Source organism: Caretta caretta, chromosome 18 (genome assembly GCF_965140235.1).
Source record: "Caretta caretta isolate rCarCar2 chromosome 18, rCarCar1.hap1, whole genome shotgun sequence".
In the NCBI taxonomy this organism is placed as follows: domain Eukaryota; kingdom Metazoa; phylum Chordata; order Testudines; family Cheloniidae; genus Caretta; species Caretta caretta.
Window position 1 is genome coordinate 6,830,412 of NC_134223.1, and position 107,217 is coordinate 6,937,628.

A 107,217-nucleotide genomic window follows, 5' to 3' on the forward strand; every position below is an offset into this window, starting at 1 on the left:
CATTGTATGTGAAGTTTTGAAATTTGGCTCTGTGTGTGTTACTGAAACATGTTGTGAGATTGAAAACAGGCACAAGCAGCCTTTCAGGTGCAACAGTAAAAAGGCCAAACAATGTGAATGGTTTATTCAGGAAATGCACACAAGCACAGGGATTACCCCAGGAACTGTGTACAATAGAAACTTCTCAGAGATAGCACTGCACAATGGGAACTGTTTGACCCGGGTCATAGCAAAAGAGCTTTCCAGCAAGTGGGTAGAAAATATAAAAGGGGAAAAATGACATCATGGGCGGTCCTCACTCTCCCTACAACAACACACCTGGAAACATCTGAGGAATAAAGACTGAACGGGGGTGAAGTGATGATCCCAGGCTAAGGGATTGCTAACCCATGTATGAAAACCTGGGAAACCCAAGCTGCAAAGCCAAGACAGCCTGTGCCTTAAGAATCTGCCAGCCTGTTTATCACTCCGGGTGGGAATTTGCTAATTCATATCCTATCTAGTATGTTAAACTCAGTTTGCAGTTTTGTTTATTTACTAGGTAATCTGCTTTGAGCTGTTTGTTATCACTTATAATCACTTAAAATCTATCTTTTTGTAGTTAATAAACTTATTTTATCTTTTAATCCACACCAGTGTGCATTTGACTAACGTGTCTGGGGAAAAACTCAGCTTGGTTACCACAAGTGTGCATGGTCCTCGTCACATTGAGGGAGAGGCGGTCCGGGTATTAAACTCATATACTGGCCAGATTTGACTAGGGCAGGATGGTACTGCTCTGGGGTCCTAGGCTGGTGGTTAGAGAGCCTGCATGTGACTGCAGCTGGGTGTGACCCTACCTGTGTGAATGCTGGTGGAAGTGCAAGCTTGGAGGGCTTTGCAACTTGTCACAGCAGCACAGTGTGAGAGGGAGCCCAGGCTGGTGGGTCAGAGGGCTCAGTGATACCCCAGTTCCAGATGGCACCCTGGGGGGAACCCATCACAGCAAGATCTATGGAATAATCTCCCAAGGAAAATTATGGAAACCACGTCTCATGGGATTTAAACGTAGACTCGACAAAAATACTACCAAACATAATGCTGAAAACAATACTACAGTAGCAGGGGAATACACTAAATGGATGATCTATTAGGCTTTTCTAACTCTAATTTCTATGAATTCATGGAACAAAAGGTGTGAGACTCAAGAGCTTTTGGGCTGATGTCCAGTCCAAGTCTGGCAGCTTGATAGCCTTATACATGGACAAGACATTCCTCTTAATCGAGGGGTCACTTCACATGGGTTGAACTCTGATTCCAGAGAGTAAACAAAGCTTGTCTTCCATATCTACTTGAAATGCAGGAATGTCCTGTTTGTTTGGATGATGGAAGCAATCCCTAAATTGTCCACTTACACATAAAGCCATAGAATTTAAGTCCAGAAAGGACCATCAGATCATCTACTCACCTCCTGTAGATCACAGGCCACCAACACCCCGCAGCATCCACACACTGAACCCAACAATCAAAATCAGACCAAAGTATCACAGCCCACAGGAGACTAAACTATTATGTGCCACAGACAAGGGGGACCGAGGTGGCCTTGAGGGAGGTGGTTCCATAGAGGAAAGCTTATAAACAAAATTTTGCTTTTGAACAAAACCAGACCATATTCTCCTCTGCTGTGATTCCAATGACTTCCGTGAATAAGTTTGGCCACTGATGCTTAATGTTCAGCAGCAGATTTGAGACTTTCAAACCCAGTAAAACAATGTCTTGGATTACATGGAACAAGAAAGGGAAAAAATTAGACTTTTGAAATAAATGGTGATTGGTTAACTGCTGTGCAGGGACATCTTATAGCCTAAATTGGAAACAGTTCAGCTCATTTGCCCTACACATCCTTCATAGCATAAGAATACTGCTGAATGCCAGAAGCAACTATGTTTTCAGCGGATTAGTGTGTTCCCTGGCAGTTTAAAGTTTAAAAAAAAAGTTACATTCCATTGCCAGATTATAAAAGAATTTACGTTCCTTTCATCCTTTAATTACTCTTCCCTTTACACCTTGCTTTCCAAATTTCCAGAAGTGATGATTAGTGTGGTGTATTGTGGACTGTGTTGGAATTGCAAGGTATCACTTTAAGAGTGGAGGGAGGGGTTCCTGGTCCTCCTTGCTAGGGCGTTTTGTAGGGAAGTATGTGAGCTGGGTCTAGCAGCAGACATTCTGCAGCTAGCCAGCCTCCAGTAAGGTGGGATGAGTTGTGTCTCACTGCCGTAGGCAGCAGCCTGCTTTGTCTTTCTCTGTTTTTTGCATTCTTGTGTGTTATCATGCTGAATTCTCAGAAGTAAAGTCGTGTTACATTGCAACCTCGCAGCAAAAGCATTTTATGTTTTTATCTCACTTCTCTGTTTGTGTGCTGTGAAATATACCTGGTAGATCAGCACTCACACCTTTTGGTAGCTGAAATCTTGGTTTCTGCCTCTAATGAAGAGACTACACCTTGAACTATGCAGTGCAGAGAACTAGTGCAGCCAGGATGTGCGTATTTAAAGACAAGACCAAGAGATTTCCACACTTTTTCCATTTAATTATCATGATTACAAATTATTGCCATCAGAACTCAGCAGAAGATGGCTTTTGCTACCATAGTTTCTATCAATCTTTTTTTGGTAGAATGCCCCTGATCAGTTCAACCTCCAGCTGCCATAATCTCCAAGGGCTTGAAAAAACCCAGAATGGAATGGGCTGGGACCTGCAGCATGCAAACCAGAATGGCGTGTGGCTGGAGGACCTTCCCATCTAATGGGTGAAACACACAGAGGCGCCAAAGCACAGCACAGAGACTCCATACCAAAGTTCTAGCGATTAACTCGACCAAGCTCAAGCAACCAACCAACCAACCAACAAAAAAAGTAGTGCCCACGTGAGCTTCGACTGCAGGAATCTCCACCTGCTCGGCAGCTAGGGAATCACATGCCACCACTTGAAGGAGAAGGGCTTGCGATGGACATTGGTACCGCAGTGGACCTCTCCCAGCATCTTATGGTAGGAGGAAATGTCATCGATGAAGCTGCACATCAGCCCGAGTGGCTCCAGCAGAGAGCGGACATGTGCTTCCAAGCAGCAATCTCCCTCGATGATTGGCCCGAATGGCTTTGGGATTCCCAGGTCTTGAGATAGGACAATCATGTTCACCTGTGTAATAAGGGAGGAGATCAAGGGTTGCATTTCAGGGGAGCCAATGCCAAGGCATGTATGGGGTTTTGAATATGTTTTGATTGAAATGTCAGCTTAACATATAGAATAAAAAAGGCTAGTAACCAAGGAAGGAAGCAAAGGTAAAACTGACGTCTTGCTGTCCCTCCATGACTTCCCTGAGGAACTTACAGGTCAAAACAAACATCCATGGAGCACAGTGCTCATGTGCTTTGGAGACTGCATTGCTTTCCATTGGCCTCTGGGTGCAATGCAAGGTGCTGATGATAGATGGGTGGGAAACGGTTTTCCTGTCCTGCGAAAATTTTTATGATTTAAATTTTTTTCCTGTTCAGGGTCAGGATGAAACTGTGACTTTTTGAAGTGGTTTGCAAAAAAACAGAAGAGACCAGAATAGCCTGGTGGCTACAGCACTCACCTGGATGTGGGAAAAGTTCCTGTTCTAACCAGTTGGTAATTCGGCTGTCTCTCTGGTTTTGACCAGAAATTCCATTCTGGACATGAGAAACATTTCCCAATGAAAGTTGAGTAGAAACTGTTACATTCCTACAAACAGTTTCGGTTTCAACAAATTGATGGACCATTTTTTAATTCTGATTTTAAAAAAATTCCATCGGAAAATTCCCAACCAGCCGCAGTATTGATCTAGCACTATAAATCTAGCACTTTATGGTTCAGGTCATAGATATGGTATCTTTTGCTCTGTCCCTTCCTTTGCGCTTTACCCTGACAGTGGATCAGCTGGGCTACTCAAGTTGGGTTTGAACATCTGAGAGTTCAAGGCTAAAGTGTTCTGAACAGGGGGCTCTTAACTATGAGATTTGCTTCCCTTTCCTTGGTCTGCAAGACCCTATGTTTGCTGAGCTTGTGGGCAAGGGGCCAGGTCAGTCTATTTATTTAAGCCTAAATTAAAAAAAAGAAAAATCACTAAATGATGGGTGCCCAACAGGAGACACCTCGGGGCCCCATTTTCAGAACGGCTGAGCACCGGTGACGTCTAATGAAGTCAATGGGAGCTACAGGTACTTAGCAGCTCTGAAAATCAGACCCACAGAGTCCCAAATTGGCCCCCCAGAAACCAGGGAGTCTCTTAGGAAACGTTGGCCCTAGGCTTTGTTCTCAGGAGAAGGGTCATTTGGGCTTGGTAGTTCATTTCAGCGTCGGCTGTGGACACTTGGCACATATCGTGGAATTTATATTGCCTGTGTACCTGCAGCGATCATGACAGGCACCCTATTGAAACACTGAAACAGAATAGATGGGGCCCTGAGCCAACCGGTCCCAGGGGAGGGGGCCTCTCTCACCATGTTGGGGAAGTATGCCATGGCTTTGCCCATCTTGTCTATCTTGAAGAGCGCCGGGAGGTCTATGATGTCTTTTTCAGTCAGCCCAAGCTCTTTCTTGAGGATGTCTCTGTTCCAATCGATGCAGCGCTGGGGGTGGGTGGGGGGTGAAGAGAAGGAGGATAATCAGAGGGTTAATATGGGCAAGCACAAGTTGGTCCAACAAGTGGAACAGCAGTATGGGATGGTCTAGGTGTTCTTGGTCCTGCCTCAGTGCGGAGGGATGGACTAGATGTCCTCTTGAGGTCCCTGCCAGCTCTACAATTTTATGATTATCTGATGACAGGGTAATCTCAGCTCCCACTGAAATTGGCTTGGTTCTCTAGCATGATTAAGGTGCAGTTGCATTAGCAGTGCAAGATCCCCACAGGAAATTCAAGGAATGAGGCTAACGTGAAAACTTCCAGGCAGCTGGCACACAGGATCACCACATTTATCTTCATCCTCGACTCTCGAAGCAGGTCAGGAGACCCCAAAAGAGCCTGGAGATTTATTGCCCAGGTCCCTCTTAGAGACCTGAAGATTTGCTTATTTCACTCCCTTGTCCCAGTGTTGATTCATGGCGTTGAAGGCCAGAAGGAATCAATACATCAGAGAAGACCCATGAGAATGCTTAAAGGATTAGAAAACATGTCTTACAATGATAGACTAAAGGAACTCAATTAATTTAGCTTATCAAAGAGAAGGTTAAGGGGTGACTTGACCTGCCAAGGTACTTAAATGGGGAACAAATATTTAATAACGGGCTCTTCAATCTAGTAGAAAAAGATATAACCTGATCGAATGGCTGGAAGTTGAAGCTAGACAAATTCAGACTGGAAATAAGGTGTACATTTTTAATGGTGTGAGTAATTAACCATTAGAACAAGTTTTCAAGAGTCATGGTGGATCCTCCATCACTTGCAATTATAAAATCAGGATTGAATGTTCTTCTAAAAGATCTGCTCTAGGAATTATGTTGGGGCAGTTCTCTGGCCTGTGTTATACACAGGTCAAACTAGATGATCATAATGGACCCTTCCAGCTTTAGAATCTATGAGTCAACAGTGTGCCCTTGTTGCCAAGAAGGCTAATGGCATATTGGGCTGCATTAGTAGGAGCATTGCCAGCAGATCGAGGGAAGTGATTATTCCCCTCTGTTCGGGACTGGTAAGGCCACATCTGGAGTATTGCATCCAGTTTTGGCCCCCCATTACAGAAAGGATGTGGACAAATTGGAGAGAGTCCAGCGGAGGGCAATGAAAATGATTAGGGGGTTGGGGCACATGACTTATGAGGAGAGGCTGAGGGAACTGGGCTTATTTAGTCTGCAGAAGAGACGAGTGAGGGGGGATTTGATAGCAGTCTTCAACTATCTGAAGGGGGGTTCTAAAGAGGATGGATCTAGGCTGTTCTCAGTGGTGGCAGATGACAGAACAAGGAGCAATGGTCTCAAGCTGCAGTGAGGGAGGTGTAGGTTGAATATTAGGAAAAACTATTTCACTAGGAGGGTGGTGAAGCACGGGAATGGGTTCCCTAGGGAGGTGGTAGAATCTCCATCCTTAAAAACCTCTAACAAAGGTTCGACAAAGCCCTGGCTAGGATGATTTAGTTGGGGTTGGTCCTGCTTTGAGCAGGGGGTTGGACTAGATGACCTCCTGAGGTCTCTTCCAACCCTAATGTATGATTCTATGAATCATCCATTCTGATCTCCTGTCTTTTGCAGGACATTCAGTTTCACCCCGTTGCAGTGACTGCCCGCCAGCCACGAGAGTAGGAAGGTTTCCTTTCATCAGTCCTCCCACTAGGGAATGAAAATGCTGCCTTTGCAAACTCTTAGCTCCTGCAATGACACCCCCGTGCTTCCAGTAGCTTAACCTTGCCAGCTATGTTTCTTGTGCCACATATTTACTCAATGGGACAATACCATCTTCCTTTTTCCCCCTTGCCCTCCCCAGCAGCAGCGAAGCACCTTTTGGGATGTCCTCCGCATGCCACAGCCCCACAGTCAGCCCTCGGTAGCTATTTACCTGTACGTATTGGTTCTCCTGCACCATGACCTCATTGGACAGGACCTTGTTAATGGTGACCCGTTTTGTGTCTGCCCCAGAATAACCTATACAGAGAAAACAAAATCAGCCATCTGATTAATGAAATGACAACCAAAGCAAGCACCCTATACTAGAACATTCCAGTTCATGCTGGAGTTTCAGGGGCCTTGATCAAGGTACTTAAAATTATGAATAAAGTCGAGTCAAACCAACGCCCTGGATCAGAACACCCTGAACTTTGAATTTACATCAGGTCCATCAATAATTATAAAGGACACAGGGCCTGATCTTGAAGTCAACAGAACAACTCCCCCCTTCCCAACTTCTGTGGGTTTGGAGCAGGTCCATAGTGACGCGTGAGCCAGACCTTCTGTTTTACAATAGTTGATATAAGCAGAGGTTTCTGGAATCTGGATGGAAAGTCCCGTGGTCTAGGCACTGCACAGCAGCTCAGGAGATTGGGAGTCAGTTCGAGCTTTCAGAATAGCAGCCGTGTTAGTCTGTATTCTCAAAAAGAACAGGAGGACTTGTAGCACTTTAAAGACTAACCAATTTATTTGAGCATAAGCTTAAGTGAGCTACAGCTCACTTCATCGGATGCATGCAGTGGAAAATACAGTGGGGAGATTTATATACACAGAGAACATGAAACAACGGGTGTTACCATACACACTGTAACGAGAGTTCTAGCTTTGTCACTGTCGCACTATGTTACGTTGGGCAAGTCATCAAGGGCTTGTCTACACAGGGAAGTTAGTGTGGAGTCAGATAGGGTGTGACTTTAAAGTGCATTAACTACTCTAAATTAACTCCCTGTGTGGACACTCTTGCTCCGCACTAAGAGTGTCTTTGTGCACTTTAACTTAATATACTTCCAAAGTGTTCACGTGGGAGTTAGCACATGCCAGCGGCTCTGGGCTTTCCCCCGCATGTAGATAACCAACTAGGACAAAGTTCCCAACCACGGCCAGTGATTTTGGGTGCCTGACTGGAGATGCTCATTTGCAGGGGTGCTGAGCACCCAGGGTTCTTGCGGACTTCATCTGGGGCTGTAGGGGCTCAACGATTGTGGAAAATCAGGCGAGCAGGGTCTAAAGCTGTGTCCTCAAAACCAGAGGCACCTATAAGCTGTGCTCATCCTGAGAATGTTGCCCTTAATTCCTCTGGGCCTCACATGGCTAATGATACTTCTCTACCTTGTATGGGGGTTGTGAGGACGAAGCTCTCAGTAACTCTGGTGATGAGAGCTGTGTCAGTACCTAGGCCTGCACCAGAGATGGGCTGAAGAGTTTAAGTGGTGCACTTGTCCCTGGCACTAGGGGGAATTTCATTCTAAGGGAAGAACTCATAATTAGAAGGTGTCCAAGCCAACTGCTCAGTCCAAAGAATCTGAAATGTCAGTGCTGCTTTGTGTGCTATGAGCCATCTAACGCCTTTACTGCTCATGAACGCTATTCAACAGCTGCACTATCTCGGTAATCTTCCTCTTTCTAAATGAGAGATTAAGTCCCTGGCAGAGCCGGCACAAAATAAATCATGGCACGTCAGGCCCTATATGGGAGAAAAGCTGCTGGAAAAAAAAAATCTGCAGTTTGCAAACTATGGACCAAGTTTCAAGAGCTGTCAGCAGAAGCATTAAAATATCTACTGTTGGTGGGTCCATATATCATTGTCTCACGGCCTCCATGTTACACAGTAATCCAGAGATTTAATGGCATTTCACCCCGGGGAAAATTCACCCCTATGCAGAGGGCCAACTCAAACCATATGCATCGCTGAAGTCCCACGCAACTTCTCAAAATAGAGCTTGAGTGGGACATTTATGAATTGCACCCTCAGCAGGTGGTTATCTTGTGGGATTGGCTGCTGCAGGGGTTAGAGACAGTCAAACACCGGGGGCTGGATTACTTATGATAATTAACAACCAGCATGCTTGCTGACAACGAAAATACATCAGCTTCATTCTTCCGAGTGTAAGACAATCACTTCCGGGATTAGGGAAGAATTCCTTTCTTACTCCCCCTTGGAAATCATTGATGAATTGGCCAGGTGCATTGTGGGCTTTTCCCACTGATGCATCTTGAGGCAGGACGTCTGACTTGATGGACCAAATGACCTCATCCAGTTTGGCAAATCTTCTTTTCTCTTTGGGAAAACCCCCCCAGCATTTTAGATGCCCCTTTCGGAGACCAAATCAATTTCTCCCGTCTGATGAAAATTACAGTACTTTGGATACATTTCAAACAAAAACACAAGTACATTCTATGTGCCAGCTCAACATTTTGTAGATCCCCTTCTTTGTAAAGGGGCGCTAATTCCTTTGGCTTGTCCTGAAGCACAAAGAAAATAAATACATGAAATCAGATGCATCTGTAGAGAAAAAAAATACTTTGGAACACTTCAGATAGAATGTCCAGTTCAAAGTAATTATTCCACAGACAGGACACGATGTTTCAGTTTTGGGTTACAGTCAGAGTTGCCTGAGTCTGGGGGTGTGCAGTAATATATGGCTCTGCACCATTCACTGAGGGTCAATACCTGAAGCCACATTTTATAGCTGGGGAAACTGAGGCAGGGAGCTGCTAAGTGACTTGGGATGAGTCAGTAGCAGGGTGGGGAACGGAACTCAGGTCTTCTATCACCCTTAGTTGCTCTCACCACTAAGCCATACTGTCTCCCCTTACTGACTGCCTCTTTTTGCCGGGAAGCAGGTATGTAGTAACTTACCTTTGAACATGGTGGCTTCTCCATGGCCCTCCTTCTGCTTCTCTCGGAAGAGCTTGTAGCAGGCCGACGTGCTGGCCATGAGCATCCGGAATTGCTGGGAGAAAGAGGGGGAGGAAGGGAGTAAGGGACTCGCGAAGAGGAAAGCACCAAATAACTATAATCAAGAGCAGCCATAATAATTTACAACTCAGTAACAAACGCACAGTTGGTCCACCACACTGAACACAAACTTCTTCTGGTCAGGGACCGCCCCTAAGAGCCAAGGGAGCTAATGGGAAAGAGCCAGGTTACTATAACTCCCTCTTACTCCACTGGGCACGGCCTCCCTATTGACCTCATCAAGATTTGGAAACCCACAGCTCGCTGGTGCAGTTTCTCGGATCCTCCCAACCTAAGAAGCACCCGGCGCCTTTCACCCTACGTTGAACCCTATATATTTACTCCCATGTCCTGCAATCACTAACACTGGTTACAAAGCTCTCAAGAGTCATCGGTAAAGACCAGCTGTGCTAGATCTTCTTAAGGCCAACGAGCCGCTTCTGTCAAAACAAGGACTAAGAAGGTGTTTGCTTAGCAGCTGTGGCAAAGGGGACTGAACTGTCCATTATAATGGCTGTGCAATGAGCAAGGGAAATTCAGTGAACCCGCTCCACTAGGGCACACACTTCACAGGCAGAAGAATTTAATACATGTCTAGATGCAAACATTTCTGGCCATTTGTTTTTGGCCGGGCTTGTTTTTGTTTCGGTGGGTCAACGATCCAGTTCTTGGGATGGTGCGGCAGTCAAACTATTCTCTTCCGGGGCTGCATCCTGAGGGGTAAGGAGCAGCTGCAGCACCCACTGAACCCGTCTTGCCCACAGGAAATGCTAAATTAACCCTATGCCACTTTAGTTACTCGCTGCTTTTAGTCACCCACATTTTAGACCTTTCTCGTTCATTCAGAAATGAGCAGGCTGAGTTTTCTTTTGCATCTGTCTCACATCACTGAGGCCTCGAAGCGCCTCACAGGCAGAACAAGGCCTGGGATGATCAAAGGAATCTAGCGGACAAAGGCCTGGTCTCTACTACAAAGTTTTGCAAGGATAGCTGTGTCAGCTAGGAATATGGAACGGGTGGGGGGGGGGAATCACACCTCCTAGCCGACACAGCTATGCTGGCAAACCCCCCCAGCGTAGATGTGCCGAAGATGAGAGAGCAGTGCTTCTGTTGGCAACACTAATGTCATCAGGGGCGGCAGGGTTGTATCATTTTTGGTGGTGCCCAGAACGGGTCCAAGTCCTGGAAACCCCCCCCCCCGCCTGCCTTGTAAGCCGATATATATTTTTTTAAATAACGTAAAAATTAGAGGGCTCTGGGGTGGGGCTGGTGATGAGGGGTTTGGGGTGTAGGAGGGGGTGTAGGGCTGGGGCAGAGGGTTGGGGTGTGGGGGGGGTGCAGGCTCTGGGATGGGGTGGGGCTGGGGATGACGAGTTTGGGGTGCAGACAGGCTGCCCCGGGGCTGGGGCCAGAGAGGAGGACTCCCACCAGCCCTCTCCCCGCTGGCAGCAGCGAGCTCCAGAGGAGGAGCCCCTCTACCCCCTCGGCAGCACACTCACCCCGCACCACTGTCCCCTCTCAGGTGCAGGAAGCTCCCTCGCCTCCCCTATGGTGGGTGCTGGGTGCGGGGGGGGGAGGAGGGCTGCTATCACATGTGCACCTCCTCCCCTGCTGCTGCCCCTCACTGTAGCCTCACTGGGGGTGGGGGATGGGGCTGCCCCATGCCCAGCATGCGGCAGGAGCGGTGACTGCGGGCAGGGGGGCCCTCTCTGCTGCTGGAGGGTCCTGCCAGAAAAGGGAAGGGTCCGTCTGTCCATCCGAGGCAGAAGGGCAGGGTCAGGGTCAGGTTGCCCTGGCACTTGTGGTTGGGGGGTGCTAGGACCCAACGGTGGCAGTTGATGCCGGGGCACAGAGCAGAGCATGGAGCTGCAGGGGGCAGCCCCCCAGGGCGCAGGGAGGGACGCCCGGGGGCGGCAGGCTGGGCCGGAGCAGAGACCCGGCCCCGAACATTATTGGAGCCGGGCCCCCCGGGCCCTGAATATTGCTGGAGCATGGGCACCACGGGCCCATATAACTCGCTACCCCTGAACGTCATACAGGAGGTGGTGTAGTTACGCGGGCAGAACGCCTACTGGTGGTGTCTGCCAGCCTAGCAGTACCAACGTGGGCCCTGTAGAGTAGGCCTGGCCTTAGACACTCAACTCTGACTGAACTCCCATTGGTGCTTTTGAAAATATCAGCCCATGCCACTAACACCAAATAGATCAACGAACGGCCTCCTTCCCTGCCCTGAGACAACAGGGGCAGGTTTCCATTTCAGTTTCATTTTTTCAAAGATGGGGCAAACATTATGCCCAAAGAGCTTGATAAATTTCCAACAAAAACCTAGCAGGGTTGAAGCTTGTTCCTTTCCCTTGTAACCTTTGGAAAATTGCCACCTGGTAGGTCACCTTTTTGTCAGGAAGGGGCACAAAAGTCACAAACTCATCCACATGACCCACGGTCAGCCAATCAGAGTAGAGCTCCACAGGCGACTGGACTTGCTGAGCATAGAGGAACTCTCTCACCACCTTGGTCATCCTCCTCCCAGCAGATCTAGTGGTTGATTGTCCAAAGGGCAAAAAAAAAAAAAGAAGAAAATAACATTTTAGAAGGGAGACAAAGTGACAATGACAATGGTTTGAAGAACAAAGCGATGCAACCAAAACCGTGACTGCCCCGTCAATCCCCATCCAGCCCGGCAGAGACAGAGATTGTGGTGATGCTAACAATTCCTTTTCTACTGGCGTTTCCTAAAGACACCAACAAATACGTTCATGAAGGTCACTCCACTCCTGTGCGGACAGACAGCTCAAGTGCATGACCCACTTAACATCCATCCCAAGGTGATGCTGATAAAATTTCATAGCAAATTGTTGGTGACGAACGATTGCCATGGCCAAAACAGCTAAGAAAAGTCAGCCCGTGACCTTGCTAAACCACAGTCACTCACTACTGGAGAGGAGTCCAGACGCTGCTGAACTTTGGAGGGGATTGTGAGGGACGATTGGAACCCAAATTGCAAATTGGATTTTGCACACACCCCTCCGTAGATTTATAGATTACAAGGCCAGAATGGACCATTGTAATAATCTACTATGGCCTGTGTAAAACAGGCTGTAGGACTTCCCTGACTTAATTTGTGTTTGAACCTAGAGCAGATTTTTTAGAAAAAACATCCATTCTTGATTTAAAAAATGCCAGTGATGGAAAATTATAACGGGCCAAACAAATCCCCCGAATCTGTTGACGAGGTGTCAACAACCACAGTTCACCCTACAGGAGGGATCGAGAACTGCTCGGGCTAGAAATACACACACACACACCATATACCCAGCTGTGTGGAGACAGATGGGCAGTTAACAGAGAACAGTGGTATCCTTACGACCCCCAATTGCTGTGAAACACGCCATCTTCCTAACTCTCTCTTACGTGGGGAAGCTGCTTCCAATGAGGATCCTCCCCAGGGGATATGCCTTCCCGTTGACGGTCACCGGAGGGCTGACTTCCAGGTTGCCGAAGGAGTCGAGACTGGTGACAGCCTCGAATAGAGGCTCCTTGGTCACGTAGCCGAAGTCTGGGCCCTGGGAACACAGCAATCAGCACAAGTGTTTATAGTGAGTGAATTCTCCTTCCTTGTCCCAACCCCATGTGGTCTTTACCAGACACACCCATTATGCCTAAAGTTCCTGAACTCAGCATAGATGAATAAAATTAGTTTACCAAGATTGCTATGTAACTAGAGCAGTAGGCATAGATTGGGCTAGTGTGGCACTAGGGATTAATGGTGGAGCAGCACCCTTGGACCTGCTCTGTCTTTGGCATTTGACACACACAGTGCTCATAGATACAATGGCTTAACTGCATCCCTTACAGCCTGAAGGTTTGATTGTGTCCGACAGTCCATGGATACATGAAAAGAAAAGGAGTACTTGTGTCACCTAGTCTCTAAGGTGCCACAAGTACTCCTTTTCCTTTTGTGAATACAGACTAACACGGCTGTTACTCTGAAACCTGTCATGGATACATGATGAGGGTTCAGGAGGAGGGGGTTACATGGCAAGGGACCCCCTCCTCTCCATGTGATGCCCTCACTCTTCTCCGCACAATTGAGCAGATCTGTTTAGGCATGGAAGGAAGTGCAAGCGGCCCACCATCCTAGGGTGATGGAGTTGCCTCTGGAGCATATCTTCCCTGGGAGCTGCGCTGCCAGGTGGAAATCTGGCTGAGTCTTCAGAGACTCACGCTGCAGCATGTCCTCTTAGTGTCCCTTCCAGGGCAGGCCGTGACCCTGAGTTTCTGTAAGTGTTGGTGATACTCTCAGATGAACTAGAAAGCTCAGGAACTCATCTGCATTTATCTCTTTTTTGGTCAAACTTTCATGCGGTGGTGTGCAACCAGACTGGCTCTCCATATTGTACATGTGGCTGTGATTTCTTTTACTGACTACCCAAATCAGCTGTCGCTCACAGAAAAATGAAGGGACCATTTGGGATGCACTACGTCCCATTAGAACCCCTTCCTCCCCGTCCCACCCGGTTCCACCCTGGTTGTTTGACAGGTGTTTTGATGTTTGCAGGCTCACATATCCCCACCCACAATGCAATTATCAGAAGATCACTGTCTGACTTACACAAACCCTTTGCTGGCCAAACGAGTAGGTAGGAGGGTAAAGTGGCAGCTGGAATGGTTTACAGTAAACAGTCAGACATGCAGAGGGGAAAATGTCGTCCTCCTCAACTCAACACTGCTCCAACTTCCAGAGGGTCAAAATATCAAGAGCATTAGCAGAGGGAAACTTGTGAATGAGCAGTTCTTCATGAAAGCTGGCAAATGTTCATGGTACAATGGGGTTGCGAAGGATGAAATTCACCCCTGTGCAGAGTCATGCCAAGGACTATGCCCCACTTAAGTCTTATTTTCAGGGGCCTAGTGGAAGTGGCACTTACGCGGTCTTGGGGTGATGCTCTGCAGGGGTTGAATTTCACACGATCTGCATTGCCCGCAATAATTTGCTGACATTTTGGGTCAACTGCACCAGGGAAACATGGCAATATTGAAAAGGGAAATAAATGCTAACAGTGCAGCAAAACCATTCACTGCCGTTCCAGAGGTATGGTAAGACTGTCTGGCAAGTGGTTTACAAAAGACAACACAAGAAGCCATTGATGTGCATACACATTGCTTTCACACTGTGATGTGTGAGTAACAATCTGATTTGCAACGTTATGGTTTAAATTCTAGGGGAAAGGGAAAAGCTGACAATGGAAGAGGCTGCTCGCGCTTGGGTATAAAGAAGTTGCATTAGCAAGGGAAAATGTATTGCAATGTTGCAGAACTGGCAGGCAGAACTGGCAGGCCGCTGTGCAACTTCATTGACATCAGCCTAGTTGTGCCAGGGATAAATTTGGGCCACTTAGTTTAGTGCAGCTGGGGGTGGGGACGGGGCGGGGACTGATTCTCCACTACCTTGCATCTTGTGTTCTCATTTACACCCGTGCAAAATGCTGCCAATCCAGAATTCTACACTCACATTAAACCAGGAGGCGATCCCAAAAGGGATCACTTCACGCGCACAGTAGGCCCCATTTCTGCGGGGGCCATTAGAATGATTTATACGAGAATGCGGACGTGTCGGTTTAACAGGTTGGTTTCTGCTTACTCCTCCGAATGTTCTGGGCTCATTTAGCTCTAGAGGCACGAGAAGGGAGCCTGCTTTTATTCGACGGGGAAGAAGATCTCACTTTCTCTTTCCATCCTCTCGCCAGCTTCCGGAGATTAGTTGTTTGGACTTTTTTTTCTGAAAGGGCCTGAAATCCTTCCCTTGCCAGGATTTCCCTGGGGGAGCTCAGGCTTTATTTTTGCTTAAGCAGTTCAGGTTCGAAAGCACTGTCTGAACCAGTGATACTCAGATGGCTCGTGAGCCGCAAGTGGCTCTTTAATGCCTCTCCTGTGGCTCTGCAGCATATGGTATTAAAACACGGTGTAATATCACTGTTAACCAATCTAAGTTATGAACCAATCAGGATGCTTTCCCTGTGTTATTAACCAGTGAAGTTATCAACTTGCACTCAGTTATTAACTTATTTGCTGTGAGAATAATATATAAACTAAATATTTCCCAGTCACACTGTTTAAATATGAATGATGAGCGATCACTCGTTACCGAGTATGATCGTCTTCCATGGGAGTTATGGGTCCTCAGGTGGCTAATAAGGCCAATCCTTGAACCACAAGTTCTATTACAATGAGGGCAGATGTTTTCAGGCTCAGCAGGAGGCTGTTCACCATGACTGGAAGCCAGTCTCTCCTTTCTCCTGCACCTCTTGTCCTCTTCAGCTTGTCGGCGAGCAAGTTCAATATGCAAGGGACCATCACGTAGGACTTCACTCCATTTTAAGCGATCCTGGGCAAGTGTCTCCCAAGTGTCAATATTACACTTTTTTAGGTTGTCCTTCAGCAAGTCCTTATAATGCTTGTGTTGTCCACCCACATTATGGTGCCCTTCTTTCAGCTGAGAGAATAGGACCTGTTCTGGGAGGCGATGGTCTGGCATCTGGACAATGTGACCAGTCCAGCGGAATTGCTGACGAACGATCATTGCCTCGATACTGGTGGTCTTTGCCTCTTCCAGAACATTAATACTGGTGCGCCTGTCTTCCCATTTGATCTTCAGAATCTTACAAAGGCAGCATTGATGGTGCCTCTCAAGGACTTTCAAGTGGTGTCTATAGGTTGTCCAAGTTTCAGACCCATATAACAGTGTTGGGAGAATAACGGCTTGATAAACAAGAAGCTTGGTGTCTGTTCGAATGTCGTGATCTTCAAAAATCCTGTGCCGCAAATGAGAAAAAGCTACACTGGCACAGCTCAGGCGGTGTTGGATTCCTGCATCAACATCTGCCTTGGATGAGAGATGACTTCCAAGGCAGAGGAAATGATTGACATTCTCCAGTGCCACTCCATTGATTTTGATAGATGGGGCATGAAATACCGCATTTGGAGAGGGCTGATAGAGCACTTTAGTCTTCTTGATATTAAGAGTGAGACCAAAGACATGCATAAGCATCGGCAAACACGTTCAAGACAGTTTGAAGATCTTTCTCAGAGTGGGCAAAGACTGCGTTGTCATCAGCATACTGGAGTTCCACAAGAGATGGTGTGGAGATCTTACTCTTGGCTTTCAGCCTGCTAACCCTGAACAGCTTTCCGTCCATTCTGTAAATGATTTCAATGCCAGCTGTAAACTTCCCAGCAATCAGGTAAAGAATGACAGCAATAAAAACTGCAAACATGGTTGGAGTTATGATACAGCCCTGTTTGACTTCTGTTTGTACTTTGAAAGGTTCACTCTGGGAGCCAGTGCTGCTCAGAACAGTAGCTTTCATGTTATCATGAAGGAATTTTAGGACATTGATGTATTTATCAGGACATCCAATCTTAGAAAGTACAGTCCAGAGGGCATGGCGATTCACTGAATCAAAGGCTTTAGTTAGATCAATAAAAGCTATGTACAGTGGTCAGTTTTGCTCCAGACACTTTTCTTGAAGCTGCCGTGCTGTGAAGATCCTATCCACAGTTCTATGACATGGTCGGAAACCACTCTGTGACTCCAGTAAAATTTCTTCTGAGAGGGGCAGAAAGCGGGTTGCAAGGATCCACGCCAGAACTTTGCCTGCAATGGCTAGGAGAGAGATACTACAATAATTTCCACAATCCACTTTATCTCCTTTCTTGAAGAGGGTAACAATCAGGGCATCCCGCATTTCACTGGGTATCTCCTCCTTTATCCAGATTTTAAGGATAAGCAGGTAAAGCTGCCAAATTAGCTCTGGTCCACCATCTTTAAAGATTTCAGTGGGGATCCCATCTAGACCTGCTGCCTTGTTGTTCTTCATCTGCTTGGTGGCATTGTGTACCTCATACAAATCGGGAGGGTCTCCGAGCTCATCCCTAAATTGTTGGTGTGGGATTTGCTCAAGGACTTCATCTGCAACCATAGAATTACAGTTAAGGAGCTCTTCAAAATGTTCTTTCCAGCAAGAATTGATGGCTTCATTGTCCTTCAAAAGTGTGGTTCCATCCTTAGAGTGAAGAGGATTCGTACCATGGCAAATTGGCCCATAAATAGCCTTGGTGGCACTAAAGAAACCACATGTATTGTGGATATCCGTGAGATGTTGGAGTTATTGCACTTTCTCAGTCCACCATTTGTTCTTGAGTTCTCTGGTTTTAGGTTGGACTTCCGCCCTTGCTTTGGCATGGGCTTCTCTCTTTATATTACAGTTTATGTTGTTCTGCCAAGCAGAAAATGCCATTCTCTTCTCATTGATGAGTTGCTCAATTTCAGCATCGTTCTCGTCAAACCAGTCCTGATGTTTTCTGGTTTGGTAGCCTATGGTTTCCTCACAGACATTGATGATTACTGCTTTCAACTGGCTCCAATGTTCCTTAATTTCTTCCAGAAACTCTGATGGGAGCTTTTCTTCTAAGACTGCTTGGAAGTGGTCACGCTTAATAGGGTCCTTCAAATCTTGAACCTTCAACTTGTGCCTGATCTACTTCTTTTGTAGCCTCCATTTGGGAGCGATCTTAATTTTCACTGTGGATCGAATAAGGTGATGATCAGTCCAACAGTCGTCAGCACTTGTTATTGCTCTTGTGAGAAGTACGTCACTATGAACGCGGGCACGAACTATGACATAGTCGAGGAGATGTCAGTGCTTTGACCGTGGGTGTCTCCAAGGTGTTCTGAACTTTTCCTTTTGTCGGAAGAGAGTATTCGTAATAATAAGTTCATGTTCAGCACAGTTGGTCAGGAGCAGAATTCCATTTGAATTGCTTTTGCCAACTCCTTCTTTCCCGATTGTTTCTTTCCACAGGTCTGGGTCTCGCCCAACATGTGCATTGAAATCCCCCAGAAGGCTGATCTTGTCTTCTGTAAGGGTCTCTGATAAAATGGTTTCCAACTGAGAATAAAAATCTTCCTTTACATTCTCACCAGCATCCAGTGTTGGTGCATAGGTGCTCACAATAGTTGCCTGTTGATTTTTGGTGAGCCTCCATCGGAGTGTTATAAACCACTCATTGATGCCAACTGGTACCTCAGAGAGGCACCGTACGAGCTTGCTCTTTATAGCAAAGCCCACTCCATGCAATTGGGCTTCATCCATAGATTTTCCCTTCCAGAATTAGGTGTATTCTCTTTTCTCCTCCCTCACCTGCCCTTCATCAGCTCTTCTAGTTTTGGACAAAGCAGCAATATCGATGTTAAACCAACTCTATTCACAAGCAATAATGGCTGTATGTCGCTTTGGTTGGTCGCTGTTTGAGTTGTCCATCAGGGTACGTACATTCCAAGTTCCAAAGTTGAAAAGTTTATTACATTTTCGACTGCTGAGGTGGTGATCTTGCTAGATGAGCCTATCCAGCCAGGAAAAACAGAGGCAAGACTATTTTTAGGGTACCTTTTCTAACCCCCTCCCCACGTGGGGTGAGCAGAGTGGATCCTAAATAGGACTGCTCAGTTGTGGGTGCAGCTGCTGAGATGCTCGACCCACTTCGATCCTCGAGCAAGATGACTGTATCAACATCCACTGCCTGTGTGTCGTTCTGTAACTAGGAACTTCCGGATTTCGCTGTCCTGTTCCTGTTGCCACTCGCCGATTGCCATCAGACTTTTGATTTGTGCAAATGTTATTTTCTCCAAAACTGGAAGATGCCTGTGCGGGACTTCTTTTAAAGAGGGGAGATGGTGCACAATAGTCACTACGCTATCCTTGACAGATAGAGGACTTGAAACCAATGGCCTGGGCACTGTGACGATTGGAGATCCTCTATCTGCTGCAGCCTACGTCCACCTTCACAGCCGTTGTAACAGAACACAACAGTTATCCTCCGTCTGTTCTGCCGTTAGGGACTTCTTGGATCACACTTTGTCTGGAACCTCGCCCTTGACCTTTCTGCCATGGGTAGCCCTAAGGCAGTACATCACTCCAGGCAGCATCGCTCTCGGGGTCATTGAGACAAGCAAGCCTCTCCACCACTACAAGGTGGTGATCCATGGAGAGGAAATATGAACAGTACTATAGAAAATGAAACAATTAATTCACATGACTGGAACTCTTTTGGGTCATGTCGGTTGCGAATTTGGCTCCTGAACCACTGAGATCACTGGTCTGAACCATGGTCTCATAACCTGCTCAGCTACTAGCCTTTCCACTGCTTTGTATAACACTTGGCACCAACCATTCCTTTCATTTGAGAATCTCAAGGATATTTACCAAGGTTGGGAAATAATGTATTTTATGCGTGGGGAAACAGACAGAGAAGTTAAGACCAACATTTGCCAAAGGGGCTATTGGTTTGGGATGCCACAAGGTTTTGGTTCCACAACCCGAGACGCCTTGAGCCAGATTTCCAAAAGAGCTCAGTTCCCATTAAGGTGCCTTATGTAAGCAGCCCGATTTTCATAAGTGCCTGGCACCTGGTACCCCCTGTTGTTCTCCAATTGAGCTGCAGGGAGCTGAGTGTTTCTGAAAATCTCACCTCTTTATTTAGGCCCCTAAATGGGAGCTAAGTTCTTAGGACTATCTGGTCCCCAGTGCTTGATTTTCAAAGCTTATGAGCGCACCTAGCTCCAAATGGAATCAATGGGAACTGCTGGGGATCAGTGTCTCTGAAAATCAGACCCTGGATGTCTCAAGTTGGGCAGACAAATAACAAGGCAGCCAAAATCAGCAGCCATTTGAATGTTTTATCCCAAATGAGTAAGTGGCAGAACTAGGAACAGAACCTCAAAGTCCCTGCTCCCAGTCCTGTGCTCTAAGCACTGGTCATTGCCAGATCCTTATTTACAACCTCACTTAGATTTGCATTTTTGAGGGGGAGCAGAAGGCCCATTGATGGCTCCAAGTAATGGATATTGCTTGACTGAGGCTAGTGGATCAAGAGGTCTCTCATGGTGTCTATAAAAGGGAGCTGAAATGAGGAGGGAAGCTTTGCTGAAATCTCAGCTATGCTATTGAAACTTCCCGAGACTGAACGGTCTTGAAATCCCATCAGTGGTTTATCCCAGCAGCTGGAACACTGCAGAGATGTTGCTGTCTCTGGTCAAAGCTGATCCTATGGGCGCAGCTTGCAAAGAGCCCACAGGCATATGGCTCTAGCCTGTTGGCAATGACTGTACATGGCAGGTTATAAGATTGCCGAGTGAAAATCTAATTCTAAAATATAAACAGCGGAGAAAAAAACATGCCCTGGATGAGTCTCCTTGGAAAAAACCCCTTGTGTGGGGCACAGTCACTGTGCTCAATCACCTGCACATCTGTTTTGTTTCACAACGGATCCAATCAAAGGAGTCAGCAGCTGATTTTGGCAGGGGAAGGAAGTGGGTTTTCAGCGAACGAAAGGCAAGACTAATAAGGCCATTTGTTGTTCAGCTGTGCTTTGGGTATTTCCCCCCCACCCAGTGCTGCAAGATCTGCAGCTCCTGACTCTTGTGTGAGTCTCAGCTGTGGGTTAAAATGGCACAAGAGAATCAGGAGCTAATACAGCAGGTTCAGAGGGCCCCACCTGCAGCAGAACCAGCACAGATCTGCTTTGTGGGGTGGTGGGATGGGACAGGGTTTGCGGCTGCCTGTACACTGTTTGTTTGGAGATGGCCAGGGCAGATGATCCACCACCAGGTAGCTCATTCAGTTCTTCCCTCCCTGCCAAAGGGAGGCACACTAGTGCTGGGGGAGGGGGGGATCTTCCCCCAGGTCCTAGATTGGAGTAGTGACCATGGGGTGGCTCAACTCCTGCTCTGTGGCTTTGGGCAGAGGGGAAGGGAACGCCATCCTCTCTCACCCTGATGAAATTGCTCAAGGCCTTGCCTAGTTATTGCGGGAAGGGACTGGGTCTGTAAGACATGCTAACCATCTTTGTTTTAATGCACAATGGGGAGGGAGGCTGCCCGCAAGGCTCCAATCTCCGATACACCCTCGTTCTCCTCCCCACGGCCATTTCATCCTCGCTGCCCTGGGAGCATTCAAGCCCTATCAGCTCCAGCAAAGCTCAGTTTCACTCCAAGAGGCTAATTCCCTCGCATCTCTTTTTCATGCTGCGGGGGGAAAAAGTGTGTGGGGCTAAATTGTGCCAGCTGGAAAATGAGATTGGTGAGATAGAAGGGGGATTAGGTGAGGCTTCAAAGCACAAGATTGGAACATAATATGTTAGCACTCCCAAGGCTGAAATTGCTTCTCTAAATACTAAGGAAAGAATTTATCAAGGGGGGCAGAGATAAGTAGTTGCCTGGCTTATTTGTAAAGAAGACGGTCAATGTGCTATTCCCATCCTGCATGACGACTCCAGGACTGCTTGTACTCATTTGAGGCATGGTAAATGATATATTTCAACGCATTTGAAAGCGATTAACCTTCTCAGAGTGGACACATAGCAAAGGGAGCCGCTTGTGTTAGTTCTGTGGCACCTTGCTCTCTTCTCCAGTTACCAGCTGCGCCGAGAGATGGGCCTGCCGCCATTGGCTTGGGATCCAAACCGCCCCCCATGAACTCAGATCTGGGCACCTTCTGTAGAACAAATAGGAATCCAACCACTGAGCAAGAAGTAATGGCTGTGGAAAGCTCCCTGCTTGACCCCTCCCTATGCCATAGCATTGCTAGATGCCGACAAGGATTTTGCCTGCCCTCAGCTGGAGCTGTCTGTGGCAATCTCTGGATGGATCTGGCTGTGAGAGGTGGGTCACAGGGGTCAGAGCTCCACAGAAGGACACTGAGAGGCAGGGGGATACCATTTTTATAACAGAACCAGAATACCTATATGAATAATAAAAAAAAAAAGACACCGGCCTCCAGCATGTAAAGCCTGGGTATGGCTCTCAGCCTTGCATTCAAGCCCTTCTCTGCACACATAGCTGCCTGTTCTCTACTCTAGCTCCCCAGGTTAGAGTCCCTGCTTTGATGGGAACCTTTCCCAGCCTAACTTCTGGAGAGCTGGCCCTTTACATTCAACAGCGATAAGCTCTGAAAACAACCTCGTGGCAGCTGGCTGCATCCTCCGTCCTGCTCCAGGTCCAGTGGGTAAGTGACTCCTAGTAGGTTGTCCTTTCCTCTCCTTATGAAAGGGATGCCGCACATTTGCAGGGGCACAAAAAAGCCCTTGGCCTCAAATAAGCAGGATCAAGGAATCCCTGGAATGGTGGCAAGAAAACATGACTGTGGCCTCTCAATTTAAATAGATATTAGGGCTATCCCATGACCCCCTCGATCTGGGATGCCTCGGCAGGAGAGCTGGGGATGTTCCCTCCCCTTCTAGCTTAAAGGTCAGCTGGAGAAATCAGAATGTTTCTGTGAAGCAGAAGAGGAGCTGGTCCCTGGACCAGGAAGGATTTAGCAGAAAGGATGATTCATGGGACATGGGACATCTCCCTTGATGGCTTGATCCTGCCATAAGTGCAGGAGATTGGATTAGAGGACCTCTCAAGGTCCTTTCCAGTCCTACAATTCTGATTCTTTACTAAACTGTGACCTATAACTTAAAAGCCTCAGCAAGCTGGAAGTGGACACAGGGGCATAGTTACCTCTCTCGGTCACCTGCACAGCAAATAAATGGTATTAAAAACTCATCTTGTAGCAATTTGTTCCAGAGTCTCCCTGCCAGCCTCCGCGGTTTCTCTTCTACGCATTTCCTCTACTTCTTTGAAATAGAAAATACTGGGGCCACATTCTCTGTTGTGCTTTTGGGAGTCCAGTGAAATCCATACAGCTTCACGGTCACAGTGCAGAGGAGAATTTGGCTCTTGGTTCTTAGCAAAACTGTTTGAAAAATTTTAGATGGAAACAGTTTTCCATCAGGAAAAGCGGTTTCAGCAAAATCAAAATGTTTCATGGGAACGTGTCGATTTCAATGAATTTTCCAAATTGAAACAATTCAAAATTGAAATGGAGTGTTTCATTTGGCCTTTCTTGTTTCAGTTCACTTTGACTTTTATATTATAAAACATTGATTATGATATGTTATATTTAAAAGATTATATTTAATATCACATATATTTAAGATTGTATACATTTAATATTATAATAGGTTTTGTCATTATCAAAACAAAATAAATTAAAATCCTAGAATCTAACTACCAATACAGATTTAGCATAAAGAGCTATTTGAGATTGAGGCTTGGAAACAATCAGACAGGTTTTCTGGTCACAGGGAAAGCAGGAAATGTTGACACCATGTGAACTACCCTTACAGAATTATGTTCTTTCACACTGGGAAGTTGAGCTGGGAGCAGCCTTTGGAGAAAGGTCTAAACAGATCTTAAACCCAGAATTGGGTTAAGCATCAGATTCCTCTTTGTAGAGATAAAGTACAATACAACACCAGACTATGGGGGAAATAACCAAGTGCTTTCACAGGGCCCAGTCCTGTTTCAGGATCCATGACACAGACCCCTGAAGTCCATGGGACTCTAGGCTAGGCAGATCCCAGCCCTCACTCAAGCAAATTCCTGTAGTCTTCAAAGGGAGTTTGCATGTACAGGGGTCCTCAAGATTTGGCTCCTATTCTTTTGTCACCTGGCCTAGAAGATGCTCATTGATAACCACAAGCCTCTCCCTCTGCCAGGAGACAATACAAGAGAAACCAAACATGTCTGCAAAACAGATAGGCTGCTCTTACCAGAATCTCTTTGATGGGAAAGTCTTTCAGGCCCCCATCTCTGGGAGAGTCCAGAACCACAGGGAAGCATTTGTGAGGAGCATGTACGTAGCCAAACTCAATTTCATCCTGTCCAAGTGAGAAAAGCCATCTATTACATACAGGCAGATGGAGAAGAATTATCCCTCTCTAGTAACACGCTCATACTCAGCTAGGATGGCCACCTTTTCAAAAGGCAAAAGCAGGACGCAAGCAGGAGCCCCGCCCCCATCCATGGCCCCACCCTCACTCCTCCTCTTCCCCTGAGACCCCACCCCCTGGCCAGGCAGAAGGTGGAACTGGGTCGGGAACGAGTTTCCCAGGGAGCACGGGCTGCTGTGGGGAGCCCTGAAGTCCCAGACTCTCCACCTGTCCTGGGCAGGGGGCCGGGGTGCTTGACAGCAGACCCCAGCCTGTGTCCCCACCCCGCCTGGGCATGCCACCCAAGGCAGGTGGAGGGTCTGGGACTCCAGGGCCGCCCACAGTGGCCTGGCTTCCGTGGGCAGCTCTTACTACTGCCTGGCCCCCGCTTCTGGCCTGGCCAGGGGCAGGGCCTTGGGGGAGGAGCGGGGGGGGGGACTTATCGTGAGGGGGGGCTAAGGCCCACCTCAGTTCCCCACCCCACCAGGAAGAGGCTGGCACTACCCCTGAGCCTTGGGCAGGCGTGGAGCGGCGCCGCAGGGAATCCGGGACAAATGCCGTCCTGGAGTCATTCAACCCAGGACCGGGACTACAGCTCAGCATTTTGGGACTGTCCCACCCAATTCGGGATGGGTGGGCACCCTATACTCAGCACTGACTGAGGCCCAGATCCTCAGAGGTATTTAGGCACCGAACTTCCACGGATGTCAATAGGAATTAGGCAGCTAGTTACTGTGGAGGATGTGGGCCTGAGGGCCTTTCACCCAAGCTCCTGTTGGCAACTATCGGCCCCATTTTACAGATGGGGAGAGGGGTGCAGAGAAGGGAAGAGTTACGTTTTCACAAGCATCCGCTCATTTGGGGGGCCTCAACGTGTGGAGACAACTAGTGTCTGATTTGTTGAAGCGGCGCACCCCCAGTTCCAGCCAGCTGGTTTGTGCAAGCCTTCCTCCCCACTTGGACAGTGCCCCTCAATCCAGCCCTGCAGCACCCTGAACAGATCTGCCAGCAAGCCTCTGTTAGGATTCAGAGCCCCCTCCCCCATCCCCAGAGTGCCCCACCCAAAGCAGAGATGATCCCAGTAAGCTCCCTGGGGCAGGGACCATCTTTGAGTTCAGTGTTTGTACACCACTAGCATAACGGGGCCCTGTCCACCAGTGGGGCGCCAAGAAGCTACAGTAATGCCAAAAGGAACTGACCATCATCAAGCGAAGCTTTGTACTTTATACGATTCAGTCTCTGGTCAGCTGGCCCTTTAAGGGATTGGGGATCAGCTGCATCCGTGCCAGGCTTTGCCCAGCTTCCCGGGTGATGGGCACGAGTTTAGGGGATCACATGACAAGGATGTCGTGATTGAACTAGGTCTGCTGGGAGGTATTAGGAAGGGGAGCGAGGCCAAGGAGACGGTGAGGCTGCTGGGAAGAGAGCAGATGAGAACTCGCTGGAGCTCCCATGGGAGAGAGAGACCTGCAAGGAGCAGAAGGTGAGAAGCCCCAGCTAGGAGGGCTGCAAAGGAATGAGTCTGGAGGGAGAGCGCTAAGGAAGGGGAAACGGACGCATCAACTAGAAGTAACGGAGGAGGAAAAGGACCTTGGAGTATTGGTTGATCATAGGATGACTATGAGCTGCCAATGTGATATGGCTGTGAAAAAAGCTAATGTCATCTTGGGATGCATCAGGAGAGGTATTTCCAGTAGGGATAAGGAGGTTTTAGTACCATTATATAAGGCACTGGTGAGACCTCACCTGGAATACTGTGTGCAGTTCTGGTCTCCCATGTTTAAGAAGGATGAATTCAAACTGGAACAGGTACAGAGAAGGGCTACTAGGATGATCCGAGGAATGGAAAACTTGTCTTATGAAAGGAGACTCAGGGAGCTTGGCTTGTTTAGCCTAACTAAAAGAAGGTTGAGGGGAGATATGATTGCTCTCTATAAATATATCAGAGGGATAAATACCAGAGAGGGAGAGGAATTATTTAAACTCAGTACCAATGTGGACACAAGAACAAATGGATATAAACTGGCCACTAGGAAATTTAGATTAGAAATTAGACGAAGGTTTCTAACCATCAGAGGAGTGAAGTTTTGGAATAGCCTTCCGAGGGAAGTAGTGGGGACAAAAGATCTATCTTGCTTTAAGATTAAACTCGATAAGTTTATGGAGGAGATGGTATGATGGGATAACATGGTTTTGGTAATTAAATATTCATGGTAAATAGGCCCAATGGCCTGTGATGGGTTTTTAGATGGGGTAAGATCCAAGTTACCCGGGAAGGAATTTTCTGTAGTATCTGGCTGATGAATCTTGCCCATATGCTCAGGGTTTAGCTGATCGCCATATTTGGGGTCGGGAAGGAATTTTCCTCCAGGGCAGATTGGAAGGCCCTGGAGGTTTTTCGCCTTCCTCTGTAGCATGGGGCACGGGTCACTTGCTGGAGGATTCTCTGCTCCTTGAGGTCTTCAAACTACAATTTGGGGACTTCAATAGCACAGATATAGATGTGAGGTCTTTTTTAGGAGTGGTGGGTGAAATTCTGTGGCCTGCATTGTGCAGGAGGTCAGACTAGATGATCATAATGGTCCCTTCTGGCCTAAATATCTATGAATCTATGAATCTATGAATCAGTGTCTGAAGCCAGACTGGGCAAGTCTTGCCATGGAGACTAACACAAACCAACTTCATTTAACAACGGCTTTTGGCTGGCAGGTTCTAACACTGGAATTGTTTAATGTACTAAAGGAAGGAAGAGTCTTTGTATTGTCCGCCATCTCCCACGCCACCTCACCTGCATCCAGCGGTCTCCACGATTCACATACCCAAAGCAGACCTTCAGGTCGCAACTGGCTTTGCTCACTAAGCTCTTCACCGCCTTCAGGAAAAGATAATTATCCTTCACACTGTGAAAACAAAGGGAAAGGGGAAGACATTGGAAGAGGAGGCGGGGGGGGGGGGGGGGAAGCTCACAGAAAGGAGAGGGGGCCGAAAATTACATTCCTCGTCCCAGGCCTCAGAAGTGAATTGTCCCTGGCAAATATACCCTTCCAAACTCTTACTGGGATGGGCACGGAAGCTGGGAGTTAAATACTGTCAGTGGTGACATGTATGGATCTGGCCACAGCTATGAGGCTAGGCTGCTGTTGGCAGCATATTGCTGAGCTGGGTTCCAATGGATGGGTTTAGATTTTGGGCTGGGAACTCTGCCATACTGGGACGATCTATGGGATGAGAAAACCTGCCTTGCAGTGATGGATTCAAAGAGCTCTATCTGTTTAGCATAAAAAAGAGAAGATTAAGGGGATGACTTTTTGATCTGTGAGTATTACTAGCTGATCACGAGTCAGATTTCAGCAACTGGATCGTGTTATACCTTTTCTTGTCTAGATTTCACTCCTACATAGACCTGTTCTTGAGAGAGGACACATCAAGATTTTCAATACTTCAAGTTGCTTTCAGGTGAAAACTCATTTCCTACTGAAAACATGTGACGTTTGAAATCACACACATTTTTGAATGGGACTACGGTTATTGTCACCAAAAATGCCACGCACAAAGAGTTCTGGGCTGGGAATGGCCCTGGAACATTTCAGAACATTTCTGATATTTGCACAGCTCCAGTCATAACCACACCCAGATTCCTTACCAGGTGGACACGACAGTAGGTTTATGGACCAACCATGCCAGTATTTCTAACCTCCTTTTGACTTTATATAGTCAGTTGAGTGGATCATCCCTGGTGTAACTCAACTTCAGTGGAATTGCAGCAGGAAATGTTGGAAAAAGCAGGAAAGCATGAGGTCCAGTAGCTTTGCCTTAGTGGATAGATCCTCAGAATAAGAAATTGCTGTGCAATACTTTGTACTCGAGCTCCCATCATGAGTGTTCCTTAACTGTGGACTGGAGCTCCCATCATCCTTCACTTTTAATCAGCTGGTTGAGCCTGGCCATCCTGACTCTCAATACTTAATCGATTAACAATCAATGGGACTGCTCTCAGCTCAAGTCTTTAGAAGGTTGGGTTTCTAATAGGTATATAGACAGGCACAGGGCAACAAAATCTGTTGGCCTGCACCATGCCCTGCAATCATTCGTGTCCCAAGAGATGCCAGCAACAAGCTGGCACGTGTACAGGGAGGCATCTTCACTGGCTCTTTACCTGCATACAAAAACGTTCACTGGTGCCAAGGTGTTTGGAGTCATTATCCAGGGAGCAACTCGGAAAACTACCGTGTCTGTGAAAATCGGAGCCCGTGGAATCCCCTGGAGGGGAAGCAGAACATTGCACACAATCAGCACATTCATAGGGCTGCAAAGCTCAATAGTAACAACGCATGGGTGGGTGAACAGAAAGGATAGACAATGAATGTATAGGCCGGCGTCCCTTCAGCCGCAGGTAAAACCGGCAGCTGAACAGGTCAACCAAGATTTGCTGAGCGCTGAACTCTTACTCCCAGAGTTGAGAGACATCTGCTAGGGATAGGTTCAGAGTAATTCACTCAACCCCACCTCGGCACAGTGAGATGAGACACCCTTCCAACCCTGAGGAGTCAATGGGCCAGATCCGCAGCTGGTGTAAATTGGCACAGCTCTATTGGCTTCCACAGGGCTACACTGATTTACACGAGGTGCAGATCTGGCCTTTGGACTATCTCAGACCGTTCTCCATTGCTCCTTTGGACCCTATCTCCAGGAACCATGGAGTAACTGTGGAAATTGTCCTAACATAACCTGGAAGTTGGAAGGGTCAGTGTAGCCATAAAGCAAAAGCAGTGGAGAGCTGAATGACTGAGATGAGGACACGAGATGTGCTGTGAGGCGAAGAGATGCAGAGATGTCATGGGTACCCTTTTATTTTGGGATCTTATGTTGCATTGTAGGAATTCCTTACTCCATAGGTGGCTGCTTAATTGTGTCATGGAGCTACAGTATGCTCTGCACGGATATTGTCTGGGTACTGAGATTCCGGGGAAGCGCACATTTCTCGGGATATATTTCCCAGGTCCAGCTGGCTTGCAGCACCTCAGATTTGCCCAAATTGGAATGTAGGCAGTGGAATTTAGGATGTAGATATGGTTTAAAACAGTGGAATTTAGGGATGTAAATATCGTTTAAAAAGTTAACCGTTTAAATGACTACAAATATTTTGTTTAAATGGTTAACCGATTAAAGAGCCGGCTGGCGCAGCTCGGGCCAGGGCCGATCCGGCCGGCTGGTGCTGCTCCAGCTGGTGCAGCTGGGGCTGGCAAGGCTGGGGCTGCTCCAGCTGACGCAGGGCTGCTGGGGTTGGTGGGCTGGCCAGCCCAGGGGTTAACAGTTAAGGCAGGTTAACCGGTAAAACTAATGCTTACCTGTTAACAGGTTAACCAGTTAACGTTTTACATCCCTAGTGGAATTAACCTCACGCTTCTCTACTAACTTCCTGACAGAAAGACACCCATGATTGCTGTGTTCTGTAAACCCAATTCTGTGAGCAGTGAGGTCATAGAATCAGAGAAGATTAGGGTTGGAAGGGACCTCAGGAGACCATCTAGTCCACTCCCCTGCTCAAAGCACAACCAACCCCAACTAAATCATCCCAGACAGGTCCTAGCAGGGAGATCACAGAGCCAACCCCCTATGCATGTCATATTACATGCAGCGGCACACTCTGGTCTCAGAGAAAGGCTGAGCCTCTCAGCGGTAGGTCGGTGGTCTGTGTCTCCATAAAATTCAGCTCACTCTAATCCACCAGAAACCAGGTGCAGCATGCTCCAAAAAGACACTGACAGCTTAAAACACGAAAAGGACTTTGAAATAAATATCTCAGGCCCGGGCCAATTTAACGCTGGCACGTTAGATGTGCTAAGTGACGTGTTGAGCTTTAACATCACCAGCTCCTTCTTCTGTTACATAACAGCTCTAATGGGGAAGACGATGGCTCGCACCAGCTTCTAGCTGGACCCCGTTGGGGAAGACCCCAAATTAACCTGAATGCCTGTAATTCTCAAAGGGAGAGGTGGGAGGAGTTTACTACTGGGGTGCGGCCCCAGGAGAAAGAGGTTATATATCTCCCTCCACGCCTGTCGCAACCCCACTGAGACATGGAACATTAAATCCCTTGTGGGCTTGGCATGGATCATCATTCCCTCTAAAACAGAAACACTCACACAGCAGAGCATTAAGAACCGGTGCAGGCTCCGCTTCCCACCACAGATTTCATTATGTTACATTTACACATTTAGCCCTTTGCTTTGCGGAGACATTATTTGCTTTGCCCAGGTGAGAATTTAGTGCTGAAGGACACAGCAGCCATGGAGACTGAAAACCTGATTCGTGCCCACCTTGTGTCGTCACTTACCCTCGTGCAAAGTGTCTGCAGAACTCTGCCGCTGGTGTGAGGATGCAGAGAATTCTTGGGGGCTGATTCTGAACTCACTCACGCCAGTTTTGCACTGGCAAGACTCCAGTGGAAGTGCTCCTGATTTACCCGGGGGGGCAGTGGTCAGAATCAAACCCTGATTTGGTAGCATTTTGCATCTGCTTTATCTGGGGGATAAATGATGATACACGGTGCAAGGCCGTGGTCTAAAGTGATAAACACAAGCTGTCCACCCCATGTGCTTTAACACTCAGTTGGAATGATCACTTCAAGGCTGGGATACCAGCGACTTCATGTCTATGGCTCATTCACGCCTTGGCCTCTCTGGAGAGTCTGCCAGTGAGGGAGCCAACCGGTGCCAACTATGGTGACATATGTGATATGGAGTCTATTCATGAAAAACTGAACTGAGACCCACCAAACTCACTTCATATGAGACTGAAAAGTCTGCGTAACACCTTTCAGGCCCTACCGACCTGGACTGGATTTGAAGGAGCAACCTACATGCTAAAGACTCCATATCGCCTTACTGATTCCTTGAGACATCCAGTCCCCATGCAATGATTATTGTAAGACAAGAGTGGCACAAAAGCACATCTGGAAGGAAATGTAATTCACAAACATCCCTGGGTTTAGCACATTTGACCTATTCTTGGGCTTCCAATAGTTACTGAAATAAATTAATCTCCCAGATGTCAGCTGAGTTACCTAAGGATGCATCATGCCAGTCGACTGATATTTCACAGCTTGCTATGTCCGTAGTGTTGCTAAACCCATGCAATTAAACATCCTGTTCCCAGGTGACATCATGCCCTCCCCTCCCTACCATGCCCAACAACCTCAGTTAATGACTCTAGAAGGCTGATGTTGATGGAGACCAGCCCAGAGAAGGTGTCATCTGGGAAGTGGAGACCCTCCACGAAGAACTCCAGCTCTGCAGATCCACCTGTGTATTTCACCATATGATACAGCTTTCTCCTACCCAAAACATGGATGTAACGCTGACCAAAGAAGGGATCTAGAAGAAAAAAGGGTGTTGGGGAGAAGGAATGTTTAGAAAAATGGGACTTTCCTGTAGCACATTCTCTCTAGCTATGTAATTTTGTGGGGCTCCCTTCCCCTCTCACCCTTAAGGGGTCCATGCTTGCATCTTTAGTTCTATGGCCCACATGACAAAACTCTGGGGATCACTGGTGGCTCCAGGCCATAATTTGAGACCAGTTGTTACTCCTGAAGGAATTCTGCACCACTGCAGACACAAAGAATTCATGTCCCCACAGATTTTTTTTTCTCTGCAGAATATAGATTCTACTGGAGAGATGCTGCAGTTACACTTTTCGTCCAGCAGAGGCCGCTGTGGTGCCAGAGGCGAGGGCAGCCAGCCAGCAGAGAGGCTGCAGTCCTCACAGTGGGGCCAGGTGAGGAGGCATGGGACAGATAGAGTGGGGCACACAGGGCTGCTGGGGGATCATGCAATGGGGTTCAGAAGGGCTAGTGGGGAGACACACTGGGGCGTGGGCTCGAGCTATTGAGGTGACAGCATTGAGCCAGGGACTGAATGGAAGGGGGGCTGCAGAGCCACATGGGGACAGGGAGGTGGGGATGCAGGACCACGTGAGGACAGGGGTAGATGTGCCATACTGAATGGGAGAGGCTAGGGGTCTGCCAGGGTCTGCATGGGGGAGGCTCCTCACCTCCCTAACAATTCCCCCCCCGCCAAAAAAAACCACCCTGTTCCATACTTCTCCCACCCACACCCAACAACCCTCCAGGTTCACTCTCAGGCTTCTTTCCAGCAATTACTTCCTTCTCCCTCAGCTCCTCCATTACCCCGACTCCCCCAAGCCTTTGCACTGCTTCTGAGGGGTGCAGGAAATACGTTTCCGTATTGTAGTTTAAATGAATTCAAAGTTCTGTATTAATATGCCTAGTAAGAAATCTATTTGTCAAAAAAACATTTCCTGAATCTTTCTTTTTGTCTGTATTGTTACAGACATACTGGCTGACAGGTATTTTGAAATAATTGAAACTGGCGTGATTATACTGTGTTATTTTGACAAATAAAATATGCAGAATTTTAAAATACTGTGCGCAGAATTTTTAATTTTATGGAGCAGAATTCCCGCAGGAGTAAATCACTGTGCTCCACAGATACAAGCGGAGACTGTCGCTAGTCTTTTAAATAGCCAGTTAATAAGTCAATTAAGTGGAGGGGTTATGAGCCCAAGTATCCAGCACTCCAGACCAGTGCACTGTCATTTGAGCTAAGGGAATGGCTCCACTCAATCTTGCCAAGCCAGGTTCTTAGATTTCAGTCCCAGAAAGGCAGGACTCTCCGCACACTGGAGAGCTGTGGCGTGATCATGTGCTGACAAGCTGCAGCCCATACAGAGGTTTTCCTATAAGCTTCAGAGAACGATTTTTGTTTAAACCCGTGTCTCTGTTTTAGCTGTTCTTTCAGCATTGCGGCTGCCAGGTTTTAGAGGCACTTTGTGTTCTAGGGTTTTGATTGTGCTCTGTGGCCTCTTGAAGGCAGGATCAAAGCCGCATCCCAGCGAGGTTTCAGGCTTGGTCCCAGATGACACCACAAAATTCAGCTTTAGAGCCTCCTCTTGCCCAAGAGAAGCCGCTGTGGCTACTCCTTAATTCACTGCCACCAGGGCGTGCATTTTGTCCTTTCAGGTATTTAGGATAATACTCTTATAGCGTCACTGAGTTTGAGGCCAGAAGGGACTGCCAGATCAGCTGGTCTGTTCTGTCTATCACAGGCCATCAGCCCCACCCAGCATCCGGACACTGAACCAAACCATGGTGAGCCAGTTAAGGAATCTTGGACTGAGCTGTAGAGAGTGGAAAAATGGCCCTGTGGTTAAAGCACTGCCCCTAGAGTTGGGTGAATTTTTTTCGGGGAATACATTATTCACCAAAAAATGCACCTTCAGGCCACCTTGAAACATTTTGTTTTCAAAACGATACATTTCAACACAACATTGCATTTAGAAATGCAGCTAGATTTAATGAACAAACACAGAAAAGGAGTACAAACGCCCTCGGCTGAAACAAAATGTTTCGTTCAACCCAAAACAATTTTGGGGGAGAGGGGTTGGGTTCGGCCACCGAATCAGAAAAAAATCAGTGATTTGCCCAGCTCTACTCAGGTGCTCTGGGATCAAATCCCAGTTCTGCCACAGCTTCACTGTGTGTCCTGGGAAGAATCACTTCACCTCTCGGTTTGCCATCATTAAAACAGGAATAATAATCCTCTCTTTTGGGCCAGCGGCTAACTCATTACATGTGTACCCCAGCACAGTGGCCTTACCTTAAAGCAAATAAAAATGATAATAAAGATTGGGTAAATCCCATGTCCCAGAAAGGGTGCTTAAAAAACGCGAGTTTAAGAGCAACAAGCCAGCCTTGAAAACACTGTAGCTTTCCTTTCATGTATTATATTATTACATTGTTTTGAAAGGATTCCAATGCACATGGAAGAAACTCAACACCCTGCGAAACACCTGTACCAGCTTCACTCCCTGTCTGAATGACTCAGAAGCATCAGAGAATTTGAGGTCAGGCAGGACGAGCATTTCAAACACAATGCATGTGTCCTGGCTTAACGGATGGGCACTGGCTTCCTAGCAAGGTCCCAATGAACGAAAGCTGTGAGAAGGAAGCAGCCTGGCCTTGTGGCTAGAGCCCTAGCCTAGCACTCGGGAGACCTGAGCTCTCATCCTGGCTTTTTCACAGACTTGTATGTTGTGTCCCCTCTCTGTGCCTCAGTTTCTCCATCTGTAAAAGAGCGATATTCATCCTGACCTTCTTTGTAAAGCACTTTAAAATCTGCGCATGAAAACGTGCTACCTAAAAGCTAGGGATTATCCTGGCAAGACTTTTTCGCGGCAATGATTTTCTAAAAGCCTCTTTGCTTTGATTATTTCTCCCAATCTAATAAAATTTCATCTGGGTGATACAGCTTGTGGCAGGTAAAGATCTGGTAGCTAAGTCTCTCTTTGGCTGTTAATTGGAACCCAACCATAGGCAGGCACTGATTTTTTTTTTTTTTTTAAATCAGCCCAAAGCCCAAGTCAAATATGCTCTGGCATCTGCAACTGACTGCACTGCCCTGGTATGAACGGCCAGCTCTGGGAGAAACATTAGGCCAAAGGCACTTGCCAGAGATGCTAACGGCCCTGCTCTCTGTAACATGAGGTATTTAATTAATGTCCAGAGAGAGAACACAGTGCTCACATCAATGGGAGCTCGCAGGGGAATCACAGTGGAATTTTGGCAAGGGAGTGGGATCAACTCATCACTCATTCATTCGTTCCCTGGCAGCTCTCAATGGGGGGCAGGTAGTTGGCCTGGTGGATGCTGGCTTTGCATTGCACTGAGCTAAGGCAGAACACATCCCTGGGGGGAAAGGCCTCACCATTTCACAGCTCCAATAGGAAGTGAAGGTCGTTGGCAGCTTTAAGCATAGCACGCCCGGTGGGCATTGCCCCGTCTGTGTGACTATGGGAGATACATTCATGTCACCACAGGATTGCTCATCGAATGATAAGGTACTAGCACAGGTAAAGCTGTGTGGGCGGTGCCTTGTGCTAAGATCCACTCAATTCTCCTAAGCTAAGCGGCACAGGGCCTGGTTGTTCAAGTAGGTGGGAGACTGCCCAGCAACACCCAAAGGCTATAGCAGGGGTGGCCAAACTTTCTGAGCTGCATATGATAATCTTCAGAAGTTCAAGTGCTGGGAGTGCCTACTGGGGCTTCAGACCTGTGGGGTGTGCCTGCCTGGGTTCTCACCCTGCAGCAGGATGGTGGGGCAAGGGATTCTGCCCCGAGCCCCAGCAGGTAACTCCCGTGGGGCAGAAGTGCCAAGACCCCTCTCTCCATTGGGCAGAAGATCCTAGCCTCACCACCGTACGGCAGAAGCCCCGAGCTCCCCACCGACACTGGTAGTTGGAGGAGTGGGGGGCTCCGCGAGCTGCACTTTACCTGTAAAAGAGCCGCATGTGGCTTGTGAGCTGCAGTTTGGCCACCCTGGGCTATAGCAAAGCATGCTGGGTATTCAGCGGGAATCAACAGCGCACACACGCTTCCCTTAGAAGACAAACAAAACCATCCAAGAATAAACCTAATACAAACCTGGTCACCTCAAGGACCCCATAACCTGATTCTGAGTCCATTCCTCCGTCCGTCTATCCCCATTGCCTGTTACTACCCCCAATGGTTTGTCTTGTGATCACCTTAGGCTGGGACACGGTCAGTGCGTCTCCTTGCTGTGTAAAGCACCATGCAGACGTGTAAAGCACCATTCACAAGTGTGAAATAACAAGATCAACTTGGCGTGGTGAGGATTCCGGCATAGCCGTGCTATGGCTTGAGATTACAGGGTACGAGCAGTGGGGTGGGGGGGAATCCTACACAGACCTTCACCATGTCTGTTCTCAGCAGTGTTATCCCTAGGCCCTCACTTTCATTGAGGGTGAACTCCATCCTCAGGGAAAGCAGACATGAGATCCCAGGAAACAAAACATCTTGTGCTAGTTTTGCTCCCAATATGTCAGATAGAGACCGAGAGAGGAAGGGTCTGTTCCCAAACTCCACCCACAAACGGAGAGAAGTCAGATAGCTTTGCTACATTAACGAGCGGGGAAACTCGTAAACGTCAGCACTGCTTGGCTCATCATAACGCTTCAGAGTCAACACCCCATTGGGAGGGAGGAGGCAGTTCGCACTTCCCAGAACGGTTGTTTCTGTCACATCTCTTTGAGACAGGCATATCTCTAGTATCGGACAGACAGCATCGCTTCAGGGTCCATATTGGGAAAGCTATCTTTGCAACTATAAAGCTAGAAGCCTAGGGCCGCAGCCTAGTCTGTCCAAGGACTCCAAGGACTCCTAATTGATACCAGCCCGAGCAAGATCAGGTATTCTTTTACATGACAGTAAACTTTAAATTCTGGGGAAATGCTGGAGCCACCAGAGAAGTGCTGGAACAGTGAACTACTGCCCGCTGGGTGAGTGATTCCCAAAGGGTCAATTGTTTTAGTGGGAGGGATGTGCATGGAAACCTTCAACAAAGCACATACAGGAAACAAGAGAAAAGGAAAAGAAGAGTTTGCAGCACCAGAGAGGGATAAAAAGCATCATGAAACAGGGGGGAGGGGAAGAGAAAGAAAAGAGGAACCACTTACTCTCCACATAAAAGACTCCTACTTTGTCAGAGTCAGACATAGGAATGTAGAGAACCATTTCATACCCAGCAGGCAGCCTTTGGGGGCCTTCGGTTCTCAAGATCATCCGAGACATGTCCCGCAAATCTAAAAAACAACAACAAAGGCAAATGAAGGCAGGACATCGGATACAGCATTGTCACCGCTTCCGTGGTTATTAAAGTCATCAGCTAACAACTGTGTGTGGCAAATTAATGAACAAGAAACATATGGAGGTGGGTGCCTGGGTCAGACTGGGAAAACCAGAGCACCTTCCCTAGGTGATCCATGAAAAGACCAATGGCAAAGGGCAGTTGCAGACACCCAAAGTTTCAGAGAATTCACAAACCGATTGCTTCTGCGCAGAGGACTCTGGAGAGGAAGGCGGTGATCATGCTGCTGTGTGCATCCCATCCCTGGTTTAGAGACGCATGGTCACACAGGCGACCATCCTGCTGCCAAGCCCCAGAATGAAGGATGAGAACCACACAGGGGCAGACCAATCTCTTTAGCCTGGGCAACAGCTCCATTGCCTTAGTGTCATAATTCAGCATTTCTGATGCAAACAGCTGCCAGTAATAAGAGAGAGATTGCCAGTAGCTCGCTCACAGAGAAGCCTGCTGTACAGTTAAATAAAAACAGTAACATCTGTCCAGTGTAACGAGGCACAAGTGAGTGGTAGGTCAACTTGTGCGCTACAGCGGCTGATAGGCAACCTGGGGTCTTCCCCTTGATTACACCATCCAGTTATTACTGGAGGAAGTGGAACCAGCATGTTGCATCTGCTCTTCACAAGTTCTCTGGTTGCTGTGCAGGGAGATGCTGCCCCTCCCCGTTGTTACTGGCCTGTGAATCTTCACATATGTTGGAGAAACAATTTCCACTCTGGCAGAGGTTTAGAACTGGGGAGCGAGCACTTTGTACTCAGACTCCCCCTGGGCTCTGAAAGTCTGGCCAGGTTCTTCCCTTTTCTCACATTGGCACCTGTCATAAAGACTCTGCAGGCCAAATTCTGCCCACAGTGGTATCAGCGTAACTTCCACTGTCTTCAGGATCTGTCCTTTTACCCCTATGTAACCTCACCGAGGCAACTGGCTCACACGGATGTAACAAACCGAGAAGGGAATTTGGTCCTGCCATTGGAACTTAGTTAAGGATTCTGTTTGTGATGCAGGAGCCAGAAGAGAAGCCAGCTCACTCACAGATGGGTTGCTAAGTGTAGCACGGCAGGCACTCACCACCACGGCGCCTCCTGCTGGTCATCTGGGAATTAGCTCAGTTCTAGCCTCGGAGCGCCTCCTGCTAGCCGGTGTCTTCCTACCGGTGGTGCCTGCTTCCTCCTGATCTCCACCACTTCAGGCCCTGCATCCCTCCCACACCCCAGTGCCTCCTACCTTGGGGTGCTGCCCCACAGCAGTGCTCCCACAGTCTGGATCTCCCCTCCCCGGGGAACCCCAATCCCCTAAGCCCACCTCGCCTCAGTGACCCCCTGCCAGTCCTCATCTAGCCCCTTCCCTCAGGGGCAAACTGTAGTCTGAAGTGGCCACTCATCATTGGCACAGGGGTTTGGACCTGCTGCCTTTCCAGCCCCAGCTGCCTCCCTGCAGCCCTACTACTTCCCCTGGCCTTTAGCAAGGCCTCAGCCTGGGGACGCACCAGGCCAGAGCTCCCCAGCTCAGCCTGCCTTTCCCCAACCCTGCTCTGCCTCAGGTACCCTGCTTGCTCTTCCAGGCAGCCTGGTCCCCTCTGCTCCTCAGCTGGAGCAAGTCTTCTCTCACTCCCTCCGCCTGCCCTTTCATCAGGGTCAGCTGGACCCTAATTGGGTGTGACCACATCGGTGGCTGTTTACCCAGCCAGCCTCCCCTGGCTGCTTTTAACCGCTTCCGAATCGGAGCGTGGTGACCAACCCGCTACACTAAGCAAAGTAAAACTTACTCTGATCTGCCTCTGACCTGCCTCAAACACATGGGATGCAGATCTGCTGAGTCCAGAGTCAATGCTTATGTAGTTGCTTTCCAGAAGAGAACCTCACTTTAAAAGGACACTGAAGGGTCAAATGTGGCCCCAAATGCAAGTTTAGTGAAAAGAAACTTTTTAAAAAAGATAAATTATACCATATCAGAAACAGTGGGGGGGCTTAATGAGTAACCCATTCCTTTGCAGGTTTTGCAGCTTAAACACCGAAGCGCGGTGGTAGCACATGAGAACCTTAACCGTGAAAGCGACGAGAACGTGAAATGGACTTTTTTCATCATCTGTGCAAATGCGACAGCAAACCGGAAAAGTGAAAGGTAAGTTCACTTTTAAAAATTCTCCCTGCTTTGATAACCTGCGTTGTTATTAGCAACATAGAAAAGGAAATTTAAAAACAAACCAACACTCCCCGAAGAGTTTTAACCCAACTGTGAGTTATAAAGGACAGGGGTCTGCTTATACCTTCTTTGCTGAATACTTTTTCATCGTCGCAATCCAGTCCAGAGATAAAAGGGTTGTCCTTGTCGCAGTTCACCAGCAGGATGGCTCCTTGCCCGTCTGGGCCCCACGTCCATGTTCCCTGAAAATATAACACTCTGGCTTAGTGTGTGGGCTCTCACGTCTCCCGCTAGTGGCCAACCCCAGTGACTATAGGCCTGTTACACAAAGAAAAGAATAATTCTTTTAGCTCCCAGGGTTGGAGGCCTGTGGTTTCAGTGTATTTACTCCTCACTGATAAGAATGGTGTCTGCACACATGCGACCCCAGTTTGTGCCAAACAAATTGAAGGCCACTTTTAGGAAGAGCATCTCCAAAAACCCATAGCAGCCTAGGTGAGCAGAGAAACTCTCTCCTCCACCCCTTCCCAGCACTTGCTACAATCATCAGACACCACAGTAATCTATCTTTACCATCCCTTCCGGTCCTAAACTGCTCTGCAGTGTTGGGAAATGGCATGTGCGGGGGAAAGGGAATCTCTAGCTAATGAAAGGATGCGCCCTCTGAACAAGTTGGAGAACTACACATGCGTTGCGTGGAGACCGCAAGGAGGAAGTTGCCTCGGAAGGATAGGATGCTTTTTAAATCCAAGAACGAGTGGCTTGATAGCGCCATGTGGAGGCCTTCTCGCAATGGAGAGAAGGCAGCTCTGATGAGGGCGATAAGGAAATGCATTTGCCTTGCTGACTTGGTTGCATTCTACTTGTTCTGTCGTGACATGTACATTGTGATGGTGACTTGTGTGTGAGCAAAGCTTCATGTGAGATGGAGGGGGGCACAAGGACAGAGACACCCCCCTACCTGTTTGCATTATTCCTCTGCTCTAGCATTTAATAGATAGCTCTGGAAACATTTCCAGGGGGACTGTGACATCTACTCAAGTGTCTGTCACTCACGATGCAATGACTTCGAGACAAGGGCTGGAAACAACCTGCCGTGAAGGGATCTGTGCTTACATAATATGGTGATGGATCCTCCCCCCTGGTCCCCTATTGCTTCATTCTTGGGACCACCGCCTCGTCTTCTGCAGGCCACAGATTTTTTTTTTTAAAAGCAAGCACCCATCAGCGCCAGGAGAAGTTGGCACCTGTGACTGAGATACCTAAGCCAGGGATTTAGGTGCTGAGCTCCTTTCAGGCATTCAGGACCTCAGCCAGATCCTCAATGTATGCAAATCAGCATACCTCTATGGAAATCAGTGGCACTGTGCTGATTTATGTGGGTGAGGATCCAGGCCTCGGACTGCACCTCTCTCCGCTCAGGCTATAGAATCATAGAATCATAGAATATAAGGGTTGGAAGGGACCCCAGAAGGTCATCTAGTCCAACCCCCTGCTCGAAGCAGGACCAATTCCCAGTTAAATCATCCCAGCCAGGGCTTTGTCAAGCCTGACCTTAAAAACCTCTAAGGAAGGAGATTCTACCACCTCCCTAGGTAACGCATTCCAGTGTTTCACCACCCTCTTAGTGAAAAAGTTTTTCCTAATATCCAATCTAAACCTCCCCCACTGCAGCTTGAGACCATTACTCCTCGTTCTGTCATCTGCTACCATTGAGAACAGTCTAGATCCATCCTCTTTGGAACCCCCTTTCAGGTAGTTGAAAGCAGCTATCAAATCCCCCCTCATTCTTCTCTTCTGCAGGCTAAACAATCCCAGCTCCCTCAGCCTCTCCTCATAAGTCATGTGTTCCAGACCCCTAATCATTTTTGTTGCCCTTCGCTGGACTCTCTCCAATTTATCCACATCCTTCTTGAAGTGTGGGGCCCAAAACTGGACACAGTACTCCAGATGAGGCCTCACCAATGTCGAATAGATACTATGCCATTGACATGTATCTCGCGCAGCATCAACTGGTCATAGATGAAAAATTGTAATGAGCAAGCAGGCTTCCGAGTGAAAAGATCGTGTGCAGATCACATCTTTACCTTGAGATAACCGATTGAGAAAAGGGCCAGCCTGCCAGAGAACCTCTTGAACGTCATAGATTTCACCAGAGCTTTCGACTGCATTCATAGAAAGTTGCTATGGAAGATCTTATGACAATATGGGCTTCCAAGAAAGATACTGTCACTGGGTCAAGATGAGTACGAAGGTTCAAAATGGAGAGAAAGTGACGAGACCAATCATTTTGATATCATTACTGGAGTATGGCAGGGCTGAATCCTATCATCCTTTCTTTTCTGCATTATGATCGATTACCTGATGTGAAGAGCAACATCAAAGGAAGATACAGGAGTTATATGGAATAGAGGAACACTTCAAGTTCTTGACTTTGCAGGTGACATTGCTCTGTTGGACACAGATGATGATGCCATGAAAAAGACTCCTGTCAATTGCAAGTGTGAGACTGCCAAAGTAGGATTAACAATCAGCCCAAAGAAAATTAAAGTCAGGACTGTTGAAAGAGGAATTAGCAGTGATGGTATATATGTGATTGACAGTGTAGAATACGGCATGGTTAATGAGATTGTATACCTTGGGATCACAATCTGCGCTGATGGCCAACTCCATAAAGAGATGGAAGCAAGAATTGCAAAGACAAATGGAGCTTTTTTTGAGACAGGCTAATATTTGAAAAAATGAGGAGATTCACACAAGAAGCAAGATAAAGTTATACAAAGTCATGGTGATACCTACACTGTGATATGTGACTGAAACTTGGCAAATACTAGAAGCCCACAACAGGAAACTCAACGCATTCCATCAGAGATACTTGCAGAGAATACATGGTGTCCACTGGTGGCATAAAAGTAACTAACGCTGATGTGCTTCGAAGGACTGGCCACCAGCCTGTAGAGACAATGATTCGAGAAAGAAGGCGGAAGTGGTTTGGGCATGGTGCAGATTCCTAGACAAGTCCCTGACTGGATACCACCTGGTGGAAGATGGAAAAGCGGAGCACAACAGATGACATATAAAAAAAACCATTGAGAAAGATATCACTGTCATGGAAACAGAGTATAATGGAGCAAGAAATGTGCCACCAGACAGATGGAGGTGGAAACTCGGGATTGCCTCATGTGTCACAATGCGTGAGAGCATCTAATCTACCCTGATCTATCCCTCGCGGAGGCATCCAAGTGTATTACCACACAGGATGGATCTCCCCCTCAGCCACATGATTTGCAGCTCCTGGAAGCAAGACCTGTGTAGGGATGCAGCCACCAGTGGCTATGTCAGATGCGTTGTGTTCTATGTCAGATGTTGTTACTCTGTGGGAAACAACATAACTTCTCTCTAACTCTGCCGCCCCCAGCTTCCTGTGGGGAAGAACAATCAGCCTAAAGTGCAATTTAAACCCTGCATCGGATGACTGTGATTGACTAAGGCTGTACGTAGGCACCAGGGGTCAAACACATATCCTAAGGGAAGGAAAGTCACAAGTTTATTGAACAGCGATTTCATTCCAGGCTCCACACCCGGGCCAAGGAGTCACATTTCACAAAGTGTCCTAAGAGGCCAGGAACAAGTGGATCCTATAAAAAACACAATGTGGAAAGGCCTGTCGGAGTCTGCAGTGCCCTGCTGGCACATGCTAGCATGGTGGAATCAAAGGCAAAGTTACCTTCCTTGGGTTGTTCTTTTCGACCACTCCATCGCGATCTGCGTCAACGTCCAGAGAGATCCCTAGGAATACAACACTGCTATTACAGATCACTGCTAACCTTAGGGCAAGTGGGGGAGGGACATCTCAGTGGTTTGAGCATTGGCCCCCTAAACCCAGGGTTGTGAGTTCAATCCTTGAGGGGGCCATTTAGGGATCTGGGGCAAAAATTGGGGATTGGTCCTGCTTTGAGCAGGGGATTGGACTAGATGACTTCCAACCCTGAGATTTTATGAAGCCCTGAGCCATGCAGTGCAAACAAGAATTGAGGCAGAAGAGGCAATTAAAAAAATCTGCATGGAACATAATATTCAGTGAATGTAACAAATCCATTTTATAGATTCACAGATGGTAAGGCCAGAAGGGACCACGGTGATCATCTAGTCTGATCTCCTGTATGGCACAGGCCAGAGAACGTCCCTAAAATAATTCCCAGCACAGATCTTTTCAAAAACTATCCAATCTCCACCTACAAATCGTGAGGGATGGCGAATCCACCATGACCCTTGGCAAATTGTTCAGCTGAGCTCCTTGGGCTCAGCCTATGGTGTGCTTTCCAATCCTTCCGTTGTTCTCGTGACTCTCCTGTGATCCCTCCCCAAAGTATCAACAGCCTTCATGAACTGTGGGCGTCCCTTCTGAATCACCTGGGAAGCAAGTGAGTTAAGCCCTGCGAATTGGATGGGTGCAAACGTCTGCAGGGAGACCAAGTCTGCATCGGCAGCAGGCAGGGGGGAGACCCCCCTGTGCATTCCTTCAGGTGAACAATCTCACCCGGGTTTCGGAGCACTCCAGGGATGGGCGCTAGGGCCTGTTCATTAAGAGCAGCCACGCTAGGCGCAGCTGGGCCCAGGATTGGCATCACATCATCAGGCAAGAGACACTGATGAGTTCCCTGGCCGCTCCTTGTCTCAGTAGCACAGAGGGGAGAGGGAGAAATTGTGGAGGTGGATGCCCAGTGCTGATGTATCAGCATTCCCTCTTGACAGGACAGTTTGCAGAGCCCTATGCAAAGTGATGCAGACAGGGCCCCATCCAGCCCCCTCCCAGAGTCCCGCTGCTTCCTCATGCACGCAGCCCCCTCTGTCCTCTCCCGTTGAAGACGCCCCAGTGACCGCGGCATTCGGTGAGCTGGGAAGCCAGAGGGGGAGCTGCAGTGCACCTGCCTGAGTAGGGAGAGGGCAGGATGGGCATTCAGGGGCCGATGTGTCACTGATGTTGCTCCTCACGGAAGCATTTACGCCCGTGCCCATGGAGTGCACTTTGCACGGGTCAAGTGCCACCCTGACATGCAAGGGCAACGGAGACTCAGGACGTCAGAGCCAGTAGTGGCCCAGTAGCACCAGAGCTGCGGATGGAGATGGAGACAGTGATTTGCTGGCACTGGGCGGGGTGAAGGGCGGGTGGGTGTGTATGGTGTAGGGGTCCTAGAATTACACAGACATTAATGATGCTTTATACTTCTCCAATTTATCCATTCAGGGGGCTCAAAGTGCTTCATAATGAAATTAGCCTCACAGACCCCTTGTGAGATGGGTATCACTATACCAGGGGTTCTCAAACTGGGGGTCGAGACCCCTCAGGGGGTCACGAGGTTATTACATGGGGGGAGGAGGGGTCGTGAGCTGTTAACCTCCACCCCCAACCTCACTTTGCCTCTGGCATTTATAATGGTGTTACAGAAGTTTGAGAACCACTGCACTATACTAATTGGCCAAATGGAGAAACTGAGGCATAGGAAGATTAAAGTGACATGTCTAAGGTCATGCTGGAATACTATGCAGGGCTTCTGACTCCCATGTCTGTGCCTTAACAACAAACCTAGCTGTCTGCCACTTATCTTAGCAGCTAGCTCTTACCTAGCACTAGATCTCAAAGCACTTGAGAAAGTAGGTCAGTCTCATTATCCCCATTTTACAGATGGGGAAACTGAGGCACAGAGAGGGGCCGTGACTTGCCAAGGTCACCCAGCAGGCTAAAAGCAGAGCTGGAACTAGAACCCAGATCTCCTGAGTCCCAGTCCAGTGCTCTATCTGTTAGGCTACCCTGCCCCCTGCAAACTGCCCCTTGGAACCATCGCTCACTGGAGCCTAGTGTAGGCATCTTCCTTTGTGGCTGCCCTGCTGAACAGCACATTTGCAAAAGGAACTTGCTTACAGCTCAGCGCACAAGCATAAAACCAGCGCTGTCATGTGCTCTGCCAGGGTGCTAGGCAGATTAAGGGGAAATATCACAAGGATTGTGTTCACCGGGCACAGGGAACTTCCGAGAAGCAGAAGGGAAAGAAACTAAGGAGCAGCTGGCTCTTCTCTTCCCCTTGTCTCTTTTCAGTACCGGCTCTCCCGGAGCTCTCCCTCTGGTGCTGTCTGGTGGCCAGATTCCATCTAGGCTGTCATGGTTTCTGGTAGGGCATGGCCCAAAGGCTAGAGCACAGGACAAGGAGCCAGTATAACCCACACACCTCCTGGGTGTGGTGGTCTGGCCCAGCTAGTGGCCCGGAGACCAGTTAGAGATTAATGAGTCTGCTACAGCCTTAGCTAGTAGCCATGTGCCTTTTAGCTCACGCAGTAGTGGTTCATGCACTAAGCTTCAGAGGTCCAGGTTCAATCCGAATGACTGGAGTCTGTCGGTGTTACACCAGAACTCGTGGGTTCCACTCTGAGATCAAGGAGTATGGGTGGTTCAGTGGCTACAGCAAGCGAGTGGGTGTCAGGGTGTCTGAGTTCTGCTGTGTGACATGGGGTAAGCTCTGCCCTGCTGTGCCTCAGTTTCCCCATCTGTAAAAATGAAAATAATACTCACCTTTGTAAAGAGCCCTGCCCTGGCACAAGGTCTGTAAGTGCAGCTAGTAAGCGTGAGAGCTCGTTGAGGTAGAAAGGACTTCAGCCATCATATTAGAAAGGCCTAATCTCCTCCTTTTGTGCCCCCTCCCCCCCCAGATATTATTTCACTCCTCCAGACTGCATGCATGCCTTGGTTTACTACAACAGACCCCTGGAAAGCGGCTGCCTTTAGTCAGCCAGCAGGTCCGAGCGAATAATTGATTTCTCAGTTTGGTGGCTGAACCGAAAAAGAAAAAGTTAAGCTCGTTTCAAACCAAAAATGATTTTCTCCCTGTTCTTTCTCACGAAAGGGGGAAATTGAACCCCTGAATGAAATGTTTCAAATGTCATTTTGAATGGCTATTTTCTAAACAAAATAGCCAAACGGTTCATTTTGAAAATGTCAAAATGAAACATTGCTTGCAGTGTCGGTCCCAGGGTATTAGAGAGACAAGGTGGGGGAGTAGGGTTGCCAGGCATCCAGTTTTTGACCAGAACACCCGCTCGAAAAGGGACCCTGGCGGCTCCGGTCAGTCCAGTCGGTGACACAGCAGGGGTTTGGGGGTAAAGCAGGCTCCCTACTTGCTCTAGCGCCGTGTGGCTCCCAGAAGCGGCCTCCAGGTCCTTGCAGCCCCATGGCGCATGGGCAGCCAGGGAGGCTCTGTGCGCCGCCCTCCTGCCAGAGTGTCGGCTCCGCAGCTCCCATTGGCTGGAACCGTGACCAATGGGAGCTGCAGGGACGACACCTGCAGGCACGAGGGTGGCGTGTGGAGCCTCTCTGGCCAAACATGTGTCTAGCGGCTGCACGGACCTGGTGGCCACTTCCTGGGAGCTGCGGTAAGTGCTGCCAGGACCCGGCCCACCCCAACCCCCTGTCCCGATCCTGGGCCCCCCCAACACCCCAACACTCTGCCCCAGCCCGGAGCCCCCTCCTGCACCCCAAACCCCTCATCCCCAGCCCCACCCCAGCCGGAGCCCTCACCCCAACCCCCTGCCTGGAGTTTCCTCATTCACCCCAAACCCCTCATCCCTGGCCCCATCCCAGAGCCCGCACCCCCAGCCAGAGCCCTCAGCCCCCCACCCCCCACACATTCCAACCCCCTGCCCCAGCCCAGTGAAAGTGAGTGAGGGGCAGAGCAAACAACGGAGAGAGGGGGGATGGAGCATGCGGGGGCGGGGCCTTGAAGAAGAAGCGTGGCAGGGGTGGGGCCTTGGGATGGGGCGGGGCAGGGGTGTTCGATTTTGTGCAGTTAGAAAGTTGGCAACACTATAGGGGAGGTCATATCTTTTATGGACCAACTTCTGTTGGTGAGAGAGACAAGCTCCTGCTTACAAAGAGCTCTCTTCTTCAGCTCTGGAAAACGCTGACCTGTCTGACCAAGAAAATTGAGGGTTTTGTTTGGCCAAAACTATTTGCCAAATTCGACCTAACTTCATGAACAGTTTTGGTGCCCCGAAAGATGCATTTTTCGGACCAATTTCCTATTTGCCAAAAAGATTTTGCTCAGCTCTAGGCCCAGCTCAAGCTCTCAGCTACAAGGCAAGTGGTACAGACCCCGGACAGACAGAACGACGAGAGGTGAAATTCTGGCCCAGGAGTGCGGCTTCCCGTTTCCATAGTGCCGTCTTCTGTGCCAGCTTGTGCTGGAGAACCCAGATCTCTGGCTTTGTACTGTACAGTGCTGGCCCTAAACCAAACCAGCTGGGGCGAGAGGGTGGCTTTGCTCTTCCAACGTGCCACAAGAAACCGAAGCCGGGAGAAAATATTGAAAGGCATGTACTGTTGACCCCAACAGAGGCGTGAAACTTCTCCAAGCTGCATGCCGGGTGTTTAGCATTCTAACAGACACATGGTCAGTTAAAGCCAGAGCCTAATCTCATGTCCAGTTATCTCCCATGAGGACATGCTTGTTTTCAGATATGGGCGGGTGGGTACATAGTGGTGTGCATGTTTAAAAATGAACATCCGATCCTCAATAAAGAAATGTCTGAGGCAGCATTTCGGCTCACGCTCAAAGGCTTTAGCAAGCTGTCAGGGTTTGAAATCACCGCTCCCAACGTGATTATTAGTTTTCACTCATATAGCACTATAGGATTGCCAGGCGTCTGGTGGAGCGCCGGAGCAGGGCCGAGGCGCATGGTGAGGCCCCCCGACCCGGCGCTCTTGCCCGGGCACCGGATCGGGGTTCATACCATGCGGCTCGGCACTGTTCTGGGGCACAGGGTCGGGGGTCCTCCACACTGGTATAAAGCAGGAGTAACTCCATAGAAATCAGGGGAGTTACTCTGGATTTCTACTGGTATAAACGAGAGCAGAATCTGGTTCTTATGGCATGATCCAAAATGTATTGAAATGGGCAGAAAGACTCTCACTGACTTCAATGGGCTTTGGATCAGGTCCCAAGTCCCTGATTCAAGCCACTTGCTCCCAGAACCTGCAGCTATCCATTATTATTACTGTAACACCTAGGAGCTCTAGCTGTGGACTGGGACCCCCGTGTGCTAGGCCCTATACAGACACCAAACAGAACGACAGTCCTTGCTCCTCCGGTGACAGCAAAACAGTGTCTTTTACAGAGGTGTGGGTCCGAATGGCACCCACTGAGTCCAGTGGTGCTTCCCAAGCAGTTTCACGGTAGCAAGCCAAGTGGTTTGTTGGTGCGCAGTGTTGGATTTCAGCACCTAGTTTTGCCACTAGCTATCTATTTCAACACTTGGTGTGTCATCAGTATTTGCACCGAGGGAGTTTCTTTTTAAAGGCGGCTTGCGGTGTTATAAACAGCACCTTTTGAGTCAGGGCAAAACCAACCCCCACATTAGGAGAGGAATTTTTGAGTGCGAGTCACTCAACCTTTAAGTCATCTCCCTGCTTGGGAAGATGAAAATCTCACCCTCACACTCCTCTCTGGTGCTTCCTTACTATTGGCATCACCTGCAAGACTCCCATTACTCAGGGCTGATTCTGCAAACTTTACATGTAGGCCTTGCACTAACAGTCCCACTGAGACCCCTCGCCCCACTAAGGGTTAGAGAATGGGGCGGTGGAAGCTTCCTGGGGGTGGGGGGAAAGAGAGGGGATGGTACCTGAACCATCCCCACACCCCCCCTTCCCCGAGCCTCCACCCTCATGCTGCCCCTTCCCTCGAGACCCTACCACGCGCCACCCCTTCCTCTACAGCCCCTCCCCCTGCTGCTCATCCTTACTGCCAGTAAAAAGTGGGAGGGCTCTTTTAAAAGTGAGGTTCCAAAGGCCCCTTTGCCCCCCCCCCCCATTGGAGAATCAGGCCCTTAGGTGCCACTCCTGCAATTGGGTGTGTGCGGGTGGACGCTTGCAGCTGTGCGGAGCCCTGCTGAAGTCAAGAAAGACCCTTCTATGGGATCAGGGCCCTATGCGGTCGCTACGGGCCTGGCACAAAATCTCAGCTCTAAACGTGCCATCATTTTGCAGTGTCCTTTGGGGAAGAGACTGCCATTCATCATGTGTTTTTGGACAACACAGACAGCAATAGGGCCTCAATCCTGACGGCATTACATTACAAATAAGAGAGCCCATGTCTATTAGTCGATCAAACTGCAGATCATGAGTGTAGATCATGCTCACTGTACATGGCATTAGTTGATTTAGTCACATTGATCACACTCTAGATTTTATTCAGTATTAGCAGCAGTATTCAATACGTTTTTTCTTTATTCAGGCGAATGGATTTGGGCCGATTACCATATTCTTCTCCTAAGAAGTCACAGCTCCAAAGCGTTTAATGAAGGCCCCAGTGCCTCCCACAACCTTTCCGTTTGCTCTCCGCCTTGCCGTTCAAACTCACAGCTTCTTCGCCACCAGTCCCCTTTTGCATGCATGCTTCGATGGAGTCATTTTTCCACGGCTGCATAGTACCAGGGAGAAGGCTCCAGTATATCGGGTTTCCAGACACATTTCGAGACATGTGAAACAATTCTGTCCCTGCTGGTTTGCTGCTAAGCTGGTTTGCTGCTAAGGTGACAACAGAAACAGCTCGGGCAACTCCGGTTACTTTCGAGTGAATTTTACAAGAGAAAAAGAGATTCAAGGCCCAGCGCCAAAAGCAACAGAAGCTCAGCGAAAGACGGTGAAGACAAACTACCAACATTTCCTCTGCACAAGCCCTGCACAAACCAGATGCTACAGGCTAGGTTCTAATTTCCATTTTACAGATGTGACTCGGAAGAAAATCAATCGACAATGCTGCTAAATGGATGTATTGGTGTAACAACGCAGAATTCGCCTCGCTCTTGTGTGTCTGCGGGGACAGCATCCAGGACACACAGAAAAAGTCAGGCATTTGTATTTCAGACGTGTCTAAAAGTTTCAGCTGAGATCAGCGCCCCATCGTGGTAGGTGTTGTATAGATACATCTCAGAGATGCTCTCTGCCCGGAGGAGCTTGGACCCAGATCCTTGATTTCAATGGAAGTTAGACATCCCAATACCTTTGGGGATCTGGGCCCTGCAGTATAAAGAGCCAAAACAGACAAAGGACCAGTAGAGAAAAGGATCCCTATTTTACAGGGGGGGAACTGAGGCACAGAAAGTTTTATGCCTGTATTTTTGGAAGTTTTTGGCACACACAGGCAGGGCCAGATTTTGAAGCATTCAACTTCCATTTAGACACCAAAGCGAGAGGCTGGATCTTCCAAAGAGCACCATGCATTAGGCGCATGCGGTTTATGGAGCCCTTTTTAAAAACCTCCATCCAATTGCATCCCCAAGGAAGCTGCTGGCTCCTTTGAAACGACGATGCCTGTAGTGGGTGCTGAGCCCTGGAAATTCTCAGCGTGGGCTCTTCTGAAAACCTGGCTGGAAGCAACTTGCTCAGGCCACCCAGAGCGTCTATGGCCAAGCCAGGAATTGAACCTAGCTCTCTTGAGTCGCAGACAAGCGGCTCATTCACAGATGTATCCGTGTTTGCAAAACTGGACAGGCTCGCTCAGAATACTTGCTCTTAAAAAAAGAAAGAGCCCCAGCCCTGTTTATTTTTTCCATCATCACGGGAAATCCGAGGGAGTAGATCGTGCATCTGGGCTTGCGTGTTTTCATAACAAGGTTGCAGCATTGGACTCTGACCCCCCAATTCTGTTAGGATTACAGATGAGTCCAGAGAGTAACCCCAGATCAGAACACAGAATCAGGGAAATGTAGGATAGATCATCTAGTCCACTCCCCTGCACCGAAGCAGGATGAAGTATTATCTGTAGACCATCCTGAACAGGTGTTTGTCTAACCTGTTCTTACAAACCTCCAGGGACAGAGATTCCATAGCCTTCTTAGGTAATTTGTTCTGGTAATTTGTGCTTAACTACCCAAACATCCTGCAGCTGTGTGTGCATGAGAGTGAGAGGAAGAGGGAGAGAAAATGACACAAATACATAATGGGGAATAACTGGCTTGGCAGCAGCACTGCTGAGAAAGAGCTGGGCGTTGTGGTGGATCACAACCTCAACGATGCGATTCTGTTGCAAAGGAAGTAAATTAAATTTAGGTTGCACTGACAGAGGCAGAGCATGCAAGTCACGGGAGGTGACAGTACCACTCTGCTCGGTGCTGGTTAGGCCTCAGCTGGAGTATTGTGTCCAATTTTGGTCACTGCTGTATAGAACGGATGTAGAGAAACTGGAAAGGATCCAGAAGTGAGCAACAAAGATGATCAAAGGGCTGGAATTCAGGCCGTACAAGGAAAGGCTGAAGGAACTGGGTATGGTTAGTTTGGAAAAGAGGTGATTAAGGGGGGCATGACAGTGGTTTTCAAATACGTGAAAGGCTGCCATAAAAAGGATGGAGAAAAATTGTTCTCTCTTGCCACAGAGGGCAGGACAAGCGGCCATGGGTTCAAACTACAGCCCAGCAGATTTAAATTAAATCTCGGGAAACACTTCCTAACTGTAAGAGCAGGAGACCAATGGCACAGACGGCCTAGGGAAGTCATGGAAGCTCCTTCACTGGAGGTTTTCAAAAAGAGGCTGGAGAGCCACCTGCCTTGGATGGTTTAGACACAACAAATCCTGCCTCTTGGCAGGGGGTTAGACTCGATGACCCTTGAAGTCCCTTCTAACCCTGTGGTTCCATGATTCTATGATCCAATCCTGGACCCATATCCATATCTCTTACCTATGTAACCCACACAGCTCCTGGGTGCGGTGCTCTGTCCCCTCTAGTGGCACTGAGACCACTTGGAGATGAATGAGTCTGCTACAGCCTTAGCTAAGGGCCCTGTGGCTTTTAGCTCATGCAACAGAGGCTCATGCATTTCGCTCCAGAAGTCCCAGGTTCGATTCCGCCCACTGATGACTGGGGTCTGTCGGCATTACACCTATATACCAAGGTGAGCAAAGTCCCCAGTAATCCCACTGCACTTCGGGATTTTGGAACTGTGACTGAAATTCGGCAGGTTTAACCTGTCTCCAGTTAGTATCAGGCAGGTAGCAAAGCATTAGCTCAGTACTTCAGGGCTTCCCAATGTCCAGACCGCTCCTAGCATGGAGAATGACTATGTGTCAATGTAGAGACAAACCCTGATGTAAGATCCAGCTTCTGACGAAGATAAAAATGGGTTTAAATGGGCTAGCGTTTGAAATCTCTTCCTGCCCTTGCTAAGCCCAACACCAGCGGTAATGGTCTCCACAGCTGTTTCTGTGGGTTGAGTGAGCCTTGGTGTATTTCTCAGACACAATAGAGGGGTGGGGGACAATTGCACCCACATAAATGCCTCTGTTGCTAAGAATTCTCCATCTCAGATGCTTCTTTGACTGGGAAGGCAGGTACCAAGCAAAGACACAGCAGTGGGTCAGAACAACATTCCCAGTGGGCCCTGGCCACATTACTGCATGCAGCCGACTAGCAAGACAGCTGACTTCCCAATTTCATCTCAAAGACACATCAAAACCGCCGACTAAAATCAAGAGGCCCCATTTCTGAAAGAGTTGTGCCTCTCAGACAGTACCTCAGCCACAAACTTTCTAAGGCTTTGTGTACCCTGGCAATTGAAGGACAAAACTTATGTCTTTCAGAGGTGTTCCCTCCCCCCCCAATGAAAGACAAATGTTTTGCCACGACAAGTGCCTGTGTGAACAGCGCACTGTCGGCAGGAGCACCCACCAGAAACCAGCCCCACAACACCTCCCGCCCACTGGTGGCCCTGATGATCACCTCTTCCCACGCCCTCCACGATCAGCTGGTCCGTGGCATGCAGAAGGTGCTGGGAGGAGGGGGCGGAGTGGGGCTAGGGCGCACTTGGGGGTGGAGTGGAGGCAGGAAGAGGTGGGGCGGGTTGGGGCGGAGTGGGGGCAGGGCCTGGGGCTGAGCAGAGCTTGAGCACTTGTGGGGAAAGGAGAAAGCTTGTGGGGCTCAAGAACAAACCGCGGGCCCTCTGGTTACGGACTGCGCTCGTAATCTACACGGCGGCTGGATGGGCTTGACGTCTCCGGATGCTGCTGCTGCGGGAGGGTGGCTACATCACTTCCCCAGCCGCTAATTCGGTGCTTGTGTTGTCACAAGCCACGTGCCGGAAGACGACCCAACGGCAGAGGTGGGAATAGAACTACGGTCTCCTGGCTCCCAGGCCACCCTCTTTCTCCGCAGCACAGCCACTGGACCCAAAGGGAAACTGGAACTGTTTCTGCTAAGCCCAGCAGCCTAAAGAGGCCAGAATCCCCGTCACTCTTACATGGGTCCAGAGCAGCATGGTAACTCCTTGCAGGCAAAGCATGGGCCATCGCTTTGACTACAAGCTCAGCATTGCTGGATTTGCTTGGTCTTTGGAATGAAATGAACTGCTGGTCCTGCTTCTGGCAAGCACGGGGGCAGAGTTCCCAGGTCTAAGCTGATTTCTTTAAGTAGCTCACAAAAGCTCTATTCATTTGCAACATAAAACCCAAGTGACACGAGATCATAGGCTTTGGTCTGCCCCGAAAGCACTTGCACTTACCAATGCCTGTCAGGAAGACGCCAGCTTGGTCTATGGGAGGCCCTCCATTCTCGCCGTAATAGTTCACCGTTACCTGGAAACACACAACGCAGGCTAGTGAGTGAGAGGGGTGGGCAGGACAGGGCCTGGCAATTTACACCCAGTAGCCGGAGAGCGACACAGTGCCAGATCCTTTGTGCCACTCTCCCAGTGCCGCTTTCTGCCCCAGCTCTAGCGCTCCAACCCCTGCCTGGGGCTTGGTTCTGTCCCTGCTGTGACTCCTGCCCCTGCTCCTCTCTGGCCAACTTTGCTCCCTTCTCATCCACCCAAATTGCTGCTGTGACAATTAGCTGCCACCAGGTCGCTGCCTTCCCGGAAGCTCTCCCCTCCGATAGGGAGCCATGAGAACAGCAGGTGTTTAAGCACAAGGATTTTACAGTTAAAAACCTTTTAGTTTCATGATCCCAACAGCCAGATTGTGCATCTATTTCACAGCCCAGCCCAAACTCTCCAAGTTTGCTAGCTAGCTTGCAGAGTTGGACGGAGGATCCCATGCAATGAATTGATCTGATCGACTGGGCCCGTTCACCCCCTCATTTGCAAGTTGTTCATGAACAGACCAACAAAACAAATTTCAGCCGAGGAGTTGTCAGCAAACAACCGGTCCTGGTGTGCAACCATCTCCGTAGGTCACAGGATATTTTAACTGCTTCCTCATTGGGTGAGTGAAACACTTAAAACATGAGAACAGCACCAACTCCTAACAAGATTGTGGCCATCCAATGCTTGCCAGCTCTCTTGGATGCCAACGAACGTGGCAGTGTCTCGGGAATGCTCAGCTCTGGTAGTTTTTCATGCTGGTCTCTGCCCCTGGCCACGGAGTGACCTGAGTGAAAAGTACAGAGAGTGGAGCATTACGGTCGGATGTCCTCAGACTGACCCTTCATCAAGGGACAGAGGTATTACCCTGTTGGCTTTGGACCCATCCTAGTACAGCAAGATCCTGTGTCAGGTGCCCCTCACGTGGTTACCTACTGTTACCTCATCCCTGCTCCTGTCTCAAGTCAAGTGAGTGCCCAGGATACAAGAACTCTCACTGGGCTTTCCTTTACCTTGTTGTCATTGGCTTCGGTGCTGGCTTTGTTCATGCTGAGTTTCAGGATTGTCCCGTGGTCGAGAGGCCACTGCTTCCCTCCATTTGCAGGGGCCACCTGCGATTGGTCATCGGTAACTATTTCAACTTGAACCCCGGCTGTGTGCTTCACGCTGAATGACACAGCACCTGCGGGAGCCGCTCTGCAACAGAGAAAGGGAAGGGGATCAGTCAGAGGGCTGTGGAGAGAAGAATCGGAGATGCCTCACTGTCCCCTACCCGGCAGCCCTGACCCCGACCTTAGGCAAGAGGAAACAGTGGCTCAGTGATCACTGCAGACGTGCATCCCGGCAGCATTTTCATACGTAGTGACCTGATTTTCAGAGAGGCAGAGCGCCCGCAGCTCCCATCAACAGAGGTGGCGGGTGCTACAGCTAAGCACTTAAATCCCTATGAAGGCACCTACAGAAGTGGCACCCGGAAGAGATGCTGGGCACTCCTGAGTTTACATTGAAGTCAATAGAGAAGCTCCTGCTCAGCACCACCAAAGATCAGACCACTCAAGCGCCAAAACATGGATTTAGCTGCCCAGTTTCAGGCACCCGAGTTTGAAAATACTGACCAGCCCACGTAACACAATTGACGCCAGCATGGTGCAGCCCTTCACTTCCCTGGCTGCCCACAGATCTGGCTAAGCAGGGTGCCTTCTTTGCAGTTAAAATGAACTCTCGACTCTTGCTGTCCCCGATAAGAAAAGATCAGACCTTCCATTGTGTGCATGATGGGAGCAGCTTACCCCAATGGTTGGAGCAAGGGACTAGGAGCCAGGAGCCCTGGGTCCTATTCCCCCACTCTGCCACTGGCTAGGTTAGTTTGAAGAAGTCACTTAACCTCTTGGGGCCAGATTTGTAAAGGTACCGGTGTACCAAAATCCCACTGATTTCAAAGAGTACTAAGCAACTAAATTCCTTTACAATCTGGTCCTCTGTGCCTCAGTTTCCCCATCTGCACAATGAAGAGAGTCATATTTTCCCACCTTTGCAAGAGTTCTCAGATCCCTGGCTAAAACTAGGGATTTCCTAGATGGGAACTAGCTGTGAGAGCTCTTCGAAAACATTAACCAACCTGATCCTTAATATCCAGGCCTTTTAATGCTATGCACGTGAACTGGATCATGACCGCTCTTCCAGCCAGCCCCAGTTATAACAAGCCATGAGGCTCAAATGCTGAAATCTTAGACAAATGCCAGGCGTCTTTTTGGAATGACTCGTGGACATTTTGTACATACTACAGAAGGCAAAGATTGCATGAATAGCTGGAGACCCCCAAAGACCCTTAGGATGCGGGAAATCTAAAGAGACATTGAGCCAGTTTCTCACAATTAAAGACTTCTGTCTAGAAAAGGATTAACACTGGAATGTCAGCTAGTTGTAACTGATGGCTAGTTTTAATATTATAGGACAGCTTACAGACCCCAGTCTTTGTGCCAGGCGCTGTACAAACACTTATGAGACAGTCCCTGTCCTCAAGGACGCACAATCTAAACAGACAAAAGAGGGGGTGGGGAAAAGGCAGACAACATTCTAGTAGAGTGATCAGAGTGATGGTTGACAAAAACATGTTTATTTCACATTTTTTCACCCCTTCAAGCAATTGACAAAAAATCAACCAATCAACACCGCCCCCCCCCAAAAAAAACCACCCCTCCCAAACCACAACAAAACTGAGCGCTGGAGAACATTCCCTCCAGTTTTAGGACCCAGTCAATCCCTTTTTAACTTCTCTGATCACAATGAATGGATCACAGATCTATTCCATAAGCCGACATGGGCATGTCAAGTGCCAGTTAAAATTGCTACGTGACAGTAATGTCCTGGCCTACCCACCACTTATAAACGCAAGCGGTTTAAACCCAGTGGAATGAATCCCTGAGGAAACACACAGCTTTCCCACTGCACCCAAAGAAACACACACATTGGGTGAGATTTTCAACTCAGAGGATTTAGCCATATGACTCCCACTCACTTCAATGATCTTGCAAGGGGCTGAAGGCCCTCAACTTCCACTGGAGTCCGAGTCTCTTCTAAAAAAAGTTTAGATATGTTTAAGAACATAACGGCCAGACTGGGTCAGACCAAAGGTCCATCTAGCCTAGTCTTCCGACAGTGGCCAGTGCCAGGTTCCCCTGAGGGAATGAACAGAACAGGTCATCATCAAGGGATCCATCCCTTGTCGCCCACTCCCAGCTTCTGGCAAACAGAGCCTAGGGACCCCATCCCTGCCCATCCTGGCTAATAACTTCATGGAGGATAGGTCCATCAGTGGCTGTCTAGTTCTTTTTGAACCCCGTTTCTGTTCTGATTGGCTGAACACGGTAGATCTCCACTGCAGAAAAAGGGGTGGTCTTAACTCGGGTGAAAATAGCAGCCAAGACTCAGCCGTGTACTCCAGTGAGCAGTTCGAGTTCGAGCCACCAGGGCAGCCTGGGATTGAACTTGACTTGCCAGTCCACGTTAAAACCCAGGTTGCCATGTCTTCACTGCTATTTTAACCTACCTTCATTTCCTTTATATACTTTTTTTTTGCAGTGTAGACTCACCTTTAGGATCAGCGTGAATACTCATGATTATACCTCGGAAACGGCCTCTCTGCAAACACTCCTCACCGTCTGTCTAACGATGTGCTGCTCCTGCGCTCGCTAGGATAGGAGTGGCAAGGGAATGCTAACAGGATGCGGCTGAAACTGGAGCGAGTTCACTGAAAAACCTCCCAGAGGAGGTTCAGTGCATTCACCCATTTCTATGTACAAGGCATTCTGTGGCTCCCCCATGCCCAGCCTCGCAGCCCCATGCTAATGTGAATACAACAATACAGCTGGCACAAGCCCCAGGCCTGTGAAAGTCACATTTTTTAAAATGGGGATGGGGGGAGGAGATCAGAGCAGGAAATCTTTCCAGGAACCCATTTGCCGTAGTGTGGCCAGAGCCTGCTGGCACCTGTCTGCTGTGTGAGCAAACAGGATCCAGGCTGTCCTCACTCCTTTTCCTTCCTCCCCCTGGGATCTTTGGCTTTGCAGCTACCTGTGGAGGAAATTAAAGGGAAAACATATATACCAAGGAGGGAACCAGCTGCAGGAAGAGCCGAGGTTGCAGCCCGGGAGCTGGTCTGACTCTGGAGCAAAGTGAAGTTCTCTTTACAGTAGTTACCTGGGCCCAATTGTGTTACCCTTGAAGTCAAAGGCAATACGCCACTTACGTGGGAGTTGGCCCCACTGACCCACACAGGCTTCACTGTGTGTTTTCAGGGCCCATCCTGCGCCCTTTGATAGCAATGAGACCGGGGCCGTTCATTGTGGTGGAAGTCGTTTTGGGCTCTGAGCAAGTCTGGGGTGGTCCGGGGGGACAGGCGTCCCGTAAGCATGCTGACAAATCTGGGGAGGCCACCTCTCAATGCTAAGACGACGAGACCTCTCGGCTGTTTTCAACACAGCGTGCGGCTGGCCCGCCTCTGTGATGTAGCAGGAGTAGAAGACGCTCTGCCTGGCGCCAGCCATCCCTCCCCACAGGACTCTGGAAGTAGTGACGGGCCAGCTGACTTAGCGATTGGCCACATTCTGTTGATGTCCCCCTGCTGTATCGCTCGTACTCCACCAATGCAATCCCTGCCTCTTCTAAGATGACTCTGTCCTTACAGGAGATCAGCTCCTGGATGTAGAGCAGCTGGCGCGAACTCAGCTTTGGCAAGGCTGAAGTGATGCGGATCAGGAAATGCTTGGAGAACTAGCCAGGTGGTTGTCCTGCCCTTCCATCGAGGGCATCTGCTCCCTGTTTAAGAGGCAATGTGGCCTAATGGCAAGAGGAACAGATTGGGACTCAGGCAACCTGGATTCCATTTCCAGCTCTGCTACTGACCTGCTGAGTGACCTTGGGCAAGTCCCTTCTCACCCTGTGCCTCAGTTTCCCCACCTGTAAAATGGGGATAATGAGACTGACCTCCTTTGTAAAGCGCTTTGAGATCAGCTGATGGAAAGCACAAGATAAGGACGTGTGCATTATTTTAAGCCTTGGGAACCTACTCAATTCCGCATTTAGTCTGGATAGCAATGTAATGCCCCCTTCCACCTCTGCCTTTGCTAGGAAACTTCAACTCTTCCTGCCTGACAAGGATCAGCCCAGCACGACCCATATGTTCCTTGCTTCTAGTGTGGTTAACTGCAACTCGCTGCATCTGGGTGTGAAGGGGCCAGCAACGTGGCGCCCCAGCACATGCAGAAAGCAGCAGCCTGCTCGTCAGTGAGATGCAAGCTCATCGCCCCTCTATCCCTCCACTGGCTGCCTGGCTGCTTCCATTGCCAGGTCAGGGCCCATGTCCTGATCTTGGAGACCATCAGAGGGTCAGCGCGTAGCTCCCAGCAGCGGTCGCGTCTCAGTCTGCGTTCCAAGACCTCTGCAGTCCTCTGGACAAAGCAGGCTCACAAAGCCCAGGACAAAATGAAAGCCCCAGACGCGAACTGTTCTCTGTTGCGGGGCACAGCTGGCTGCGGAACGAGCTCCAGAAGACGTCGGACCATCCCAAGCTGAGCCCCCTCCGCTGGCCACCAGGGTCCTCACCAAGCAGATCTAGTTTACTGGGATGCCACGCTGACAGGCCCTATAGCAAACCCTGGAGAAACTTTGCGTGTCAGGGGCCTGATCCTGCAGGAGGTCCTGGGGTGGAGGACTTGCACTAACAGATCCAGGACACCAACATTGGGTTTGACCTTATCACTTGGAAGCAGGAACCCCCAGAACCTGTTGAGCGGTCTGTTATTTCAGATAGGGCCCGATCTTGTCACTGACTCCCGTGGGAGTGCAGATCTTAGCCCCCTGCACCTTCAGGCATGTAATGAGTGGGCTCGTGTGTCAAGCAGCTGGCTCATAACTGCACAGAGCCTCCCTGCTCCCCAACACCTCACGCAACCAGTCCTGGGTAGGCGGCGGTGAACCTGTGAGACGCCCAGCTTGAGCCGCAAAACGCTCTGTGTGTCAATATCGTGGGCGGGTTTATCGCAGCAGACACATGTCAACCCAGCTTATGCCGGTGAATCCTGACACGTAGGAACTCTTCACATGCCCAGCATAGCTGCCTCATCCTCGCTATTGCTAAAATAACCCAAGGGCAAGAATCTAAGAGCTGGGCGATACCAGTGGAGACAGATTCAATTTCCTTTCAGTCTAATAAATACAGGATCAAGCATAGCATGTTTGCTTTGGGCTATTTGCTAAGGGGAGTCATCTTCTCTTGGCAGGAGACGTTTCCGAACAGCAGAGGGTTTGCTGGACGGGGTGCCACAATAAATGGAAAAATAGCTTACCTTTCTTTGCAAATAGCTTCATGGTTATTTTTCCTGCGAGTTTGACTTAAGACCTGGTGGCTAGCTCGCCTAAGAACTTGCGGGTACGTGAGAATGACAGTGTAAACCCAGGTCTTTGGGACCTGGGCTTGCGGACTCACTTCCAAGCCTGCACTTGCGCATCCGCACTACATTGTAGACTTGGGCTAACAAGTGCTGGACCTGGGTCTCCCAGCTGTGCTAAGCGTCCACACTGCACTACGCAGCTCTTCTGACTCCACACGGCGAAATGACAGGGCTTGCACCCGAGTCACAGTGAGACTTTGGCTCTGACCCACTCTCCTTGCTGGGTCTGCACACCCGGGTCCTCAACCTTTTACAGCAAAACCGCTTCCTTTGTCTCTCAGTCACTGGAAAACCCAGTTTTAACCAGTCTACGCAAAGCATGGCCTGGGGTGGAATTTCTCTGGAGCTGTTCACAGTCCCAGGGCAATCCTCCTTCTCCCCCCATTTTAGCTCCTGGAGGAGCTGCAGGACCCCTCCCCCCCAGAGTAGAACATGGTCACACATAAACCGTTCATTAAATTCACACGATGGTCCCCAAAGATGGGGTCGCAGCACCTGTCACACCAGCTTCCAGGTGGAAACTCTGGCAGGTTTTAAAGTATTTCACATCCTCTCCCGGGGCCCGTCTCTGGTCACAGAGTCATGTCAGTTCTCGGAGTGAGCGTGTGAAGGTTCGTCTACACCACAAAGAAATACCCGGAGCACCGAGTCTCAGGGCCCAGGTCAACTGACTCGGGCTTGTGGGGCTTGGACTGTGGAGCTGAAAATAGCAGTGTAGACATTCCCACTCAGGCTGAAGTCCGGGCGCTGAAACCCGGCAACGGGGGAGAGTCATTTCGGGTGTGTCTAGACTACACTGCAGTTAAAAACCAGCGGCTGGCCAGTGCCAGCTTCCTCGGGCTAACGGGGCTGTTCAGTTGCAGTGTAGACGTCTGGGCTCCGGTTGCAGCTGAGCTCTGTGACCCTCCCACATTGCAGGGTCCTGAGCCCCGCGAGCCTGAGTCAGCAGGCATGGGCCAGCCGCGGGTTTTTAACTGCAGTGTAGACATACCCTGGAGACCGGCCCTAGGTCAGGGCTGTTGCTTTAGACAGTTCTAGTTCCTTTGTCTGTTGGCCATCTTGAACCAGCTCAAACCAGTCTACACTATTTCCCCAGGGGCCAACACTTCAAAAATACCATTCCCTGCATTAGAAAGACAAGGCGGGTGAGATAATATCTGTTATTGGCCCAAAAGAAATAAGCTTTGAGTTTACACAGGGCTCTTCTTCAGGTCTGGGAAACTGAGGCCATGTCTACACTACCAGTTATAAGAAAAGGAGGACTTGTGGCATCTTAGAGACTAACAAATTTATTTGAGCATAAGCTTTCGTGAGCTACAGCTCACTTCACGAAAGCTAATGTTCAAATAAATTGGTTAGTCTCTAAGGTGCCACAAGTCCTCCTTTTCTTTTTGCGGATACAGACTAACACGGCTGCTACTCTGAAAACTACCAGTTATGTCAGCAAAACTTATGTTGGTCGGGGTCAGAATATTCCACCCGCCTCAGCGACATCAATTACGCCATCATAAGTGGTAGTCAATAAACACAGGTGTGGCTGAGGTGTTTCTGCAAGATGCTACCTGCCGCCCTGCTCAGTGGGACCTGGAATCTGTTATAACGAGATGTGTCAGGGCTACAAAATTCACAAAAGAACATGTAAACTCTGAACACCTGTTCCTAAATGCATGGGGGTTGGGGGAGGGGGTGTAGGTCAGCCTCTTGGAGAAATAAGGGCCAGCTGCAAAATTTGGATCAGACTTGGGTCAGACTGTAAACCCCTCCCAGGTGTTAGGTGTGCAGGTGCTGGGTTTTGGTCAAGCCCATTACAAAGACACAGGGCAGCTAGGATACCTGGATATGGGTTATGAATTCCTATGTCTGGGGGGGTGCATGTTTGAATCAGGGCTTTTGGTTTCACCTCTACTAGAATAAGTCTTGTTTGCTGACCGCACTGTGGCTTCCCATCCCCTTAGCAAGTGAATGGGCCAGATTTCATAATACCAAAGAGCTGATTGCTTTGGCAACATAAGCTTCCAGGTGCAGTTATTATGGGCTCTTTCCAAAAACTAGCTCCGAACATTAATACAGAGACCGTTATGTTCAAAAAGCCAACCTGGGGGGACGTGCTGATTAGATTTTGCACCACGCATCCTGTTGCTGCAGGAGAGCATGAAGCTTGACCACAGCTGTACCGGGTCTTGTTGTAATCCCTCGCCTGCTGCGGGTCACTGTGAAATAATCCTATGATCAGCCCACGGTGGTACAACAAGTAACCAGAAACTCACAGTTACCAAAGCAACTAATCCTGTGGCTCATGTCTAGTAACTAGAGCCTCTCTGCTTTCAGACACATTCAGCCCCGTGCATTGCAAGCGGCAATGGTAGCTTGTCTCCCCAATGACACGGACCCTCCCCTCCTCCACCCCCTTGTGAGGCCTTACAACAGAGCAGACATTGCCAAGAAAGAGGCAGCACCATAAAACCCAAGCAGATGCCCTGCACATCTCTAGGAGGCCTGGGTGATCGGCAAGAACTCGGGCTAAGCATCTTGACACCATTTCTTTTGAGTCGCGATACCCTATAAGGAACATTTTCTGGTTCGTCCAGGAGAGGAGCAGGGGATTGGTTCATGAAGTTGTCCGTCAATCCTCAGCACGTCCTTCTGACCTTCTCAGCAAGCTCTGCTGTTGGAAAGGTCTCAGCTTGGGACCATCCCTTTGTGGACATCTCTTTTCCATTTACAATTTACTGGGGAAATTCAGTCAGTCTCGGTAAGAGAGACCAACCAGGTCAGGTGCAGATTTCTAGAACCTTGGGCAGAGTCGGAGGCCAGCTGAGTTCAGCACAACAGGAAGGGCAGGTGCTCACAAAGGTGGAACTGCAGAGGGAAGGGGTCTTTAGCAGCTTAGGCCTCGTTAACCATGGGATTTTGCCCCAGTTCCAGCCATCAGTATAGGAATACTAGTGCTAACTCTTGTGCAGCGCAGGCCAAGTTAACAGTAACACCAGTTTCTAGCAGAGTTTGGTGCCACCAGTGCAAAGGGAAGCTTTCCATTTCTGCGCTCGGAGTTGATCCGAGTGTCCCGTCACCAAAGACTAGAATCAAGGCAAGTGAGGACATGAAAATTCCTGGAAAACACTCCAAGGAAAAATAGCATTTTAAGGGTTCCTCCCAACGTCAGTACCGTCTTCCCAACCCCCCCCCCCGTATTACTTCCAACATCTGAATCTTCACTCCTGAGAACCTGGTCCTTGTAGCAAGGACCTGGAGTCGCCATAAAAATCAATGTCATTTGCCCAAACTCCTATACACTGAAAAGCCCCCTTCCCCCCCCCGCACTAACTCTTCACCTACCCTCACTCTTCTTCCCCACCCCGTCTTCCCTCTGCAATGGCCTTTTTGCTATTTTGCTTGATTTTTTTAAAAAAATATTAAAAAAACCAAACAACCCACCAAACAACCTAATATAACTACAGGGCTGTGACAATTGACAAAACATCACCTGGTGCCCGAGCTGTATCATAAACAGGTAGCATAGGTGAGTGATCCTTTATGCCCTTGAAAGTCACATGCAAATGCAGGCCCGCGCACTGAAAGCTGGCTCACTGTGATTTGGCAATTACAGAAGCCCTGGGGCGATGCTTTCTTGAGCAGCGTGAGAGTTTGGAGAGGAAGCTCCAGCTGCTAGCTACTGGCGGGGCCAACTCCTCAACAAATGAGTTTTCATTATCTTGAGAGTCGCCGGAGGCCAGAATCCCTCTGTAATGCTCACCAAGAAAGCCCTCTCGCTGGCTCGCCAAGGGACAGGCAGAGACTCGGGACACCCAGGTTGTGGCCTCCAGGAAGGCTGTGTATGGAAATTCCAAGTAAATAGGCTACAGGGCCTTCAGCAAGCTTAGAAGTGCATGATGCCTTTCAGAAACATTCAGAGCAGAGACTGTTCTGCCCATACACTGGCCCCTCTACAGGTTTTAAGAACCTGCCGGATCCTTAACCTCCATCCTGGGCTAAATCCAGCTCACTGGACTAGTCCCCTCGAACTCTGTGGAGAAACCCTGTCTGCCTAGCCTCCTATCCACCTGTTGTCTCCTGTTTGACACAGAGATTGTCCGTTTTTCAGGCAAAGACCATCTTTCTGTTCTGTGTGTGCTAGGTGCTGGGCAAAATGGGGTCCTGGTCTGTGGTGATGTAAATATTTACATTCAGGGATTTTAGGGGAAAATCCCCACCCCAGGCTCTCACTAGAGGGAGCGGTATTGTCAACAAAGCTTTTGTTTTTTCTCTTTTTAAACCACAACGTCAGTTATGTGTCTGGGTCGTGAAATAGACACATACTACACAACCCACGGCAGTTTCACCTGACGGCCGATACCATGTGGAGGGGCAGACAGAGATGCAAAAGAGAAGCGAGAAAAGGCAAGGAGAAGAGTATCCTTTTTAGACAGGTGCTTGCATTGATGGTTTCTTTGGGCTGCCAACCCCAGTCAAATCCTAAAATTCACCATGCGCATTTGACCATGGGTTTGTAAAAATCCCAATAGACAAAAGTGCTATAGAAACTCCCTCCTCTGACAAACAGATTATTTTCTCCCCACTGACTCAGGATGTCCAATGGAGCAGAAATAGAGCGGCAGCGAGTCCATTGTGCCCCGTGGTGCAAAAAAAACAAACAAACAAAAAACCTCTCTCTTTGCAGCATTGCCAAGAGAAGTGGTGCAAGTGAGCCCTGCGAGCGGCTGGGCGCCTGCTGCAGACTGCAGGGGGAGTGAAAACCAGCAGCCTGGATTCTGCTACACGCTGGGGTGACGCCCTCGATTTCCAAGGTGTGGACATGGCCTAGGAGCGGGCTGGGGCGGTTGTAAATGAGAGCAAAGTTCCGCTCATCAGCTTTCATGGGAGCTACTGTGTGAAAAGCCTTTAGAAACCGAAGGGCCCAGCCTTCTGGAGCGGATGAGAAGATGTCCGCTGACTTCATTCAGACCAGAATCTGGACCATATGTGCCAACATTCTACTTTCCCTATGGGTGCTCGACCCCCCGCTCCGCCCCAGGCCCCATCCCTGCCCCACCTCTTCCCATCCCCGTTCTGCCCCGTCCCCTGAGCATGCCCCGCCCTCACTCCTCCCCCCCCACCAGCACCTCCTGCATGCCGCTAAACAAACACTTGATCTGAGGCAGGCAGGAGGTGCTGGGAGGAAGGGGGAGGTGGTGATCTGGGGAGGGCGCCAGCGGGTGGGAGGGCTGAGGGGGAGCTGATCAGCAGGGCTGGTGGTAGGTGCTGAGCACCTACTATTTTTTCCCCCGTGGGTGCTGCAGCCCCGGAGCACCCACGGAGTCAGCGCCTGTGATCTGGACAGTGAAGTGCTGGTATTTCTTTTTTTAATTCTCAACAGCGTAGTGATGGACTGAATTCAAACCAACCCCTTAGTATCCTCTCAGTATCTAGGATCCCAAGCCCCCATTCTTTAACATCTTTTAAAGAGCCTCAGACCCCAGTGAACACACACACACACAGCTCCTGCCGACTTCACTCGATGGGGTAGTGTGGTCTAGCAGACAGGGATGTAGGAGACTTGGGCTCATATCCCAGCTCAGCCTTAGACTTCCTGTGTGATGCTGGGCAAGTCACTCAGTCTCACCTGATAGTTTTCCCCTACCTCATGGAGTGTTGCAAAGGGGAAAACAAATCCATTAATCGTTAGGATGCACTCGTATACCTAGACCAGCCCTGGCAGGGCCGGATTATGACATTCTGAAGCCCTAAACTATGTCAAGTGTAAAAATAATGTATTATTTTCACAGAAAGGACATTGAATATATAAACACGAAAGCTTTATATTTGCATATATACAAAGGCGAACTTGTAAAAATAGAATAATCATCTAACTAAAACACATCTTGCAAGATGCCTGTTTGCATTATAAAATAGTTTCAATATTTTCATCTATGATTTTTTAGTTAGTAGATATGAAAACTTTATATCTACAGGAACACAAAAGCAATTACAGTTACACAGATCAGCTTACTAAATGGAAGCAACCTGCAGTATGTCTGTTTGCACATCACATTAATATTAACACTGAAATTGAAAACATTTTCTGTCAGGATTTTTGGAGAGCAAAATCACTGATGATGTCCTCGAATGATAAGCTACGGAGTTTGTCACTTTTGATGCACAGAATGCTTAGGGCAGGTAGCTTTTCTCACAGCACTTTCTAGGCAGAGATCTCTCTTCGCATTCACTTCTCTATCCTCTGTCTCCCCCAGGACCACTAATTAATCTCGAGTAAACACCTCAGGCACACAGAGTGACAACAAGCTATATGTGCGAAAGAAAAAGAATTTACCAGAAAAGAAACTGGTAATCTCTAGACAGGCACTGAAAAAGTGAGAAAAACTAGCCTATATTCAAGCAAATATAATGAATATTATAGACTTTAACAGCCTATAAATCATAGATGCACATAGTTTGAAATAACTTGCTCACCAAGTACTCAGAATATATAATCTTCCTTCACTTCTCTCAAACCTTTTATTTATTCTTTCGTCAGCACTCTGATATTTACTGTGAAGGTTCCTGAAACTGACGGAGGGAAACCAACACAAATTTATCCTCCTCAAAATCCACTCGACCCAAGTCCATAAGACGATCACCTGCGAACTCAATCCCGTGAAGCACAGACAGCGCATGGAGCAGAAAGCGGCGTGCGCACTAAGACACACAATTGTCCGTAGGAACAGATCAGAAGAGGAAAGATCACACGGACCCTTAAAAAACGAAGAAAAACAGGAGGGAAGGCACTATACGACTGCGCGTGCTGGACCGTAAACAAAAGACGGCGCCCCTTTGGCTATTACCCGCCACGAGGGATGCGATACGTGACGTCACTCCTCGGACAAGTCCCGTACGAGCACGAGCTTGGCAGGATTGTTTCACGACACTGCCGTTGCCAAGTCCTGGGTTTATCAGCAGTGAGATTATTTATTTGTTGAAATAAGATCTGAAGGCACAGTCCGAACTTTACCAGCAGCAGCTGGCCAACAAAACACTGCCTTAGGAGACCGATAGCAGACTTATTCGTAGAAATACTGATTTTACAAGTGCAATTATCATTTTTTCTCAGCCCTGACCTCCCGCCTGTCAATAATGAATAATTAGTGACAGGTAAGGGTATTGGTGTAGCCAGATGTGTATATTTTTGTCATATTTGAATGAAAATGTCTATATTTAGAGAGAATCTTCCCCCCCCATATCTCCTTTATTTATCAACTGATTTTGATAACATTTGAAATAGAGTCAGTTTTTCTTTTTTAGAGGCCCCGCATATTGTGAGGCCCTAAACTGTAGCTTAGTTAGTTTATGCCTTAATTCGGCCCTGCCTGACAGGGGTTTGTCCAACCTGTTTTTGAAAACCTCCAATGATGGCTATTCCACAACCTCTCTAGGTAACCTGTTCCAGGGCTTAAGTATCCTTGAAGTTCGAATGCTTTTCCCAATATCTAACCTAAATCTCTTGATGTAGATTAAGCCCATTAACTTCTTGGCCTACCTTCAGTGGCCACGGGGAACAACTGATCACCATCCTCTTTGCAACAGCCATACCTGAAGGCTTATCAGTCTTCTTTTCTTAAGACTACATGTGCCCAGGGTTTTCACCTTTCCTCATAGATCTAAACCTGTTATCATTCTTGTCGCTCTCCTCTCGACTCTCTCCAGTTTGCCCACAGCTTTCCTAAAGGGCAGTGCCCAGAATTGGACACAGTTCTCCAGCCGAGGCCTCACCAGTGCTGAACAGAGTGGAACAGTTACCTCCTGTGCCTTACATACAACACTCCTGTTAATACATCCCCCTTATTAGCCTTTTTGCAACGGCATCGCCTTGCTGGCTCATATTCCCGTTATGATCTACTAGAACCCCCAGGTCCTTTGCAGTAGTGTTACTGCCTCGGCAGTTATTCCCCATTTTGTAGCTGTGCGTTTGATTTTCTCCTTTCCAGTACAGTACTTTGCACTGGTCTTCATTGAATTTCACCTTGTTGATTTCTGACCAATTCCACTATTTATCAAGGTTTTTTTGATTTTGGATCCTGTCCTCCAAAGTGCGAGTAGCCCCTCCGAGTTCAGTGTCATCCATACATTTTAGAAGCATACTCTCTCCTCTATTATCCAAGTCGTTAGGAAAAATATTGACCAGTACTAGATGCAGGACAGACCTCTGGGCGGGAGGGAGAGCTCAGTGGTTTGAGCATTGGCCTGCTAAACCCAGGGTTGTGAGATCAATCCTTGAGGGGGCCATTTAGGGATCTGGGGCAAAAACTGGGGACTGGTTCTGCTTTGAGCAGGGGGTTGCACTAGATGACCTCCTGAGGTTCCTTCCAATGCTGATATTCTATGACCCCATTAGATATGTTCTCCCCGTTTGGCAGCTAACCATTGACAACTCCTCTTTGAGTAGAGTTTTTCAGCCAGCTGTCCACGCACTTTATAGTAGTTTCATCTAGACTGCATTTCCCTAGTGTGCTTATGAGAACATCACACGGGACTGTGAGAGACAAGGTGGGGGAGGTAACATCTTTATTGGACCAACCCCTGTTGGAGAGAGCTATCCCGGAACCAACATGGCTACAACTGCACACGGGACTGAGCCAAAAGCCTTATTAAAGTGGAGATAAATCATGTTTACTGTTTCCTCCCATTCCTCTAGGCCAGTATCCCTACCAGAAAAGGAAAGTCTGGCATAATTTATTCTTGGCAAATCCGTGCTGGCTATTATTTATCACCCTATTATCCTCTAGCTGCTTACAATGTGATGTAGAGCGTTACTGTAGGACCACATTTTCCCCTGATCATTTCAGGACACAATGGGTCCATTTCTGACAGAGAATATCGCATTTCCACTGTCCACACAAAGGGTCTGTAAATCTAACCCATTCACAGATGGTGCCCAGCACGGATGCTTTGCTTCATGCAAAAAGGTCTCTCAAGTCTTTAAAGCTCTGCTTCCCCTGGGTTCACACGGGCCCGGTTTTTAAAGCCTAAGGGACTATTTGCCAGCACCAAGGCAGAGGGCCAGGAAAAGTGCTGTGTTTGAAAGAGCAACGGAGCACCATCAGCTGTAAATAAGAGTTTACAATGACAACAGTGGTTTACATTGGATTAAGAGAGCTCATAGCTGATGGCTGGCTGTTAAAAATATAGACAATATATCTCACGGACTAGAAAGTGACAGCTAAATGTTTATTCCCTTCCCAGATTACCACCTGCTGACCAGGAGTTTTGCAGAGCATCTCTACCAGCTGCATGACATCTTCCTAGAAATAATATGTAACTCATAAATAAAGTCATCAGAATTCCAGAAGGATAACAGACGTTATGGATAGAGGACCATTCAGATCACTGAGTCTATCCACCTGTAAAGGCAGGGCACAATCCTCAGACAGGGGATGCATCAGATAGGACACATGAGAATGGCCATACCGGGTCTGACCAATGGTCCAGCTAGCCCAGTGTCGTGTCTTCCAACAGTGGCCAGTACCAGAAGCTTCAGAGGCAATGAACAGAACCTGGACCCCCCAGATCTGAATTTTGTGGCGTTGCCTATACGCTGAAGAGCTGAACCCAAAATCCCATATTGAACCACCCCCAATCACTGGGGTGTCAGTGATTGCTGGATCTGAATTTTGTTGCCATAATTACAAATTTGAGGCTGGCTGAGTGCACACCTTTAAAGCATCTACAAGTCTTTTTAGCCTGCTCCTGCACAGTGTGGTGTATTGCCCGCACCCAGGTAAATGAAAGCACTGGACAGCCCGAGAGGTCTCCCCTCAGCGTAACCATTGGCAAATGAGGATTAACGCTGGCCTCAGGGAGGCAGTGTGACCTAGCGGACAGAACACTGGACTGGGAATCAGGAGACCTGGGTTCTATTCTCACGTCTGCGGTTAGCTTTCTGTGTGACCTTGGACAAGTCACTTCCCCTCCCTGTACCTCAATTTCCTCATCTGTGAAATGGGGATAATGATACCGAACTCCTTTATAAAGTGTGTTGAGATCCACTGATGAAGAGCACTAGATTAGAGCTAAAAGAAAAGGAGGACTTGGGGCACCTTAGAGACTAACAAATTTAATTCATTCATTCATTAATACCCTAGGAGCTAGGAGCTGCTGTGAGGGGGGGTATTAATGAATACTTGAAGGGCTTTGAGATTCCCCCGACAGGACAATACGGCTGTCCCTAGGTTAAGGCAATGCCCATCAGTGCAAGTCACTGCTGTGATGCAACCCTCTCGTAGAGACGTCCTGCATTGGCACAAAGAGGGCGTTTATGCCAGCGCTGTTTGCTTTGGTGACTGCAGCGTGTTTGTGTTAAAGACTTTGCCTTGGGGTAACTGCATCAATCTGTTTGCATAGGTGCAAATTTCCTTAATGTTGCCAAGGTCAAAGTCTTGTGTTTCCTTAAGCCACATTCAACCTAAGGAGTGGCTGACGTCAGTGTCCTGGAAAGGGAAGCAGAGATTGCGTTCCCTGCACACAGCTCCGTTTAACAATGGGGAACGAGCACAACCAGCCAGTGACACCTGTGGGAACAGAGCGCTCCATGGAGAGGGGTGTGTGTGTGTGTGATCTTTGGATGCCTTGCTACTTACATTCTACCAGAAAGAACCCCAGCCACCACCCTGTTGACATAGATCTCACCCCCCAAGGCATCTCCGATGGCCATTAAGATACAAGTGAAGAGACTTGTACAACACCGAAAGTCCCAGGGACCTGGCAAGGTTGGGTTGGGCCTGCTCCGGAGCCGGCAAACCACTCCACCACCTCTTGCCCCAGCACCAGCAGCCATAAAATCAGAAGTGCAGGAATCCAGGGCTCAGGACTGAATCTGACTCCTGCACCCGCTGCTCCTGGGGCCGTGACTGACACCCACATGCCCCTCTCCCTGGGAGTCGAATGCTGGATTTTGATCCCCCAGGCACTGTTTAAGTGAGCACACTCATTAAATAAGAGCTTCCTAGGGGAGGGGAGATGGGTGCAAAGGGGCAGGGTGCAAAGGGGCAGGTAAGAGGGCAGGTGAGCTGCAGAAGGGGGGGCTGCATTACAGACCAGGCACCTACAAAGGAAACATAATGCCTGGCTGCAGAGGAGCAGGAAGTGCTGGCTGAGTTCAGGAGGGAAGGAGGTGAAAGGTGCCAGGGTGCAGACAGAGCAGTGAGAGGGTGCCAAGTGAAGGCTGCAGGGGCAGTGTGCGGGTGGGTGCTTCAGTGTCGGGGTGCAGTATGGGGGGGATAGGTGCAGCAGGGGCAGGGTCCCCGGGTGCCAGGGGCACAGTGGGGGGAGGGGTGCGGCAGAGGCAGGGTGCCCGGGTGCCGGGGGCACAGTGGGGGGAGGGGTGCGGCAGGGGCAGGATGCCCGGGTGCCGGGGGCACAGTGGGGGGAGGGGTGCGGCAGGGGCAGGATGCCCGGGTGCCGGGGGCACAGTGGGGGGAGGGGTGCGGCAGGGGCAGGATGCCCGGGTGCCGGGGGCACAGTGGGGGGAGGGGTGCGGCAGGGGCAGGATGCCCGGGTGCCGGGGGCACAGTGGGGGGAGGGGTGCGGCAGGGGCAGGATGCCCGGGTGCCGGGGGCACAGTGGGGGGAGGGGTGCGGCAGGGGCAGGATGCCCGGGTGCCGGGGGCACAGTGGGGGGAGGGGTGCGGCAGGGGCAGGATGCCCGGGTGCCGGGGGCACAGTGGGGGGAGGGGTGCGGCAGGGGCAGGATGCCCGGGTGCCGGGGGCACAGTGGGGGGAGGGGTGCGGCAGGGGCAGGATGCCCGGGTGCCGGGGGCACAGTGGGGGGAGGGGTGCGGCAGGGGCAGGATGCCCGGGTGCCGGGGGCACAGTGGGGGGAGGGGTGCGGCAGGGGCAGGATGCCCGGGTGCCGGGGGCACAGTGGGGGGAGGGGTGCGGCAGGGGCAGGATGCCCAGGTGCCGGGGGCACAGTGGGGGGAGGGGTGCGGCAGGGGCAGGATGCCCGGGTGCCGGGGGCACAGTGGGGGGAGGGGTGCGGCAGGGGCAGGGTGCCCGGGTGCCGGGGGCACAGTGGGGGGGGGGTGCGGCAGGGGCAGGGTGCCCGGGGGCTGCCCAGGGGGCCGACACTCACCCGTACACGTCGGCGGAGATCCGGGTGCCCAGCACACACACCGCCTCCATGCGGCTCCCATACTGCAGCCGGAGAGTCCGATCCCGCAGCATCTCCCCGGTGAGCGGCGCCCGGCGCTGTCCAGCCCTCGGCCGCCCGCTCGCTCCCTCCTCCTGCCCCACCTGCCGCCAGCGAGTCCCGGCTTATCCCCCTGGCCCCAGACACGCCCCTCCGCCCCAGTGGGCCCACAGGGAGCCAATCAGCGGCAGCCAACTGCCCAGGGTGGGGCCTCGCCTTTGTGTTTAGAAAGGGGGAAGTTTTGGACAATTTCCCCCTAGTGCAACCCCCCCTAGTCCCCTCCCCCATAGCCCGGGGGCTGCATCCGCAGTACAGCGGACATGAACATGAGCTGGGGGGCAGACCCCAGACAGCTCCAAGCCCCCAGACAAGGGGCTCCCCCCGCTGTCCCAAACTCAGACCCGGCCGAGCTGTAAACCGATCCCAATGCAATCAGCCCCCCCTCCCGGCCCCACACTCTGCCCCAGGCCGCCCAGGGAGACACCCGGGGCCACGAGAGCCCTTTAATCCTGCCCAAGATCTTCCTCAGTGGTGACATTGCGGCACAAGTATCACCGAGGAAACCTGAACCTGGCACAGTCCCTGGCGGCAGGGCAAGCCCCACTGCACGAGGGTGCAAGTGTTAGGGGGTATGGCCTGGTGAGCCACTGAGAGTCCTTAGCCGGGGGCAGGTTATGGGGCTTTCAAATCAGCTGCCATCTCTTTCCTTCCTCCTCCAGCGTGCTGCTGGTCTTAGGAAGCAGAGACAGTTGTCTGATGATTTGAAGAAGTCTCTCTCTCACAACTGTCACCTTTTTTAACACTAAAGTTAAAGGGACAGTGCCATAGCTAAAAGTTGTGTGTAGGGGGAGAAAGCAGCAAGATGAATCTCTCTGCTGTGTGGGGCAGTCGTAATTCATCCACCATTGAATCCTTTAACATGCACTATGTTTATAGATGTATATAGATTTTTCTTTCGTTATAGTGTCTCATTTGATGAGTTTATTAATGCTCAAGTTAAATCTGTCTTTTTGAAACATGCTTTAAAAAGAAGGTGTCTTCCCTGGGTTACAAGACAACCAGCGTTAAATGATTAAACCTGAAAGAATTTTAGAAACATCCAAAGATCCCAGTCAGAATGGAGACCCCTTTTGGTCCTAGATACTGTGTAAACATATAGCAAAGCACAGTCCCTGTCCTGAAGAGCTTACAGTTTGGGTCCCTGGGTGACATTTTAGTCAATTTAATTTCTGGATACCCATGCCCTGGCCCCAATGATCTAATGCAGTGGCTCTCAATCTTTCCAGACTACTGTATCCCTTTCAGGAGTCTGATTTGTCTTGCATGCCCCCCAGTTTCACCTCACTTAAAAACTGCTTGCTTACAAAATCAGTCATAAAAATACAAAAACGTGTCACGGCTACACTATTACTGACAAATTGCCATAATAGAGGCTCTACTTAAATGTACACCCCAAATTAAAAAAAACATAGTAAAAGAACCAAAAAAGTGCCACCGTGGCTAAACAACAAAGTAGAAGAAGCAGTGAGAGACAAAAAGGCATCCTTTAAAAAGTGGAAGTTAAATTCTAGTGAGGAAACTAGAAAGGAGCATAAACTCTGGCAAATGAAGTGTAAAAATATAATTAGGAAGGCCAAAAAAAGAATATGAAGAACAGCTAGCCAAAGACTCAAAAAGTAATGGCAAATTTTTTTTAAGTGCATCAGAAGCAGGAAGCCTACTAAACAACCAGTGGGGCCATTGGACAATCGAGATGCTAAAGGAGCACACAAGAACGATAAGGCCATTGCAGAGAAATGAAATGAATTCTTTGCATCAGTCTTCACAGCTAAGGATATGAGGGAGATTCCCAAATCTGAGCCTTCTTTTTAGGTGACAAATCTGAGGAACTGCCCCAGGTTGAGGTGTCATTAGAGGAGGTTTGGGAACAAATTGATAAACTAAACAGTAATAAATCACCAGGCCCAGATGGTATCACCCAAAAGTTCTGAAGGAACTCAAATGTGAAATTGCAGAACTAACAACTGTAGTCTGTAACCCATCATTTAAATCAGCTTCTGTACCAAATGATTGAAGGGTAGCTAATGTGACTCCAATTTTTAAAAAGGGCTCCAGAGATGATCCTGGCAATATCAGGCCAGTATGCCTGACTTCAGTACCGGGCAAACTGGTTGAAACTATAAGAAAGAAATTCTCAGAAACATGGATTAACATAATTTGTTGGGGAAAAGTCAACCTGTTTTTTGTAAAGGGAAATCATGCCTCACCAATCTACTAGAGGGGGTCAACAAGCATGTAGACAAGGGGGATCCAGTGGATATAGTGTACTTATCACTATCGTGATTTTCAGAAAGCCTTTGACAAGGTTCCTCACCAAAGGCCCTTAAGCAAAGTAAACAGGAGTTTGGAGGGAATAGGAGGGAAGGTCCTCTCATGGATTGGTAGCTGGTTAAAAGATAGGAAACAAAGGGTAGGAATAAATGGTCAGTTTTCAGACTGCAGAGAAGTAAATAGTGGTGTCCCCCAGGGGTCTGTACTGGGACCAGTCCTATTCAACATATTTATAAATGATCTGGAAAAAGGGGTAATCAGTGAGGTGGCAAAATTTGAAGATGATACAAAACTACTCAAGATAGTTAAGACCCAGGCAGACTGCGAAGACCTACAAAAGGATCTCTCAAAATTGGGTGACTGGGCAACAAAGTGGCAGATGAAATTCAATGTTGATAAATGCAAAGCAATGCACATCCCTGTGACAGGGACGGTTCTTGGTGGATAGCAATGAAATGCAGAGCCAGAGTCAGAGCATTTATGGAAAAGGAATGCCCAAGCATAGCTGGATCATTGCTCTTTTGACAACATTCTGTTACAATGAGGCCAACAATGGAGGGAGATGTCATTGTTCATTGTGCTTGGCGGATGTCGCTTCTGGGGAGTGACATGCACAGTGCACTGTTTAGGAATAACTACATTCTGATTGGCTTCGGGCACAAGATTAGTGCGATTCAGCCAATCAGGGAGCAGCTTAGCCATAAAAGTATGGAATACACCGATGGCCAGCCGACATTTACTTTTTTTGTTTTCCATTTAACCCTTCTCAGCCAAGAGGTGATGCCAGCAGAGACTTGCTGACCAGCCCCTGCTTCATCAGCTGTAACAAGGACATTTGTCTCTTCCGAGGAGATTAAATACTCAGCATTGCTAAAGAGAGGCTATTCATATCGGGAATATCCTCCTCGGTGCTGTAGCTATGGGTTCCAATTCCACTGGTGGTTTTCATGGAAACCAAAAAGTCTTCAAGTGACCCTGAAAGGTCCTGGAGCTTTTGGAAGGCCCTGGAGCTTTTGGGGTTTGGGGAGGCCCTAGAGCTTTGGGATTTTGGGGGATTTCAGAGGCCCTGGAGTTTTGGGAATTTTGATGGGATTTTCATTAGAAATTGGATCATCTGCTCTTGTTAACTAATACAGAGGTCCCCAGGAAGAGGACCTGGTGGGTGTGGGGAGGAAAGATGGTCTTGCAATTAAGGTACTGGACTGGGACTTGGGAGGGATGTGTGTGGGCAAGTCACAAAGCCAGTTTTCAAAAGAACTCAGCAGCCTTGATTTCATCACTTCATTAAGAACGGTTGGGTGCTGAGCACGTCTACAGATGCAGTCACTTCCCTTTGGCTCTCTGGCAGATAGCACTAGGGTCAATATCCCTGTAAATAGTCCGAGACCGTCTCGTGGTGCTCACTCTGTGCTGTGTCTTAGAACCCACCCGAAGGAAGCCTGAGCAGCCGTGTATATCGAGCTGCTATGCACAGTTAGCAAACACAGTTGTTTGGGACCCCACGGTGCCCCTGTGATTTCCTGACGTGATTTTTGTTGTGTCAGAAGCGCAAGACACAATAGGTGCCTGAATGCTAGGAGTTCATTCAGAGATCTAGCCTGACACTGCTTTGGCGATGTCTACATTATAAACTAGGGGTGTGAGTCCATTTGCACATACCAGCGCTAGCTCTTATTGGGCGAACAGGAGGATAAATAGCTGCATAGCCTCGGTAGCATGGAGAGTGGCAGCTGAGGCGTGGCTTAGCCATGCCAAGCACCAACCTGCCCGAAACCGGTGGGTCCATGCTCAGCATGGCTAAGCTGAGCCTCCGTGGCTACACTGCTATTTATAGTCAAGCTAGCCCAATGAGAGCTAGCCTGAGTATGTGTTTGCGAGCAGGGGAGCCATGCCCCTAGCTTGCAATGTAAACGCAGCCTTTGTGTCTCCGTTCCCCATTTGGAAAATGGAGGTGCTAATGATATTTCCCCACCTCACAGAGCTGTTGCGAGGATAAATTCAGGAATGAATGTGATAAGTACTGCCATGAGGAGGCCCAGATAAACACCTAAACAGAACAGCTAAAGCTATTTTTATGTGTGATCACCATAATTTTGCAAGAACAATTTTTTAAGCAAACCTAACAGTTATGAAAGGGATTCATTTTAGTGGGGCTCGCTCACTGCCCACTTTTAGCTCTTTGATTATAAGCAGGCAGGTGTAAAGGGAAATCATGCCTCACTAATCTATTAGAATTCTTGGAGGGTGTCAACAAGCATGTGGCTAAGGGTGATCCAGTGGATATAGTGTACTTGGACTTTTAGAAAGCCTTTGACAAAGGTCCCTCACCAAAGGCACTTTAGCAAAGTAAGCTATCATGGGATAAGAGGGGAGGTCCTCTCATGGATCAGTAACTGGTTAAAAGACAGGAAACAAAGGGGAGGAATAAATGGTCAGTTTTCACAATGGATAGAGGTAACTAGCGGTGTCCCCCAAGGATCTGTACTGGGACCAGTGCTGTTCAACGTATTAATAAATGATCTGGAAAAGGGGGTGAACAGTCAGGTGGCAACATTTGCAGATGGTGCAAAGTTACTCACCATAGTTAAGTCCAAAGTTGACTGCAAAGAGTTACAAAGGGATCTCCTAAAACTGAATGACTGGCAACATTGATAAATGCAAAAAAATGCACATTGGAAAACATAATCCCAACTATACATACAAAGTGATGGGATCTAAATTAGTTGTTATCACTCAAAAAAGAAATCTTGGAGTCATCATGGGTAGTTCTCTGAAAACATCTGCTCAATCTTCAGTGGCAGTCAAAAAAGCCAACAGAATGTTAGAAACCAATAGGAAAGGGTGAGATAGGATGAAAAATATCATAATGCCACTGTATAAATCTATGTTCATCCATGTACAGTTCTGGTCTCCCTATCTCAAAAAAATATATATTGGAATTGGAAAAGGCACAGAGAAGGGCAATAAAATGATTAGAGGTATGGAACAACTTCTGTATGAGGAGATATTAAAAAGATTGGGACCTGAGAGGTTTTTAAGGCCCGGCTTGACAAAGCCCTGTCTGGGATGATTTAGTTGGGGTTGGTCCTGCTTTGAGCAGGGGGTGGGACTAGATGACCTCCTAAGGTCCCTTCCAACCCTGAGATTCTATGATTCTATGCTCAGCTTAGAAAAGAGATGATTAAAGGGGAATATGATATAAGTCTATAAAATCATGAACAGCGTGGAGAAAATGAATACAGGAAGTGTTATTTACTTCTTCACATAACACAAGAACGGGGCACACCCAATGAAATGAATAGGCAGCAGGTTCAAAACAAACATAAGGAAGTACTTCTTCACACAATTGCCAACTTGTGGACCTAGGGTGACCAGATGTCCCGATAAAATTGGGACTGTCCCGATATTTAACCCTTTGTCCCGCATCCCAATTGATGTACGATCGGGATCCCATTTGTCCTGATATTCAGGTAAGGAGGCGAAAGGGAGGGAGGTGCCGACTCTGTGGGTGCTCTGGGCCTGGAGCACCCACGGGAAAAAATTAGCGGGTGCTCTGCACCCACCGGCAGCCAAGCTCCCCGCTCCTCACCTCCTTTTCCCACCCCGAGCGTGCTGCGTCCCCACTCCTCCCCCTCCCTCCCAGTGCTTCCGCCACCTAACAGGTGTTTGGCAGCACTTAGGACTTTCTGGGAGGGAACGGGAGGAGTGGGGACATGGCATGCTCAGGGGAGGAGGCGGAGAAGAGGCAGGGCAGGGGCGGGGACTTGGGGGACAGGGGTGGAATGGGGGAGGGATGAGGGCGGTGCAGGGGCGGGAAGAGGCGGGGGGTGGGAGAGCACCCACTGGGCAGAGGAGAAGTTGGCGCCTTAGGGCGAGTGGCAGGCAGGGGGGTGAAGAGGCGAGCGGTGGGGGTGAAGAGGCGAGCGGCGGGCCAGCAACGGGCGGGGGGGTGTGAGGGGGCGAGCAGTGGGTGGGGGAATGAGGAGGGACTCAGCAAGCCAGGGCAGGCAGGGGGATAAGGAAGGGTGCGGTGGGGGGAAGGGTGCAGGACCTGGGGCAGAGTGGGGGCGGAGCCTGGGAGGATCGGGGTGGACTGTAGGCGGGGCTGACGGCACCCCAATGTGTCCCGATATTTTGTTGTGATCTGGTCACCCTATGTGGAACTCATTGCCAGGGGATGTTGTGAAGGCCAAAAGTATAATTGGGTTTTTAAAAAAAATTAGATAAGTTCATGGAGGACAGGTCCATCAATGGCTTTTAGCCAACCCCACATTCTGAGTGACCCTAAACCTCTGACTGCCGAAAGCTGGGACTGGAGGACAGGGAATGGACCACTTGATAATTGCCCTGTTCTGTTCATTCCCTCTGGGGCATCTGGAACTGGCCATTGTCAGAAGACTGGATACTGGGCTAGACACACCATTGGTCTGACCCAGTGTGGCCATTCTTATGTTCCGTAGGTGGATTTCAGTTCTAGGGAGGAAGTGAGGTGGTATTCTTTTATATTCTAAAATGGTTGTAAAATCCATTGACACGAGCCTGTGGAGGAGGAAACCCCACAGCTTCTCACACTAAATCCTCCCACTGTTAGGTATTCAGGAACTGTTGTCAGATGTGGTGCTCTGCTCTATTCAATGTTGATAACAGTTGGCTGCATGCGTTCCCTCTGTGTGCTGTCCCAGCTCTACAGATTGCTGACACATCAGACCCCGAGAGAACCCCCAATGACCACAGACTCCGATAAGGTACGAAGGCACTCTGCCAGGTTTATTGCCAAACAAAACACAGTCTCTAGCTCCCCAGATCAGATGTCTGCAGTTCTGCTAATACATAAGTGCTCCCTGACAATGGACCAGCTCAGTCAGTGGTGGGCCCCTTAGGCCAGACAAAGACAACTCTTTTATACACAGGTACAACCAAGTTACACAACACTCGCAACGTATAGAGGTGCATCCCCTCTATGTATTAAGGTGCCACCTCTCACCTTGTACATGTTGGTTTGAACAAAACAACTCTATCCTATTACTCTCCTGCCCCTGTCTTTAGGATGGGTCAGCCTGTTCCTTGTTATCTATGTGAAATGTGCTTGTAATGGAATGTTCTGGTACCATCCTGGCACATGTTTATATTACTTGTGCTTAGTACCTTTTAGGTATGTGTATATTTGCAATATCAGCCTTCTTCTTGCCAGCTTCTGTGGGGAGGGCCTGCCTCTGGCTAACAGCTTAACTTTGCTTTATGTTAGCAAAGTCTTGACCATTACTTTAGTTCAGGCTTTAGGCTTCATACCATGCCTCTGATACGAGGACTTATGTTTCAGGACCTCATCTTACTACAGGAACATTATGAAATATGAAATTAGTGAGTCTTAAACAAGAGGCATTTGGTAAATAAAAGTACAAACTCTAGACACAAACAAATAGGTTTCCACACAGCTTGTGTCCCAGCTTTGTCTCCCTTGTGTACCAGGGATGCCACCCTGCTGGAAATTCTATAAAGCTCACAGAGACATAGAATGGTTGAACAGCATAGTCAAAGTATACATATATTTATAGGGGAGACACATGTCTTACAAATTCAACCCTGAGACATTTGTTCTCTACCAACAGGCAGAATTCAAGATTTCACAGTGAGAGACTGATAGCCCTGGCTAGAAACAGGCGTGACATACTGGATCCACTTTACAATCCATGGCTGCATATGTGTGCAGGGAACTCTGGCCAATTAATAGCCTAGAGGTCAACAGAGCAGGAGCTGAATGTGATCTTCCACTCTGAAAACACAGTTCCACTTGAGCGATAGAAGAGATTCTTCTAGATTGCAGCCATAGCTTGACATGCTCTACTCAGGCCAGTCTCTCCAGGGCTAACAGTATTCCCACAGTATTCTTGTCAGCAAGTTAAAGAAGTACGGGCTGGATGATTGCACTATAAGGTGGACAGAAAGCTGGCTAGATTGTCGGGCTCAACAGGTAGTGATCAATGGCTCCATGTCTAGTTGGCAGCTGGTATCAAGTGGAGTGCCCCAAGGGTCGGTCCTGGGGCCGGTTTTGTTCAATATCTTCATAAATGATCTGGAGGATGGTGTGGATTGCACCCTCAGCAAGTTTGCAGATGACACTAAACTGGGAGGAGTAGTAGATATGCTGGAGGGTAGGGACCTAGACAAATTGTAGGATTGGGCCAAAAGAAATCTGATGAGGTTCAACAAGGACAAGTGCAGAGTCCTGCATTTAGGACGGAAGAATCCAATGCACCGCTACAGACTAGGGACCGAGTGGCTAGGCAGCAGTTCTGCGGAAAAGGACCTAGGGGTTACAGTGGATGAGAAGCTGGATATGAGCCAACAGTGTGCCCTTGTTGCCAAGAAGGCCAACGGCATTTTGGGGTGTATAAGTAGGGGCATTGCCAGCAGATCGAGGGACGTGATCGTTCCCCTCTATTCAACACTGGTAAGGCCTCATCTGGAGTACTGTGTCCAGTTTTGGGCCCCACAATACAAGAAGGATGTGGAAACATTGGAAAGATCTAGCGGAGGGCAACAAAAATGATTAGGGGACTGGAACACATGACTTATGAGGAGAGGCTGAGGGAACTGGGGATGTTTAGTCTACGGAAGAGAAGAATGAGGGGGGATTTGATAGCTGCTTTCAACTACCTGAAAGGGGGTTCCAAAGAGGATGGCTCTAGACTGTTCTCAGTGGTAGCAGATGACAGAACAAGGAGTAATGGTCTCAAGTTGCAGTGGGGGAGATTTAGGTTGGATATTAGGAAAAACTTTTTCACTAGAAGGGTGGTGAAACACTGGAATGCGTTACCTAGGGAGGTGGTGGAATCTCCTTCCCTAGAAGTTTTTAAGGTCAGGCTTGACAAAGCCCTGGCTGGGATGATTTAATTGGGGATTGGTCCTGCTTTGAGCAGGGGGTTGGACTAGATGACCTCCTGAGGTCCCTTCCAACCCTGATATTCTATGATTCTGTGATTCTAACAGCCCCACCCTTCTGAAGAGGGCCATAGGATCTTTCATTACCCCATTTCGAAAGCTCAGACTTGCGGTGCATAGCGCATGCGCATAACTCTCAGTGGAATACAAGAGGGACCATCGCTTGAAGGAGAAGAAGAGGAAGAGCGCCATCTACTGAATCACCACCCTCTGCCCTTGTAGCAGCTGGGTTTTTCTGGGCCGTGTCCCAACTAACTACTGGCTAGACTCTTCCCTTCTTAACTTTCAAGCTGTGGTCTTTGTAAGTGTCTGGGGAGCAGCCTCAGGAACCCCTAATCCAGGGGACGACTCTAACAGAATGCCCCTGCAGCAGGGTAAGTTTTTCTAGCTGCGTAGCTGACAGGTGCCCATCTGTGGGAATGAGGCCTGATGAGTTATTTCCTCTTCAGATGCAGCAAAAGCAGAAGTGGCTAAAGAAGCCTCCCGGTTGAACAGCTGGTGATTCATGTGACCAGCGCTGAGCTGTGGAGCCTTTCAGTTTGAAGGGGCTGGTTTACATCCAGCCTAGTTCGGGAAGGACCAAACGTTAATTACCAGCAGAGGGGAAAGTAAGCCGCTACGCCTCGGTACGGCACACCAGTAAGAGCTGCTGCGCCGTACCGGTACCGGCTTTCCCAGAAGGCAATTTACAACCTTGGGGTAGCAGTGGCAGGGCTGCCGCTGGGATCTAAAGGGCCCCGGAGCTCCAGGCAGTGCTACCGCCCCGACCCTTTAAATCTCCATCTGAGTCCTGTTGCCGAAGCCCTGGGGTAGCGGCGGCTGGGCTCTGGCGGGGATTTAAAGGGCCCCAGAGCTCCAGCCCCCACTACCGCCCCGGCCCTTTAAATCCCTGCCGCTGCTACCCCAGGGCTCGGACAGCAGGGCTAAAGCGGGGATTTAAAGGGCCCCAGGGCTCTAGCCCCCGCTATCGCCCCGGAGCCCTTTAAATCCCTGCCTGAGCCCTGCTGCCCGAGCCCTGGGGTAGCAACGGCAGCGGGGCTCCGGCGGGGATTTAAAGGGCCGGGGCTGTAGCGGCGGCTGGAGCCCCGGGGCCCTTTAAATTCCCGATGGAGCCCGGCCGCCGCTACCCCAGGGCTTCAGCAGCAGGGCTCAGGCGGGGATTTAAAGGGCTCGGGGCTCTGGCAGCCGCTACCACAGCGGAGCCCCAGACCCTTAGCTGGAGCCCTGGCCCTTTAAAACAAGATTTAAAGGGCCCGGGGATTTAAGGCCATGCCTCTTCCGGTTGAGGCCATGCCCCCTGCTCAGGACTCCGGCGTACCGGTAAGTCCTCTAACTTACTTTCATCCCTGATTACCAGGCTGAATGGCTGGAGAGTGGCCAGTGGGTCCTGTTGCTAGTTGAACAGGTATCAGGTCAGCACCCCATTCAGTGGCAGTCCCAGCAGCCAGGTTAAGAACTGAAGGGCTGTACAGACCAAGCCGCCCCCTCTTGCACTGGTGGACACGGCTGAGGTTCATTGGTGTGGAGATGTGACTGCTACTGTCCAGCCTGTACCTGTTTTATGGCTACAAGGAGGCTGCCGTTCCCCAGGGCTCTCAAGCCAGCCCCCCAAATGGAGCCATGAGCATGGGCATGGTTATGGAGCACAGGCTCCAGGCACCTGGCCCTCCTGCAGCAAGGAGATCCTAGTGCCCTACCCTCAGTGCACCAGGTCACAGCCCCTCTTCCAGGTCCTCCAGAACCTGATGCTGAGGTTCTCGCTCTGCTTTTCCTGAACACGCCCCATATCTGGAACTCCACAGAGCCCACAGGCCTCTTCGCCAACCTCTTCCTGGTACTGGCCAGGATGCCATCTACCAATCCAGGAAGCAGAAGTTCTCCAGAGACGTTCCGTGCTACGGTCAGGTCTACTTCTGTTCCCTCACTGGCTCTGGGCAGCATTCATTGACTCCTTGGACACTTTCATGGAGCAGCAGGTGCTGTCTGGGGTTCTCCGCTTGGTGTCCCCATCCAGTTCCCTTGTGTTTGCCTGCCCCCTTCTCACAGGGTGGGCCTGGTGCTTGGTGGGCCAACCTCTTCACCACCACATTCAGTTCCAGTACAATGACCCGAGAGATTGTGTCCCTCTAATGAACTTTTACAGCCAGGAACGATTCTCTGACTGAGGGGAGGAATTTCACTGCTGGAAAATCCAGGGAGGCCTGAATTGTGGGGCCAAGGTGTTTTAATTGGCTGCGTTACCCAAGGGATAAATCTGGCCCAACATAGTTCCTATTGTCCCCTCTTCTGGGCTTGAAGGACCGCCCTGGGGCTCTCTCATTGGTAGTATTGGATCTAGTACTGCTGAAACAGTCCGAATGGGTTTAAACATCCTCTCAACAATCTTAAAATCGAATGGGCGGCTCAGAGTCTTCACAGCTGTCAACACTGTGACTCCTTTGTCTGGAAAGAGGTTATTTGTCTGTCTTAATTCCATCCGACCCCCTGCGCCTCGGACCACGTCTGAGGACAACCCTGCGAGGGGGTGTAGGGACCCCAGACTGAGCTAGAGCTGCTCCGTGTGTGTGCTTCAGGAAGAAACTGGGATTATAAAAGAGAAAATGGTAACCCAGAATATGGGGGAGGATAAAACGGTCTCCTAGCCGCTCAACACACAGATTTCAGAGTAACAGCCGTGTTAGTCTGTATTCGCAAAAAGAAAAGGAGTACTTGTGGCACCTTAGAGACTAACCAATTTATTTGAGCATGAGCTTTCGTGAGCTACAGCTTCACTTCACTTCATCACTTCAACACACAGAGTTCCTGCATCCGGAGCGAAGAGCCCCCCCATAGCGTGTGCTCCTGGCTGAGATGGAGCACATATTTCTGGGGTCAGCAGACTGGGGGGAGAGGGGCACCTGACAATAGCCTTTCCCAGGTTGGGAAATACCCTGACCTGTGCATGCTGGGAAACATGCTGCAAGCAATGCCACCAGCCCCCCAGTGGCCACTAGGTGTCGCCTAGGCACCACATCACGGCTCTCAGCACCGGCTGGGATGTGACACAATTCAGATGGGAGAATTGAATTCTCTATTTGCTGCCCAGCCCGTCAGGAAGGTGTCCCCAGGCCCTTTGCTGCAGGGTAAAGGAGGGGAGCGGGGAGAGCTTTAGGGTCTGAGCGCTGCTGGGGATCAGGAGGACATGGCTAGGGGGTCCTTGGAGGAGGGGGTTACCAGGCCTGGTGGGGAAGGAAGAGGATTATTTATAGTTCAGTTGTGGGATTCCTATTGTTTGTCCACTGTCCAGACCCCACCCTCCGCCGAGAGTGCCTCACCATATATTATATGATAAAATGAACCATAACCCCCCGCCCCCAAACTAGCTATCTTAGACCCCCCCAGTTCAGCTGCCAATAGGATGCTGACACCACACAGCTGTACATTTTATTCCCAGCTGATACAGCCATGGTCACTGCTAGAATGTCCACAGGAAGTCAGTTCTTGGGTGAAGAGCCCCTGGCTGCAGCTGAGCCCTGGCAAGACCAAAGTGATGCTGGGCACAAAGGGGAGACCCTTCAAAGAGGTGGCCAAGACATTGTCTCCACCTGCCTTCGAAGGCTTCAGCCTCAGGGTCCCGTCTGTCTCCTTGCTAAGCTAGCTCCAGGCATCGAGGGCTCTCAGCACCCATATGACTGGGTGCTGTACTCACATTGGCTCAGGCATGCATTTCATCCTGGGAGATGCACGGTTTGAGAAGCTAGTCTGTCATAAATATAAAGGGAGGGTAACCACCCCTCTGTATACAGTGCTATAAAATCCCTCCTGGCCAGAGGCAACATCCTATTACCTGTAAAGGGTTAAGAAGCTCAACTAACCTGGCTGGCACATGATCCCAAGGACCAATAAGGGAACAAGATACTTTCAAATATTGGGGCGGGAGGGGGGAAAGGCTTTTGTTTGTGCTCTTTGTTTACGTGTTTGTTCTCTCTTGGGACTGAGAGAGGCCAGAAAGAAATCCATCTTCTCCAACCCATCCTAATCCAAGTCCTCAATATTGCAACCCGTATAGGTAAGCCAGGCAGGGCGGATTAGTTTATCTTTTGTTTTATGTGAATTTTCCCTGTGTTAAGAGGGAGGTTTATTCTGTTTTCTGTAACTTTAAGGTTTTGCCCAAAGGGGGATCCTCAGAGTTTTGAATCTGAATACCCTGTAAAGTATTTTCCATCCTGATTTTACAGAGATGATTTTTACCTTTCTTTTCTTTTTAATAAAATCCTTCTTTTAAGAACCTGACTGGTTTTTCCATTGTTCCAAGATCCAGGGGTTTGGATCTTTGATGCTTTTGTAACAGATTGGTCAGGATATTATTCTCAAGCCTCCCCAGGAAAGGGGGTGTAGGGCTTGGGGGGATATTTTGGGGGAAGACGTCTCCAAGTGGGCTCTTTTCCTGTTCAAGGGTTCAAGGACAAGGCGAAGTTTGTACCTTGGGGAAGTTTTGAACCTAAGCTGGTAAGAATAAGCTTAGGGGGTCTTTCATGCAGGTCCCCACATCTGTACCCTAGAGTTCAGAGTGGGGAAGGAACCCTGACATCACCAAAACTTCACTCAGCTCTGGCATTGTTCAATCCACTGTTCCCAGCCTCTGGTGCTGGTTGAAAGCTCCCACAGCACAGCTTCTGCAGTGGACTAATCCGGGGAGAACTCCTAGTGTTCAAACCGGTTTCATCGCTGATCTTCTGAGTGATGCCGAACCTGCCACTATGTGTCCCAGATGGCACCTCTCGGGCATCCCTTTTGTTCAAGTTGGTGCCATCTTTAGGAGGGGCTGATTCCTGGGGCTGGAGCTGGGCACAGGTTTTGAACTTTCAAAACTAAACTGGGAGGAAGGGGGGAGGAATTTGGAAAAAAAATGTGAAATTTCCCCACAAACCAGCTCTGCTTGGGCTCTGGCTGCCTTGAGGCTTCTCCTGAAATCCCCCCACCACCGAGAAGATGGTTGATCTTGTCATTAGGCACAGGTTGGAATAAAGACCTGTAGAACTGATAAATGAAATTATTTTTAATTGTTCACTTTATTAATATAACTTCATAAGTAAAGTGTGATGAATGAAACTACATTCATTCATAAAACCAGGTACCCCAATAACTGGCTAATTGAGTTTCACTTTCAATCTAATTGCTGCTGAAATTGCTGAAATTTGCACTGTTTCAACATTGTAACTTCTGCTCACTGTTTGCCGTTCCTTACCCTTGTCCATCTTGTAACTCAGACTCCATTTTAACTTGTCCCAAACTCCATTTTAAAATGCTCACTTCATTTTTAAAACCCTGCTGTAATCTGATTAGTGTAGCTTAGATGTGGGAATGAGGTATGTATGGATGATGGAATCAACCTCCAGCTCCAGGCTGTCCTGATGAAATAAAGTGTAAACACCAACCACTGAAGATGCAGACAGCAGCCCTGACAAAGCAAGAAGAGTCCACCCTCAAAAGAAAAGAGCAAAAGTACAATTGAAGAAACATCAAAGCCAGGTCCCAGGCTGAAAGTCATTATCTGCAATTGAGGGGTGATCAATCACACCGAACCCAGAGGCCGCCTGACACAGCAAGACCTGTAGTCTCTGGATTCAAACTAGAGCCTACAAAAAGAATGAGTGAGATGGAAGACTTTGGAGGGTAACATTCTGCTGCCAACATGGAAGGGCATCGGTGCATGCCCAACAGAGACCCAGTTCTTCCTTGTGCCTGGCTTTCCTGGCCAGTTAGCCGCCACAAGCTACGAACCCAAGCCACGAACTCAAGCTGCATTCAGGACTGGTAACTATCTAGCAGCTGCAGAACATTTGGGGGGGGTGTGGGTGTGTGTTTGTGTATAGATATTAGATATTGGTCTTAAATCAAATTGTGTTGTTATTATAATAAACGTGACATCTTGTCTTGTCCCCTGGAACAATCCTGTGCAGTGTTGTCCTTATAACAGACCCGCTGCACGACTTTGGGCAAATTACTCTCTCAGTGCCACTGTGGTCCCCATGAGTCACACAGATAAACCCCTCCCGTATAGAGAGATGGGCCCTACACGTGATTTGTCTGTCATCTCCATTCAGACTGCAAGCTCTTTGAGGCAGGGACTTCTCCGTCTCCATGTGCAGCGCCTAACGAAATATGGCTCTGATCTCAGAGCCTCTAGGCACTACCGCAACACGCCCAAAATGGCAGGAGCTCTGGTGTAGACTGGCCAGCAGGGTTTTATCACCATGGTTTATCATGGTTTTATCACCGTGCCATCTAGAGCTGTTCTAAGCAGGGTTAGACAACCCGGGAGTTGGAAACACCAGCAGTTACTATACATGGGCATCCCTGCTGTTGCCACCATCTGGGAATTTGGACTTCTGCTAGAGCGACGGTGGGAGAATATTCAGAAATGTCTCCGTGTAGATGCAACCAGGGAGTATTAATTTTCCTCCCCACCTTGCACCTTGTGAAGATGTTATCCCGGTCAGGTCTGAGCCAGGATTCTTTCCGAATGTTTAGTACCAGTCACACATGGTAGCAAGGATTTTGCTGCTTGCCAGACCAAGCCATTCCACTGCCATGCCCTGATTCTCCATCACGCTGCACCAGCTTTGTGTTAGTAGAACTCCATCAACTCCAATGGGGGCTACGCTGCAGTAAGTCTGGAGTCATTCATCGCAGGGTCCGGTGCCCGGCCTCCACTGAGGTTATATTCTCCACCAAGGTCTCCTTGCTTCCTCCATCCCTAACGGAGTCTCTCGGAACACATCCTTTGGCTACATTTTTCAAAGGCAAAATGATGACAAGTTCCAAGCAGTCTCTGATGTGCAGTGCCTGCATTTTGGGACAGTCAGCTAGAGACAGATGGGGCCTGGCTTTCCAAGGAGCCGAGCACTGGACTTAGTTGAAAGAAAATTCAGTGAAAAATAGCTTTTTGACCAAATGGATGTTTTCCTCAAAAAATCCCGTTCCCCTCAAAAATGTTCAGGTTATTGTTGAAAAAAACAGAAACCTCAAAATGGAAAGGGGTGGGGGGAGGGGAAGGGGGTTTTGGTTTTGGTTTCCTGCAGCTGGAAAACAAATACTTTTCTGTTTTTGGATGAAAACCTAAGGGTTTTGTTGGTTTTCAGTCACGTATTTCATGGGGAGTTAAAAAGACTGGCCAGTTCAAACCACAGCGGATGTCAGTGTGAGCTGTGGGTGCTCAGCACCTCTGAAAAACTAAGGTCCAAAGAGTCTCAGGATATACCACCAGGAACGAGACGCAGCTTTTCAAAACGTCGGCTTCGGCTGGTGGGCAAAGCACAAATGCACAACAATTCTCATCGTGGCCTTGGTCTGGGCGCCAGCCCATTCCAGTTTGGTCTGTTATGGGAGTGGCCCTTTACTCTGGAAGAGGAATAATCATAATGACTTTGTTTCTGCAAAACCGTCTGAGTCACGTTTGGCGGGTGCAAGACTCCACGCCAGTGCAGAGACGGTCTGAAGCAGGGACACATTTTTACTAAGGGGGGACTTGCAAAATTTTGAGGTGTAAAGTGATTCATAGATTTCAGAGCCCCAAAGGACCATCCTGATAGTCTCACCTGAGCTCCTGCATAACCCGGGCCAACTAATTTCAGCCATTAGCAAATGGTTCTGGTGTAGGGCCCATCTCTTGATACAGGAGAGCTATTTAGGATGTTCTCAGGCATTCTGGAAGCCAGGTCCAGACAGAAAAGCAGCTCACATTTGCACTAGTGCTGGATAACAATCATAATCAACTGTGCAGATGGGAAAATGACTTGATCAAAGTCAGCCAGTGTAGCGGGGCAGGAAACAATGTTATGTCCCACAAGAATGCGTAAGAATTGTTTTCCCATCCAAATTGGGATGAAAAATGGAAATCTCAAAAAAATTTTGCAAACTGAAAATCGAAACTTTTTTGGATCAGTGCGATCAAAAAGTTTTGTTTCAAGTTTGACTTTTTATTTTTTTCAAACACTATAAATTTACTTAATCCCAAAAGAAAAAGTTGTTTTTAACCAAAAAAAGAACACTTTTGTTTTGAAAATATGTCAAAATGGGACGTTTCAACAATTTCAAAACTTTTTTCCAAAATTTTTTGCGAAACAGGAAATTCATTGAAACTGGCCCTTTCCCCTGTAAAGCTTCCGGTTTAATAAATTTGCATTTACCAATGAAAAAAAATTGAGTAGAAAAATTCCCAGCCAGCTCTAGTCAGTAAGCAAGAGCTGGGAAGAGAACCCAGGAGTTCCTCACACCCATCCCTGGGCTCAGTCACTTACATCGCACCATGTCAGAACACGCCTCTGTTGTCAGCATCCCCGTTTTACACAGAGGCCACAAAGGCTTGGTGAAGTTAAATGACCTGCCCATGGTCGGACCATGGAGAAGTGGCAGAGACGGGAAGGAAAGCCCAGGCTAAAAGGACCCACCAGGCTTTGCTTTAGGGCCACCAACTCCCCCATTTGGGTCATTTACGTAAAGTGCTTTAATGAATGATTATGTAATTCTGGGAAATACTCTTCTTACTGATCATTAGCACTTAACTGCACACTTAATGGCTTTATCTTAGGTAAGGCATCGCTCTTCAAAGCCATCTTCAGTCACGCTCTGCCGCTCCTTGCTGACCTCAGCAGGAATGCTGCAACTTACACGCAGTAATGGGTCCTCCCTTGATATTTTTGGAATCATCCCTGTATTTCTGGTGAAGGTGAAGAGGCCTGGCCTGATTTTTCCCAGAGATGCTGAGTCCCCGCAGCTGCTAGTGACTTCAGCGGCAGTTGGGGGTGTCAGCAGCTTGGACCCCAACCCATTGTGCCCAACCATGTAGGAGCGAACCCGGGCAACACAAGGGTCTTTACTTCTCTCTTATAACTGGGTTATTACGGTGGGTCACAGAGTAAGGCTCCTTCAGCCAGGAGTCAGAGAGTATTTAAACCCCTCTGAAAGCCAAGGTGTCCATACGGACACCAAGTTCCAGGAAGACCTGGTCAGCTGACACCTAGTAACCTGGAGACCCCACACCACCAATGGCACTTAAAGAGTACCGGATCTCTGGTTCACCCATCTGAGTACAACATTTACAGTTTTGCCCAAGGACCCTCAGACACCTTCGTGCCCACAGGCCCCGTTCTCCTGTAGGCAGCAACAGCCCACAGAAGAGCTGAGAAACACGTCTCATTTTGCCGCGAGGTGTTGCCACTGAAGCAATCTCATTGGCTGTGGGGAGGTGAGACACAACTCCCCCTCCCCACCACACACCTTCCTTCATGGAATAGGGGATAGGACGGGGGTCACGCTGCTTCGTCTGTTGCTCTTGGGACACGTTGGGAAAGGGAGGCCATCAGCACACAGGCCCTGTGTCTCCCCCCAGCCCTAACTAGGGTTGTCAACCCTCCAGAATTGTCCTGGAGGCTTTAATTAAAGATCATGTCATGTGATGAAACCTCCAGGAATACGTCCAACCAAAATCGACAACCCTAGGCATAAAACAGCCGTGTGGCTCACCAGGAAGTGAGCTCCTGGGCAGTCATGGGTAGCTCGTAAAGCGGTGGCTTCTCTCAGAGAAAGGAGTGCCTATACAAGAACCCCAAAGAATCATCAAGATCTTTGATCCTTGCCCAGACAAGCCCTGGCAGGGCCAGTGGGGAGCAGCTATCCTCCCAGACCTACCCCTTTCCCAGCTCAGAGCCCAGTCCCCACAGGGCACCAGGGGAGGGACTGGGGGGAGAGAGGGGGAATCAGAAGGAAAGGGGGAGCACATCACAGAGCCAGCTGTCGTGCTTTTCTGTGCCCCTCCTCGCCCCGATCTGCCCAACTTGGGGATCGCCAGGAAACCAGGGGGACAATCAACCCCCTAAATCAGGAAGTTCGGCCCCGCCCGCCGCAGAACCTCCGAGCAGGTGCCATGTAAAACCAAACCAACCAGTTGCTAAACAAACCAGCTCTGCACCCTGAGCTCAACCCCTCCTTTAAATGAGAAAATCCGAGAAGTTACCAAGTGGGATTGTTATTCCTGGCATTGAACGTACAAGTGCTTATTTCGTTGGCTGCTGCCAGACTTGCCAAGCATGTACAGACAGGACGCGGCCAGCATGGTCTTGCGGCTGGTCTCCATGGCACCTCAACGGCCTTTCTCAGCAGCGCAAGGGGTCGAGCCACGGTGCCGCTGAGTTTCACGGGTGCGACCCTGGGGCCAGACTCACCCCAGGCAGGGGGTCAACACAAGCTCAAAACGGGGTTTAGTTGTTGACTTCAATGAAGCAAAGGCCCCTGTGCTGGCCCATCTGTACTGGGACGGGTCCACCCTGAATGATCAGTCGAAAAATCGGGACACACAATGCCATCAAAGGAATCAGAGGGAGAGGAGAAGAATGACAAAACTTCCCTCTATGCAGATGTCTGGATTTACCGATGTTGGTCCCTCTACCATGGTTCCTCTCACAAGCATGGAAACACGGGGGAGGGAGGGATTTTTCACAATTTAAAATAACTTCGCCAAGTCTGAACCTTTCTCCTGCTGACCCCTCTCATGGAGATCTCTCTCAAATGGCCCCGTAGCAGGTGGACGGGACTGGGGACTCAGAAAGCCTTGCAAGGTCATCACATGCGTATACGGGAACAAAACTTACTCTCCCACCAGAGACGCCACTTCAGATTTTGGAGGGGGCTACTTAGGCACCTGAAAACTCTCTTTATTTTATTTTATTTTATTTTTACTTTTTTTTGGCAGATAACTTAGCAATTAGCTGCCAGGAGAACTGTATCTAATTCCTATATAAAAGAAAGAAAATTAAATAAATATTAGACCCACTCAACTCTAATACTAACATGTTCTGACATCTTATGGCAAGTCACTTAAGGGACCCTGGTTACGTTTAAAATTGTAATGTATATTCTTACTTTGTTATTAACTCTGCAGAGAGAGAGACCCTGTCAGGACTACTGGGTTCTAGCTCGGCTCTGGTAGGGGAGTGGGGTAGGGGGCAGATAAAACTGGGTTATATATAAGAACATAAGAATGGCCATACTGGGTCAGACCAATGGTCCATCTAGCCCAGTATCCTGTCTACCGACAGTGGCCAATGCCAGGTGCCCTAGAGGGAATGAACAGAACAGGCAATCATGAAGTGATCCATCCCCTGTTGCCCACTCCCAGCTTCTGGCAAACAGAGGCTAGGAACATGCAGAATATGGCATTGCATTCCTGCCCATCCTGGCTACTAGCCATTGTTGGAACTATCCTCTATTAATTTATCTAGTTCTTTTTTGAACCCTGTTATAGTTTTGGCCTTCACAACATCCCCTGGCAAGAAGTTCCACAGGTTGACTGTGAAGAAGTAATTTCTTCTGTTTGTTTTAAATCTGCTCCTTATTAATTTCATTGGGTGACCCCTAATTCTTGTGTTATGTGAAGGGGTAAATAACACTTCCTTGTTTACTGCCTCCGCACCAGTCATGATTTCATAGACCTCCGTCACATCCTCTCTTAGTCGCCTCTTTTCCAAGATGAAAAGTCCCAGTCTTTTTAATCTCTCTTCACACAGAAGCTGTTCCACACCCCTAATAATTTCTGTTGCCCTTCTCTGTACCTTTTCCAATTCTAATATCTCTGTTTTGAGATGCGGTGACCAGAACTGCATGCAGTATTCAAGACATGGGCATACTATGGATTCATACAGGGGCAACATGATATTTTCTGTCCTATTATTGATCCCTTTCCTAATGATCCCCAACATTCTGTTGGCTTTTTTGGCTGCCGCTGCCCATTGAGCGGATGTTTTCAGAGAACTCTCCACAATCTCTTCAAGATCTCTTTCTTGAGTGCTAACAGCTAATTTAGACCCCATCATTTTGTATGTATAGTTGGCATTATATTTTGCCATCTGCATTATTTTGCATTTATCAACACTGAATTTCATCTGCCATTTTAAAAACAACAGGAGGACTTGTGGCACCTTAGAGACTAACAAATTCATTAGAGCATAAGCTTTCGTGGGCTACAGCCCACTTCATCGGATGCATACAATGGAACATACAGTAAGATATATATATATATATAGAATCATAGAATCATAGAATATCAGGGTTGGAAGGGACCCCAGAAGGTCATCTAGTCCAACCCCCTGCTCAAAGCAGGACCAATTCCCAGTTAAATCATATACATACAGATAAGTTGGAAGTTACCATACAAACTGTGAGAGGCTAATTAGTTAAGATGAGCTATAATCAGCAGGAGAAAAAAACTTTTGTAGTGATAATCAGGATGGCCCATTTAGACAGTTGACAAGAAGGTGTGAGGATACTTAACATGAGGACATAGATTCAATATGTGTAATGACCCAGCCACTCCCAGTCTCTATTCAAACCCAAGTTAATGGTATCTGGTTTGCATATTAATTCAAGCTCAGCAGCGTCTCGTTGGAGTCTGTTTTTGAAGCTACGCTACCAGCACTCCCAGCTATCTTCAAGACACCACTGACTTCCTGAGGAAACTACAATCCATCGGTGATCTTCCAGAAAACACCCTCCTGGCCACTATGGATGTAGAAGCCCTCTACACCAACATTCCACACAAAGATGGACTACAGGCCGTCAGGACCGCTATCCCCGATAATGTCACAGCAAACCTGGTGGCTGACCTTTGTGACTTTGTCCTCACCCACAATTATTTCACATTTGGGGACAATATATACCTTCAAGTCAGCGGCAGTGCTATGGGTACTGCAGGGCCCCACAGTATGCCAACATTTTTATGGCTGACTTAGAACAACGCTTCCTTAGCTCTTGTCCCCTAACACCTCTACTCTACTTGTGCTACATTGATGACATCTTCATCATCTGGACCCAGGGAAAAGAAGCCCTTGAGGAATACCACCATGATTTCAACGATTTCCATCCCACCATCAACCTCAGCCTGGACCAGTCCACACAAGAGATCCATTTCCTGGACACTACTCTGCTAATAAGCGATGGTGACATAAACACCACCCTATACCGGAAACCTACTGACCGCTATACTTACCTACACGCCTCCAGCTTCCATCCACAGGATCCATCGTCTACAGCCAAGCTCTAAGATACAACCGCATTTGCTCCAATCCCTCAGACAGAGACAAATACCTATATGATCTCTATCAAACATTCTTAAAACTACAATACCCACCTGCTGAAGTGAAAAAACAGATTGACAGAGCCAGAAGAGTACCCAGAAGTCACCTACTACAGGACAGGCCCAACAAAGAAAATAACAGAACGTCACTAGCCATCACCTTCAGCCCCCAGCTAAAACCTCTCCAGCGCATCATCAAAGATTTACAACCTATCCTGAAAAGTGATCCCTCACTCTCACAGATTTTGGGAGACAGACCAGTCCTCACTTACAGACACCCCCTCAACCTGAAGCAAATCCTCACCAGCAACCACACACCACACAACAAAAACACTAACCCAGGAACCTATCCTTGCAACACAGCCCGATACCAACTCTGTCCACATATTTATTCAAGTGACAGCATCATAGGACCTAATCACATTAGCCATGCCATCAGGGGCTCGTTCACCTGCGCATCTACCAATGTGATGTATGCCATCATGTGCCAGCAATGCCCCTCTGCCATGTACATTGGCCAAACTGGACAGTCTCTACGTAAAAGAATAAATGGACACAAATCTGACATCAGGAATCATAACAATCAAAAACCGGTAGGAGAACACTTCAATCTCTCTGGCCACTAAGTAAAAGATTTAAGGGTGGCAATTTTGTAACAGAAAAGCTTCAAAAACAGACTCCAACGAGAAACTGCTGAGCTTGAATTAATATGCAAACTAGATACCATTAACTTGGGTTTGAATAGAGACTGGGAGTGGCTGGGACAATACCCATATTGAATCTATTTCCTTAAGTTAAGTATCCTCACACCTTCTTGTCAACTGTCTAAATGGGCCATCTTGATTATCACTACAAAAATTTTTTTCTCCTGCTGATAATAGCTCATCTTAACTAATTAGCCTCTCACAGTTTGTATGGTAACTTCCAACTTATCTGTATATATATATATATTTTACTATATGTTCCATTCTATGCATCTGGTGAAGTAAGCTGTAGCCCACGAAAGCTTATGCTCTAATGAATTTGTTAGTCTCTAAGGTGCCACAAGTCCTCCTGTTCTTTTTGTGGATACAGACTAACACGGCTGCTACTCTGAAATCTGTCATTTTGTTGCCCAGTCACCCAGTTTGGGGAGATCCCTTTGTAACTCTTTGCAGTCAGCTTTGGAATAATTTTCTATCATCTGCAAATTTTGCCACCTCACTGTTTACACCTGTTTGCAGATCATTTATGAATATGTTGAATAGGACTGGTCCCATTAAGACCACTGGAGGACACCACTACTTACCTCTCTCCATTGTGAAAACTGACCATTTATTCCTATCCTTTGTTTCCTATCTTTTAACTGGAGTGCCTAGCAATGCTTTCAGGATCATCTAAAGATCCTTAATTTAATTTAATTTATTTAATTTAATTTAATGACAAGCCTTTTGTTATCTTAATCACCGTGCCTCTGTTTATAAACAAACTCCCTGCCCTAAGGACGGAAGCTGGGAGCAGCATAGAACTCATCACATTCCATCTGGGGCTAGGGCGTGCGCTATGAGAAGACCTCTGGTAGGAAACTTGGGGGTGCGGGGGGAGGGCAGGAGGCCCCTCCGCCCCTCCAAATGGCACCCCATCTCCCACTCAGATGGCAATGAAAAGAACCAATGATGTTATACTGAACCATCAAAGGTTTCAGAGTAACAGCCGTGTTAGTCTGTATTCGCAAAAAGAAAAGGAGTATCATAGAATCATAGAATCATAGAATATAAGGGTTGGAAGGGACCCCAGAAGGTCATCTAGTCCAACCCCCTGCTCGAAGCAGGACCAATTCCCAGTTAAATCATCCCAGCCAGGGCTTTGTCAAGCCTGACCTTAAAAACCTCTAAGGAAGGAGATTCTACCACCTCCCTAGGTAACGCATTCCAGTGTTTCACCACCCTCTTAGTGAAAAAGTTTTTCCTAATATCCAATCTAAACCTCCCCTACTGCAGCTTGAGACCATTACTCCTCGTTCTGTCATCTGCTACCATTGAGAACAGTCTAGAGCCGTCCTCTTTGGAACCCCCTTTCAGGTAGTTGAAAGCAGCTATCAAATCCCCCCTCATTCTTCTCTTCTGCAGGCTAAACAATCCCAGCTCCCTCAGCCTCTCCTCATAACTCATGTGTTCCAGACCCCTAATCATTTTTGTTGCCCTTCGCTGGACTCTCTCCAATTTATCCACATCCTTCTTGAAGTGTGGGGCCCAAAACTGGACACAGTACTCCAGATGAGGCCTCACCAATGTCGAATAGAGGGGAACGATCACGTCCCTCGATCTGCTCGCTATGCCCCTACTTATGCATCCCAAAATGCCATTGGCCTTCTTGGCAACAAGGGCACACTGCTGACTCATATCCAGCTTCTCGTCCACTGTCACCCCTAGGTCCTTTTCCGCAGAACTGCTGCCTAGCCATTCGGTCCCTAGTCTGTAGCTGTGCATTGGGTTCTTCCGTCCTAAGTGCAGGACCCTGCACTTATCCTTATTGAACCTCATCAGATTTCTTTTGGCCCAATCCTCCAATTTGTCTAGGTCCTTCTGTATCCTATCCCTCCCCTCCAGCGTATCTACCACTCCTCCCAGTTTAGTATCAAACTAAGTACTTGTGGCAGACCAGTCCTTGCTTACAGACAGCCCCTCAACCTGAAGCAAATCCTCACCAGCAACCACACACCACACAACAGAACCACTAACCCAGGAACCTATCCTTGCAACAAAGCCCATTGCCAACTGTGTCCACATATCTATTCAGGGGACACCATCATAGGGCCTAATAACATCAGCCACACTATCAGAGGCTCGTTCACCTGCACATCCACCAATGTGATATATGCCATCATGTGCCAGCAATGCCCCTCTGCCATGTACATTGGTCAAACTGGACAGTCTCTACGTAAAAGAATAAATGGACACAAATCAGACGTCAAGAATTATAATATTCAAAAACCAGTTGGAGAACACTTCAATCTCTTTGGTCACTTGATTACAGACTTAAAAATTGCAATTCTTCAACAAAAAAACTTGAAAAACAGACTCCAACGAGAGACTGCTGAACTGGATTTAATTTGCAAACTGGATACAATTAACTTAGGCTTGAATAGAGACTGGGAGTGGATGGGTCATTACACAAAGTAAAACTATTTCCCCATGTTTATTCCCCACCTCCACACCCCACTGTTCCTCAGACGTTCTTGTCAACTGCTGGAAATGGCCCACCTTGATTATCACTACAAAAGGTTCTCCCCCCTCCCGGCTCTCCTGCTGGTAGTAGCTCATCTGAAGTGATCACTCTCCTTACAGTGTGTATGGTAACACCCATTGTTTCATGTTCTCTTGTATATACATCTCCCCACTGTATTTTCCACTGAATGCATCCGATGAAGTGAGCTGTAGCTCACGAAAGCTTATGCTCAAATAAATTTGTTAGTCTCTAAAGTGCCACAAGTCCTCCTGTTCTTTTTGCGAATACAGACTAACACGGCTGCTACTCTGAAACCTGTTAGCTGTACAGATCGGGAAGTGAAACAGACACATACCGCGTTTCCATTAGCTGACCTTGGTACTCAGAATGGGAAAATGGGCGTACGTGCACAGCCAACCAAGGTGTAGCCATTGGTATAAGGTGCCAGGAAAGTGACACCCACAGGATGAGAAAAGCAACTGGATTTACCTGAATTTCAAATGGCAATAGGTTTTTGTCCAAATTTTAGCTAAACAACAACTGAAATCCCAAAGCGTGTCACAGCTGGAGACTGCCAGCAAGGAAGAGAACATAACATGCTTTGATCAGAGACATGCTCCAAAGACACACAAAGGCCAACACTTCTGGTTGGAAACCTCCTTAGGTGAGCCAAGCAAGCACCACAGAGAGAGAAAGAGAATTATGAAACATCAGGCTAAACCAAAAGGAGCCACGGAGATATCATTGCCTTTATAACTTGTCTCCCTGAGGTTTGGGGTCCAACACATCTAGTTCTTAAACCTTGATCCTGCAGGTCCTTGTGCTATGCTCAAAGCTGTTTTCTTGCCATAGAGGTGTGAGTGGAGGTGCCATGGGGTGGTTTGATATCTGGTTACTGCGTGACTTAAAGAGTCCCAGCTTTTGCTCTCATGGGCAGCAGCACCAGGCATTTGGTTGCCCTCTCTTAGAACAGGCAAGAAGTTGATAGTTGGGAAGGATGGTTGCAAGAATCTAAGCAGAATAGTTTAAACGCAGAGGAGCTGGACAAGTCCACTGAGGAGCCAGATCTTCCAGTCTACTTGAGGCTCATGGAAAGACCTAGACATAGAGGAATGGGTGTGATTCCATGCCAGGGAGGAGCCAGATCCTGCACTGAGGTTCAGTCATCTCCAGATACCACAGGCCATCTGCTCCTCACGGATTCTATCCGTTGTAGACACTGGCACCAACCTTCACTAGGAGAGAAGCTTTAATAGCCCTTCTGAGCTCTGCCAGCAGGGGGCAGCTGATGAATCAGGCCAGGATGACGATCAGTGGTTTGTATCGTGGTAGCCTCCGTCAGGATCGGGGCCCCATTCTGTCAGGCGCGTTACCAACATATAGGAAGGCAGGTTCGCAGGACCACCTCAGCGTTAACACTCCCAGCCCATTAAGCACAAGCACATAGGACAATCTTGCTAAACTTGGCTGGAGGTTCTGTGCTCATTAGATAGGCTTTCCATATGGTACAAATCCTTATGCAAACAAGAAGGGCAAGCGACGACTGGTTCAATGCCTCTCTTTATTGCAGGTAGTTAGCCAACAAGGATATTGAAATTACTGCCTTCAGTTACGCACATGGAGGAATAAATAATGTGTAATTATCAGCTCGGGGAGATTATCAAACTTTTCCTGCTATGAGGCCGCTTAAAACATATGCCCAGCAAAGGGTCAGGTCAGCTCTGACTCCCTTCTCCATAAGGGAGGGATTTGTTTACCTAGGGGTCACGACCCAATAGGGGGCATGTATAGGTATCAAGGGATTGTAACCAACCTGCTCCACTCACACTGCTAAATGAGAGATTGGTAGATCCTGGCTCGGAGGTGGGTCCTAGTAGGGAAAAGACAGAACTACCGCCATCAGGGAAACATTGAACAGAGAATATGGCGAGGGCTCATAAGTGTGTACACATTTCCATGTCAAACCCTGTTGTCAGCATGAGTAACTGGGCTGGGAGCTGCGCAGCCCTAGGTGGGTGAGGAAAAAGCCTCCTTCCTGGGCAATGGAACCAGAAACTTAGTTCCTTGGCTACTATTCCAGATTCAGTGGATTCTGCAGCTCTCCGCCGCAGATGGCAATACGGCCAGTGGATCCATGCATCCACAGATCCACCATCCGCAGCAGCCCTGATTGCTGGGAGTCATAGCACACAATGCCGGGCTCACTCCCCTTGAGCAGACACTCCAAAGCCTGTCTCACTCCCGCACTACACAGCCCCAGCATTGATGCTGTATCTGGGACCCTCCAAAACCGTGGGAGCAGGGAGTTGCCAAAGTCGTATCAGTGAGTGCCTGTATTGGGACCTCTTGGTATGTCACAGGTTTGGGTTCTACCAACACTAGCCTGGCTACTAATTCACCCACAGGACCCTGGGGTAGATCAGGATTAAGTTACATCCCATTTGCCAGACTGGTGGGTATGAAAAAATTACATGAAAGGTACTCCAAACAGGCATGGAATTATTTCTGGAATTGCCTTCTCCGGAAGGTGGCTCTCCTCAGATGATCTCCCCATCGCAGCTTCACCTGATCATATTTCCTGAGTCTGATGAGTCTCTTCCAGATAAAAGATGGGCCCGATCCCTGTGTGCAGTGTGGAGTTGCTGAAACCCGTGCAAGTCAGAAGGCAGTTTGCACAGTTGATAGCAGTTCCAGAAGGCACAGGGTATTAAAGAATCAGGTCCAATGTGTAGGCAGCTCGCTCTCCCTTGTTAGAGTACAGTCACACAGTCATTTCTATTTCTGCAAGCCCTGCTGCACGATTTTCAGGGCGATGTTAGTTTCACAACACCCAATTGTGCAATACTGCTTATAAAGTTATAAATAGTATATTTTCCCCTTGCGAGAGATTTGTGTAGCATGATCGAAATGAACTTAAACAGTATTTTGCGGGGCAGGGGCCATTTTTTTGCTCTGTGTTCATACAATGCCTAGCACAATGGGGTCCTTCTAGGAATACGAATAATGATGATAATTACAGCAATGTTTAAATGGACCACATGGAATGAATTTTCAACAAAACGTTCTGAGGAAGCATTCCCTCTCCTCTGCCCCAGAATTAATCATCCCGGAGCTCTGCTGTGAATCCATTCTGGGTCACAAGCAGCTGGGCAGCCTGAATTGGGGTGTGTGTGTGTGTGTGTGTGTGTGTTGCACCTTTCAGTGTTCCGGGGTCTGCCGGAGGTGGCTGCCATTTTGGGTTCAGGTCAGCTGCAGCTCGGGTCAAAGGAGATGCACACTGTGCTCTCTCTCATGGAGACCTGCTTTTGTGCTGGTATCCAACTGTGCTGCCGCCCTTGAAGAATTTTTCTGGCAGCCCCAAAGTCAACGGAGTAGATTTCCCACCTCTTGCCCTTCCCTGTTCCTCAGGTTCCTGTCTGTCTCCCTGCAGCCTCCTAGCCTCTCTCTCAATAGGGCAAGATCATTGCCTTAGAGCTAACCAGGTATTTTCCTACAACCTCTGCTTCTGAGAAGAGATCCTTCCGGTCACAGGGCTTCTCGAGTGCCACCCTAGACAGAGGAAGGGTGCACAGGTGTCTAGTGTAGCCTCTTGCATCTCTTTAAAAAACACCTGCTTATAGCACTGAGCAGTGGCGGATCAATGATTTTGCCGCCCCTAGGCCCTGAAATAAGTGGCTTGTTCTTGGCACAGGCCTGGCTGCATCCAGGAGCCATTTCAAACACGATGACACAGGAGACGAAACTACGGCGGGGCAGAGAATCTTCCCTGGGTGGCCAGTGCTGTAATCAGAGCCAGGGGAACGAGTCAGGCTGAAAAACAAGCCTGACCAAACCAGCTCCTTTACAGTCTGCCAGGCCCCACCCCAGCTCAGCAAATTCAGTTTGACACCGGGGGGGGGGGGGGGGGAATAATGCTACCACCAAATAGATACGTGCATGTCGGTAGCGTGTCGAGGCACCGTGACATGTCGGTCACAGGCTGCAGACATCAGAAGGTCAGGAGGATAGGGCCACAGGAGAAGAGTAGCCACAGGAGAGCTTTATACTCCAGGGAAACCCGTCTCCGGAGCACAGAGGGGAGTTCACTGGTCTCTCTGTGGTCCAGATTCCTCCACCCACCCTTAGTTGGGTGTCTTCCAAGCTTTTAATAAGCAGCCTCTGGTACAAGGTATAATTACAAGAAAACACTCAGCCCTGACCGAATATACGATTTAAAGTTCGAAGCACCCCTGCTGCTGGGTGGGCAGGTAAGAGCCATGTGCTAGCTGCTGACAGATGGAGGAGGAAGAGGTGGGTGTAGCTTTTGAGCAAGGAACGTTGTGTGTGTTAACAGGAGGAACTGTTAGAGGTCACCCCCGTAATATAGCTGCTAATGATCCAGAGAGCCGTAAACAGACAGGGGTCCAGCTACAGTACCCACAGGCATGGTACTTTTCCATCTCTCCTCCTCTGCCCCAGTATGGACGCAGCGTGCACCAACAGAAGGAGTTTTTCTGCTGGCACCTCCCTGAATATCATTAGCTGTTGGCATAGCTGCATCTGCACTGGGGGTTTCGTTGACATAGCTGTGTCGGCAGGAGGTGTGATATGCTGGTATCTGTTTTAGTTGGAGATTAAGCCACAGAAACATTGGGGCTCCCACGACATGGGAGCAAATTCTACACCACAGGCCTCAACACCCTGACAAGGGAAGAAGTAGGATCCTGAGAACTACAAGCCAGTCAGCCTCACCTCAGTCCCTGGAAAAATCATGGAGCAGGTCCTCAAGGAATCAATTCTGAAGCACTTAGAGGAGAGGAAAGTGATCAGGAACAGTCAGCATGGATTCACCAAGGGCAAGTCATGCCTGACTAATCTAAATGCCTTCTATGACGAGATAACTGGCTCTGTGGATGAAGGGAAAGCAGTGGACGTGTTGTTCCTTGACTTTAGCAAAGCTTTTGACACGGTCTCCCACAGTATTCTTGCCAGCAAGTTAAAGAAGTATGGGTTGGATGAGTGGACTATAAGGTGGATAGAAAGCTGGCTAGATTGTTGGGCTCAACGGGTAGTGATCAATGGCTCCATGTCTAGTTGGCAGCTGGTATCAAGTGGAGTGCCCCAGGGGTCGGTCCTGGGGCCGGTTTTGTTCAATATCTTCATAAATGATCTGGAGGATGGTGTGGATTGCACCCTCAGCAAGTTTGCAGATGACACTAAACTGGGAGGAGTGGTAGATACGCTGGAGGGCAGGGATAGGATACAGAGGAACCTAGACAAATTGGAGGATTGGGCCAAAAGAAATCTGATGAGGTTCAACAAGGACAAGTGCAGAGTCCTGCACTTAGGACGGAAGAATCCAATGCACCGCTACAGACTAGGGACCGAATGGCTCGGCAGCAGTTCTACAGAAAAGGACCTAGGGGTAACAGTGGACGAGACATTGGATATGAGTCAGCAGTGTGCCCTTTTTGCAAAGAAGGCCAATGGCATTTTGGGATGTATAAGTAGGGGCATTGCCAGCAGATCGAGGGATGTGATCGTTCCCCTCTATTCAACACTGGTGAGGCCTCATCTGGAGTACTGTGTCCAGTTTTGGGCCCCACACTACCAGAAGGATGTGGAAACATTGGAAAGAGTCCAGCGGAGGGCAACAAAAATGATTAGGGGACTGGAACACATGACTTATGAGGAGAGGCTGAGGGAACTGGGGATGTTTAGTCTTCAGAAGAGAAGAATGAGGGGGGATTTGATAGCTGCTTTCAACTACCTGAAAGGGGGTTCCAAAGAGGATGGCTCTAGACTGTTCTCAGTGGTAGCAGATGACAGAACGAGGAGTAATGGTCTCAAGTTGCAGTGGGGGAGGTTTAGGTTGGATATTAGGAAAAACTTTTTCACTAGGAGGGTGGTGAAACACTGGAATGCTTTACCTAGGGAGGTGGTGGAATCTCCTTCCCTAGAAGTTTTTAAGGTCAGGCTTGACAAAGCCCTGGCTGGGATGATTTAGTTGGGGATCGGTCCTGCTTTGAGCAGGGAGTTGGACTAGATGACCTCCTGAGGTCCCTTCCAACCCTGATATTCTATGATTCTATGATTCTAAGGTTCTCGATCTTGGTTCATTTCTCATTGCAGCTTGTGGACTGGAATAGCAGGGCACTGTGGGAGAGGAATGAGGGGAGTTATCGGGGCAGCGGTTGGCTCAGGACTGGTCTGCAGATGCCAGAACAACCTGAGGAAGCTAGCACTACGCCCAGCTCAAGCCAGGAACTCACTGATAAGCAGTGACAATGTCACTTGCACGGTTATATAGCACTTTCCAGCCACAGATCTCACGACAGATAACAAATAAGAATTCCTTCTCATAGTTTCCCTGTGAGGTAGGTACAGTATTATTACACCTGTGTCCACACTGGGATGGTTGTGCAGTTTAAAGTATATCAGTGTATATACAGTCAAAGCTTATAATATGTTTGTGCAAACAAGACTCCATGTTAAACAAGAGCTATCGCAGCACTTCACCCAGACTCTGTCTGGGAAGCTCAGCCCTTAAAGGTGCAGTCCTCAGTACCACTCCTTCATGAAATTTGGTTCTTTATAACCTTGACCCTAATCTCACTGAAATCATGAACTTCAACGGGGCAGGATCAGACCCAGCAAACTGCAGGTTTTTAAAGAGTTTTAAACATTTAAATATTAAATGGCTGTGAGCAGTTTTTCTGTCATAGCTTCCCATGACCAACTCCTTCACGGGCATTAAAGGCTTGTCTACAGAACTCGTACCACTTTACCAGGGTAATTAAAGCCGCACAACCCCCTATACGGTGTGGATGGAGTTCTATGGGTATAAAGGTGCCTTGGGCTTGGTCTATGCCTAAAACATAGGTCACCCTAGCTATGTCGCTCAGGGCTGTGAAGAATTTAGCTCAGAGTGTGACTTACTGGGGCCGACCTAACCCCCACTGTGGATACAGGTAGGTTGGCAGAAGAATTCTTCGGCCTCTCAGAAATGTGGATGACCTGCATTGATGGAAAAACCTCTTCCGCTAATGTAGAAAGTGTCTACACCTCAGTCAGTGCTCCTGAAGCAGGCAGAGTTGCAACTGACCAACCGAGAGAAGAAAATGTATCTATTAAGTGGCTCTAGAACTAAAATATTTCTAAAAAGAAAAGGCAACCGGAAAACACAGGGATTATAACAGGCATTACAATGAAACCTGTCTAAAGATCACACCCCTGAACAAAGAACCTTCAACTAAATTTACTATGGCCGGTATTCACTTACAACTTATCCTGACATTATTATGTCAGTTACAAGTGTGATTTTTTTTTTAACCAACATATGGTTGTGTCGGTATAAGCCCTAAACACTTACATAGGCATACAAGTTCGTCTGCTGGTACAGCTTGTGTCTCCCAGGGAACAGGTATCAGCTATGCTTGCAGAAGCATTTTTATGCCAGCAGAAGCTGCATCTACGCTAGGAGGGTTTGCTGGTTGTCAGCAAAAGGCCAGTGATTCTGGAACAAGCTTTGTTAAGATCCTCAAACTGGCTCCAAGACTGGGCTTGATAACTTTATGGAGGGGATGGTAGGATGAGACTGCCTACAATGGCATGGAGCTGATCCGTGGTTGCTGTTAGCAAATATCTCCAACAGCTGGAGATGGGACACTAGTTGGGGAGGGCTCTGAATTACTGAATTCTTTCCCAGGTGTCTGGCTGCTGATTCTCACCCATATGCTCAGGGTCCGGCTGACTGGTTTATTTGGGGTCAGGAAGGGATTTCCCCCTAGCTCAGATTGGCAGAGATCCTGGGGTCTTTTCGCCTTCCTCTGCCGCATGGGTCACTTGCAGATTTAAACTAGTGTCAATGGTGGATTCTCTGTAACTTGAAGTCTTTAAACCATGATTTGAGGGCTTCAATAACTCAGCCAGAGGTTCTGGATCTATTACAGGAGTGGGTGGGTGAGGTTCAGTGGCCTGTGATGTGCAGGAGGTCAGACTAGATGACCTTGATGGTCCCTTCTAGTCCTAAAGTCTATGAGTACGTCGGCTCCTTTTGGTATCCAGTACTTATTTTGATTCATTCTAGACCAGGGGTCTGCAGCCTTTCAGCAGTGGTGAGCCGAGTCTTCATTTATTCACTTTAATTTAAGGTTTCGTGTCCCAGTGATACATTTTAACGTTTTTTAGAAGGTCTCTCTCTATAGGTCTATATATTATATAACTAAACTATTGCCGTATGTAAACAAGGTTTTCAAAATGTTTAAGAAGCTTCATTTAAAATTAAATTAAAATGCAGATCTTACGCCGCCGGCCCACTCAGCCCGCTGCTGGCCTGGGGTTCAGTTCACCTAGGCCGGCAGCGGGCTGAGCGGGGCCGGCGGCCGGGACCCTGGCTGGCAAGGGGCTGGCAGCCAGAACCCCAGACCAGCAGCGGGCTGAGCAGGGCCGGCAGCCAGAACCCCAGACCCGCAGTGGGCTGAGCAGGGCCGGCAGCTAGGACCCCGGCTGGCAAGCGGCCGGCGGCTGGGACCCCAGACAAGCAGTGGGCTGAGCGGGGCCGGCAGCCAGAACCCCAGACCAGCAGCGGGCTGAGCGGGGCTGGCGGCGGGGACCCCAGACCGGCAGTGGGCTGAGCGGCTCAGCTCGCTGCCACTCAGCCCGCTGCCGGTCTAGGGTTCAGTCCGCCGGCTCCGCTCAGCCCGCTGCCAGTCTGGGATCCTGGCCCTGCCCACATACAGTGGGTACCTACCTTCTCCCTGGTTCTAGCCCATTCTCTTCCTCTCTCTCTGCACTGAGCTGAGGGTGGGAGTGCACTGAGCACAGGGCTGGGGGTGAAGGAGCAAGCTGGGGGTTGGGGTGTAGGGTCTGGCCAGGAGCTAGAATGAGGGAGGGGGCTCAGGGTTGGGGCAGGAGGTTTGGGTGTGGAGTGCTTACCTGGGCAGCTCCCATTTGGTGCGAGGGGTGCAGGTGGGAATGTGTGGGGGGTGCAAGAGGCAGGGCATAAGGTGTTGGGGGGCTGGGTATGTGTGGGGGTGCAGGAGTCAGGGCAGAGGGCTGGGGGCGTGTGAGGGGGTGCAGGAGTTAGGGCAGAGGGCTGGGGGCCTGTGAGGGGGGTGCAGGAGTCAGGACATGGGGTGTGGGGAGGCTGGGTATGTCTGGGGGTGCTGGAGTCAGGGCTGGGGTCGTGAGGGTGGTGCAGGGGTCAGGGCAGGAGGCTGGGGTGTGGGGGGGTGCAGGGTCAGGCAGGAGGCTGGGGGTATGTGAGGGGGGTGCAGGGGTCAGGGCAGAGGGCTGGGGGTGTG

At 48.9% G+C, this 107,217-nt stretch overlaps 1 protein-coding gene across 1 annotated transcript; it reads right to left on the reverse strand.

Moving 5' to 3' along the window:
- Nucleotides 1-2,548: 2,548 nt before the first annotated feature.
- Nucleotides 2,549-72,465, reverse strand: LOC125624412 (protein-arginine deiminase type-2). The gene is made up of 16 exons (XM_048825079.2): nucleotides 72,286-72,465; nucleotides 54,727-54,910; nucleotides 53,636-53,708; nucleotides 42,821-42,882; nucleotides 39,218-39,335; nucleotides 36,764-36,889; nucleotides 31,409-31,587; nucleotides 28,368-28,471; nucleotides 27,000-27,111; nucleotides 24,053-24,160; nucleotides 12,809-12,960; nucleotides 11,788-11,932; nucleotides 9,299-9,392; nucleotides 6,551-6,636; nucleotides 4,503-4,631; nucleotides 2,549-3,177 (listed from the first exon to the last, which is right to left on the reverse strand). Exons 1-16 carry the CDS (start codon nucleotides 72,375-72,377, stop codon nucleotides 2,944-2,946), a joined length of 1,998 nt encoding a protein of 665 aa, XP_048681036.1. The 5' UTR covers nucleotides 72,378-72,465; the 3' UTR covers nucleotides 2,549-2,943.
- Nucleotides 72,466-107,217: the final 34,752 nt, after the last annotated feature.

Excerpts from the sequence above, each read along its gene's own strand:
- LOC125624412 (XM_048825079.2), bottom strand. The coding sequence starts at position 72,377 with ATGCTGCGGGATCGGACTCTCCGGCTGCAGTATGGGAGCCGCATGGAG. Across the intron at positions 36,890-39,217 it reads AAAAGTATTCAGCAAAGAAG|ATTTGCGGGACATGTCTCGG; the intron begins GTATAAGCAGAC and ends GTTGTTTTTTAG. Across the intron at positions 27,112-28,367 it reads GTGAACGTTTTTGTATGCAG|TGTGAAGGATAATTATCTTT; the intron begins GTAAAGAGCCAG and ends TTGTTTTCACAG.